Genomic DNA, 139720 nt, shown 5'->3' on the forward strand with positions numbered 1-139720 from the left:
TAGTTTTAAGCATCTTTTATCATTATGTGGAATCCTTATATCTCAGTGATACTAAAATAACACTGGTGTGTAGAGATAGAAAGAGAGAGCAATAGTATTAAACTGGGCATTGCAGCAACAAAGCCAATTTAAATGAAGACTATCAAGTTCAGTTCCCATGAAATCAGCCCTGCTGGGGCAAGGGTCCCTCCAGAGATCAATGCACTGTAAACGGCTTCTCAGCTGGCTGCCAAGCGCCCCAAAGACTGCTCACAGGAAGCCTCAACAAAAAAAGACTGGCAGCTCAATAGCGTGCCAAGCAGGACCAGTGGACTTCCAACCAAACTTACACTCATTCATAGACAGGCTTCAAACATTAGGCAGGAGGAGAGATCTAAAAATGTTGAATGATTTTGCACTCAGATTTTCTTTTTGTGCATGCTCATGATTTTTCTCTCTTTGCAGAAATCCTGAAGAACAAAAACACAAGTCAAGTATTAAACTAACAGGGGTTTTCAAACATAATTTAGCCAATCCTCGGCTCAGCTGCATGGCCTCTGTACAGGATCTATAAAAAAAAGGTCGAGAAATTTTTTTTGTTAATTTGTTCAATTATAGCCTATTGATATTAAGTTGACAATGTAGGCTGTCAGTGTACACCTACGCTTCACTTTGCAGTCAGACTTGTTTAATTTCTCACTGTTATTATGGTCGTCACTAAAATAAAAAAGCAGAATGTAACAGTGATATTGTCAGATACAGTAAATGTGTTTTAAAAATGAATCGTTTTCAGATAGGCTAATATTTAATTGTTTTGGATATAAATACCAATTATTTAATTTTGCAAACAACATGTCTAACATTATACTTTCTAACAGTATAATGTCTGTATATGAAAAAGGAAAATTATCATCATATTTGAAGTCACTGGCCTCAAAAAGTTCAAAAACCTCTTAAAAATATGCTAAAATCCAAGGTAGCCTATAGCATAAAACTTGCAAAGGCATCTGGACATCTCATGATCTAACTCAACAAGAATGTTCATAAACCCATTTTGATATGCGTCCTCGTGTTTAAACAGTCAAGAACATTAAAACTGGATTCAATTATGCAGGGTCACATTAAATTAATTTGGAGATAACATAATTCAATTATGTTATCTCCAAATTAATTTAATGTGACCCTGCATACCACGGTAGGCCTAGACCTAATTCATGTTACCAACAACCAAGATAAAGTGAAATTGTGCAACAGCATTGGTGTTTTTTCCCTCTCGGAGCAGGAGGTGGAGCTTTTGGAGAGATTCCTCTTCATGAAGTTTTCCAGCAGGACCGATGCAGAAGCAGCACATCAGCAGTGTTCGCCTCCACCTCAAACAGCTCTTCACTTACAGAAGTTACACATCGCCTGCAAAACTCAAGTCACTGAATGCAACTTTGGAGAAGGGAACTGCGCTTGTTTACTAGGGACATAGAGCGAGAGTTGAAGTGCACTGGTCTTGTAGAGTAGCCTACATAGAAACACTCCAGCATTAGGATGAGAGCGATTAACTTGGACACGTACAGCCTGTCTCTGCTGACCGCTAAAGAAGACATCCTCAACCCGCGAGCATCCACCAACTGGTAATACAATAAACATTACTTACTAGCTGTGGCTCAAAACTAAGCGAGCTGCATGTCTAGACTGCATTTTTGGGCGTCAAAAACGCCTAAAGCATTTTTATATATCATAAGCAACATATCTGAATGTTGTCTAGCTAGGCAGCTCGTTTGGTTTTGAGACACAACCGAAGACGTGCACTGATGCTTTGGAATTAATATTGCGCAGTTGCCTTTTTTAATGTTTTCAGACATCGTTATGTTTAGCCTACGTTTTGAATAATGTGTATGCTACGTTTGAATGCACTTTGCCTATATTTTGCACCGTGCAAAGAAAGTTGAAATATGTTCAGCACTGAAAAAAGAAAAAGAAACAAGAATGGAAGTAGCCCACTTGTTTACAGAGTACTTTTTGTGACAAGCAAAATCTACTAGGCCACTTCCCTCAAGCCTATCCCATTGCTGAAGATTTAGGTCACTGAATGTGTTTTTACACAAATTGAAACGGAAAGTGAAGCGCAAACACGGTGGCTTTGTTCCTCTGGAAGTGCTATGAAACTTCTCATTGCCATTTCTCCCTTAGTGTTTACCTGTAGGCTATGCAAATCAGCTCAGTTGCACGCCATAGCTTCATGCACAAATTAGTAAGGTAGAAAAAAAAAACCTTTAAACTATGACCTTACACGATTTTAACATTTGTATTTGACCTACATGTTAAGACCAATGAATGCACAATTTACATCAGTTGTATCATGTAATGAAGCTGCACGCATTTTTTATGTTTTTCACTGTTATAGCGCCACCCTCTGTCACCCTCTTTATGCTTTAGTATTGAAGTGCTCATTAGATGTTGGTCAAAGGCATATGCAATTTCAAATTCACATCAACAATATCAGAGTCATAGTTTGTCATTTTTATAGAACCATTAACTAGCCCAGCACAACCAAGTTTCTACATATGTTTACTAAAGTTCATTGAGGATACTTATTTGGTTCAGGAATAGTGCTGCAGTAAAGATGTATTTTTGTAGGCCAACCCAGATGTTAGCATTACCCTCGACACAAACCCAATAGGATACAAGTTTTGTTTTTTCATCATGATAATCTTCACAAATGAACACAACTTTTATGAATTTTGAAGCCTAAATGAAATCGGCAGAAGTAAAAAGTTAAGTGTAAATGAACTACAATACAGTCGCATGACTTAAATTTCACCATCACTAAGGATCCGACAACACTTTCAGTCTATATTTAAAACATTTTCCCTGAAAGTCCTAATTGTTTGCAAGGGTGTGATTTTAAACAGTGAGGTTGTGAAAGCGGACTAGTGAGAAGATGTTTACCTTTTCTGCTGGTAACATTTAATGTTTCCATCAACCTCTGTAGTCCCATTTAGCCACTTGTTAGCAACCGCCTTTTCCAAGATAAGTAAAAAATTTAAAAAATCACAGGGTACTGATGTATTTTACATCGTAGAGCGTGAAAATATCTTGAGCACGTGTTCACCACAAACCTTATTTCAGACATTTAACCAAAAACCCATTCAAAAATCCTATTGACTTCAAGGCAATGGAACCGGAAGTGCTAAAATGCTAACTCATTTCTGGGTTTCGGCCTACGAAGAATACGTCATCCCTGCAGCACTCTATTATGGCTGTTTTAGAATAATGGGCTGTGCCCTACATTTTTCATTATGTGGCCTAGAATTCAAAGTTTAACATATTTTGAGGATTATATTTACACTCAAGAATACACATATGCCAAATCTGGTACAGCCAAATTATAAGTACTGACTGTCAAAAAAACCTAGTTTGCAAAAGTACTTTTTTTGTTGTTGTTCAAAAATCTATGGAAGAGGATTAGGGCCAAGCAATATTAGAAAATAAAACCATCTCAAGATTAAAGTCATTATAATGCGAGATTAAACTCGCAGTTTTTCGAAATACACAATACATCTCAAGAAAAAAAAAAGTTGAATAATCAAATAATCAAATTTTGAGAATAAAGTATTTCGAGAAAATAATTGAAATTAAAATGTTGAGAATAAACTCATTATACTTTGAGAAAGAAAAACAAAAATTTTGAAAAAATGCTAAATAAATTACTGAGAATAAACATTACGTTTTGAGAATTTCGAGAAGCTTTTGAGATCTATGTCGGTAAATCTTGACATTTATCAACAGCCTTGTGAGAGAATTTTGACTTAATGCATGTATACCTTGTTGATTATTGATGACTTTGTATATCACGTGCGCTGCAATAGTGCTGTATACTGTATCAGAAGTTTCTAAATGGTCCAAGAACGAACCCTTTACAGACCTGGTTAGCACCACTGTATTACTGAGCAATTCATATTGCCATCTTCGTATGCAAATCTGTTTTTAATGAGTGTTTAACGCTGGACCATTGATCATTTTATTTATATATGTTTAAGTGAGTAACGTTTACAAGGTCAAGCTTTTTCTGATGAAATATTAATTTGGTTAAATTCCCAGGGGGAGCAGACTGCACAACTATGTCCATCATCACTGTGTCTCATCACAAAATCCTACCGTGTCTCAGAGCGCCACTCACACTCACCTGAAAAACTTCAAGCACTTAATTCTTCGCACTGTTCTTATTTTATTACCGACTCTTCACTTGTATTTAATAATGTTTTGAATTTATATTACTTAGGCTTGTAGTTTTTGCTGTGGTATTTCACTGGTATCTACAATTTTGGTTGCTTATTAATTAGAATACTATGTTACATGGGTCAAAACAACGAAAACAAATAAGTATTACACGTGATATTCTTTCACAGTCTATGGACCCCCTAAAGTAGCCTTGGCCACCCCATATATAAAAGTCTAGTTCCGCCACTGCTTCTCAAGTGTCTCGTTCCTCGATATTCCACACCTTGAGGATCAACAAGATTAATAATGTGGGAAACCACAGCGTAGCAGCCAGCGATAACCTTGCATTTGGCCACTGGTTGCTTCATGTTCATGTACATCTCGCAAATTGGACTGTTTTCTTTTTTCTTTTTAAAATACTCTTTAAAGTTTGTATGCTAATTATTATTCAGTTATATTTAGCAATAAGATGTTTCTTTGTTATTGAAAGAAAGACTAAAATATAGCTTGAAGTGATCCAACTCTGTCATGTCCTCTATGAACATGACACTGACTGATCAAATGCGTGTTTATTCTCGAAACGAGTTACGAGTTTATTCTCAAAGTATGAGTTTATTCTTGACATTTCATTTAGAGTTTTTTTCTCAATTTATATTTATAAGGACTTTATTCTCGAAATTGAATGAGTTGAATCTCAATATTGTATTTCAAGTTTTTTTCTCGAAAAACTGCAAGTTTAATCTGCCATTATAATGACTTTAATATCGAGATAGTTTTATTATTTATTATTGCTTGGCCTTCTTTCTCTTCCGTAGAAATCCAATATGGTGGAAAAGTTTCCTTGGCAGAAATAAATGGTGGTATATTTTTTTTGCTCTGTAGTTTTTCCTTTAGTGTTCTAAATGTCATGTTTCTACTATTTACGGGTTACTCTGTATATTTAGTTTTAAGGCAGAAAATGTAAAATATTAATCCTAATGAAAACAATAGGGTTCACAGCAGTTCGTATCTGGACCCCTAAAGAAAATAAAAAAATTCAGCTAGCTGTGGTATTCTAGAAAATCTAGCCATTTATTGGCCTATAAAATGATTCAAAGGTTTTTTCTGGTTCCTCATTATGTGCATGCATGTGCGTATGTGCATTTTGGGTTGAATGATGTAAGAACCAAACCAGCCCCTTTTATTTGTGCCTTTCTACCATGATGTCATGAAGTTATATTCTGCCTCAGCTTCAGGCCTCTGCGGAGACTAGTAGTTTGCAGGGTGGTTTGCACTTAAGTGGACACCCACATGATTAGAGACACCCTTTTTTGAAACTGAATACATATGCGCTCATTCATTTAGAGAAGAAGTTAATAGCCTGTTCCCATCTGCCGCTCACTCGACTATGATGTCATATTTTTTTGGCTTCTAATCTAATGCACTAACACATTGCAAAGGTGACAGTAATTACAGGTATTTCAAATATAATCTACATGTAACAGGCTTCCTTGGATATACATTTGATCAAACTTTATCAGCTTCTTATCTGACAGTTCAAAAGCCCTGCACTGTCTTTCCTCTGTGTCAGATCTTGGCAACGTTTGTTATATCAGCAGTGTCATTGTCTCTCCTATATTTCAGCAGGCTCAGGCTAATTCCTGCAAATGCCCTGGCAGTGACTGCCTAAATGATCCAGGCAGCACCCATTCTGTTTTTCCACATGCTTAATCACCGTGGAAACATGCTCAGAAACAGTCACTGACGCTTCAGGCTTTACAAGCCTATCAGGCCCATTCATGTACTGCCTGGTTCTGTCTGCTGACAGCCGCAACCGTGATGGGGACGGATTGTTGACTTTGTATTTCACACATGCCACTTTGACATGTCAAGTAACTCAAGAAAAAAAGGCCCATATGAAAATGCTAAGCTTTAGCAGAGAATCAGCCCTGTGCATTTTTTAGCAAAATGGAAATGTACACTTCTCCACCACCGTTATCTCTTATCTCTGTACTTTTGTGCTCTGAACAATTGGCATCATTGGCTTATTGAGCTGTTCAGATGCACTTTGAGCTCACTAGAATAAGGAATAGCTTCTGTCATCGGCAGTTTTCACTTTATACAGGGTTTTACTTATTTACTTATTTACAAAACATTTTTTGAAATCAAAAATGTAATTTCCAATTAAATCAAAATTTAAGTTTAGGGATTGTTAGTTCATATACTTTCTAAGTACATTGATCAAGAGTGACAGTAAAGACAACTATAATTTTACAAAAGATTTCTAATACAAATAAATGCTGTTATTTTGAACTTTCTATTCATCAAAGAATTCAGAAAATATATCACAGCTTCCACAAAAATACTAAACAACACATCCGTCAACATTGATAATAATAAATGTATCTTAAGCACCAAATCAGCATATTAGAGTGATTTCTGAAGGATCGTGTGACACTGAAGACTGGAGTAATGATGCTGAAAATTCAGCTTTACCATCACAGGAATAAATTACATTTTGACAGATATTAACAACAGTTATTTAAAGTTGTAATAATATTTTTTACAATTGTACTGTTTTTACTGTATTTTTAAATTAAGTAAATGTTAAAAGATTAATCAAGTAAAATACTTTTTTCAAAAACATTTATAATCTTACTGATTCCAGACTTACTTACTGAACTGTAGAGTATCTTGACTTCCTGTTTCAATAAGAATATTTTCATAACGGGAAAGAAATTTGGGTCCAGTGTTCTTTTGGACCCCATTGAATTTAATTGTATGAGTCAAAATCGTTCTACAAAATATCTTCTTTTGTGTTCTTCAGAAGGAAATGAGGACAAAATATTGCATAAAGCTGCTTATGGGAGAAATATTTTCTAGTGATATAAAATGCAGCCAAGCTAACTGGTCTGGTGGAAGGCTCCACTTGGAAAATTGCAATTCTCAGAAAAATCTCCTATATAGAGGTACTAACCATGACTGATTCTTCGTTCTTATCGGCCTTATGATCAGAGTTATACCTGACAGTCTTTTCACATGCCACTCAGTAGTTCTTCAGAAGGAAATGTTTTCAAACGGTCCTTTTTTTTCTTGTAGCATGTAGCAGCTGTAGTGTTTGCTGTGAATGGGTGTGTAGAGATTCCCAAGATCTTACATGAGTCATGTTTGGTCAGTGTATTGAAAACTAATGCAGTAAGAAGAACTGATTCTGTGAAAATGTTTTTTATTGTTGTTCTCATAATTTGTAGAGTGCCCTGCAGTACAAGAAATGATATAAGATAAATGACAATGTGATTATCTGCTTTTTAAGAAGCACACATTTCATAACAAATTTTTTTGGTTGTAAGCCATAACATATTGTTCTTATATTGACAGGGATTTATTGAGCTCAATGTGAATTTATCATCCTAAGCCTTATGCAGGCAGAGACAACTCCTGGGGGATGTGACTGGACTGAATTTGATTGGAAACTCTGAAGGCGTGGCAGAATTCTTTCTAATGAATGTTGTAGGAGGTTATGATGAAAAGCCACAGTTGTGACATTTGAATCTTGAAGGTGGTTTCACCCCCCGCCTTCAGACAAAGAGGGATTCAGTCACTGTCCTTTAACATTTTCAGAGACCAAAAATGCAACTGTTAACGTGTTAAAATACGTTGCATGGTTTGAACGATGCACACACGTCTTTCGATGGTGATAAAGTTAATCCGTGATGTTTTTAAATGAACTCACCTGCAAATAAAGAAGGAATACAGAGTTCAGGTGCTTCCATCTCCATGCTGTTGGAGCACAGGTTTATGCATGATTTAAGAGCCTCAAGGTGCAGTGTTCTTATGTTACCACCAATTAAACATCTGCTGAGCATGGTGAGTTATCACAACAAGAACATTATTCGGTACTAATAATGGAGCATGTAACCTTAATTGACCTCTGCTGGTAGTTTTGATAAAGTAGTGTAATAATAAGTGACAACTATGCACAAAACAATTGGGATTTTCCATGTCAAAAACCTTTTTGAAAGTCACGTCAAATTAGCTGTCTGCAGGACCATAAAAATAATTTTTTGAAGAAAAGAAGAACGACCAAAAATACGATTTCAGTCTGTCTACTTCAAAATGTCGTTTTATTCATTGTGTTACTTGCTATTTCTTTGTAATTATTTGTAAAGTTCCTGTTCTCTGTGCACTTTAAATGTTTATAGTACTGTGAAAGACAAAGATAACATTGAGAATAAGCGTTGCTGTTGGATGGGTTGAGAGATGTTTCTCTGCAGTAATGCCTTATATGTACAAAATGAATTGATGAATTAATAAAGTAACAATTATGTTTGACAGCTTAGTTATTAAAAGAGTAGAAAAGAGTAGTTTCCTGTGTAGTTTTAAATATCATCTGCATACTTTGGTGTGACTTGATCTGCATCACCATTTGTTTTAATCTCACACTATATTGTTGTGTTTCATGCAACTAGGCCAATCTGACATAATTGAAATCAGATGTTATGTTGCTTGTATAGTTTTATCCACTAACAACATTTGTCTGTTCATTTGAGCAAAGTCCATTTTATCACAAGGGTGGCCAAAAAGTTTGTCATTCAAAAATGACAATATAGGCATTAACAGACAGATAAAGATATTTTCAGGTAAAAAAAAGTCATCTCAACCATCCTTAGATAAAAAAGTCACATTGATCTTCCTTTTGTTTAAATACTTTTATAGCTTTATCTTAGTGGGGTTATTTAGTTTCCTGTGGTAACCCAACCACCATAAATGTTTTATGGTGGCAAATTAGTAATTACGCTATTGAGCAGTAAATTAAGAGATGTTTTAGTGTTGACTTTGTCCCAAGTAAGTGCTTCATTGATTTACTTTAAACTTTGCTTTAAAAGACCCATGGGGTTTTCCCAAGTATGCTGAGGATGTAAGTTGATCTTGGAAGCTCCAGGTTGTTGAAATGAAAAATGAAATGAAAATGACATGTGAAGGCCAAATATGGTAACCCATACTTGGAATTTGTCCTCTGCATTTAACCCATTCAAGTTAGTGCACACACTTTAGGAGTAGTGAGAAGTGAACACTCACATACACTGCAAACCGTGGACACACACACACACCTGGAGCAGTGGACAGCCATTTTTGCTGTGGCGCCCAGGGAGCGATTGGGGGTTAGGTACTTGCTCAAGGGCACCTCAGTCTTTTCCTGCCTGTATTGAGAATTGAACCCACAACTGTCTGGTTACCTGTCTGACTCTCTAACAATTAGGCCACGACTTTGGCTGATGTTCCTCATGTCAATTATCAGTGTTGCAGTAGTGTGAATGTTTTGTAAATGTTTCCTAATCCCTAAACTACCACCTCGAATGTACCAATTATTGTTTACATTACACTCCTGTAATGCAGAGATGCTGAATGAGTGTCTTTGGAAACAGCCTGAAGGGATGTTTATTTACAAGGATGTCTTGAAGCATATGCCATATTACTTTCTCTTCTTCACTCTCATGGCAGACAGCAATGTACAGACACTTCATGTCTCTGTCAGCATTGGCTCAGCTCAGTCAACTGAGTCAGACTTAGGATCTAGTCATTCGACTTTAAACTTGGAAAGTACCACCTTGAACTTCAGTACTGCTTATATGGAGTAAATATGATTTCAGGTTGAGAAGCATGAGTAGATGATTTTACACTCATTTCAGTCACCTCGTGGATCATTAACTAAACCTCAAATCATGTTGACAATCTGTGTTGTTTCTTGGGAAATGCCTGGCCCTTGTGTAGGTGGCTTCTCTCTCTGGGTCCTCCACTGTTGAACTCAATGGGAAAATGTTAATGGTTTTCCTCTAAGCTGCAATGCTGGGTCAAAAGCCTCAAACAATGCTGTTTGTTGTATGTTGGGTTTTAGTCCCACACAGATGGCTCGTGGTTGCTGGCGGAGCTGTGAGCTATTAACTTGTCCGGGAAAATTAACATTTGTTGCAGTTGGATATCTGGGTACTCTCAGAAGTCTCCAAAAATCTGCTTTCTTTTGAAGACGTTGAAATGACTTCCAGTTGAGATTTTTTTGGTTATTTCTTGAACCTTGAAGATCAATAATAGAATCATGTGCAAGCCTTTCCATGCTCAACTTTCAAGTTTTGTGCTTGCCAAAAGTTTTGGCAAATGAGCATGGTGCATATGCCTCTTTTCATTGTGCTTTCATGTAATTTTTTGGCCAATCTTGTCTAGTTGAAAGATTTTTCCATTTCTTTTCCTACATGTTAAATGCATTTGCTCTGACCATAGAGACAAGGTTCTGAGCATTTATGATGTTCTCAAATTTCATTCCTATCTTTATCCACCAATACAGGAAGTGAAAAAAAAAACTTTTTTGAAAATAGACAGACACTGGTGTTCAAAAGTTTGGGGTCAGTAAGATTTCTTTCATATTATTTTTGAAAGAAATCGGTAACACTTTATTTTACGGTGCCCTTGATACAGAGTAATTACTTAATTAATTACTTAGTAATAGACTTTGTAATAACATGTAACAAAATGTACTTAACATGTAACTAAGTTATGGAACAGCCTGTACTTACAGATTGCAATTACGCACATGTAATAGGCAGCTACTGTTACACATGTGTAACAAGCCGAGTCTGTTACATACGTGTTACGGACTTGGTACACTGTAATTATGTAAGAAAGTACTTAGTATAACACAATGTAACAAGTACTTAAATATGTTAGGCTACTAAGGTCTGCAGTTACACATGGTAAATGTGTATGTTCTGTAGCATTACTTGTATGTAACATAAAATAAAGTGTATCAAGATTGTACTTAAGTGCACTTCCTGTGTATCTACATATGTTATCCATCTGAATTAACCCACTAGTTCATAGCTTAAATACATGCATTAGCTTCCTAATTACATTGCAATTACAAAATATTACAGAGGTATAAGCTACGTAAAATAAAGTGTATCAAGAATGTACTTAAGTGTACTTTGTGTATACATACCTTATCCATCTCTGCCTTAATTAGATTTTACTCACTAGTTCACAGCTTAAATGCATGTAGTAGTTTCCTAATTACATTGTAATTACATATTATTACACAGGTATAAGCTACGTAGAATAAAGTGTATCAAGAATGTACTTAAGTGTACTTCATGTGTATCTATAAACCTTATCCAACTTGGCTTGTTACACATGTGTAACAGTAGCTGCCTGTTACATGTGTGTAATTACAATCTGTAAGTACAGGCTGTTCCATAACTTAGTTACATGTTAAGTACATTTTGTTACATGTTATTACAATGTCTATTACTAAGTACCTAATTAAGTAATTACTCAGCAAGACTTATTTGAAATGTAAAATACAGTAAAACAGTAATATTGTGAAATTTAAAAAAAGATTTCTATTTAAATATATTATACTTTATTCCTGTGATGCAAAGCTGATTTCTACAGTCTTCAATGCCACATGATCCTTCAGAAATCATTCTAATATGCTGATCTAGTGCTCAAGAATCATTTCTCATTATTAATGTTGAAAGCAGTTGTGCTGATAAATATTCTTTAATGAATAGAATAGTACCTTTGAACAGTAGTGTATTCTTGCCAAAGATTTAAGCACTGATGTTCTATTGTGTTAACATTTACATTCTTCAATAATGGTGCCTTTAGTTTGCGTCCCAAATTAGACACACTCCTCCAAGGTGGTGAATGACATGGTGCAGATTGAGGTGTGCGTTTACAGGGAGGTCTTTATCACGCCCCTTAATGACTCACAGTAGCCTTTTACCTAAGGAGGTCATGTTGTTTGCAGCTCAAACTATTGTGTGCTTTTAACAACTGAGCCTGTTATATCTATGCTCAACATATCGTAAGTGGACCTCACGCTGTTTGCAGGTTTCCTCTCCATTGCTTTGAAGCTCTGGCTTTAACTAGCACAAAACAAATTGAGAAAAGGAGTCCATTGCAGTGAATACCCAATACCGGTTGGGACACATTTGAGCCTTTTTAATGTAGCTTTAGTCTACTCTAATAAATTATATTTCTTCATATTATTTGCACTGACAAAACTAAGACCTTCATTTTATCTTGAGATTGGTTGAGGATAAACATTCCTCTTGTGCTGGTGGCGTAATATGAGGTGAAAATAGGAAAGTTTGTGGTGTTTTAGGTTTACACAACACAAGATTGGCTCTGCCAGAGGCCTTTAATCACCTCAGATTGGAAACTTACACAGGGCAGAATAAATCAACAAACAGCCTGCATACCTAAAGACTCCCGCAAAGTAATGAGAACAGCTCAAACACAGCCATAGATCCAGCGTAAGCTGATGTTATGTTATCCGTCACCTCACATAACCTGAAAGAGCATGACGTTTTGCCAGTTTAAGTGTATTATTGGAGATTATACTAAAACGAAATACAAAAGATAGGGCTTAATCTACAAGCAGTACAACATTGTCAGTGGTTGTTTTAGAGGTAGGATACAGGTGACTGGGTACCCTAGAACTGGCACCTCTCCATTGCAGGTTCAGAAGGTACAATTCCAATAAAGCTGGTGTTTTGATTCCAGCCTTTGTGGTTGGCAGGTGTCTGTTAGCTTGAATCATCAGACTGTGTATCAAGTGCTATTCTAATTTCAAATGTGGAATGTTTTTAAATGGTTCCAACAGCTGCTGCATACAGTAAGTCAAAGTCTTGTATTCCATTGTTTAGGCTGTTAATGTATAGGTGCCAATTGAACTGTTAACTGGCCGCAATGAAACTTTACTATATCTATTGGGGAAGAAGGCATTATGGTCCTGATACATTATGACGTCATAAGAGTTGCCCTGAAAATCTCATGCGGTTCAAATTCATACTTACAGTTTTCATTGATAATAAAATAAAAGATGTAGTATTTGTGGCTTTCTTTCTTTCTTTGGGTGTAGTTCTATCATGACATGTGAGTAACCAATGAATCAGGAAAATTGGAAAAGTAATGGTGGGAAAGGTACAAGGCAACTCATAGCAAAAATAGTACATGAGGAGGCTGAGATTAATTGATAAACTTCTACAGAAATTTATGCAGTTCTACAAAAAAAGGAAGATCTTAGATAAGATCAAAATTCGTGGTAAGTTTGTGAATTGATAAGAATCATATATGTTGCACTGAAAATATGTACAGTATGTTATCTCACTGTTATCGCTCATGTGCCAATTACCTCCGCAAGTTGCTGTTATTTGTTTGAGGGATACCAGACTTAGTGTATATGAGCGAGGGTCTGTGTTCTGTGGTCTGTGACACCTCTCTTACAAGAATCTATAGGGAGTTAGTGTGAGGAAAAAAAACAAAACAAAATGAAGAATCTTTATCTGTTGTTGTTATTTGCTTGAGGGATACCAGACCGTGTGTATATGAACGAGGGTCTGTGTTCCAGTAGCTGTGTGGGACAGATGCAGGAAATGCCAGAATTGTCCCAGAGGAGTAGTTTGTTGTGGAGGCCAGTGGCTAAACTCACCATGTCCGTTAGTGACTTCAGAACCGAAGGTTGCAGACTTGTCAGAAAAGTTTTGAAGAAAGCTACATAGTTGTAATGAGTTTACTTTGGCTTTAAATTTTCAAAACAGTGCAGACATCTTGCAGAAAATATGTTCTCAAGTCCTACCCTCTTAGACTACAACTCAAATACTGTGAAATTTAGTTTATTTGAAACAGTGAACAAACCCTCAAAGAGTAACAACAATAGCAATAGAAGTAGATAATGGGCATGTAGTATATGACAATTAATCCTGCTATTTCTGTTGTGTTCCTGTAGCTCAAGCAGTTGAGAATGGCTTTAGCATGAGTTCAAATCCCAGGGAGTGCATGAAGTGATAAATTGTGCTTTTGCTTTGGTTGCTTTGGATTAAAGAGTCTGCCAAATGCATGAATGCAAATGTTCGTGATGATGTCCCTGATGTTTCGCTTGAGCCCATAGTTCTCATCCCTTACTGAGAAGGAGAAAGACGAAATGGGAGGATTGAAATGGTTCAGTGTAATTGTCTGAGAAAAGCATTTGAAATAATGAAACATTATATATAATTATAGTAGTTTTTCCTGCTCAGCTTCAGCGGTCATTACATAAATGATTATGGCCATCAAATTATGACCAATGAATTGAGCTTAAAGCTGCTCTACAATACATGTACATAACAACAGCTTGGAAAGGTTACAGAGTTTCAGACTTTCAGGGTCAGCAGTAGATTTCCTTTAAAGGGTAATAGCAGCATTGTTGATGGAAAAATAGGAAGTCAGTTCCTGTGATTCTGATAAGAGTCGTAGTAACCTTTTAGGCCATGATGCATTGATGAAAAGATCCATCATCTCAAAGGACTTCCAGCACAGATGAAGGTTGTGTAGAAATAATAGAACCCATTTAAGAGAAGAATAGAATGAAACGTTCCTGCCTCACTTAAACAGACTGGATGTATGAGTCAGGATTGCACAGCTTGATTTCAGTGTATAGCTATTTATATCGCAGCTAACCTATAAGGTTACCTATGAATGGCTGCTACAGTTCTTGTTCGTCGATTGGTGTTACATAGTAGGGTTCATATTACACAGTATAGTTACTTGAGTAAATTAAGCTTTAATCAAGGCTGAAACACTAGATGTATTGTTCCTGTTTTTGTGTTTGTTCAGGGTTTATCATGCTAGTTGGAATCACAGACCTGGACACACCTGTTGACTCACAACTGTGTATATTGTACATAATCAAGTTTTCGCTGAACAGTTTTACCTGTTAGTCACGGTCTTTTTACTTAATTGCAAAACAATCAGAATTCCATGGCTAAAAACCTGACTGCATCAGCTAGTGTGTAAAATCTTTGGACCTAAGGTATATTGTTAGTTTCCACTTCACAGGTTGTTGAAATGCTTCATAATGCCACATTTCATATGTATACATATGTGTAAAGCCAAACTTTCAAAGCTGAAAAACTTACACCGAGTATGCTTAATCAGAAAACATGTAAAGTCATGTAAATGCCTTAAACAGTCTACTATTTCTGGCAAACATCATTAATTACACCCAATGAACACAGATTGTTGCCAGTGCCTTGGTTTTCTCTCTGCATTTAAACGCATTCACCAGTGTTTTAATGGCAATCACTGTGAGCATGTCTAAGTTTTAACATCAGAACCAAAGATTTTTTTTTTATATACATCTCATGCCCACTGCTCAAGTACATTTTTTTTTTTTTTTTTTGGTGGGTGTGCTTGTAACTGCAACTAATTTATTTCAGTATGTCATATTTGTTTAGCTGTTTGGCAGAACAGAAACTCCCAGTTCTAATTCCAGAGTTTCTTTCATTTCTTTCATTTACCTTTCATTGTGTCATGTAACTGGCATCTGATTCTGCACTATTACTTCACATCCTTGATGTACAAGATACAAGTCTTTCTCCCTTTCTCTCTTGCTTGCACAACATTTAATTTTGCAACCATATATCACATTTGCATGCCAACCACCTCAGTCTGTTTTCTTTTCCCATCCCCCATCCTATTAAAGGGGTCATATAATGCCATTTTTGTACAAGCTAATATGATTCTTTAGGGTCTAAATTAAAAGTTTGTAATATACTTTAATTAAAAATTCTCATTAGTATTGTAAGAAAACACTAATTTTACCTGGTCAAAAACAGCTCTGTTTTCAGCACGCCGTTTCAGTGCATGTGTCTTTAAATGATAATGAGCTTTGCTCACCCCGCCCCTCTGTTCTGTGGGTACACCGTATTAGACATTCTCTGACTGTATCTAACACAATAACCACGTGTTATTCGTTATAAACGTGGGATTATGAATTATATTGAGAACGTCGTACATAGAAAACATGCCGTAAAGTACCCTGAGTGTAAACCTTAGACGCATTCATCATGAAGCCTGCAGCAAGGTTTGCAAATTTCGCAAAGATTAATATAAATACGAATATAAAGGTTAATAAAACATTACACTCACATCTTCTGGAGGTTCAGCAGGAACACGTTGGTACCGATCCGTTTTTTCTCGTTTGTGAAGCTGTCTGGTGTGAAATGATTCGCGCAAACATGAAAGCACAGACGATCGTGGGGAATCCCCGTGAGGGAATCCCCGCGTCAATCCTTTGGGCATATCGCTTCAAAAACAAAACTCAGCCACTGCTTCTTCAACGGCTCGGATTTAGGAACATCCAAATGACTGCTGTGTTCCTTATTACATCTAAGAACAGAACACCACAATCGCTTAGACGCCATTCTACTCCAGCATATCAACAATGGCGGACTACAATGACGACGGCTGTCACAGCTCGCTCAGGGCGGGTCTTGTGTTGAAACACGGCTGTCAATCACAATAGCGGGAGGGGCGTACGATCTTATGACGTCACAATATCGAACGGCTTGATTTCAGAGATGGTCAAACATATAAGGAGATTAAAACAAAACCACTGGATGGATTTTTATCATGATAGGATGGTTGTGTACAGGCACTGCCAACAGACATTTCAGTGCAATCAACTTGTAAAAGTGCATGTACCATTATATGACCCCTTTAAATTCAGTACCCCATACTTCTTTTCATTTTCCCATCCTCCCTCCTCTCTCCTTCGCTCTTTATTGTCAACTCTTCTACTCCATCCTTTTGTATTCTGCCAGTTGCTCTCTCTCAGGAAACCCAGACGCATTCATTCCTCTTCTACTCTTCAAACAGTTGCTATTAGTGCAGAATTGGCAACCAGGGGACTGATCCTCTGAACAACAAAAAGCAGCATTAATTACATTCTCACCAAGATGCCTTATAAAGCTTAGACTACATACAAGCAGTAAATTTAATTCAATAGTTACTATTATTATTAATATACATCTTCATTTGACTCATATCCCTGAGTTTTAGTCTACATTTCAGGTCTCTTGGCTATTGAACTCATTTTAGTGTACTGAGCTATTTGCCTGTTCCAGACCAAAATACACTCAAATAAATAGCACTTGGCACACTGTATTCAGTATGACAAGGTTGCTATGCCAGATGGCAATGTGCTCAAGTTGTTTAGTACTTTCTGCAAAGTGTTTTAGAAAGCCCACCATCCAGAATGGTATAGGTCTGCCAGGCCTCTGTCTGATCCTTCAATGACCGTAATGATCCTGAGCCATTTTCTCAGAAGCAGTGCTATTCTTTTGTTCTGTTCCCATTCCTCCTACTTTGTAGTGACTTTTTTCATGCCGTATTTGGTACAAAATATCCATTTTCATCAAATTCGGATATATTAAACTGTAATCTGTGGTTCAGCACTCAAGCAAATGCACATCATGTTGTTGCGCACTGAATGCCTCAGGCCAACTATCTGCAAGCTTGGGCAAACCCTTTTCCTCCATATTGCTGTTATGAACAGGGCTGCTTTGTCTGCTTTGATTTCAATAGCCAGTTTTCAGGACACCTGAACTGAGTAAAAACCTGGTCCTATCTGCTGATAATGAGCATTGAACGTTTTTATTTTTTACATATGTAAATAATACAAGCTCCCATTTCTACCAGTGATTTCAGTGTAGTGACGTTTGGACCTGTTGGTTTTACATGTCTGCTTTGAATTTATGATTGTTTTTAAACAGGCCTTGGAATATTAGTGAGCCATATAGTACAGCCAAAAAGCCAGATTCGTAGACAAGCTGAACTGGCAAGGAACTATTAGTCATTTAGTAAGTTCAGACTATGGGGTCTAAGGGGTTTTCTGGAACTGTAAAATATGCCACAGATGACACTTGACACTTTTCATACTGTTTTTAGGAGAAAACTGTTTCCTCCCTGCCAGTTGGTTTCACAACCAGGTAGGTAAAACTCCCTCGGTCCCTCTTTTCTCTTGAGCCATCGAATTTGCTGAATGCTCCTCTGCACAGATGTTTTCCACTTTTACGCACTACAGATGGAATGTGGCCATCTTAGGCAAGGTGGACATCCAAGTAGATTTGGTTTGAGTGTTTATCAACATCTGTTTCAGAAAACAGATGTAGTCAGGATGTTAAAGACAACATTTTTCTTTTCACTTGGATATTTGGTGAAATGATGCAAAGCAGTGTTCATTTTGTTGAAGAATTTTCATCAAAGAAATGTTTTCACAGATGAAAGCGGGACGATGACTAAATGTTGAATGACAAAAACTATGACGAAAATCTATTGACATTTTCGTCAACGAATAAAAACTATACGAAAATGTTAGGTAGGGATGATTTGGGAAGAGATCCAGTCAGAACTGATGTCCTGCATTTGTGGTAGATGTGCACATTTGAATTGTAACGTGCTCTACCCGGCAGGGCATGAGTTGGTAAGCTTTAATAAGGATTCATTATATTTAATTTATACAAATAAATATGTGTGCTTGAAAGAATAAATAATGATGTATGCCAGTTGTTATAAAGAATGCATATATCATTAATTGAAAAGAAGACTGTGTTCTACTTTAGGAGAAGTGGTTTTATTTAATTTTAAGATATATTTTTTTTGTCACAGCAGTTAAATCTGTGTCTGTATTGCGTGTTCAAACTTTAAAATCATTCATATTGGTTAATATTTTCTCCAGGAGTATGTAATGGGTTTGGAAATTTTAGAGAGATTCTAAAGTAATGCATTACAATTTAACTAAACCCATTAGATTTTAATCGACTAAAACTAGACTAAAACTAAAACAATTCAGATGACTAAAATATGACTGAAACTAAATGGCATTTTAGTCAAAGACAATGACTAAAACTAAATCAAAATTTGCTGTCAAAATTAACAATGATACAAATATGCCATATTATTCAGTTCATATTTCTGTGTTCTCGGAAAGTCTTAGATGAAATGACTTCATGTGGTTGTTCAGGTTCTAGTGAGATGTCACAAACCAATCCTGTCTTTGCGGGAAATACATAAATACCAGTGGTCATGTCTGTGCATGTAGACTCATGGGAGAATGAGTAATCAATAAAGAGTAATATCTTTAACGGCCATCTCTTATCACTCTTTATGAGGATCAGAGTACATGAATTGAGTTGTTGACCACTTAATGAGATAGAAAACTAACAGGAAAATCTCAGACATATCTGGTACACTACCAGATGACTACCATTCAGCAGTTTGGGGTTCCCTTTCAAATGGAAACTGCACTGTGTCCTAGGACACTATGGGGAACACCTCCAGCATGACTGGTGTCTGAAGCACATGTTTGAAATGCGGCAATGTCATTGGCCAACGACAGTCCGAGACGTCACTACCAGTGAGTATAAAAGGGCAGCTGTAGTGCACGTTATCAATTTCTTTTGTCTTCAGGATCCGTTTGTTTGCATACGTGTTAAGGAGATTTCTATGAAGTAACACCCAGCCAAGCATTTCAGGAAGTGTGTGCCTCGGTATCAGAGATATCGAGTACCCAATCTCTGCGGCTTCCACCCCAGAGGTTGGGTCTCTTAGCAGGTGTAATAGGTTGAAGCTGTCTCACTCTGATAGTGGTTCCCATAAGTAGACAGCTCCCTTACATCTCTTGTAGTAGCTCCCTAATATCAAAAAGGTGGTAGTTTCCTCGCTCTAGTGTTGGGTTCAGTAAGTAGGAAGCCTCTTTGTGTTTCCAAGCTGTGGGCTTGTCCAAGCCCTTGACTGGTAGAATGAGTAGCACCTTCCCCATTATGGGCTTTAAGTAAGTTCCTTGTCCTAGCTTTCAAGCTCTCGTGATCTCTGAGGTATGGTGAGCTGCATCCACCTCTGTGTGGGTCCCTTTAAGCAGGCAGCTCCTTTATGATATAAAGTAGTAGTTTCCTCCCCCAGTCTTGGGGTCCCTGCTAAACGGGAAAGCTCCTTCATCTACCTAGGTTTAGCTGCCTTCCCTTTAGTTGTGTCTCTTTAGTAGGTGGCTGAGATATGCTAAAGTTTCAAGGTCGTAGCTGCCTCCCCCTGATTTGGGGTCCTATAAGCAGGTGGCTCCCTTGTTGTAATGAAATTGTAGCTGCCTCCCCCATAATTGGGGTCCCCCTAAGCAGGAAGCTCCTTAATTTATCTAGGTGAAACTGCCTTCCCTGTTGCGGGTTCTTTAATAGGCAGCTCCACTAGAATGCAAACTTCAGCATATTCAGCCTAGCTGCCTCCCCCTTTCTTGGGTTCTTAAGCAGGTGACTCCCTTGTGTAAGCAGTGAAGTAGAAACTGACTCCCCCACTCGGGGTCCCCTAAACAGGCAGTTTACTAATATACTCCAGAGATCGATAGCTTGGTTGAAGCCTTGGCCTCAGCCTTCGTGGTTCTGTAAGCAGGTCCTCTGCTCCCAGAAGAGAGTTTGGGTTGATCCCCAGACAGCATGGGGCTAACGTGGAGTGGTACACTCCTCGGGGTCCTCCACGACCTCGGGTTCGGGGTCCTCCACGCCCTGCAAAGTGCTGGCCTCACAAGATGCTGACTTCAAGTAAGACAGGGTTTGAGCATTTTGTTAATCTAGTGAAAAAAATTCTCCCTGGGTTGTCTAGGGGTTGAACCTGGTATATATATTTATATAATTAACCCAAATCAGTTTATCTTTGTAAAATCTGAACGTACACTCTTAACATCAGTCAATCAAGCATTATATTATGATATTATGATAATCAAGCACTATTTAATGATAGAACTTTAGTAATTAGAACTACAACTTGGTAACCATGCATGAATGCATATTTTTCATTTTAACTGAACTTAGGACTGGTGGTGGTGCTTAAGATATTGTTGGTCATTCAGTGTTTCTGTAAAAAAAAAAGATAATAGTAATTATTATTAAAATATAATAATTCTACTACTAATTCTACGACCAATATACAACACACTAAGGATTGATGAGCTGCAGTGTTCATGAATGTTAATCACGTTGTCAGTATTCGCTCGAACTGATTTGTTTCAAAACAGGGATGAGAATGAGATTGCCGTTTGTGCATTAGTTCCGCCCACTCGGAGAAACCTGCATAACTTCAGCTTGTTCTTAAAAGCTGAATAATTCCAAATGAGCTCCATTATTTTGACAGGAAAATACAACAAAGAACGTTGTTTACATGTAACGTGTTAATTCTGCATGGTCTCTCGCTCTCATGGTCTCTCGAGAAACACAGCGCCCTCAGCAAAGCGACGGTACGTCAAATACAGCTACGTTGCGCTGAATTGAAATAGTACAGATCACATGACGAAGAGCGAAACTCTCAAGCGCTCAGTCAGAGTGTTCAGCGAGTGAAAATATACTATGCTAAACTTATACTTAGCCTCTAACACACACACACATGCGCTCCGGCCGTCCATCTGAACAAAACGGTGCCTGGTGTCTCGAGAAGGCACTCCCTGAAATTGGCTCGATGGTGCAAACGATTGTCCGTTATCTCTCTGCAAACCTCAAAAACGCAAACCCGCAAAAACGCAGACGTTTGCACATGCACATTACGTGTTCAGTCCAAAGGTAAGCACGTTTGAATATATATGTGCGCAGGCGTGTAGTCCTTATTTACAAATCAACCCTCAATAAACTGCTTGTACCGTTTTTGGCCTTAAAAATGTATAATACAGACATTTTTTGTCGCGTCTACGTAGCCACGCAAACCGAAATTATCCCGACAACATAATCAGACACCAGTCACCCTGGTGCTGGTTCCCCATAGTGTTTTAGGATGCAGTGTCTTGTTCCCCTTCTCAGGGAACCATGGTTGCATGCGTAACCTGATACATTTTTAAACAAGTCTCATCAAGGCTGCATTTATTTGGTCAAACATACAGTAAAAACAGTAATATTGTGAAATATTGGTGCAATATTATAATAATAATACATTCTATTTGAATATATTTTAAAATGTAAAATACTATTACAAAATGTTTAACGATTATTTGACGATTAGAAAGTTCAAAAGAACAGCATTTATTTGAAATAAAAATATTTTGTAATATTATAAATGTTACTTGGCCAGTTTAATGCTAAATTAAAGTATTAATTTCTTTAAAAAAATCTTACTGACCCCACAACTTTGAACGAGAGTGAACATTTACATTTATGAAACAATACTTTCTTTCTATCATTTCCTCTACAGATGTGCCATTGCAAAGTTTTTTTTATTTTATTGGTACACCTACAGTACGCACCTACATGAATAAGTCTGTCTTAAAATGGCCTTCCCATGTTTCTACTCTCTCTTTCCTTTCACCCTCATTTGTTTATGACCTGTATTTCTCTTTCTCCCTCCATTCCTCATTCTCTGTTCTTGAGCTCATAGCTGGCTGGACTGCAGAACAGGGCTGCTTGTGTTTTTCTCATCAGACTCTTGACACAGGAAGTGTGTATGTGTGAGGTGAGGACGGTCCAGACGACTTCCAGACAACACCTCTCTCCACTAACTACAGACGGCAGGAAATGTCTAGTGCAGCGTTAGATTTGATTTCAAGAAATGTATTAAGGGACGTGGTGAAATGTTTTTTTAAGCATTTTAAGCATAAATTTGAGTTCGTTTTTTAATATACAGTCATGCCACACTATTATTTACGCATTATTCTTTCAGTCAGTTCTTGCTCTCAGTTGCATGTTGTTCCCTCTAGATTCCTCAGCTTTGTTTTTAGCATTTTACAGACAAGCTCTTTTAAATAAAGTCCAGACCAACTCAGTCTAGTCTTATTTTGGTGAACTTTTCTGTGAGCAGTTTTTTTTTTTTATGTGAAGACTATTTAAATAATCTGAAGAACTCTTTACCATTATATAGCACCTTTTGTGCAATGGAAAGGTTTCATGGAACCATTCATGCCAATAAAGAACCTTTATTTTAAGATTGTATTTGTAGGGAAGAAAAGACAATCCATTTCATGATGACTTTAAAAACTGGATTGTTGATGGTTAGAGAATAAGACGCAGACTTTTGCCCTGAAATACTGCCTACAAAAAGAGGCTTAGTTCAGTGAATTCTCCCCATTGTTAACAAATGATTACTGTATCATGCAAGTACATGGAATTTTTGAGACGATTCATGTGAAAAGTGAAAGACTGAGAGTAACTGATGAGAACAAAAGCTGTCCTTTCAGTTCATGCAAAACAACTGTAGCTGCATGTGTATTTTAGCTCAATTGAGTACGTCATAGACACCATGGAGATGCAATCCATGCCTGAAAGACAATGAGTGAAGTGCTGACTGTTTGTGCTCATTTACTATGTCAATGAGAATGTGTGTGGTCTTTACTGCATAGAGAATACATTTTTATCTGAGGTGTATGTTTAAAACACATTGATTGCAGCAGGATGTGATTTGACCCTTAGATGAACCAATTAGCCACAGGACAACATGCGTTGAAAGTGACCAGATACACAAAGGACTTCTGTGTGTGCCGGAGGTGTGCTGCTAAATGAAATGCACATTTGTTAAATTGTTATGCACTGAAGCATAATTTTGTGGTGTTGTTTGATCAAAGTACCAGCTGTCATTATGATTGAACTACTTTTTCTTGCAAAATTGGGATTGATTCTAGCTGGATTCATTGCACAAAAGGCTTTATTAGCCTAAAAATCTCCCCTCATTTTTAACGAAAATGTCTGTCAACTCCAGGGCATAGCAGAAGATTTAGGAGGAAAACCTTTTATTAGCATCTGCGTTGGCAAGCTCTCCTTCATGGTATACTTGTCTCATGTTACCCTAACAGACAGCTGTTACAAGCACGCCTCTGATCCCCCATTATACGATCACCCTCTCAGCCTTTTATATTCCCAGGCTGGTGGAAGGATCCGGAACAATGATGTCACAACATGCTAATTACAGACTGATTGGTAGGTTGGTTTGGTTGAACACAGACCTTAATGAGGGGAAACAGGCTGTTGTTGTAGCTTGTGTCTGAGCTCTGAGTCAAAAGACCAGAGGTCACAATCTGGGAGGCTTCCAGAGATCAGAAGCTTTGAGGACAATAGGGACATGATGACGACAGGCTGGTGTAGATTATCCTCATTCAGTGTAAATTCCAGGGGACAGAGTAAGGGGATTCTAAATAAGAGGTGTTTAAATGAACACTACACTGGGGGAAAAACTCATTGGATCCATGATGAGTTTAGTGTGAATATGCAGTTTGCTGCATGTTGCTGTTCATAAAATCACATTTTTGCATATTTGCTTGACTTCTGTTAAAGATACTCCCCTTCTCCAATCTATTTGAGAAAAGTGGCTTTTTCTTGCAGTTTTACTTTAAAGTTTATGTTGAATATTTAGTTAATTGAGTGTAAAAGGTTTGTATTTATATGAATACTTTAAGTTCGTTCAACAAATTTTACATTGAATACACATTTAAATTAGTATAAAAAAAGTTACATTTTGCGTATAGGATTAATAGAAAAAATATATTATAAGCAATTGATATGTTTAAATTATATATTTATAATATGTATTCATACTATTTACATTATAAATATAATTTTTTAACTCTCCACAGGTGAATAAATAATCTCCTCATATGAAGCATCCAGGGAGGAGGTTTTAGAAACGAACTTCAGGCCATGACAATGACCTGAAGTGTATTATGGATGTAAAAGAGGCATGGGAGACGATTAAATGTTCCCAGCTCTTACTGGACCAGTTTGATCCATGAGCCATGATGTTATTATATACAATTATAGGATTTACATTTGACTAATTCTTAGAAAAGTTTTCCCAGAGATTAACCTGTTTATGATGTCACTCAGCTGTGATGTACCTGCCACAGCAAGTTTGACAGAAAACAACCAATTGTTTTGGTTTTGTGATATTTAAACTGAATATTGTTGGGACTAGAAGCTCATGTTGAGAGTAAATGGCTTATCCGACACTTTGGGATATTTTTTTTCTTCTTCGGTGAGAGGCAGAAACGTTGAAAAATTCATCATAATATAAGTTATGAAGTTTTGCTCACAGAATATGCCCAAATGTATTGTGCTTTGAATGGGAATTGAACACCATATGAATGTTTCTTCGAGTGCAGTTTCATCAGCTGCCATTTCAAACAAGAAGTCTCACAACACCGAAGTCACAGACGGGAACCCTTCCAAAAGCATTACAGGCTGTGATCCCCATTCCCAGAGCCCTTCAGATGTTTCACTAATAGTTACCCTTTAGCAGAGAAACTGGGTATGGACCATCCCAACAAATGCAGTGTTGCACTTCAATTGCACTATACCTCAAGTCTTATTAATCTCAGAAACCGAGTGCCCCACCTGCATTTCACTATTTGCTTTGGTGTGGCCGGGTGGCCCTGATACAAACTCCATTATTTTCTCTCAGCTGCAGTTCCATGTAATAGTCCCAGTGCAGCTTATGAATGATACATAACCACAGACAGCTGTGACCTGGGTTCAAATGCTGTTTTGCGATTTCATACACTGCAATTACACTTGTTATTAGAGCTAGTAGCCCCAAAGAACATTCGGTTACAAGTCTTGACTTGTGCCTGTCAAAATTAGAGCCTAACTAACAATGTGAAAAGTCATAGGCAACGACAGCGGGCATCTACTCTGATTAAGGTAGATCCTGAGGGACTTTTTCTGCAAATCAGAAAACTAAACAGCAAGAGCAGTAATAAAGAAAGAGGGATATATAACATTCCTGTTCTGAGAAAATTTGGTATATGCATTACTCCACAGGGCCTGGTAGGTTTACTGGGGCCAGTGCTGGGTATGCACAATACATGTCCAATATCTGGAGCATTCTGGGATGGCGTGAATGTGTAGGATAAACGGTTGGACCATGCACACATGGTCCTCATGCCTAAGCCCACTTACTGCATTTTAAGATGACGTAAGTTAGTGAGGATGTAGTTTATGTTTGGCTGAGGAATGCAAGGAGGGCCCGTGATCTGTTTCAGACTGTGCAAGGTCGGGGGTCTCTACTATTGATATATTGACTTTTCACTTGCCTCATCTTGAATTGCTATCATCTATGGTCAGTTTCAGGACGTTGTTAAAATCTGGTTTCAACAAATCTTGTAACTTAAAGCTACACTGTGTAATTTTTTAAGTTGATTCTTCGCAAAAATTATATGTGCTCATTCATGTGTATTTACTTCAACCAACTAATCAAGTATTCTCATAAGCGTAGAATCTGCCATTTAGAATACATACGAGCGAGTCGCTTGAATGGCGGAAGCCATGTTGCGACTCCATCTTAAATACATTAGCCAAAGAGGGACATACCTGGAAATTCAAGCTTCACCTTTCGCGCTTTTACACTCAGTGGCACCGTGACGAATGTTAGGGGGAGATTACTCGCGACTGCCGGCCACCTTAGGAGTTAAAACGCCCTCGGAATGGGAGGGGCTAGAAAGTAATATTCAGTTGGTAGTCATATACAATTTCACCGCTAGATGGGAGAAAATCCTACACAGTGTAGCTTTAAGTCTATCAACACCAGCTTCTGAAATGTGGTCTGCTGTTTTTTTCCTTCAGTGTAATATACTGATGTATTTCTCTCTTTGTCTTTTTCAGGGCTTTATTTGCATATGAAGGAGTGACCAACAATCTTAAACTCACAGATTCAGGAGGTAAGACTCCCTCCAATGACTCTTTATTTATGTGTTATAAGTTTTTACCAATGCTTAATAAAGTACAGCACCAAATCAATAAGTCTGTTTTTTAAAAAACAAAACAAAACAAAAAAGAAACTGGTTTATTTGCAGATTTTCACGTAAAGGACTACACTACATAATTCTAAAATGATTTTCACTAATTGGAGAAAGTTCCATGGAAACAGGAATAACAGCAAAAGAGCTCAACATTGGCCATCCACTCCTATGAAAAAAATAATATATATATTTATATATTTTATTATTATTATATTTAATTTTATACTTGTTTTAATTTTATGGCTTGTTGTCCATAGTTTTATTATCATTGTTTCCACAGCCATGTAAATATCAGGACAATTATTTTAGGTTTGTAAAAGTCAAGGAAAATAATAAAATATTAAAATCAGTGTTATAAATCATGGAAAGGTTAAGGACATTTCTGATAAATATAAATGCTTAGCTCTAAAATAATTTGAGAAATTGCTCTTTGTGAGTGCAGTCGCCATACATTTTTTTTACCCTCTAGGGCTGTCAAAATGGCTGAAAACTAAATTAGAATTTTATACTTCAATTTTACCAATATTCTAATTATATTCAAATTTAAAATGCATAATTTCAGTTTGGAAAAAAAAAGCTTCTTGTCTCCCGAGGGCGCAATGAGCAGAATATTAATTTACTGCATTAAATTGCTTATTCCAAGCAATGAAATAACATGTTATAAATCCAATATAATTTTGTAAATTGCATAAAAATAATTTTATTTATGCATAGTTTAATACTTGGAGCCAAAGTGCCGATCGCACAGAGTACTTTTTTTTTTTTTTTTAAACGTTTAAACGTTTGTTTAAAAACGAGATGCAGTAGAATGGGGAAAAAATCCCCCCTCAGTCTCGAGACTGTTGGTCTCGAGTTTTTTAGAAGTTGAACTTCTTTTAACATATCGTGGCTTTCTAAACACGCGGCTCTCTTGTGCGGGACTCGAGTGCAACGGTCAAAGATGTCTGTCTAGTCCATGTTTTACATAGAAAACAATGGAAAAGGAGCTCATAAAAAGCGTTCAGTGTGAACAGCTTAGTTATGGTTTTGATTCAACCAAGATCTTCTCCGCATTGAGCTTCTCTATTTCTGCAATGTTTTGAATGAACAACGCGCCACATGTAGTCGGTTCAACTGGACAGGCTAACAGAATCATTACAATGCAACAATGACTCTTACGTCATCGTCGCACATCTCGTTCACGTTCACCGCTAATACGGCTGCCTGATGCACCTACAATTCGAATGCTTCGTTTTTTCATTCAAATGTGGATTTTTATTTTAAATTCAATGAATATTCAAAATTCAAATTTAAATTTGACAGCCCTTTAAAAATCCCTATCCAGTAATTACAAACAACAAGAAAAGTCATCGGTCAAAAGGTGTGGAGTGCATTATGTCTGGTATGAGAATGACACAGTTAATTCATAAAACACATTAAACATGCTTGGACGTTTGTCTTTTTTTCCTATAGAATTTTTGGGATTATTTGCCTTTATTTATAGGACAGGAGGATAGACAGGGAAGTAGGGGTGAGAGAAGGGGAGTGGGATTGGGACATGTCCCAGGCCAGCCTTATACCCAGGACCCCACAAGCCAACTACTCCTAAATAATGTCCTAAGCATGTGTGCTTAGTTTTTGAAATTCCTATGGAGAAAATGAATGGAGAAAACACATCCAGAACCAAGGTCGCTTAAAATGTGGACAGTCACTATTTGAGCCACTTTAAAAGCTCAGTCTGTGGGCATTCATGCAACATTCATGTGTTAAATGCTGCTAAATCAGAGGATTACCAGTTAAGGCTGAACTGCCAACACTGTTCCTCTTAATATCAGATGATGCAGAAAAATCTCACTTGACTGCAGTAAAATATACCGGCTCTGCTTATTACAGTACATCAGACCAATCCTGTTCTTTGTAGATTATCATGATAATCTGGAAAAAGAATGCAAGTGTTTCATGGTGGTTGAGTCGTTTCCTTTCTTGTGGTCAATATTTCATGAAGACACTTTGGACCTTTTTAATTTTGTCTTTCCCTTCCCCCTTTATTTCTCTCTCTCTCTCGCTCTCTCTCATCTGCCAGCTGGAGGTTTGACAGAATTGGTTGGGAAATTTCACAACAGCAGGCCCATGTATGGCCTCTGCAGGGTGGGACTGACAGAAACAGGACAACCACAGATTGTCATGGTCTGCTGGGTAAGTTCACATGAAGAATGTGAATGTTTATATCAGTTTATTTCAGCCATAAAAAATGTATGCAGACATCCTACACTTAAATGTAGCAGCTGAGTTCTCTCAGCTCTACATAAACTGCAAATTGACAATATCCTACATTTTAGATGGAATGTCTGCCTTTCCCCTTCTATCGGGGTGCTTCAAACATTTGTAGCTCTTTTAACAAATACTTCTGGATGAGGTCATTTTGCCTTGTTCTGATTGGATGTTAGAACTTTATACCTAGTTCCTATTGGATGTTGCCATGGGGTGTGAGCCTGAAGTGGTTCCTCATTGGTTGGAGCTGCCGCATCTTGAAACGGTCCGTATTTAAGCGGTGGATGTGAGGCTGCTGTTGATGAGAAGTGTCAATGGCTTCACTTCACAAAAGAGCTTTGACCTTCAGACTTCAGTAACTGAAGGAGCTCAAATAGGGACGAAAAGAAGCATTCTGGGAACTTTTCTAATATCCATCGTGGATCTGGTTGCTAAGGCGAGAAGTGGGAATGTTGTTGTCGGGGTCAGAGGTGCCATCTGTAGCCAGTCAGGCATTGTATAGAGGGAGGGGGGGAGTGGTCTCAGTGACCTGTTAACTGCAGAGGAGACATTCTTGTGAACCAGACTGGTACTCACACACACACACACACACACACACACACACACACACACACACACACACACACACACACACACACACACACGCATACAGTACAGAAATCTGATTCTATAGAAGGTCTAGATTAGATTGTTACAGGTTTAAAATATATTTTAATTCCTTGTACATCATTCTTTTTGAAAGAAATTCATAGTTTGAAAGAAATTCATAGTTAAAGATGCATTCAGATGATCAAAGGTGACAGTAAATACCTATAATATTAATTTCTATTAACACAACATTAATATTTCAAATAAATTCTGTTCTTTTGAACTTTCTATTTATCAAATAAATTAAAAGTATCCTGGTTTCCACAAAAACATTAAGCAGCACGGCTGTTTTCAATGTTTATAATAATAGTAGAATGATTTCTGAAGGATCATGTGACACTGAAGACTGGAGGAATGATGCTGAAAATTCAGCTTTACCATCACAGAAATAAAGTACATTTTTTATTTTAATAAAATAAAAATAAAATGTTTCACGTTATTACTGTATTTTTGATCAAATAAATGCAGCCTTGATGTGCATAGAGACTTCTCACAAAAGCATTAAAAAACAGTACTGACTCCAAACTTTGAACCGCAGTGTATATTGAGTTTTGAGGATATTTAAAGGTGTCATTACATTATATGTCTCATACTATTTGTGTTTTTATTTTGATTATTTGAAAGTGCAAGTCTCTTAAATATCATGGTACTGTCACTTGTAGGTATCTTATAAATCTTACAGTCTCTTCTGTCTACATAAAACAGGTTGGTGATAGTGTGGATGAGCATCGCAGAACTGAATGTGACAGCCATCTGCCTGCCATCAAGGCCTTCTTCAAGGTAAAACAACAAAACAAACAGTCGCCCACCATGACTAGGCGTCTGTGTCTCATCTGCTTTACATAAAGTTCCTGAGGAAAGTTCATATAATCACAGCAGCACTATATTCAGCTGGTTACTTTACTTGTTTAGATGATTCTTCTGACATCCTTCATAGATCAGACTCTATGTATTTTAATAGTGTGCCCGTTTGAACCTTCGTTAATCATGTAGTATATAGTGCCGCAGCTACATTGGAAGCATTCGGATATGGAGTGAGTAAAATAATGTGTTTCTCTCCCTCATACATCAGACATTTGTCTCATTCTTGTACACATCCTGTGTTTGTGTGGCTGTAGAATGTCCTGCATCCTTTTTGTAGGGCGTCTGCTCTCTCTCTTCATCTCTCTGTAAAGGAACTTCCCTTAAAGCTGTATGGAAAACATTCAGAGAATATATGTCATCGGAAGTCATCATAAACATACACATAAATTGTACAACAGTTATAGTTTCTCATCCTTTAGGTGTTTACGATTGAGAGATATGCAATAGGAATTACATACTGAGATTGTTAGACCTCTGATCAGATATCACAGGTCTCTTTTTTCTGGTTTATATCTGGTCTTACATTGCTGCTTTGATTTAACAAATGGGAAAAAAAAAGCATTTTGTATATCCTTTGGTCAATAGTAGAACAAAAAATATTTATTATTTAGATTTAAGTCCACATTTCATTATGCATTGACCTCTATTATATACATACAGAACCTGAGTGATCAGTCAGATTGAGTTGAGTGCAGTGTTTTTGTTAACTCAACGTGCTCTACGGAACGGTGAGAGGCCAGTAAAGGGTTAAGACAAACTTGTGTTTTGTGCCTATTTGAATGAATGGGTGGAAGATGTAAAAAAGGCTCACAGTTCTGAAATGTCAAACCCTCCTAATATGTGTACAAATGCACTCCTCTGCTTTATTCTGAGATTTCCCTCTTGTAAATGTTTCCTTCCTTCGCTAGTATCTGTGAAGTGATGGCTAGCAGCTTGGGCCAGCTCCTATTGTAGTAAACTCTTCCTCTCGTGTCATGCCCTATTGTTCTCCTGAACAGCCGAGCAGTGCCACTGACAGGCACCACACAGACTGACTGACAAGAGCGGAAATTTAAGGGAGAGAGAAATTCCTAAGGAAAGGACAAGGTTAAAAGTGTTTGTTATATAAAATGTGCTTTTATTTTTAGCAGTGTTGGCGTTGAGGACGTTTTATGTTTCTTGTGATATATGTGCGTGTCTCTTGAAGCTGTCTGTGGATTTATTTACTTCAGGCGATGTTGCTTTAACATTTCCATTTTTTTCGGATGATTGTATGAGATCGTCAAACATACCTAATGTCTGGGACATTTTTAATGCCTTATAAAGACATTGCCCAGTCAGCTCCACAGGCATGCCAAGAATGCTGTTTATTCAATTCTCAGTGTTTCTCTCTCTCTTTTGAGATCGACAACCTTTATGACCTTGTATTGTGTTGTTCATCCACAATGTGTGTTTGTGTGGGATAAATGTCAGCACGAGTGGGTTACAAAAGTGTCTTTTATTATATTTCCATTCGGATTTAGATCTTGTCGCGTTATTTCTGTGTTGATTGATGCTTGTTCAAGCAAATGAACTTTGTTAGGTTATGTAAGGTCAGCAATTAAGTTTTATAGCGTGGGAGAGGCTGAGCCCCCAAACCAACTAGAGCACATACTGTATGGGATAAAATCAGACAGCCGGAGACAAGCTGTCATAGGCATTTACAGTGTTCTGCCTCAGTATTCTTCTAAATTAATGATAACACTTTCTAAATTTGGATTGAGGGACCTGCAAAGTCTCCAGTTGGACACAGCAAGAAAGCCATAGTCGACGACGAATGTGAAAAACTTTCTGATTCACAGACACTCCACAGATGCATGTCCTCGTGTTTCTTTCAATTATGCTGGCAGGTATCTTGGTTACAATTTATTTTAAGGTGACATAGGCTACATTGTACTTACTATAGAGTTACGGTTAGGATTAGGGTTCGGTTTAGGTTTAGTTACTTGTAATTATGCATAATTTACTGTTATTACTATAGTACTTTTTACTTAAAGGGATAGTTCAAACAAAATTGAAAGTTTGTGATCATTTTCTCACCTTCATATCTTTCCAAACCTGTATGACTTTCACATTGTATTACAAAAAAGCTGAAATATGAAGAATTCTTCTACAGAAGTCTTACAGGTTTGGAATGAAAGAGTAAATAATGAGTCTCTAGTCCAGGCCTAGTCTCCAAAGACATTCAGTCATGGGGAACTGAACCAAATGTAAAAGCCAAACCCATTTATCGTACTGTACGTGTTGGCTTCTGAGATGTGCCTTCAGAGTATCAGTAATAAGATGAGCAACATTGAAGTCTAAATCCCTCCAGTTTCTCCTCCCTGCTTTCTCCATTTATCACTCACACTTTTTATTGTCTCTTCATGGCGAGTCTGTGCTAGTAAGGACTCTCATGTGTGCAGAATGACTAGTCAGCTCTTGCAACATAAGCAGATGTTGTAAACTTCAACAGATTTTGATTTTGCTTTGATAAAAAGAACTTTAAACATATTATCTCTAATCTGTTGACAATGTTCAGGTTGTTTGTTGTCTCTTATGCTCACCAAGGCTGCATTCATTAGTATTGGAAAATATTCTTGTAATGGCAGAGCTGAATTTTCAGCATCATTACTCGTCACAATCTTCAGTGTCACACGATCCTTCAGAAATCATTCTAAAATTCTTGTTTAATGCTCAAAAAACATTTTTTATTATAATCAAAATTAAAAACAGTTGTGCTGCTTAATATTTTTGTGGAAACTGGGATAATTTTTTTTTTAGGATTCCTTAATAAAGTTCCAAAGAGATTCCAAAATCTTAACATTATAAATGTCTTTGTCACTTTTGATAGGTTTAATGAATCTTTTAAATCTAAAATATATAGACCCTTTGAACTACTTTGAACTAACTATAACTTTGAACTATCCACCTTATTTTTTAACACGGAAGTAAGGTGTTTTCTGTGCAGTAAACTGTAAAGTGCAGTAAACTGTAAAACTGTTTGCGCTACAAACCAGCGTGTTTATAATTAAGACACTATATTAAAATAGTATGGTAAGAAATACCAGTTTGCAATATCAAGCAACATAACAAGCCGTTTTGCACTGCTAAAAATAACTGGGAGCAAATGACACAGGAAGCCAGACACAGGAAAATTACAAATGGCCACCTCATTTTTTACCTGAAAAATAAAGTGGATGGCTTGTGATTTTTGTTTTCTGGTTGATTGAGTGTGATCTGAGATCAGATATTAAGGACAGAAGTGCTGTCAGCTGCAGTTGTGAGGTGTGTATGGGAGAGCATCTGTCCTCAGTGCTGTTCATATTGTCATCACCGCTAAAGCCCTGGGGCTAACTGCATGTCAAGGGGCTCATCTAAAGCAAGTAATAACAGATAATTGAGTCATTTAACTCCTCCCGAGCAGAAAAACAGATAAAAGGGAGGAGAATTCAACCTAATGTTCTGTTGATAAAGTCATTTCAGTCACAGAAAAAGCAACAAGTGAACAAATTGGTCCTGACACGTTCAAGTTCTTGTGCGTTTCAGGGAAATGTGGAAAGAGAGCTGAATGTAACAGTGTGGTAATCCATTGTAAAGCTGTGGGTTTTGTTGGGTTGGAGCCCAATCCTGCACTCACAAGGCCCTCCGGCACAATGTCTATTTCATTGCTTTTCTACTCCCTTCCTTCTCTCCCATTAAACAGATCACTCTATTTTACACTATATTCAGTTAGTGATCTGAGGTGTTTTGTCGAGCAGCGATTAACCACATAAATCCTCAATGGATCTTCATCTCAGTGACCTCAGAGCTGTAGATTGATGCTGATGACAGGAAAATGCCTTATAAGGGAAAATATAGTATACATACATGTTAGTTTTGGGCCTATACATTCTTACATCCTCTGATAAATAAATGAAAATAATTAGTCTGTTCTCTCATATGCCATTACAAGGCCTTCACTGAAATTTAGTTATCACTAGTTTTCTCTGCATTTGTTGTCTACATAGATAGAGAAAAAATCAAATTGTTTTGCAGAATATGATCAGATTAACAGTCAGTTCTTATTCTAAATGCAATAAAACAGCAGACACATTGATATGCAAACTTATCTTACTTAGCTAAGTGTGTTCATATGGAACAGCTTTAACGATGAGGTCAGTATTTTTTATCTCTTGATGTTTGTGTCATCACAGGAGGCTCAAGTATTTATTAAAGCCTCGGAGCAAGATGAGGTGACAGAGGAGCAGATTATGGCTGCTATTGCAAAGATTCGACCTCCAATGGAGAAACTGAGGAGACCCTCAAGGGCAATGGATAAGGAGGAGACTGTGGTAAGTTACCATAAAAAAAAAAAGAGACTTGGCTGGCTTCCTTCATTAACATAGAAGTCTGCTTCTCAGTATAATTTATTGATGCACTTAAGGGACGTGGTCTAATTGACTCACATTGATGTTTTGGGTCTTTTGTTGCATTTGTGTGCCACACCCACAGGGTACAAACTACAAGAAGACAAATGCTGCCATGGAGATGAGACGGATTAACAGAGACTCCTTCTGGGCACGTGCAGAGGTACAGCTTCAACTATGTTCACTGCTGCACTTTCCCAAACATACCCATAATGCTGCAGATTTTGCCAATATTTAACAAAAGACCAGAAATAATTAAAATGTATCAAGCTGGATTCCTCAAATACAATACTGTTAATAGAAATATCCCAGCCATCTCAGTAAGGAATAATGTACAGTCACCAGCCATTATGCAAAAATATTTTAAGTTTAATATTTGCAATTTACCAGAATCAAGATAGCTGTGGAATAATTTATATTATAATCAATTTGTTTATCACAAACTTCTTGTTCAGACTCCAGTTATGAAAAGTTCTATTCAGATGCAATGTATCACAAATCTGTGTAATGTGATGTGTTTTAGCGCGAGGAGGAGGAGAGAAAGGAGGAAGAACGTCGGAGGGCTGTAGAAGACAGACGACGCTGGGAGAGAGAACGAGTTCTAAAGGAGAAAAAAGAGGCTGAAGAGAGAGACAGAAAGATGAACGAAAAGCTACAGATGATTGAAGAACAAAGGTTTGCGCTGTCCACCTGATCAAAAACCACTTCTGTCCAAAGGAGAATTAATTGACCCTTCGCAGGGAGTTGATTGACAGGCGATCTGAACAATCATAATCTGCCATCCGCCGAATCCGCCATTTTTGTCCGACAAAGCAGTCAGGAAAGTTAGGAGATAATCGTTGGAGGATTTGAACTTGAAAAACGGAGTGCACTGACGTCTTTCCGCAGTTAAAACAACATTCCTTCTGATGTTCATTCATGTTTATTTGATGCTATAAATTAACTAGAAGGAAAAGATGGATCGGTTCACGAGAAGCTTTAACTGAGGCTCTACAGCGATCTGTCAGACACATTAAAGAGCCACAGAACGGTATTTATTGTTTAAATTTCTTTAAAAAATGACCAAATTTGAAAGGTGAGACTTTGTTTCATATCAAAAGTAACCTGGTCTGTCCTGTCTCCAGTGTGTTGTCAGTGTCCTCTCTCCTCCGCGATGTATTTTTCACTGTGAGAACATGGTGTGTGGCATGAGAGCGGCGTGGCTTGTCGGACATAGCAACAGTAACTAAAGGGGGCGGGTCTTTTGCGAACAGTCAGTTCCTTCAGCTTTACCTTCCTGTTGATGTTGTTTTTTTTCTCAGGAGGATCCAGGCTGAGCTTGAGGAAAAGGCTAAAAATAAGGAAAAAGTGAAATGGGTGAGTGCCTTAATAAGTGTATTCAGTTTCTTTTACTGAGATTTGAAAAAGTTGTAAGCTTTTAAACATGGTAATGAAACCTGCATATGGGTAAATGATCATGTAGTCATATCCTGTAATGACGTTGGGTTCTTTGTGCAATTGACAGGTGGAGCAGCAGAGAGAGCATGAGGAGGACATGAGGGCCCGACTTAGACGCAGCGAGTCCATTGAGAAAGCAGCGGTTAGTTTTTCCCTTTTTGTGAATCATCCAGATTCTGACTGTACAGCCTGAAGTTCTTAACTACAATAACTACACTAGGGTTTATAAACTACTCTCGCTCTGTCTTTTGAAACTTTATTAGTTCACAAGTTCCAAACACTGGCTTTACTTTTTTTTTTTTTTTTTTTGTATTCCTGCAATAATGTACTGTAATTTAGTTGTTCTTAGGAAAAAAAAAGAACCATATGATTCACTATATCGTAATAAAAATGTATAAAAAACGAATTATTAGCTTTTAAAAGGAGGAGAGAAACACTTATCTTGCTGCTGACGTCAAAGTCCAATCAAACTTGATGGTATTTATACCATGGTTTACTTTATAATGGGAGTAAAGGTAACTAAAAAAAAGTGCATCCATCCATCATAAAAGTAATCCATACGGCTCCAGGGGGTTAATAAAGACCTTCTGAAGCGAAGCGATGCTTTTTTGTAAGAAAAAATTACTAGCTTCTGGTAACGTACGTCCGCGCTCATGAGAGAGTTGTGGTCCGGCATGTGACGTAGGATGTTGGAGTAGCGTAAGCTTAGGTGAGAGTAGACGGCTCTCGCGGTTCAAACAAATAGGGCTGGGCAACAAACTCAAGCTCCTCCAACATTTCTTTTTAAACATTCTCATTTTAGACTTCTAATTCATGACCAGTGTTTTGTTTGTGCTTCTGCGTTCGTCAATACGTCATGCCTCGGGTCACTCTTCCACCAGAGCTCAACTTGTGCACAGAAGCCAGTGATTCTAGTTTATAAAGTTATAAATATGGATATTTTTCTTACAAAATTACATCGCTTTGCTTCACAATGCATCGCATTCATCTTTATTAACCCCTTGGAACCATATAGATTACTTTTATGATGGATGGATGCACTTTTTTTGGGCTTCAAAATCTCATTTAATATTCACTCCCATTATAAAGCTTGGAAGAGCCAGGATGTTTTTTAATATGACTCTGATTGTGTTTGGCTGAAAGAAGGTCATATACACCTAGGATGGCTTGAGGAAGAGTAAATTATGGGATAATGTTCATTTTTGGGTGAACTTTTTAACTTGCAACAAGAATAAACATGGTTTAAGTGTTTTGGTTGGTGAAACTGCTGAAAGCATGTAACCAATTGAAGTGTCTTTTGCATCCTAAATAATTTTGGTTGGTTCACCACTTTATGTCCATTGTAATATGTCCTGAAGCAAAACCAGTTGAGAACCTCTGCTTTAAGGCCCATTTATATCTATTCCTTTATCAACACAAACACATTGCTGGATTGAACAATGCTTCTTCTTTTGTCCTGTAGGAGGCAGCGGTACTTGTTTCCCAGCGCACCATCAATCCCAGGGAGTTTTTTAGGCAGTTATCCGCATCCTCACAAAATTCTTCAAGCCCTGTATCACCACAATCAGGTAAACAAGGCCTTTAGAAACCCAAAATGCCTGAACTTTTTCAACTTACAGTGTTCATTATATTTTTTTGAGGTTCTTTTGACTTATGTTCTGGTCCTCAGGCAAATCTCCATTCCGTCGCTACCAACGCAGTTTGACAGACACGGCCTTCATCTTTGAGAGGGCCAACTCCTATTCTGGTCCCACATCCCCACACAGTCCCTCTGCAAGGTCTCCGTTCTCACGCACACATTCCACGTCCTTCAAACGCCCAACATCCCCACTTAGTCCACCCTACCAGATGATCCCTTCACCACAGCATCCTGAAACATCTCCTTCCCCACAGCATCCTGAAACCTCTCCTTCCCCATCACCTTCCCCGCGCTCTGTCCCACCGGTGTCGCCCCCACTCAGTCTGCCTGTCACCAGACCCCCTCCACCCCAGTCGTCACCTCCCAGCCGGCCACCTCCTCAAGCACCCGTACACTATTCCGCTTCCCCTGTGTCTCCAAAGCTGCTGGACAGTCACGACAAGTCAGAGTCTTTTGCCTATGACGTTAGCGGGGAGAAACTCGCTGTCACAACAGATCATTTTCCAGCTTCGCTCTCTGATAACCCACTGCACAATAAGGGTAAGTTTACTTGGGTCTAAATGGTTGAAAATGGTCTTGTAGAATGACTCATCTTGACAATATCTTCCCTCCAGAGCTTGTAACTGGCTCTGGAATGCTGTGTGAACCAGAAGTGGACTTCACTGCCACGGCTGTGCTGGTCGAAGAAGATGAAGATGAAGATGAAGAAGAGGTAGAGGATCCAGAGGAAACTTCAGCCATGTCAGTTCCGCCTTCAGATACTGTGATCACCACAAACTATGAAGAAGCAGTGACAACCGAACAATTCATGCCTGAGGATGAGAAGAGTGTCATCAGCTCCCTGGTGGAGGTTGAGGAGTCAGAGTCTGAGGATGAAGCAGACTCTGAGGAGCAGCCTTCTGCAGAATCTGAGGAATTCCACACTAATGTCAACCACATGTCCAGACACCTGGTACCGATCTCAGATGATGAAGTTGAAGAGGACCTTCCAAAGAGCCCAGGTGATTGGAACACATGTAACGTGAAGAAATGCATAATATTTTTAAGGTTTTTAAGACATGCTTCTTGTGTTGTGTGTTCAGATTCGTGTGTGAACACATCAGAGTATGATCGGATGACTGAAGAAGATGAATCTGAATGTGGCAGACCACTGAATGGTACAGGTCATAAGCTAATTGGAGGTAAGTTGTTCCAAACACAACAAAATCAATCGGAGACATGCACCTCTTTGCTATGAGACACATGACAAATGAAAACAAGGTGTTCTAAAATCGACTCAAAATATCAGACATGTTTGATATGCTCTGACTGGACGGAAGCTAAAAAAAATGTCTGTGCACATCATACTGTAGATGTGATGTGAAATCTGTCAACTCTTGACTGCCCAAATTCTGCAGACTGGAGCTGACTGTCAGGAAGTAGGGCTGACTCCTCCGGACTGCAGATCAGGGCAAAAGTTGTGTAGTGTATTTCAGACTTTTATTTATGTATTTATTTGTTTATTTAAAAGGGACAATGCACATCAATTGACATTTTTTGTTTACACTCAAAATGTAAATGTGCCAGAGTTAGCAGAAAAGCTCATTTTCATCTGTAGTCCCTTGGCAGGTCAACACATCATCATATTACTTTAATAAAAAAAAAGAATACATGAAAGATAGAAAACAGATTAAGAAAGAAAAAGGAAGATAGAATATAAAATTAGTACAATATGATGATTGCAGTTTTGATTGTTTTTTATCCATCTCTTGAGTGTTTAAATGATAGATAGCTGGTGCTTTCTCTGAGTTCAGTAGAGAGACAGTTCCAATAATTTGAGGCCTGTACTGAGACGACTGTTTGGCCAAACTTACTGCGTCTATGCTGTACAACACAGTCTCCCCTAGTGGCTGCCCTAGTTGCCCTGCCACTGCTGTTCTTTTGTTGTATAAATTCACCCTGTGGTGGAGGTAAAAGCCCATGTAATATTTTGAAAATGAGGCAGGCATCTTGAAACTGTAAGAAACTCTCAAAATTGAATAAGTTGTATTTTGTAGTGATATGACAATGGTGATAGCTGATAGGTTTTTGATCTAGTATTTTTAAAGTTTGCTTATAAAGGGTTTCTATTGGTTTAAGAGTTGTCATGTTTGCTTGGGACCAGCTTGTGAAACAGTATGATATATGGGAAAAATTCATGGCATGCATAAAAAGTTTGGCTGCCTCTGTAGTTAGATATGGCCTTGTGTGTCTGAAATTAGCCAGATTATATCTGATGGTATTAGCCACCCTTTTAACATGCTTTTTAGAAGTTAAATTAGTCTAAAATAATGCCAAGGTATTTAAAACTGGACACAACCATGAGTTTTTCTCCTTCAATAAAAACATCAGCCTGCTGTGCACTTGTGGATTTCTTAGAAAAGAACATACAAACTGTTTTGTTAATGTTAAGATTCAGATCTGACATTTTTAGCCAGTCTGAAACACATACCAGTGCTTCAGTTCATTTAGTTGCAGCCTGTTTGTTCTTAGTATGCAAATAAAGAACTGCATCATCTGCATACATTTGTATATTAACAGACTGACAAACTGAAGATAAGTCATTAATGTACAGGCTAAACAAGATAGGGCCCAATACTGACCCCTGGGGTACACCAATATTACAGTCGAGGTATGAAGAATAAGAATTACCAATATGTACGCTCTGTTTCCCGTCAGTTAAGTAGGACTCCATCCATTTCATGGCCTCATCTGAGAAATTAAAAAAAGATTATTTTGATAATAGTGTCTGGTGATTCACAGTGTCAAAAGCCTTCTTAAGGTCCAGAAACACTGCACCCACTATACCACCCTCATCTAATTGTGTCTTGTTTTCAAGGAGGAGCTGTCTCTGTAGAGTGGTTTGTGCGAAATCCAAATTGCATTGGGTGTGGCCCAAGTACACAAGTTATCTAGTTTTGTTGTCTCTTGTGTGGTGAATATATATAAATACATGAATGATGAGTTTTACACCTTGTGTTGTTTTTAAGTAGAGGATGTTGATGTATCTGAGCACAGCACACCTGAGCGGCTCTGTTACACGGTTAATCGTGAGGAGGAAGAATTAGATGAAATCCAAGCAGAGTTGGTGACTGAGAATGGCAAAGTACATACAACACCATACTTCATGACTCATAATACATCTTTATGTGATAAAACAATTCAGCAGTACTACATTTTCTTCCTTCTTACTCTAGTCATCACCAGAAAGACTTCTGCGCGTGAGAGCGTTGTATGACTACCAAGCAGGTTAGTGTTGTTTGCTTCAGCTGCAGTGTTGTGTAATTTGCCATTTGAGATGTCCTTTGAAACTTCCCTGTTCTCCACAGAGGATGAAAATGAGCTCTCTTTTGAACCTGGTGACATCATCAGTGACGTGGAAACAATCGACAAAGCGTGGTGGAGGGGCTTCAGCAAAGATGGACGCCAGGGTCTCTTTCCTGCCAACTTTGTAGAGACCATCTAAAGACGGTTCCTCTTCCCTCTTTTCTTTTTACCATTTCTCAGGGACTAAGAACCGCAAAACCCAGTCTATGAGGATGTACCATGTACTCTGAGATTTAAGAGTCACAGGAAAAGGGTTTGGAAGGGAAGCGTTCACAGGCACAACTCGGCCAACGATTCCTTGCGTTCCAAAACAAACAGCCAAAGTCGACAATTGAGGTTTTAATGATCATCAACTGCAAGGCTGAGGAGGATTCTCACATGATGTGAGTTGAGAGACTGATTCAGTACAATTTCGTTTACAGTCGAAATTTACATCATCATTTTATCGTTTCATCATTTATTATTTTACATACAGTTGTTACGTTTATCATTACTAAATGATACCAAAGGTGGTGGCGGTGTCAACTGGAGAACAGATTTCAGTTTCTCTTTTACACATAAATCCAGCTTTATGTGGATTCACATAACATTTGGCCCTGAGTATAGAAACTTTTTTTTTTTTTTCATAATACCAGTATGAGACATTTTGATAATGTAGGTTATATAGTTGTAACATGCAATGTTTTTTTTTTAAAGCAGAGATGTGCTTACAGCTTTCTGAATGGTGTCATACCTGCAAAGGTGTGCAGACAATACAAAAGTTGTCATTTCCGAGACCAAATGATTTGATCATAGCGGACACCTGAGAAAGTGGTATCCAATGATACAAACTAGCCTAAAAGAGGGAATGAACCACAACTGGTGGGTCAAAACCCTGCTCTTCCAACATTGTGCCTTTAGAGAAAGGTACTTCTCCTCAAATTGTTTTAGTGTAATATTTGAGAAACCCCTCGCTATTATGAAAGCCAATGTAAATGAAATGGTTAAAAAAAATCTAATTTTAAGTGTTATCTTATAAGCAGATACCGATATAACAGAAGATGGCAGCCATTGCATGTTTTTAAATGCTTTGAACCATCTGTCAAAATGAAATTTCTCCATACACACTACTGTTGAAAACTTTGGGGTCAGTAAGATTTTTTCAAATGTTTTTTTAAGAAGTTACTTATGTTCACCAAGGCTGCATTCATTTGATCAAAAAGGTAGTAAAAACTGTAATATTGTGAAATATTACAATTTAAAATAAATTTTCTAATGAAATATATTTTCAGCATATATGAGTTTTCAGCATCACATGATCCTTCAAAAATCATTCTGATTTGCTGATTTGCTGCTCAAGAAACGTTTCTTATTGTAGTAATACTAAACAATTTTAAAAACAGTTGTGCTGCTTAATATTTTTGTGGAAACCATGATATTCCCCACCCTCCCCCTTCTATTCTTTAATGAACAAAGTTAAAAAGAACAGAATTTATTTTAAATTGAACTGGTTTATAACATTATAAATGTCTTTACTGTCACTTTGAATCAATTTAATGCATCCTTGCTAAATAAAAGTATTAATATCCTTAAAAAAAAAAAAAAATTACCCCAAACCTTTGAACGGTAGTGTACAATAAGACAAAGTTCACTGTTGTGTAAATACTATCAAATACACATTGTTTTTCTATGTAATTTATTTATCTCTGACCATGAACATAGATATATTTCCTCCCAGAGAGGCTGTCTAATCCATTTAATTTGTGTTACCAGATTTCAGTAATAGGTACATTTTCAACTAACAGTTCTTCTGTATTAATGTGGAAGATCATACATCGCACCTGACACACATTTCATTTACTCTATGCTCTCTGTTAGTAATTTCTTATTGTAATAAATGATTACGTTTATGTTTTATTCACATTCTGCAATAATGCTTTAATGTTTTTTGAGTTATTTCACAGCCAGTACACGGAGTATCATAATCAGCAAGCAACCATATTCAACATGTAATGCATGAGATCAAATTAAAGGGATTCATTTTACTGGGTCATAATGAGTTTACTCTCTTGAACATTTAGTCTAGTAAAATCACCACTGCATGAATTATAGAGAATTACACATACACACACACACACAAAATGGCTGGTGTCCTTTAATTTAGGTCATTCTTTTTTTTCTTCTTTTTTTTTTTTACAATAAATTGTTTTTGAACATGAATCTATTAGTGATTTGTCCAGAGACATGCAGACAACCTGCTGAAATGACACTTACCTCCAAGTTAACATTCGATGTTCTCTACAAGGATAGTTAGAGCTTTACTCGCCTGATAGAATGTCAATATAATTTTATTTATAACAAAAATTAATATGGTAAAACACAACTTTAATAAAAACACAAAATGAAAATTACAAAACTTTACAATAAAAATTATTGTTTGAATGAATTTACAGTTTTTAAATACATGCCAGTGGCCCTTTGACTGATTGAGAACTGTTAATTTTGTAGCATCATAGTTACTAGGACAAATATTTTCTCTAATACTTCTCAATTTAAGAGGAAAAGTGAGTCTGCCATTTCTACACTTCCAACTTTATGAAATTTGTAAAACACTACACGTAATCATTATAAAGAAAACATGTCTCTATCAGATTATCAGATCTACTCATCTCAAATCCAAATACAGGTTTGGATGCTTAATATTTGATGCTTAGTAGATGCTTTCTGCATGTTATTAACCTGTATTTTTTACATTTTTTATGGCAAGATAGACTGTAACTTCACTCCTGAGGCTTTACTGAAATCACAATAACAGTTATCCAACTAGACTTGCATTATTGTAAATATTGCTAATATAATAGTCTTCAAGCAAACACACAGTTTATCTGATCTGGAAGATGCGCTATGACACTGAAACACTCAAATTCAGCAGTTAGAAGCACATTAAGTGCTGGACAGAACTGACCTGCAAGCCAACAAGGAAAAAGGAAATCTTAAAATAATGCATGTACCGCTTATGTAAACGAAATCTACAATACACAATTATCTTTGAACTGTTGTAGCTTTGCATAGTAGTGCCTTTGCAACCCTTCTCAATCAGACAGGCCGTTTCTGCAATGGCTCAAAACAAAGCACCCAAAACGTTCCAACTGTCAGCCATATTTCATAGCTTGTGCTGAATACCGGTTAATGTGCATTCTGATTTTTAAAAAGCTTTTTCTGACTTGTAGGGGTTCACATTTGCAGAGTGTGATAAGGTATGTACAGTAATCCTGAGGTCATCACAGTCACAGGTAGTAAACGGAGTCACATTATATATCCCATCATTAGAAACCTGAATACAGACGTCTGGACCTTGCATATATATATATATATATATATATATATATATATATATATATGGAGACCATGCAAAGAAAAGTTTATGAACTTTTACAGAGTAGCAGATATTTATACACGTATTATTTGTTAAAGATGCACTGTCATTTTTTCCTCAGGTGAAACATGCATCAAATCACATACACTCACTTCAATCATATTCATTTTATTTTATATGGAGCGGGTCACTTTACGGGGGCGGCCATGTTAAGATCACATGACCAGCAATATTACTGTGCTCACTTTAACTCAGTAACCCTCCTGTTATTAGAAACTTTTACCAAAGAAGAAATTACTCATAGCTAACTGTTAGCATTTCTGCGACCATTTAGCACAACATCAACAAAAATGACTGGAGTGCACCTTGAAAGAAAGTCAATTATTGGTAACTTGCAGGTTGGTGATCTTAAGATGCAGTTTCACTTGTTAATAAAGTGAAATTCATTAGTGGTAAAAGGATAGTTCACCCAAAAATTACAATTCTGTCATTTACTCACATGTATTTATATCATTTACCTGTATGACTTTCTAATGTAGAACACAAAATTACATATTTTGAAGAATGTTAGTGACCAAACGGTTTTGGTTACCATTGACTTCCATTATTTGGAAGAAACCAATGAGACATTTCTCAAAATATGTTCCACAGGGTAAACAAGGTAATACAGGTTTGGAATGACGTGAGGGTGTTAATGATGACATAATTGTCTTTTCAGGCTATCCCTTTAAGATAACTTTCGCACGTTAGGTTTATTAATACTGTGTTTCCATGAAACTCATTGATCCTGAAAATACACAACAATTTAAATGTTTGGGGTCGAAAAGACATTTATAATGTGTTACAAAAATTTCAAATAAATGCTGTTCCACAAAAATATTTAGCAGCAAATCATCCTTTTAGAGTGATTTCTGAAGGATTGTGTGACACTGAAGACTGGAGTAATGATGCTGAAAATTCAGCTTAGCCATCACAGGATGGTGATGCCCGCGATAAGAAGATAAGAGACTTCTTTCAAAAAAACAAACAATCGAAGAATATCTCATGACCCCAAACTTTTGAATGGTAGTGTATGGCCAGCCTTTAATATTTGCGATGATGAATACTTGAGACAGTGTTGAGCCTAACAGCACTTTCTAAAACATAAATCTAAAACGATGGCTGGTCAAAAAGTAAAACTTTCCGATCTTACAACACCAAGGCAACTGCTTCAGTCCAGTCTAAAACCACTGTATCAGGAATCTCTCTCATTCCCCAAAGGTCTGAAATAATGGCCATTTCATGCAGAGACAATGTGTAATGCTATATATATATCATGGTGTATTATATATTCAGTTCCCATTGTAGAAGCTCCTTTAAAAGGCAGAAGAAAAAGTTAATTTTGCATGTCGCCTCTCCCAGTTATTATGTAAAAAGGGTGCAATGACAGATGTTGAGCAAACATGACCTCAGGTATTCCAGATTTTTCCCAGGGGGACACAGGAAGTTACGACGGCTCTGATAGTAACCAGAGGAAGTGTGACAGCTACACCTGACTCTGCAGCCAGTTCCTGGGGTCTAGCTTGGCTCTCAGGTTCCTCAGGCTGCGGCGAGCGCTGGACGGTCTAGAGAAGCCCAGGTCTGACTCCTGACTGTTGCTGCCCTCACTGGAGCTGCTGCTGGAAGTGGAACTGGAGCAGGACAGAGCAGTCTGAGCGGGGCGAGGAGACACAGAGCCGGCGGTGGACGGCTGGCAGGCGCACCGGAAGCGCAGAGTGGAGAGCTTGGCGTCCAGGGAGAGGGTACGCGGGCGGAAGTGACCGGAGGAGGAAGAGGTGTCGGGGGACCATGCCTGGCGGAAGCAGGGGCTGGCGCTGGCGGGACTGTCGCCGTCTGAGGTCAGACTGGCGTTGGAGGAGAGAAGGCCAGGTGTGCGGTGGCAGCGTGGGCTGCGGGGCTGGCGGCTGTGCAGGCGAGGGCTGGGCGAGTGGGGCGGCAGGTGCTTACGGTTTAGGGGCGTTCTCGGGGGATCTTCTGCAAACAGGGACATCCAGTGAGGTGGCGATTCCAGCTGGGTCCTCAGCTCAAACTCTTTAATACGACGCGCCAGGATGTCAGTGACCGTTCCAATGTCGTCAGAGGCGTCAATAACTGTGACGGAAGAGAAACAGGAGCCACAATGAAAACCTGTTTCTAAGACTCCTGGAACGACACTATCAGTCTATTTACAGTCGCATGCTTAATTTACATCCTCAACATCCAACATTTTGCTCTTAGTAAGTGGACGGTTTTTGTAACTTTTGACCACTGAGCTTCTTCTCACACCAAAATATTGTCAATTACATGTTGGAATGTAATCTGACCTTAAAATAAAATATCATATCATATAAAAATAAAATAAATTAATTATAAAACAAAATGAGTACAAATTAAAGCAATATAATATAAAACTAAGTTATTTTGTTATATATTGTGCACAAAAAGTGAAAATACAATAAAATAAAATCAAAAACATTAAAATAAACTGGTAAAAAGTCAAATCTTAAATACCTTAAAAGTAAAATATTTATATTATATTTTTCACTTTTTAGAATAAAATTAATTATTGAAATAAAATGAATTAAATTAAAATAATATAAACAATTTTCTTAAAAGAAACAGCAATCTACACTGATGCTATGTGTTTCATTTTTACTCATTTTATTTTAACATTTTATATTTTTAGGGCCCGAGCACCGATGGTGTGAGGATCCATTTGTTATTATAATATTTTTTACTTTTTAGAATAAAATATATTTTTGAAATAAAATAAGTCAAATTAAAATAAAAAAATGAAAGTAATTTATCTATTATTCATTGAATGTATAAAAGGTTAGAACCGTATTTGAAATCTAGTTTCAAGAATTTGAAAGTTGTTGGTCACGGGTTGGTGTGGGACAGTGGCATCTTATGTGGGTAGAAGGTGAGGTCAGGTAACTCATCATCACAGTTACTTCACCTGTCATTGTAATAGGAGGAGAGCAGAGCTCGGATCTCAGCAGAGACAGCGTTATCCTGCAGCAAAAGCCCCTCACCGGATGCAGGGGTCACTGAGGAGGGGGAGGTGGAGGGCAGCAAAATGCACCAGGGTTGTGGGGAGGGCACGGGGAATGAGGGTTTATATAGTAACCAAATAATGGTACGGTGGTTGGGTAAATGTATGGGATGGATGTTTGGATTACAAATTTAAGGCATGAAACCAGTGTATGAAAAATCAATAGTGAGGAACAAAAGAAAAAAAAAGGAAAACATCAGCAAAGAGATAGACATAAAAACCACAGAGAAAATAAGACAGAGAAAGAGAGAGAGAAAAGACTGTCAGTTTGTCAGAAACAGCAGATTTCTCATTTAGCAGTTAAAAGGAGAAACTGATTACCAGAAAGACTCAGATCTGACAGAGGACTAGGACATGCAGTTCAATCCACACATCATCGTTAGACACATATCTGTGTTATTCATGACAGGAAATCCTGCTTGCGCATTATTTCTGTCATCATCTGACTAGTGTTATGGCTCGGAAGTGCTGGTGGTCTTTATTTTGTGACAAAATAGGGCTTAAAATCCCTCTGTAAACGTATCCGAACGCACTCACCCATCTCATGGTACAGGGAGCCCTGCTTCGGCGTGACTATGGCAGGCTTGCGTGGTGAAGGCAGCTCGATCTTCATCAGGTCGTCACAGCACTGCCTCCACTGGCCTGTAGAGGGAGCAAGTGGCTTAGTCACACTTTTTTGGCAAGCGCTTTGAGCCTTCAGCAATCAGGCTAATAAACCATATTACTTTGCAGAAGAATTATTTATTGCAATTACAATTATTAAATTATTATCCATAAATGTATTACTATTATACTATTACATTATATATTACAAATAATTTAATGCTGTTAACTATTTTTTTAAACGTATATGACTGAGCATTGTGTCTTTTAGAATATTGCTGCCCTCGCAGTTTCATAACAGCAAAACGCTACTCAAAGGCTGACATAAACATGAATTTACCACAGTTAAAGGTGCAGTAAGCAATTTCTGAGAAACACTGTGGATATCTGAAATCAACCCAAACACGCCCCTCTCTTCATTGCTCCATCTCTAAAATGCACAAACACGCAATGCAAATTATCATAGCTTAAGAGAAGCAAAATAATGCTTTGCGAAAAATAAAGCAAAGATGACGAACAAACGACAAGGAAGAACAAAAGATTAACATACAGTACACAAGTAAAGTATATACAAGCAAGAGTTGGTTGTTAGTCGCCAGCAGCACAACAGCTCCAGGGGCCGGTTTCACAAAGCTATTTTAGACCGGTCTATAGTGTTAGACAAGTCTAAAATTTGCTCATAGACAGTCTAATGCAAGTTAGACTGTTTCACAAAAATAAAGACTGACTTAATTTAGACCAAAAAAATTAGACACCTTACCCCCAGGCTAACTTAGATCTAAGACTCTATGTTACCTTGGCAACCAGCAGTAACAATCAGTTACATTACAAACTGCCAAAAGAAAAGGGAAAATGGCTCATAATTTAACATTTCTTCTTGTTACTAACGTTACATTCCCAAGTAAAATGTCCTTGTTACTGTTAGGGCCGTTACATAGTCAACGTGAGCAACGATCGACGCGCTCCCTTTCATACGCAAGCATCACGGGCGATGCGTGAAATGCAATACACCGTGACTGTTCAACCGTCTATTTCGCCTCAAACGCTCGCTTTGTACGTGCGTCCTATTCACCTTGGACGCGCGAATGGATTCAAAATGTTCAAGCGTCGAACTAGACACGATAGACGCGAATTTGACGCTCTATTCGCGTTTGGTGTGAACGCTGCATAATAACAGGCTGCGATGTCAAGATTGCAATGCTGGAATGTGTGTGTGTATGTCAGAGAGAGAGAGGCACGGGCGCGATCAAACAGTAGAAACATAAAAACATACTCCGTCATTTATACTCCTCCAACAAACACATATTTCCCACTGGGGTAAACTGCACTGAGCGGTTGAATGCGCTTACTCGACCCGCCATTTTTTTGTTTTGAAAAGTGTCTTATTTTACCCAGAATGCATTGCAGTGTAGTCCTACTTAAGATAGTCAGAGTCTTAAGTGCTTTGTGCAACGGTCTGATTTAGATGTCTATCTGAAGTCTGACTATCTACTATATCTAAGCCATAGTCAAAGTCTATCTTTGTGAAACCGGCCCCAGACAATGACTCAAAACTTACATTACAACAGCATATCTTGGTTCTGGGAGACATAGCAAAACCAATATTACTCATGTATGGAGCAGAAACAACGCAACCTCGTTTTCAGGCCTTCCTGTGTAGTTCTCTCCAGCTCTGGAAAGCTTTTCTAATATTATTGCAGGTCTTAAAGCTTTAGCCTGATCATAACCCTTTTTTCAATGATTTTCTTCTGATATTTTCTCTTTTGTAATGTCTCTCAGTCATCTCTCTTTCTTCAAATCTCACTCTCTCTCTCTCTCACTCGCTCACTCACTCTCAACAGCGTTTCTTTTAGAATTCGCTTACTGCAACTTTAATGAATTTTTGCACCGTAATGTTAATTTCTTGTGGCTTATGGTTTTAGAATAAACTGGTCATTTAGTGCAAGTTATGGTTTATTTTAGTAAGTTGACAGTTCATTTACTCACTCATATCATAGAACTGTTGCCAGAATGCTTCCATCCAGTGCTGTGTGTCCTCTCTGCTGTCCGCTGCTAGTGTGTGTGTCACCTCCTCTCCTCCATACTGGTTAGTGATACGGATATTCTGTGCCTTGCTGTGAGGGTCCTTCTCTGCAGCTCTTATTCTTGTCTCCTGATGTAGACACATGAAAACAACACGTTACAAACTATAAATTATATATATATAAAAAAATAAACTATCGTTCAGAAGTTTAGGGTCAGCAAATTGAACAAGAATTAAAATTAAGTGCATATTTTGCAATAATGACTGGTTGACTATATATTACAGCTTACATTACATTCCTTTAAAGCAGTGCTTCTCAAATAGTGGGGCGCGACCCCCAGGGGGGGCTCGGAGCGATGCCAGGGGGGGCGCGCGAGACCCCGAAGAACATGCTTTTTCAGGAAGTGTTTTTTTTTTTTGCACCGAACAAGAGCACAGAGCAGGAGATATGAAGTGCAGATAACAAACAACATGGACAAATATTTAACAGGGATGAAAAGAAAGGCGGAGAGAGACGGAGATAACGAGACAAAAGTAAGTCTCCCGAAAGCTAAGACGAGGAAATATGACGAAGCGTATGTTGTGCTTGGCTTCACCGTGACTACGGTGGGAGACGAAGAACGACCAGTATGTTTGCTGTGTCTAAAAATATTGGCAAATAAATAAAATTAAGGCGTCACTTAAAGACTTATTTTTGTTTTATAGGTCAAATTGTTTATTATTGTGTTCCTGAGTTAATGTTGCTGATCAATTTGAATGTATTATTATTTATTGATTATATTTAATTTTATTTTCACAAATTGTTTCATTCATTTTTGTTTTATAGGTCAAATTGTTTTATATATTGTGCTCCTGAGTTAATGTTGCTGATCAATTTGAATTTTTTTAATTATTTATTGATTATATATTTTAATTTCAGGCAAATTGATGCACTTTAAGTCTTCTCTGTTACAGACTAAAAACAATGTTAATAAAGCTATTCTTTGTTTTAAATTGATCTATATTTCTTTCTTTTTTGTTTTCTTTAATGTTAATAAGGATACAATGTTATGCAGATGTGTACTTATAACAATTTTATAGACAAGTGATACTATTTGCAGTCGCGGCGGAGAATTGGGGGGCGCGAAATGTTTACTTCTTCCTAGGGGGGGCGTAACAGAAAATAATTGAGAAGCACTGCTTTAAAGGATATACGATATTCAAAGACATCGAAAGGATGTAAGATATTAGTTTTTCACTTTCAAACTTTACTTTTAAAACATTACAAACTATGCAGTTATGATTAAGTCAGATGATATGCAGTAATACCTGAACTGTAAAAAAAGCTCATGTTTTGCAGTATTTAGTAATAATTTGAATTAAAACCAGTAGGTGGCAGCAGAGCACAAGTAAAGCGCCTGCCGTGCGCAGCAGTCACCTGAGAGCTGAGGAATGTGCAGCCACACAGTGCAGCTCTCAGATGTTAAAACAGGCTCTTTGTGCTCATGATACACAGCTCTCTAGGGGCACTGAAAGATACACTCCCAGTGCACGCCAAACAAAAAGTCTTTTCATGACTACTGACACAATGAAACATCTTGGAAGAGAAACATCTTTGTAAAAACAGAATCCATTTGAAAGAATTATTTTATGAAAAACACAGTGGAGAATCATCTCATGCTATTTCCAAAAGCAGAACAATGACCCTGATATCATGCATACAATTTCCAGAGTGACTGAATGTGGCTTACTTTGTTTATACCAATAGTCAAGACGGGCTCCACACTGGCCTCCATGTCCTCTTTTTGATGATAGCAGAAGAGATTTGTTCCTTTTAAAACACCATAGACATTTGTCCAGCCTTGTGGCTCACCTCCAAGCTTAAAGAGAAAGGAAGGAGAACATTAGCCAAAGACAACTGTAAAATGGGGAAAAATGATATTCTGAGTGTGTTTTTCCAACACACCTTTACCCTTAGACAGCCACTCATCATCTGCTGTGTCATACAGTGAGGTTGAGCGGCCAGACGACAACACACACTCCCATACAGAGGCAGCCAGTACGAACACTCCTCTACAGAGAGAGACAAAATCAGACAGTAATGACACTCCTACTGAGAGAATGATAAAAGAATGTGTGATATTACAAAGTTAGAAACTATTTTAAAAACCAGTAAACAAATGACATCATGGTTTGCACCCTAGAGTTTTAGCACGTATTTTACAGCAAACTAAACTATCATCTGCGAGAGCGAGCAGCCCACACTCGGGCTGTAAGACTGTCTGCAGTAACTCCTCAGACATAAAGACGGCTCTTATTGGCCCTTCATACACCACGACTGGCCATCTAGAGAAGTTTATGAGCGTGACCCTATAACACAATAAATCTGACAGATGTCGACAACACGCACACAAATGTGCTTTGCAGTCTGTAATTGATTACCTGCAATGTGAAGAAAATGATCATGTCATAAACAAATGTGCTGTAAATAAAATCCCAGAAGCACTTGATGACCGAACTTAGACATTACAATCTCTTTATCAGACAAAGCATATTATTTTGTCACTCTTATAGAGTCAACATTATGTAAAATATCAAATTCTGTCATTAAATTACATATCATTCAAATACAGGGTTTCTCAAACTCGGTCCTGGAGGGCCACTGTCCTGCACAGTTTAGCTCTAACCCTGATCAAACACACCTAGCTGTGAGTTTCTAGTGATCCTGAAGACAATGATTAGCTTGCTCAGGTGTGTTTGATCAGGGTTGGAGCTAAACTGTGCAGGACAGTGGCCCTCCAGGACCGAGTTTGACTAATATCTAAAGTAAAAAAGAAAGATAAAATACTGTCATTTGTGCCTGATATATACAGTATTTTGACTTTTTCTTCTCAAAATAAAGATGCTCCTAGTTTTAAAAAGGCAGTGGTAGAAAGAGTTGGCAGCTCACCGTTTCCTGTGATGGTGAGGTCATGTGTGCGGAAGCTGTCCTGGACGTGAGAGAGATTGAGGGTCGTGTGAGCCAAAAGATGATATTTGGGCCCCCTGTAAACACATAAAATAGGGAATATGCAAACATATTTAAACTAGGACTATCAAATACAAACTTAATTAAATTAATTACATGATAGGCTGATGAAGTAATTAATTGTGAATAAATAAGATAGTAAAATATCAATGTTATTTAATTTTTTTAAATAATATTTCACAGTATTACTGTTTTTACTGTATTTTTGATCAGATAAATGCAGCCTTGGAGAGCATAAGAGACATTCAAAAGCATTTAAAAAATCTACCCGACCCCAAAATATTGAACAGTATTGTCTTATCATTAAGTCTATCACTGGCCTACATTTCACAGCAATCCTTTTTGTGTTTTGGTTCAGGCAGCAGCATTGTGTGTGTGTGTGTGTGTGTGTGTGTTTCTACACACTTACGGTACAGAGGGCACAGGCAGCAGGATTGTCGCTCCTCCTCCATTGCTGGTGGGACTGCAGGCTCCAGGCTCCAAGCCTGCCTTCATTTTCTTTCCCGTTGACCTGCCTAGAGATGAGCTCAGCTTGCTGGCCAATTTCCTCGGTGTGCTGCCTGCTGAGTAGTCCTCCTCTGAACAACAGCTATACAGCTCCACACGCAGCTCGAACCCAGGCCTGGCCTCATTACTGCACACAGGAAACAGCATTAATAAAGCACATGTACGTCATATTATTACACACATTTGATATCAATAGGGTGCAAATTTACATTTACATATACAGTAGTATACACTACCGTTAAAAAAGTTTGGGATCAGTAAGTTTTTTTATTTGTAAAGAAATGAATACTTTTATTTAGCAAGGACGCATTAAATTGATCAAAAGTGACAGTAAAGACATTTATAATGTTACAATACATTCCCATTAAATGCTGTTCTTTTATAACCTTCTAAGCCTGGAGGAATATTATATCCAAAAAAACATAAGCAGCACAACTGTTTTCAACATTAAATAATAAGAAATGTTTTTGATCAATTTTTCCAATCACCATATTAGAATGATTTCTGAAGGATCATCATGACACTGAAGACTGAAGTAATGATGCTGAAAATGCAGCTTTACCATCACAGCAATAAATGGCATTTCAAAATATATATAAAAAAATTATTTACTAATAATACTTCACAATTTTACTGTATTTTGGAACAAATAAATGCAGCCTTGGTGAGCATAACAGACTTCTTTCGAGATTTTTAAAATCTTACCGACCCCAAACTTTTGTACAGTAGCAGTACTTACAACTTCTGAATGAAATTATCTAGTAAAGTTTAACACATTCTATGCAGTTTAAATCTGTGCTTTTTACTAAAGATCTGTGCCTTTACTGTATCTGAGCAAACATTAACCAACAGGAACATATGCTCAAAATGATAATGGATCTTTTTTTTTCATTATAAAAATGCTTGGTCTTTAATTACTATGTACTAACATTTAAATACAATTAAATATACATTTGAATCATTTGATAAAGTGCACTTATGCGTTTTTACATTGTACTTATATTTTAAAATAACTGCATGTAATTATAGCTATAATTAGTTTCTGTACTTACATCTTTAATCACACTGTTATGCCTTCCCTTTCACCTTAACCAAAAAATGAAGAAATGATCATCAATTACTCACTCTCACGTCATTCCAAAACTCATAAGACTTTTTCATCTTTGAAAAACAAATGAAGATATTTTAAATGAAACCTGAGAGCTTAGAAGAGAGCCTGAGAATTTAGCCTTTTAATTCACACATAAATATTGATCAGAGCACATAAAAGACTTGTAAGAAACCTCTTGCTGAAGCTTAAAGTGCTGTGTAACACATGAGAACGAACCTCACTGGTTCTTGCGGAAGCTCAAAAGTGCTGTGTAACACTAGACTGAACCTCATTGGTTCTCGCAAGTCAAGTGAACATGCTTGAGCTTCCGCTTACCGCAGCTGATGTGTGAGTTGATGAATGTTTATATGTGAATAAAAGCCTAAATTCAATCTGTTCATCACAAAGTGATCGTGTCTCTTCAGTAAATTTGGACTTAAATGCTCAAATCATAAGGATTAGTTTTACGATCTCCTTATGAAACCATCAAAGTGGTAATTGCGTAGACTGTTAATGGAGGGACAGAAAGCTCTCAGATTTCAATAAAATATCTTCATTTGTGTTCCCGAAGATGAACAAAAGTCCTACGGATTTGAAAAGATATAAGGGTGAGTAAATGATGACAGAATTTTTGGTGAACTAACCCTTTAACCCACACTTAAACCTACCCGTACCAGTGAACCTGTCCCTAACCTTATATCCCACCTCAATAGTAGCAAATGTGTTTTGCAATACAACAAGAACACAATAAGTACTTTGTATGTACGTTTTTTTATGTAAGTGCATAGTAGTTAAAGACACCTAATATAAAGCGTAACAAAATGTTTTATTTATCCACGTGTACAGTTTATACAGACTTTTGAAGGTTGCACAAAGATTAAACACCTTATGGGTTAAATAAATGGCCAGTTAAACAGTTAAAGCAACAAAACATGCACACTCACAAGACAATTGTGTTGTCAAAGCAAATGTCTGTCAGCGTCCGGTCCACCATCACCATGTCTGTGTCAAAGATCTCACCACCCAACTGCAGCAGACAGAACACAGCACACCGATGCAGCTCTGAAGAAAGAAACAAAGACATTTGCTTTACATGATTTCTACTTAGAAGTCCCACCTGTCGTAATGTCTTCCCCAATGTAGCTGCAGGTTTGGCCCAGTGCCTGTAAAATCCCCCAAAGCAACCTTGTTCATTCAGGAAACACTTACTCCTGCACCTGTGTGTGTGTGCTGTCCTGCTTTTTCCTGCTTAGGGCAAAATTAGTATCTGTGTAATATTTTTTTCCCTGTACAAATTATAGAACATGAATAATTGTGGCACAACCAGTCCTGAACGTTCTTGCCTTTATCATGTTGATGGCTTTTAAAATATATGATCCTATTAACAGGATAAAGCACATATAAAAGCTTTCCCATGAGAGAATAACACATGCATGTGGGTTCCTGTGTCACGTTTATCAACATAATGTCACCTCTGTCAGCTGCTCTAAGCACCTTAGGCAAAACTACATTAGTCACTGTTGTCTGGAAAATGTTTTATACGCCAGTAATAATATTCTGTTTACCCAGAGGGCTTTTCTGGGCCTGAACGCTTCATAAATAAATGTGTTTTTCGTTATCGTGGTAATGCATATACTGAATGCACAATGTACCACAGCAGTATTCCCTATTGTTAGTGTGTGTGATATTCAATGGGTTATTAAACAACATGCAGTGTTACTTATGTGTTATGTGTTAAGTGTTATGCATATCAAAGAGAAGAGGAAAAACAGATGTTACCTCCTTTATTCTTAAAATACTCTGTGTCTTTCCACATAAGAGGTATCCGGAGATCTGCAAAACAGAGGAGTCAGAGGTCAGAGAGAAACACACAAGGTTATAACACACACACACAGTGTCACTCACAGCTGCGAGCAACCATTGCTGGCTGTCACTTCATGTCAATCAACAGAAAAATACATTCAAAACACACATCTGGTATTTTATGCCATGCTGCCTTTATCATACTGGCCCACCCACCACATCAAGACCACATTCATCGCTCAAGCCCAGCTGGATGTGCCTCTCTATCAAGATCTGTGTAATCAAGCTTGTTGATAACAGCAGAACTTCATTCAATTAATAGGAAAAGGCTGTTAGGGAACAAATAATAGGATACTGACTGCAGATGATGGACAGCAGAAAACAAAAGAGAGGCTGCATGTAGGAATTATAGATTGTATGTGCGTGCGATGAACTAAATAACAGTCTGGGTGCATTTGTGTGATGGAATAATGGCACATGAACAGGAATCCCACACAGATTCTGCAGTTGCAGAAAGTGAAGCAGATTTCTGCTGAACAGGAATGCTCCTCATTGATAAAATTCTGTTTATTTATAAAATATTTCATCTAATTTGATAATGCATTTAGCTACCAATAAAACCATTGCACACAATTTTTCTTCAAAATCAGCAGATTCTGTCAGTGACTACATATGAGAGTGGTTTACATTAGCGTGCATGTGACTGTGAAGTGAGGGCATAAGGTCCTCTATAACCCTCTTCATGATGACGTAATAATTACAGCATTTACTGAGTATCACCCCTACAGGCCTCTCACTGTAGATCTCAAACACACATTGCCATGGGTGCAGTCAAGGAGTTTGAACTGGGAGTTAATAGCACTGGGTGTTAAGAGGGGGGTTGGTCCCTCTAAAAGATCCAGACAGTGAGGAGGGGAGGACGACTCGTAAAAGAAGACCCACAGCAGACTGAGACACAGGCGCTGATATATAAAACAGCAGGGGTGTGATTTAGTGCTCAGACACCCGTATAAACAGACTGTTTGCATGATTTACACACAATACACAAAAAAAAACAAAAAAAAAACAGAGAATGTTATATATGTTACCGGCAAAGTGTGAAATCCCGGTATTGTATAGAATGCCTAGGCAATGTATAGAATGCCTGATGGTTTTTGGCAAAAATACATTACCTAATTCTATACATTACCTAGGCATTCTATAGAATGCCGGATTACACACTTTGCTGGTAACATATACACTACCATTCAGTTTGGGGTTGTAAGTCTCTTATGCTCACCAAAGCACTAAAAATACACTAAAACATTCCTATTGTGAAATATTATTACAATTTAGTTTTAAAATGTAATTTATTCCAGTGATGCAAAGCAAAATTTTAGCATCATTCCTCCAGTCTTCAGATGAATGTATGAATGAATGAATGAATGAATGAATGAATGGATGAATGAATGATGAATTTTCAGGATTCAATGATGAATAGAAAGTAAAAAAACATTTATTTGAAATACAAATCTTTTGTAAAATGATAAATGTCTTAACTCTTTTGATTTATTGTGGCACTTTTGAAGTGTCCTTGCTGAATAAAATCTTACACTACCCCAAACTTTTAAACGGTAGTGTATATTTTTTTTCATTTTGTGATTTAATTCACGGCGGCCTGAATTCTTTTCTGCGAACATACCTGAAATGGCTACTTTGCCTTTACATGGGGATCGGTCATCCATTGGACCTGCATCAGAAGACCTGAACACAAACACTCAATAAGACACAAACCACAATGTGTAAAGTGCTTCAAACCAGTTATAATTAAAGCTGAAGTGTGTGTCACCAAATGGAGTTGTAAAAATACTAACCATTTCCTGAGCACTTCCCCTGTCTGCCATTGGTCAGTTCATACTATTGATTGAGCCAATGTTGTGGTGTCATGTTGGTTGATATTCTCCAATAAATAAAGCAATGTACTGACATCCAAACATAAGTTCAAGACAACAGGCGTATTGGTCAGCACAACGAGTTCTTTAACCTACAAATGCTCTAATTACAGTTACATAAACTGGGATACGAAAAAAAAACAAACCTATTTTTGAAAATATTACACACTTCAGCTTTTAAACATTTTCTAAACATAGCTCAATTGTTGTGTTTATGTGGTGTGTCTGGAGCCAACCATGTGACTAAAAAGACAACACTGTAGTAATTGCCTTAAATTGACATTTAACACTTTGACACTAGCTTTACAGTGACGATCCTAATAAAGAGGCCAAGATTACCCCTGTAAAATGGACAACACTCACCACATTAAACTCTTTCTGACCTCAACACTATTTTCTGCAGTCATGTGCTTTGTGGCTGTCCGATCATTTATACTTTGAGTCAATACATTCAAAAATACATTCAGCTATTTTTAGCAAGACAGCGTATAAGCATGTGATTTGTGTATGTTGAAGTACTTATGGTCAAAGTTATCAGTTATGCATATTTTGATAAAACTTCATATTTACTGGTGCTAACAGTATAATTAAAAAAGTTAAAGGTGCACAATGTGACGTTTTTTGTTCAAAATTAAAAATTGGTCTCATCATATCTGTAAATAGAGAAAAGTTGCTCCAGCTACTACGCTACAATGCATGTAGAAGTGGCATAGTTAGTCACAATGAGCGAGAAAGGTTAACATGGAGCATGCTAAATCTCATACCTCCAAAAAAAAAAACACAGAACAGAGGAGCTTCTGCTTGCTTACATAGTGTACCAAACCGAAGTACATTCATCATAAGTGAGCTCTGACCTGCGTGCGATCCGCTGCATGACCTGCGCCTCCTTCATGCGCTGCAGCTCTGACATGTAGGCCATGATGCGGGCGTTGCAGGTGAGGAGGCTCTTGGAGGCCTCCAGCGCTTGGTCCCTCTGAGAACATGCAGCCAGCAGCTTACACGCACCCTCACGCATACGGATCTCATAGTCGATCTTCTTCTGGATGTCACTGTCCTGGAAAAAAAACAGAGGCTCATGTCAGGTTTACTGCTGCCTATAGTTGTACAAATTACGATGTATAAAATGGTTCACCCAAACGGACGATAGCGGTTAATCTCATACAATAAACTGAGACATGTTGACCATAAACACTACGAAAAGTAAACGTGCAATTGGTACTTTGTCAAGAAATTTCATGATCTGAACAATAGAAATGACTGTCATCAGTGTAACCTAATATCCTCAGGGTTGTTCAGTAAGATTACACAATGTTGATTTGAATAAAACTAGTAACCACATGAACATTTTTAGGTTGCCTGCCATGTCTCTGGGGCCTTGAGATGATTTATGAGGAGTCAAACAAGACAGTCTTCAAAAGAAAAAACACGCAAGGAAAACTCAACATAAACAAACATGTCATTGCCTTTTTTCCCTGCTTCACTTTACTGATAAATACTTACAATCATGTGTGTGTATATATTTATATACAATCTTAGGCCATAAATGATCTCTATTTTAAGCCAAAATGTCCAAAGGCACAGCACAGAGGACACACTCCAGTCACATGACCTCTATAATGGACTGCTCCAGCTCGCTGTGTGTCTCCATGCAGTGAAGTATGAAATTGAATATGGGGGGTTAACAAGCTGGAAGAGATGCTCTGGCCTCTTGACTTCAGTTTAGCCTCAAACAACCAGACACCAGGACACTGAATCATTTACGCATGAATAGAGAGTGGAAAACTGTCTGGATGTGGTGCCATATCTAGCACGTGAGCTTGAGCAGTGCATCTTTTGGGGAAGATGTGAGTGAGCCGAGGCTGGATTATGCAGGGCAGGAATAAAAGAAAGAATAAGGAGGAAGATGGAAAAAAAGGAGGTGCTTAGGGAGGAAAGGAGAAAGAAAGGAGAGATGGGTGTGACTGAGGATTTCATGTGGGGGAGTATAACCTACTGTCATTCAAATTAACTCTGCAATGGGATTTAGCATTAAATCTATTGTGAAATGAATGAGGCAGAGAAAGTGAGAACAAAGCATGAGAGAGATAAAACAAGTCCATTTTAACCCTTATCGTTCATATACCTTGAAAACAAGACAAGTTTAATTTGACAGGTGAAAATGAGGCTGTGAGGGACAGATGTATTTTTTACAGTGTTTGGTTGCCTAAATGATCGATGACTGGTGAGACCATATTAAACTAACTCTACGTTCATCCATCAAGGCTTATTTTGTTTGTGTAAATCTAAAGATTTTGTCTATTCTGACAAAACAAGATAAGCAATGAAAATGCTCTGTTGGTCACTTTTCTATCTTTATATTTTTCTCAAGTGACATAATCCAGACCTTCTTATGCTTCGCCCTTCTGCCTTACAGTGGGGCTTATGTTGCCATGGCAACAGGACCCTCGTTTTGTGTGCAGATTTCAGAAGCTCATTAAGGTCTAACCAGGCCTCAATTAAGACAGCGCCTTCTTTTGGTTCCCCTTTCAAGTCAAAACCAGATTTGCTGTACAGTTTACTGCATTGGATCTAACAGAACAGCCAAAAAATGGGCTAGATGAGCGTAAAAAGCAAGAGCTCCCGTTTGTACACAGAGACAAGTACATAAACTGTAGAACAGAGCTGACCACCAACAGCATTCAAAACACTGTCAGGGGGAGAAAAAGCAGACCTGGAGAAATAAAAGAGAGATGATCTACTGATATGATGGATACGTTTAAGAAAAAGAAATCCATTAAAACTTTGCATGTGATAGTGTGGCGTCACACCAGTTTTGCTTTCAGTGTGAAAACAGCCTTTTACTGGAAACTTGCCAAATCTCAACTGGTTAGGACAGTAGTTTAACAGTAGTAAATACTCTAGTAATTATGGTATTTTGTAACAAAAATGGTAAGCGACATCATTTAAGGTCAAGCAAAACATTGTCATTAGCTATGTTTCCATCCACCTATTTTTATGAGCATTTTCATCATTCGCATAAAAAAAATGGAATGACGGAAATACATTAACCAAATCAATTCCCCGATGCGCATCAAAAAAGACACGTGACTTCGCGATGGGACGGTATTACTGTAGCAAACAGCAGACCGATCTCGTCTGAAATGCTGTTTTGGTCATTCTGATATGCCTGAGCAAAGTCTGTCGTCAAAGTGGTTCAGTATAATTGCCTCCCAGAACTGTCTTACACGACTGCGTTCCCAAACAGCAGCATCAGCCTCCGAAAGCAAGATAACTATTGCGTTTCGTCTGCGCGCTCTGAGAGGCAAGTCATTTATAATATACACAATTATTTTATATAGTGGCGTGGCTTCTCCTACTGCAGCAAATTCCATTTTTTCTAAGTGATATTTAGCATCAGTTTATCAGGAAGTGATTTTGTCCTCTTCGGCTCACTGGATGGAAACGCTGCTTCATTCGAATATGTTTTATGCGATATTCCAATTTTGCGCACAAGTTAAATTTGCAGGTTTGGATGGAAACATAGCTATTGACAGTGGGTATGTCAATTTTCAATTGATTTATGAATTAGACCAGGAAACAAGTGCTCCATATCAGATTGCCTAATAATGGATTTTGAGTTTGTGCCAAAGCATTATAAGTGATGATGGTCATCTTTGTAATATTTTGAAAAACATTATTATGTTGATTTTTATTTTGTATTGACAGACTATTATATATTATATATTACTGATTTAACTGCACTGACTATCGGATGAGGAAAAAACTGGAGCTGAATTGAGCACACACTACTGTCTTCATCTGCAAAAAAAATTGCAACATCAATACCGCTATTGAACTGAATCAACATTGATCTGACTCAGACTGAAAAACAATATTATTGTCATTAAATTTGATGAAGTTTGCATAATTAATTCTGTTACTTTCCTGTTTATTATTGTGAAGCTGCTTTGAAACAATCTGAACTGTATAAATCTCCATAAAAATAAAAGGTGACTTGACTACCCTGCAGGAAAATCCAGCATAATCCAGCATGAATTCCATGTTTATGCCGGTTAGAGCTGGTATAGTGCAAGTCTAGCTGGTGGACAAGCATTGTCATACTGTTCTCAATCACTCAAACTTCCCATTCTGGATTTTTCATTAGGGTAGATTTGATTAATGTTAATGTATGAAGAAAGGTAAAAACAAATAAATAAATAGGCCTAAAAAAATGTGTAACTGCTTGTTTTATTTGCTCACTTTCATGCCATGGTTCAATCACACACAAGCAAGGAAGCATTCAATTGCTCAAAAGATATGTTGCTAAATATATCTCTCTCAAAATGTTTTCTTAACTCTTAATTAATCGAAAAATCCTGAAAAAATGTTTCACAGTTTTCAACATTGATTCTAATAAGAAATTAGCCTGGGTAAAACCAGACCATTCTCAGTAGTAACTGAGTTATGGTCTGGCAAAGCTTCATTAATAACTAATTTCCAAAGGGGCGTCACCACGGACGTCGCTCAAATGCCTCTGGGCGCAATTGGATAGACCTAAAACCAATCAGAGCGATCGTCATCGTGTAAAGCCATATGCTGCGTCCCAATTCGCCTAAGTTACACTACGCCATAAAAGTATGTACTCTTTTTGTGAAGAAAAGGTATTTACTTTTGAATGTGTAGCAAAAAAGTAGGCAAGCTTTGGGACATACTACTTCGTCATCTTTATCGGATGGATCTGTCGCATGCATCCTGTCACGTAAACTGTCCTGTCAATCATCTTGTCACAGTTAAAATCCTCTATTAAATCTAATTTAATTTCCTACCGTTTCGGAGAGAAATGTAGTAGCACGTTCATCTGCCAGTGGGTCTTTCATGGAGACTGTCCTCATGTGTTTGCAATTTGAATATAATAATGCATTTAAAAGTTGAACGGACGACCCTCAAATGCCTCTGGGCGCAATTGGATAGACCTAAAACCAATCAGAGCGATCGTCATTGTGTAAAGCCCGCCTCAACGTTTCTGATTGGTGCCGCGATTTCGATGGATTAGAAATGGGCTTGAATGAGCTCTTTGCCAGACTACTTGCAGAGGAAATCTAAATTTGCCGGAAGTTGTCTGGGTTTTCCCAGGCTAATAAGAAATGTTTCTTGAGCAGCAAATCATAATTTTAGAATGATTTCTGAAGGATTATATGACACTGAAGACTTTTTTCAAAAAGATTACAAAAATCGTACCCACACAAACTTCTGAATGGTAGTGCAAGTACTTCAAATAAACACTTATGTTAGCACTGCAGGAATAAGTGTCTAGTAAATATACAACCACATGCCACAAAGACCCTTCAAACACATTTTCAGGGTTGCCAAGTGCCGCCTACCCTGTGACAGGTGCCAGGGCAGAGCAGCACGGCAGTGTGTTTTTGTGTGCCAGTCATCAGAGTAAGTGTGAGCGATGGTGGCGGGCTGGCAGCAGAAGATGTGAAAGAGCAAGGGAGAAAGGGAGGATCGAAGAGAAGAGGAGGGAGGAGAGTACAGCAAGCACTCTGTTTCCCGGTAATGAAGCGTGAGTGTTGAAAATGAACCCAGATGGGAATAATTGAGGGAGATGGAATCTTCAGAAAGATAGAGGACACAAGAAAGAGTGTGAAAAAACTAATGAGTCTGTAATTACAGTGACAAACGCCTTGCATGTTAATATCTGCCAGGCTTCAGAGACCCCCGAAAACCCTACAGCTACAGGACCGCCAGGAAAATGATCAGTTTATTGCTCTGAGAAGTGCAAACTACTTGGGCTTAGTAATTGCTAATAATTACACAATGAAGCTGGTCTTGTTCTCAAAGCACTCAAAACCCCCAGCAGACGCGAGACATGTATAATGTGGCGATACGACCGCAGGAGGGATATCGGAAGTACATTTTTTTCAGAGGCAGGGGACGTGAGTCATGGGAAATGACTACGGTCTTTGGAGGATAGGCTACAAGTCTTTCCCCCTGAAAATACCTTAAATAATGAATGTGAACTAATGGCTTTATAATGTCAAATGAAAGAATGTAAACAGAGGAACCAGCCACATGGAGCCAGATAATGAGATGCTGATCTAAAGCACATTAATACGCCAGTCCATGTTTGCAGCTTGATTCGCTCCAGCCCAAATGTTTAAAAAGACATTTTCACACTTGAAAAACTCATTTAAAGTTTATTTTAAACCCTTTTTTAACGTCATGCTAGGTTATTTTAGTCCATGTTAGCATTTGATACACTTAAAAGAATAGTTCATACAAAAATTCATATTTAGTCATTCCACACCTGTATGACTTACTTTCTTCTGTGGATTACAAAAGAAGATATTTCGAAGAATATTTCAAAAAATGTTGTCCATAAAACAAATGTCAGTGGCGTCCAAAACAAAATTAGACCACGTCGACTTCCACTGTATGAACAAAAAATAAAAATAATTTTTTAGGCATTTTTCAAAATATCTTCTTTTGTGTTTTTTTGGAGGGGGTTAGCATCACATTGTAGCTACATTTACATGCCCCAAATAATCCATCTTGACTGATATTTCAATCGGATTGAAAGGGGTGGTGTAAACAATCCAATCCACAGGAAAAAAAAATTAAACATGTAAATGCTTGTATCTGACTATTTTCTCAATCGGATTCAAAACTACCTTGCGCACATGCGCAGTGCCATCACATTTTATGTCTTACGAGCATGTGTATGTTAATTTACATCTTGCAAATTTGTCTTATGAACTGAATACTTGCTAAATATTTGATAATTAAAAAAAAATCTTCTGAGAAATATGTCATTAAAGGGTTAGTTCACCTAAAAATGAAAATTCTGTCAGTAATTACTCACTCTCATGTTGTTCCAACCCTGTAAGACTTTCGTTCATCTTCGGAACACAAATTAAGATATTTTTGATGAAATCTGAGAGCTGGTTCACTCCTTCATAGGCTGCTAGGTAATTGCAACTGCCGGCCCAGAAAAGTTAGACATTGTTAAAATAGTGACTACGGTGGCTTAACCTTAAGCTTATCAAGCGACGAGAATACTTTATGTGTGCAAAAACAAAAAAAATAACGACTTTATTCAACTATTCATTTTCTTCCATGTGGGCCTCTGAGGGAGTTCACGAGAGCGCCACGACACATGCGTGAGAAGATGACGCTCACGATCATTTGATGGGATTCATGGGAAAGTGTGAAAGATAAGCCATTCATTTTGCGGCATTGGTAAGGCACTTTTACGTTTTCTTGGTTTCTCACGATTCGGACATCCAGGAAATGCACACTTTAGAACCATTTTAAACACTACATTGAGACCCATCTGCATCATCTTCTCAGTTCTCACGCATGCGTCGTGGCGCTCTCCTGAACTCACGTCAGAGACCCACACAGAAAAAAATTAATAGTTGAATAAAGTCGTTATTTTTTTTTTTTTTTTTTTGCGTACAAAAAGTATTCTCGTCGCTTGATAAACTTAAGGTTGAGCCACTGTAATCACTTTTTTACGATGTCTTTACTAACTTTTCTGGGCCGACAGTTGCAATTACTTAGCAGCCTATGAAGGAGTGAGTCAGCTCTCAGATTTCATCAAAAATATCTTAATTTGTGTTACAAAGATAAACAAAAGTCTTACGGGGTTGGAACGACATTACTGAATTATTTTCATTTTTGGGTGAACTAACCCTTTAAGACAAAAATTCACGGTAGCTCCGGTGACAGAACCTCAGTGCTTTTCTCCAGTTCTTGGCACTGTGCATGCTCTGCAGTTGTGTTCAGAATAGAAGTAATGCACATTTAAACGAATATGTGAAGTGAATTGTAAAGTTTAGTTCATATAAACAGATCTTTCAGAATCTAACACTGGATTGGATTCATTGATGAAAATCAGTGCATGTAAACATACCTAATGTTCATCCAATTAGCTCTAGGCTTTACAGTGCCTCATACCCCAGAGTTAAAAACGGTGCTAACCCTCTTTTAACATTACAACTGTGAAATTCTGCTTAAGCCTGGGTTAAAAGTGGATGTAATCTCCACATTAAAACGGTGTTAAGATTAGTGTGAAAAGCCCATTAGTGTTATGAAGAGCTGACACACGTGGCAATTACCAAATTCCTTATAAAAGTAATTTTGCTAACATTTTGTCATTAGCCATTGTGAATTAATCCAGCCAACCAAATAACAATGTTAAGTTAATAGGCCCTCTGGGGTTATAGTTGCATGAAGTGACGCCTTGCAGGACATTTCTCTCTGGGATAATGCTCTTATCCGCTTGTTTGTTTTGCCTACTCTGTTTCTCACGCTGAGGCTAAATCTTAAACTTTGACCTCTCTCCTATTACCAGCAAAGATATCAAAAAACGGATCCTCAAGTCTCAGATAGCCAGAGCTCACACTGTTGCAACATGAAAGAAAGTGCACCTTGCTAATGTATGTTAGCAATTAGTTGCACTGAAGTGTCATTTATAATGAGGAACTCTTTGTCAACAGTAATTATATAAAAGTTTCCTTTGGTAAATTAACTTTTTAGATCACTTTAGACAACCATATATACACTTTCTGATGAAGCCGGTTGACCAAAGAAGTCAAAGTTTACATCTCAGAGGATATTTTGCTCTTCTCAAAGGATTTAAATGCTGTGAAGTCATTTCCTGTCATGAAAACTTGGCTGCAGTCATCTGTGTGAAGCTCTCCTGACTGACAGCAGCAGCTGTAACTCCTGAACTGCAAGGCTAAAGAGAAATATGAAATCGAATCTTCTGGGCTACACTGACCAACTTAAAGCACAGTATGACCTGGATCACTTTTGCTTACAGCTGCTTAAATAGGTGTGAACATAAGAATCACTGGAAAATGGCTAACTATGTTAACCACAGACCTGAAAAAACACAGGAAATGATCACCTTTAGCACTAAGGGAGATTATAGAGTAAGTGAAAAGAGTGGTATTATATTCTTCAGCTACTTTAACAATTTGCTTTTCACTAAAAGTCAAAAGTTCGCACCACACTAATTAATGTGCTCTTCTGCATTTCCGAACCTTGACTTTCTCACACAGTAGAGAGAAAATATGGTGACACCCAAAGGCAAAACAGCAATTGAAAAGGCCAAATCACTGACCACACCCACAGACACACTGGATTTCACTGACCGAGGCCAGTCAGCCTCCAATCAGTCAACCACAAATATGCACCCGCCTTCCCCATCCGTTCCACCCAATCTCAGCTCTCCTCTTTTTGTTCTTGTAGTTCAAGCCAGCGTTGTGGACAGTATTGGACTTTCCCATTGATAGTTGATACGGGTGTAGATGTAGAGAAATGAGCTTGGGAAGGAGACACGTGGGGTTGGAAGGGACAAAAAGGGACACTGGTGACTGAGTAAAGTTTTGGTGATTCAGTTTTTTGCAGGGCAAAAGGCAAATCCTTCTGCATAAGCAAAGATATTCAGTTACATAAAAGATAAGTCTTACTAACAACAAGTCGAGACTCGAGACTTAAGCTTACAATAGATGACATACTGTAAGCGTATCCAGATATCTAGCTAGCCTTCCAAACCAGTATTATCCATACAGACCATTTATAATATCTCTGTTTTGTTATCATAATTACATTTTACATGTAATGCTTTTATGTTACTGTGTAATTCATGAAAAACAAACTATTTATATTAATTAAAAATATAAATAGTATTAATACACTATTTTATCGTCTTCGCCAAATAATTTTTAGTAATAGTCTAAAAATAGTCACTGTTTTGTTATTTAAAATATATTAACATATTTTAATGATTTTATGTTATTGTGTAACTAATTCTTAATATATATCAACACCACTACCATTCAAAAAATTCAAAGACACAATACATAATGAAAGTAAAGACTTTGAAAATGTTACAAAAGATTTCTGATCAAAAATCAGTAATATTGTGTAGCATGATCACAGTTAAAACTATTACTGATTTTTTATAAAAAATTCTGCCTTGCTGAGCATAAGAGAGTTTTCAAAACATTAACATTAATTTCAAAACAATTTTGGAACAGTACATATAAAATTTCAAAAATAGCAATGTGATCAAAATGCATGTAGTAGCTATAGTATACTCCCTCAAAATAACCCTAATTTTCTTCATTTACAACAGGAAAACAAGCTCTAAAAATCTTCAGATAAACACCTAGTGACTATTGACACAAATAATCCACTCTAGAGGTTGAAGAGTCAAATTTCTATGGTTTGGATTTCCCGGCAAAGCTGCTATGGGCAGGGTTCAGTTGACCTGCGTGAACCCTTTCATCCAGTTCAGAATGCTACCTAAATACTTAAGAAACACAGCCAGAGGAAGCTCAATCACTTGCAATGACTCGAAGGAAAATAACAGCTTCAACAGGCCAGTTGTACTCCAGACACACAGTTTTCACCCTGTTAGCACTGTGCAGGCCAAAATGGAATCCTATTTAAGCTGCACAGCAATACACAAGTCTCATTATTAGCACACAATGGGCCATTTGAGATGGTGTTGTGTATGTGTGTGTGAGGGCCGTCTAAAATGCACAGTGTGTGACTATTGCTCTCCAGCCAGCTGTTCCCACACAAAGGCGAGAAACCTTCCAGCACAGCTGGTTTTGGACAACTGAAAAAGGGTGTGTGTAAATGTGTGTTTGGGAAAGAGAGGTGTCTGTGTGTGTTGGAGAGAGTTGCACAGGCTGAGACAGAAAAAAGAAGGGGTGTGAGCATACATGTGCATGCTTGAGCTGTGAACTTTGACAATACACAGCCCACATCTGTGATGGAAAATATATTTTTTAAATTGTGTAGGTGTGTGTGTGTGTGCTATCTGGGAATCAGCACCAGCAACGGCAGATGCGTGTGTTTTGAGCCTATGGTATAACCTCACTTAACCTGCTTATGCAAAGCCAAAGAATCACAACTTGACTTATAGATCTTGTCTTAACCAGAATCAGTAATGTTTTACGCATATTCTGATGAGTAAAAAGTCTGTTTGTAATTGTCTAAATGAAATGAACGGCTTTATGTAATCAGAGAATCATTGAAATTAGTTTGTTCTTTATGAAATGAATGGAGTTGAATTAGAAAAACCTTCATCTTAACATCAATCAGCAATATGACAAAATTGCAAGCAATACTGATAATCCGTAATCACAGATTTTATTCTAATAAGGTTATCACTTATTTTGACTAGTGATCGACTGATATTGATTTTTTTATAACCGATACCGATTATTTTCATGTTTATGTGTCCGATAACCGATATGCAGAACCGATATTTATTTACTGTTATACTTCTGTTTTTGACACAATTATTACAACACAAATGAACTGAACAAACCATTTTATTTATAACAATCACTCCCTCCTTGCATACAAAAAACACTTTATATACACAAATAAATAGAGGGGTCTGAGTCCAAAAAATAAAGTGCACTGTTACTAAGTGTCTTTGTTTAAAAATAAAAGCTTTGATGAGGTAATTATTCTAACATATTGGGGGGGGGGGGGGAATCTAAATTACCTGAATTTTTTTTTTGCACAGCTATTTTAGTAGTGTAACTTAATACTCCCAGTTAAGCAGAACTAGGTTGTAGTGTAGAAAACATCAGCAGCAACAATGTTAACAATAGGCTAAATATATGTTAAAAGTCTAATGTTTTCATATGGAGAAAATAATTGACAGGGGAGTCATATCACCTTTGCAGAAATGTAATTCATTTTAAACAGTTTTAGAAGGTTTATGTGCCGTTTAATAGGTTTAAAGAGTGAGGAATTATTCACTGGGTAATATTAATTCACTTAATAATATTAGCTGGAATGTAACATTGTCAGGAAAGTAACAAACAAAACAGCATATTTGCATTTTCCAACTAGTATGTTAATTATTAATAATGTTTTTGTCGGTCTAGATCATGAAATGCTTTCTGACAAAGTGCTGTTTATATGCATTTACACAGAACTAACTCAACCGCGATCGCGCGTGGAGATAATAAATAATTAATTTCCACAGAGCGGTATTTATTTAGTTTTGTATTAGCGAAATAATGGTTATGTAGTAAATGATAATATAATCTAGGGTGTTTAAACAAGATAATCTTGTCAAAAGTTTCATTCAGTGGCCGCGCTTAAGCATTCCTGATCATCAACCCAGTGAGTGCTCAGCAATCCGATATTACAAAACCGATACCCGATTATGGGAAAATGCTTAAATATCGGGAAAAATATCGGTAAACCGATACATCGGTCGATCACTAATTTTGACCAATGCATTCCCATGACTTTTCCATCCCTTTTTTTTTGTGGTAATACTGATGTTCAAAAATCATTCTGATTCAGACTGATTCTCTAAAAATTCTTCAAATCATTTTGTAAACGGATTTATAGTAACAAAAAAAAGAACGAAAAAAAAAAATCTCATTGAACATCAGGATCATACATTTCAAGCAAGTTTTACTCTACAAAGCTCTCTACACAAGAGTAACATTTTAGATCTCAGCATAACTAAAAAAATATATATTCACAACAAACATTTCCCCAATAATTAAAACTGTATTCATTTCTAAGACTTTTCCAGGCCTGGAAATAAATATTTTGACCCTCCCTAATATTTCTAGTATATCCATGACCGTAATAATTAGAATGCATTAATTATAGTAGATAAAACATACAACTTAAACCATTAGCCATGGAACCATACACTCTGGTTTAACCACTGACATGAATCGAATGGATTTGCTCAGTATTCACTCTGTATATTGTACAAAAACATGGGCAAACCATCCACAGGCACACAGATTCTCTCCAGGGATCCTCCATTTGCAACAGCCACTGATCCTCTCTCCACACCCAAACACAGCATGTTCACCTCAGGCCTGACACTCGCTGCCCTTCTCCAGTCAGGTAACGTCCCGGCTCTAGAGATCCCTGCTAAACCCCTTACAGGCTCAGTTTCTGGGCTAGTGGAGGTAAAAGGTGTGTGGGGGGTCTGCATGCTTCAGTGACACACTTAGGGCTGATCTATATTCCCTTATGGCAGTTAATCTCAGACTTTGATGCTGTTGAAGGCCGTGTGTGGTACTGGTCTCTAATCAGCTCAAGCCAGCTAATTGGCATTAAGCACCTCTGGCTGCTCTAAGTATAGAGCCGTAATAAAAAGTGGAAGCAGTGACCTTGGAGGACCAGTTTAGGTATATCAGGTTTACACCAGATAAACACTAATGTAGATGCGTTTAGCTACAGTATACACACTGTGTATTCAAACTGAATTTTATTACAATATGTACAATATTCTACACTTCTGCATAGGGCTGGGCGGTATATCGAGTTTGTACGATATATCGATATATTTTTTTGAAACGATATGGAATGAGGCAATACCGTTTATATCGATACAGTAGTTTGATACGAGCACATGTGAAAAACGCGGAAGACGCAGTGTGAGCTGCCGCAGTGAAAGTACATAGTACAATTTGTCCTAAACATGACACAAGCTTATATTAAGGGCTTCAAAATAACTGGTAAGATATAGTTAACAAGTTTAAAGCAGCTTGCCCTGTCAGATGCTTACTGACAGATACTGTTGCTGACTGACAGATAAATACTTGCGCTGTTTAATGCGTTTGAGATGTGTTGCTTTCCTCAGTGCTTAACTTACATTTCACAGGTATATTCTCCATCTGTAAATGTTAGAAAGTCAAACAAATATGCCCATTTCACTGTCAGGAGAGGACGAGCTTCTGCAATTGAATCTCCGCTAATATTCAAGCTTCCGTGAATGAGCGACGCCGCGCGCATGCGCGCCAAACAGACGGAGCACAATAGAATAGTAGCGCAATAATTCTGACTAAAATATACATATTGCTAAAATATTTGTTGTTGGAAACAATAAATATGCCATATGGGGAATTTTAAACCTACAAGTATATTTTTATGAAAGTGACCATTATAACGGGGTAATCAAACGCAGGCTAATAGTTTAAGTTCTTTTGTTTTTATTTTCATTTTTAGTTTAGCCTTTAGTCAATTTAAAAACAAAAGCATTATTTTTGTTAGAATGTAATGTGATTTTAACCACCTTTTTGCACATAATATATTGCATAGCCTACATTACATTCACTATATTTGTTTCCATATCCTCCAATATCAACATTGTTTGTAGGATATCATTGGGCAGGATGAAAATGGCATGTTATTTAAATAAATACAGATTTTCTTTATCCAAATGGAAAAATGTAGAAAGTACCGAGATATATATCGTATATCGCCATTTAACCCAAAAATACCGAGATATGATTTTTTGGCCATATCGCCCAGCCCTACTTCTGCATTACTTTACAAGTCACGACTTGCCAGGAGAAAAAAAAGTCACTTTTCACTGATCCTTAAGGGGCGGTCACACTACAACTTTCATTCCATTGACTTCCATTCATACGCATGCAAATTTTCTGGCTTTAGACGTAAACAGTCTATTTCGCTACTGTACCTTTAAGACTTCTTTATGTAACCCATATCTGTTATGGCTGTAAAGTTTGCACAGTTTATTAACTGAATACTAAATAGGTGTTGATATTGATGATAGGTGCTCATGGTTCAGAAATCAATACCATGATTATTTCTGAACTATACATTTTCCATAAATGTGGACTGTGTGGACTAGAAAGAGTTCTTTGTGTTGTGAATGACTATACGTATACATACACTGAACTCTTATTTAAAAATAGCAAGTAAAATCTTGTTTTGTTCTTGTTCCATGACGTCCCCTTTAAATGTCAGCTCTTGCCGTGGCGTGAATGTACTGCATTAAAATGCAACAGAGCTCAGCTTTTATTCTCCTTCACACTGTTTTGACTTTGATGAATGCCTGAGATGCATGATTGAAGATGTGATTCTGTATGACTTGACCTCACTTTCCGTTACATTAACTATGCATGTAGCAGCTTTTGGTAGATAAAGGTACGTATGCAGCTATTAGATCATAGTGTTTACAACATAGATGTAGAAGGCAATCCAGATCATAATAACTGACAAACAGATTTACTATAGGTGGTGCACTAAGATGATCTAATTTACTGACCCAACCAAGAGGTCACATTTGGCTGGTTAGCATGACCCTGTTTACGCCTGCTTTAAGACTGCACACTCTGTGGGTATTTTTCTCCATTGAGTAAGGGATAGTCACATGACATTTACAGCTCAGCTGATTGGCTCAAAAACAAATATGCCCAGAACTGAACACCCATAAGCAAAAGACAGCAGATTTCAAATCGCGTAGTTCCAGATTATTGCTGCTACATTTTTCCAGATATTATAGACATCCTTGGACCTCCAAAATGACCAACAAACTTAATGTATGGCTCCACAAATCAGCAGTGCCAGGAGTTTATTGCTGTAATCACCTTAAACCACCCCCCCGCCCCCTCTCTCTGTGTGTGCTTTTTCGTTGAACATTTTCTCAGACTGTGTGCAACTGAGCTGTTGTGCCTCATTAAGATCAAGTGTGAGAGTAAGGGTGTGTGTGCACATAGAGAGCTTGAACAGCAGAAAGACCCCCTGTAGAATCAACATCAGTCTGCTTTGTACACTCACAGTTGCTGCTCTTTGCGGCTAAAAGAGAAGTTCAAGCTTCAACTCATTCACTAAGATAATGCAATTTTGCATTTGATGCAAGTGTTGTAACAAAGCAGTGAAGCCCTTTGTTATGGTTTTCCCAATACACTATCACTATTGACTCATTAATTAATGCATAAACGCAGCTGTGTGACTGGTGTACCTTATGACAGAGCTCTTCATTAGCATGTCTATTAAAGTGCAGGTCTGCAGGCAGGATTAACTGCTCTGACCCTGCTGAGCACACAAACTCAGCTGGCATGAGGCCACCTGACCAGAGAAAGATGGATGACTTTTCAAGAAGTGGATACAGGGTTCACACTCCTGCTAATGGTGGCTAAACATGTTCGTAAGTTTGGGGTCAATAATATTTTTAAGTCTCTTAAACTCCCCCTTTGGTGAAAATCAAGCTTTTAATGTTGTTTATATGTCTATGTGGTGTTTTTTTAATATGCTTTAAGACAAACCATGCACAAATGCATAAGTCAAAAATTATTAGTATTTTCTCCTTAAAACTGCAGTGAACCAAAGACAGTCTCAAAAACGCGGTTTGAAATCGCTGGTGTTTCTGATGTCACGAAATACCTTGTAAACTCAACGAGTGGATCTCTGAGCTGGTCTGAGTGAGTGGAGGCGGGGCTAATTTTCATTTTCATAGAACTGCATACTAAATGAGGTAAGGGTGTAGAGTTACATTTAAGCTATTTTCAAGGAAAATACGTTTAAATATGTCATTTTGGTGATTAAAGATGAGTTTTAAGGGATAAAATTATTGACTACTGCCGGACTATAAGGCTATAAAAATCTGCGCTTAAACACACCAAAAGGACTACAGGCGACTGTCAACTAGCATGTGTGTTCTGCACTTGAGTGTAAAATAACTGTCTATATCAGCAGGAATAATTTTTTTAGGATTGCAAATATACACCGCTTGTCTACCATTTTGAATATAAATCATGCGGATCACTTTCTTCATTCCAGGCGGCTCATGTTATGAAAATAAATACGCATTGGATTTGGAATGCTCAGGTAAGATGACAAAATTAGAACAGCCCTCTGCCTGTGCTGTCTTGACTTCTTCGCCATCTTTCATTTTTCGCTTTTATTCGCTAAGCTGACTTCGCGATAATAAGCTGAACAGCCAATCAGAGTTCTCTCTCTCTCACCAACTGCAAGGGACGCCGGTGGAAGCTGATGGACACCAATTTCTACTATTTTACTCCGACTAGTGGCTTGGTGAGTCAGGGCCTTTATTCTCACCATGGCTACATTTATTATTTATATTTATAGGCTGCATTTATTATTAATTAAAAATTACAGTAAAAACAGTAATATTCTAAAATATTATTACTATTTTAATAGATTTATTCCTGTGATAGTGAAGTTGACTTGCAGCCTGTCACATGATCCTTCAGAAATCATTCTAATATGCTGATTTGTTGTAGACAAATTTGTAGACAAGAGTATTAAGTATTATTTATAAGTATTATACATTTGTTGTAGACAAGAGTATTCATTTCTTTTAAAGGTGAACTATGCAGGGCTTTTTTTAGCTTAATTTACCTTAACTGAACAGCTTCGGAGTCATTGGAATGGTTATATGACTTTTTTCAGGTTGAATGGTGGTCTTCTTGCACCCCCCTAGCGTCAGGAAGTGCACAAACAAATGCACATGACCAGAGGGAGAATATGGGAGGGGGGAGAGTCGCCAACGAGTTTTGACGACAGTGTTGTCAAATATCTATTCCGAAGCTGTAGGGGGAGCTCTATAGAGAAACCCATGAGCAAAAAGCGAGAAAACAGCAAAGAAATTGCCAAAACTGCATAGCACTGCTTTAAAAGAAAATAATCTTACTGAGCCCAAACTTCTAAGCGGTAACAACCAACCAATGACCAGCTCATTCATAAGAACTTTTATGAATGTTATGAACATCAAACTTAAGCACGAGTCATTCAAAATCCTCAATGACATGCACTAAATCCTCTTTAGCACATAAAGCATTGTCCTGTCATTCACTTACTGTATGATTATGGGAGGCCCTGCTCAAACTGACCTGGGCAGGATAGGTGGACCATGAGAAGAAATCTGCAGATTTCTGCAGTTTTTTGTTTCCTCCTCTAATCTTTAGTTTTACTTGGAAGATGATTGCAAAGAGGAGAGTATGCATAAGCAATCATCAGGGAGTGAGCGAACGAGAGAGGCCATTAGTCAACCAGCTCAGAGCTGAATGAAAATTCAAGCACAGCATCATTTTATCATTCTGAGGGCTAGTGTGCAGAAAAAAAAACCCGGTTTCAGAATTGCTCGCTTGCTCCCTCCCTCCCATCTGTTGCCTTTCCCTTATCTTCTCCGTCTGTTTATGTTCTAGAAGTATGGACGAGCAGTTACTGTAAAACTACACTAATATAAGTAATCAATAAAGAGTCTGTGTGCAGCTTGTGTGCTGTTTTCAGGAATGTTGTTCTAGTGCATTTTTAATGCACCTTGCATGAGTAAATAAGACATTCTATGTACAATCCACATACCTTTGAGGGTGCACTTTATTACGCAAGCCAATATGGCAGCCGTCTCAGACACCTAATGGTGTGGCTGCAGAATCATGCAAAACAAACATTTTCTTATCAATGACACTCTCAGCCCTGATTAAATATTCAGTGATCGAAAATGTCCAATAACACTTTCCAGTTATCGAGACCGGAAGACAGAGTAGTATTCAGGTCAAATGATCTCAACATGGCGGCCCCCATGCAACTTATGTGAGAGTACATCATTTTAAACATCCATCCATGTTCCAAACCGCTAGTCTTATGTAGGGTTGTGGGGATGCTTGAGCCCAAAAATACCTTTAATTTACGTTTAAAACTTTTCTAACGATGGAACAAAAAACACACATTTAAAAATCTTAGCAATAGCAAATATAGATTTAATCAATTTCTGTTCACACACAATCTGGAAATGACAGCATTAGACGGATGGAGAGGCAACCGATTTCTTACACATACACAAATAGACAGACTTGCATTTCTCTGAGATCTTTCTCACGCACGCCGAGAGCAACTCACAGCAGGACTGGGAAAGTTTGAAAACAGGAAAAAGGAGGAAATAATAAAACTGGGACAAAACAGAGAAAGATGGAAGCAAATCAAACAAACTGAAAAAGGGGAGTGATGGAAACAGAAAATGCCATTAAGGCCATTGAAGGGATACTAAATTTATCAAGTTGGAAAAAAAAACAGGGTAAGTGTGAGGGGGGAAATGAAGGAATTATTTTAAGACATATAGTGCATCTGCACCAGTTCTGTCTGTTAAGATGTGCTCTAGTAACACACATATAGTTTTAGTAGGTCAAAAACATCCAGGCATACACAGAGAACAGCATGAAAAAATAGCAAAAATGCTGGTCTCAGTGTAGTCTGTGTGTTCTCCTTCTCCAAATAAAAGTTTGAGAACCACTGACTTACAGTGAAGAGCACCTGCCGATAGTGCTTAGCCTATTTGCTTGCCCAGTCTGCATTGTTTTAGCACCCGATTCACTACCGGAGTTATGCAAATCGGACAGAGGCACAAAATCCCCCTCTCATTGCTAGATTGTGGACAATCGTGATCTTGCATATATTGCTGAGACTGCAGATTAATGTTTTTATGCGGTTTAAAATGCAGAAAAAGTGCTTGTCTGGTCAATTATCTTCTGATTATCATTTGATCACTGACCTCTGCCATAATCATGTGAATAGAAAATGTACTCAAAACCATCTTTTAAATAAAATTAGCAGAGCATTAACAAATAAAATTATTTTTTGTGAATAAGGCAGTTGCTAAGATTCTTACAAGTTCTTAGAGTGTTGCTAAGTGGTTGCTTATTGTCCCAGATCAAAACAGGCTAACCCCCAAATATCTTTGCTATTCTGGTCTATAGATATAGCTCAGATTCTCTTGCAAGGAAAATTTATGAGGCGAGTTTAGGCCAGTTTTACTGGCTGGAAAATGAAAATTGTTCAATTACTTATTAAATAACAGCACACTTCTCATAAACAATCAAAAAAGGCAACGCAAACGCAGCACAAGCCGTAATTTGTCCACTAAACAACCCCTGTTAGAATAGAAGACAGTACAGTTAGCAACACTAAATCAATTTCATCTATTGAAACTTAATTTTTCTGTTAATTTTTTTTAAAACAAGCAGCATTGTCATCATTACAACAGAAGTGCCAGAGGAAATATCTTAGCCTACATATAATGTTGAATACTATCTTGGACAGGGGGGAGCCTCTCAGTCAAAAGCAGTCGATCTCCGAATGCAACGTAATGAACTGACTCCATATGAGGAAATGTCATGAACTTGTAATTTCAATGAAAAGCATGATAACTTGATCCGTGAATTTATATGGAAACAAGCTTTAGGAGCTTTTCATCTTTACTCTCCTCATGTTACGTTGCATTCGGAGATCGACTACTTTTGACTGACAAAATTCCAGCCACCAGAAACACTAACTGATAACACTGAGTCGTACAAAACCTTTCTTTTTAGTAAACTTTGTGTACTCAAACAATCTAGTCAATGCTCAAGTTCATGTGTAGAGCCCCTGGTGATACTTCAAGCACAGTTTTATGTTGTGTCAAGCCGCCTTAGTATTTTAAAAATAGCGATTGTGATGCTATCATAAAAGTGCCGCATGCACTCCCATTCAAAAGGCACTTATTTTTTTCACTAAAACGAAAATACGGTCAATCTTAAAAGTGGCGTTTCCATTCTAACTATGCTTTTAAACAAAAGTTTGACTCGGGCAGATTAACATAAAGAGCCTAGGTTCAATTTTGGTGAGAGTTACCCTTTAAGAGTCAAAAAGGTTGAGAACCACTGGCTTATGCGTTTTGTTAAATTTAAACTCTAGTGGTCACTTACAGTCAAGCATGTAACCTGAAATACCAGCTCAGCACTTTAGCTATAAAGTAAAAGACCCTATGAGGAACACGCTTTACATAAACACATAAAATAGGCTGCTTGTGTGGGATTTTGGTGTTTTGAATGTGGACCCCCATATGCAGTAAGCAACCACCTCCAGATAAAGCACACAGAGCCACTGACACACACAAACAGCAGTGCACATTAAGAACCTAGTACACACACAAACACACACAAAGCCCACACACTGCCCTCTCTCCCACTAATGCTGCTTTCATACTTAAGTATGAAAACACAGCTTTGACACATGCATATTTAATAACTCATATAATTATACCTCACAAACACAATAAATCTCTGCCTTTTCTGAGAATGTGCCACCCTGACATATACACACACATAAAGAGCATTTATTATATATCTAGTGTTACGGTTAAGCCTGCAGGTAACATAAGCAAGTCTGATTCATTTCTGTGAATCAATTGAAAGTAACAGTCTGTGTCTATTATTTACGGTGGCCCAGTAGTGCACAACACAACGAAATTTAAAAAGCAAACATAAGCCACAACACAACGAAAATAAGCCACAACACAATGAAAATAAGCCACACCACACCGGAAATAAGCCACAACACAATGAAATAAAGCCGCAACACAACAAAATAAAGCCACAACACAACAAAATAAAGCCGCAGCACAACGGAAATGCTCCCGACCACTAGGGGGCTTTTGGAGTGCAGTAAAGTTAGTTTTCCATGCCACTGTTCTATAGAGTCAGCAGTCTAAAAATATATCAACACCACGATTAGTTTTAACAGTATGGCTAACCATTGAATATTGACATTTATTAATTCAAAATCACCTACGTGCATAATAGCTGCATATTTATAGTCTAGAATGCTTTGACGCGCTACCACAGTGCATTCATAATGCGGAATCCAGACATTTTCAAAATCCAAAGCTTGATTGTATTGGTATTTTTTATACCTCCCTTCACGTATTTACAGTAAAGAATTATTTTTAGGGAAAAAAAAATTCTGTAATCTAATTTTTTTTTTTTTTTCATGTTTCAAAGGTTGTAGTTCCTAATAACCAGACTGACTTACTACAGGTGAAATTGTGCCAATACCTTCCTGTAATTCTGCAATTCACCAAATGTTTTTTATTTTTATTTATCAAATTATATTATAATAAATTATACGTTTTAACCACTTGGTGGAATTGCCACAGACGTTCCCTTAGGGATCATGCGCTGTGGAAGCGGGTCAAAGCATTCTCGAGTATACGCAGCTATAAGGTGATTTTGAAGTAATATGTTATGTTGATATACAATGGTTACTGTTAAAACAAATCGTGGTATTATTGATATCTTAAGACTGCCGACTCTATAGAACAATGGCAAGGAAAACTAACTATCGCGCTGCGAGAGCCCTCTAGTGGTCGGGAGCATTTCCGTTGTGTTGTGGCTTATTTCCATTGTGTTGTGGCTCATTTCTGTTGTGATGTGGATTCATTTTGTTGTGTTGTGAACATGTTTGCTTTTTAAATTTCGTTGTGTTGTGCACTACTGGGCCACCATAATTATTAGATTCAAAAATGTTCACAGACATTTTCATAAAATAAAAAGTTTTAGTAAATTGTTATTCTGCTTGTAAATGAAAATAAAATCATGCCTTGATTATTTTTATCAACATTTTTACTCTTATTAAATATTTTGAATTGAATCAGCTACAGTGGTAGAAAGGTTATTAAAAATAAACAAATACAAAATCAAATATAGTAAAACCCTATGTGATACGCAAAAATATTTTTTACATATCACCAATAGCAGATCTCTTTGCTTTTTTCTATGGTTTGATGATTCACTCTTTTTGTTAAGCTTTTGGTGTGTATAGACCTTAAAACTGTTACAGCAACAAACTGATTGCACCGTGCACATGCAAACATGAGCAAAGCACTCGTGAACACACACTTCCATATGGGCAATGTGAGTGTGAGTGAAGCTGGGAATTCAGCAGTGCTCCAGTGTGATAAACAGGCCAGAATTTCAACCTCTCAGACTGGCAGCCACATAAAAGACAGCAAGAGCACTGCTTCACTCAGCCATATAAGCCAAGCCTCTAATGGTGAAAAAAAATCTTCTTGTACATCTCTTCATTTCTGTTCCTGTCCATCTCGTCATTCTCTGGTCCGTGAAGATAAACGGCACTGTCAAAACTAAACTATACAGTTCTGCTTGACAGTAAATGGCTCAAGCTACGCTGAGCAACTCTCCCAAAACAAATGCTTAATCGATTAGAATTATGGCTGTTACATACCCAGCCATCTTCATTTTAATATTTTATCTCAAAATCAAAGGGGAAACTAACCTGAAATCTACAGTCGGAAGCTGTGATTTCTCAAGCTGAAATTCTGATATGTTGTAGCAGCATCTCTGTAGACAATCGGGAAGAAGGAACAGCATCTCTCCAGCAAATATTGATTCTCTAAATGCAGTCAGACTAGACGGTAATGATTCAACTGCAGCAGCAGCATAGCGGGCCTAAACTGAATCCTGTACATCATGACAGGCCGCCAAACATTCCCACATTGATCTTTATTGATTAAATTCCAGAGAGAAAACACCACACCGAGAGTCACGACCAAAAGGATTCAAAACAATCCAAAAATCTTAAAAGTGAAAAGAGCAAGCTGTCTCTGCATCTAATCGTCTCTTCAAACCTGACCTTTTCTGCATCAGACCGCCAGTGGTTTAACATGGTCCTGACACTGAACCCTCACAACACATTGACTCAATGAAAAGAGAAAAAAAGTGGACACAAAACAGAAAGAAGAAAGAATCTGAATGGTTTGATAAGGGAGTGCTAATTAAGAATTTAAGTTGTATAGTGTGGCAGAGATCATGGGTCATTTTGAGACATATGAGAGATAAAGGGGGAACTATTTAACAGGAGATGTAACACAATAAGCAATCCCACCACAACTGAAGTGAGAGCTGGAAGTAATATGTCTCATTTCCGGGAATTGGTTCAGTGCGTTTCAAAAAGCACTTCAGTGGTTCTTTTACATCATCACATGCTCCCTGACATCCAGCGTAACATATTACATGACCTAAAATGTTTCAAAAAATTATTTAGAGCCTAATATATTTGCATTTACATTAAACAATAATACAATTCTGCTATTTTGCTATTAAACTTCATTTTCATCCCATCAGTCAAATCCTTATCCAAATAAAAAATTCACACATCAAACACATCTGAAAGAGACTTGTCTTGGTGACTCGAGAACAGCTCAGACCAGTTCCAGAATTGATTTGTGAAAGAATTGTCAGATTGATCTTGTGAATCAGTTCAACTAACTCAATGAAAATGGGTCCAAAATAGCGATTTGTTTACACAAACATCAATATTCAGCAGTGCTGTTTACGTAAACAGACCTTATAAATGCCTGCACGTCAACTAGACTCGAGGTTAGAGGTTTAACAACTAATGCTCTCTCAGCCATGAGCTGTGTAAGAAGACTTAAAGTTTCTCAACCAGAACCAGTATATAGCATGGTAGATTATGACATGACATGGTCCATTATAAACCCTCTAAGAAAAGAAAGCAAGAGAAAATTTAGCAATAGGCCCACAAAGCCCCATCCTGACTTTGATTTTTTTCCTGAAAATAATCTCCTCCCATAGAGTTCTGTTACTGCAGTACAGTAGAAGCATTGTTTCAAGATGAATTCCACTATCCATGCTGTGCAATCATTAACACAATTTAATAGGAATGTTATTCCAATATTTTATTGACATTATTCTTTTTGGCAATGCATGTTGCCGCATCTTGTCATTTTGACAAATTTACAGCCCTTTTTTATGGCCGATATAAATATCTTAATTAAAAAATAATTGGATTAAAAGTTTATCAACTTTTTAAAAACAAGAATAGAGAAAATTTCTCTCAAGAAAAAAAAAAAAAAAAAAAGCAAATATAGTCTAATACAGGCTGAAAAGAGCAGGCCTCCTCGCGCGCATCATCTCATGTAGGCTACTCAGCAGGTATTGAGTGCGCGCGGGCATTTGACCTTGCTGCTGCACGCGCACCTGCACGCAATAGCGCAGCGCTACCTGGGCATTATTATAATAACCCCCACAGATGCATTATCAAACTGGGGTATATTTTCGACATAGGACGAATTATAAAACAAACCCTGACAGTACAAGCAAAATATTCCCTCGTGATCAGAACGAGAAATCAAATCTGTAAGTGCACAGCGGGTAACGTCATCACTTACTCGCGGATTCTTCGTGTTATTCATGTTTGAAGAGTCGCTCGTAGAAGCTCGAACTCCGAAATCACCGCGCGGTCTTACGCAAGCCAGCACATTCGCTCCAACTCTGAAGTGATCAAGTGATCAAATGTCCATTTCTCCGCAATAAACGTGGCTCTGTCACAACGGTGGAGAGAATGCTTGCTAGGGACCGTCGGTGTTTGACACGGTCATCTGGTCGAGCTCATCTCTCAGCTGTCATCACAAGCCGCTCTCTCTCTCTCTCTCTCTCTCTCTCTCTCTCTCTCTCTCTCTCTCTCTCTCTCTCTCTCTCTCTCTCTCTCTCTCTCTCTCTCTCTCTCTAGTCCAGAGGGGGTCAACTCAACACGAGCCGCGGTGGAGTGAGAGCCAACCAGTGAGGCTGGAGAGGGGGCGTCGGTGGTGCTGCTGACTTCTGTGGGTTTACAGTCGCGGTCCGGTGTAGGTTTATCGAAAAAATATCAGGTTTTCCTAGATAGCATGCAAACAATGATACAAATACATCCCGCGTGCCCTCGTAGATAAAAACAAAGCTGTCAGTATAAGCGCTGCAGGACCACAGTCATCTCTGTCTTTCTCCATCTTCAGTCTTCCGTCCTCGTCCGCTTCAAATCCACGTTGAATTACATCACCCCTCTAACAATAGCAGCGAGTGCTCGGAATAACGCTCCTCAGTGGAGCAAGTGCGGAATATGGTTCAGATCAGCACGTGGGTTAAAGCAATTAAATCTTTATAAAGCAGCGAAAGTCCAAAGAGACAAAGTTGCCAAAGAGCTTCATGATTAAAGATACATGTGCAGACTCATACTTTGATTAGACACATTGCATATTTACTCAGGGGTTTTCAAACTTTTTGATGCCACCCTACTTCCCATTTCTATTGAAGTATTATTAAAATGTATTTACCTGGAAAGACAAAACACTCCAAAGTGAGAAAGCTATTCTTACTGTGAATTAAACAAATAAAATGCATTAGCTGTTAGTTGATTAACAAATCATCTAATCTGATTCCAAAAAGCTGAATCCAGTGCTTTTTATTCTCTGGAATGCACCCCTGCACAATTTTTCTAGCCCCTGAAACCCAGTTTGAAGACCAGCCATTATAAGTACAGTATATGGCTAGTAATCTTTGATTATCATCTGATAACACCCCACCATCACTATAGTATAAATTTGTAAGGGCTAATTAACAATGAACAGGCTAATTATTTATATGCAGGATTGGGACAGTGCATTAAAGTCACCATGAAATCAAAATGGACAATTTTATGTAATACTGCACTATTTATTATGATGATGATTTATCCATGCACATCATAATCAAACATTTTTTTAATTAAGGGGCACTCTTTAATCATAATTTATGGTTCAATAGTTTTATAAATGACTACAAAAACAAGGGGATGAATTTGAATGACAAAGAGACAAACAAAAAAACATTAATTTTCTGTCTATAATGTCATTTATTGCTCATTAGATGCGGAAAGCCTTCATTATCTTGTGGTTTCTCAAAAGCAAACAACCCTGTTTGTTATGATAATAGTAATGATCACTGCCCCATGCTTGTGTAACATGGTAACCCAAGTCAATAGCATTTTCATCAATCCTGTTTTGTTGCACACAGTCTTATTTAGTTGAACCACATGCAGTCCTAGTGCCTGCTCGAGTTAGACTGAAGCCAGGCCTATGACAGACAGGCTCTTAGATTCATTAAGCCACTTCAGATGGCAGTTCTAGGGGGCACAGCAGGTCGTATTCAACCAGGTGGAAAATAGGTGAGGAGTGAGCCAGCAAAATGAAGATGAATGCCAAGAGGCCCTGTGTGCTGCTGGTGGGTCCCTTTGTAGGATACACTGTCTGTGTAATTGAATAACACAATCGAAAGCACACAGTAAGAGTGGAGTGATATTGCATTATATAACAAAATACATTGTTATACAACACCTTTTTTGGTTCATTTTGTGGTGATTTAAAAGAAACCAAGGCAAAAAGAATAAACGTAAAAGGTATGAGGCGTTAGGCTGAATGGATTGAGTTAGCGGAAGAGCAAGTAGAAGCGAGAGAGGGAAACAGAGAAAGCAAAGGAAGTGAGGGACAGTAGGGAATTGTGTTCCAAAAATCGATGAACATGGTGAGAAACATGCAGAGATGAAAGAAAGCTTTATAGAGGGAAAAGGATTTTTGACCTGACACCATTTCACACACATCCTCAGGATGTTCTGTACTGTGTGTGCCCACAGGCTGTTACATATACATGAACACCCATGTGGAAACGCAAATCCAGCATTTGAGGAATGGTTTCATAAGAATCATCGGGGCAGTAATAAGATCCGTTCAACAACAGCTGCACTAACTGCGACGGGCAGAATTATTGGTCACAAGGAGCAAGAGAATGTGTCAGGGCCACAGACTACCCATCGTGGAGTAAAATTAGCCTTGTGCTAATACAAGAAAGACAAAAAGAGAAGGATAGGGGGTGGGAAAGAGGCAGACAAAGTAAGACAGGAAGCCAAGTGTTGTGAGAGGAATGCATTTGTGAGCATAAAGTAAACATCCAGACGTCACTGTAAAAGGGCAGAGGGTCAGGTCAGTGAGTGGCCTGCTGGAATATAGAAAACAACAACAGATTTTAAAGGCAACAATGATGAGATTTAGTGCAACACATTTAGAATCTGATTAAATGCTTCAATCTGATGGTTCAAGTCACTTAAAGCTGTACACAATAAACAGATTTGAAATGATCTCACTTGCCTTTTAATTAAGTCTGAGTGAGTGCATTAAGTTGGGTGTTTAGCCTTAATAACCTTCCCAAACTCTCCCTTATTGGCTTGTGATTTCCGATTTCTACCATATTTACTTTCTCATTGGAAGGAATGTTTTTTTCCCAAGCAAAATCTTGTTTCCTATCTGAGGCGTGTTGACCTTGTCTCTAAAGTTTGTTTCCTTCCTCACCATATACAGCATCTAAAACAGTGTCTCTTCTTCCATCTTGTTAAGTTCCTACTGGTCCTGATGTCACAGATGCATTGTAATGTCACATTGTATTGTTGTAATACCAATAAATTCTCAGAGAAATATGTGGCTAGCTTTTTCGCCCTCAGGAGGGGCTGTGCATTGAGGCAGGAAATGAGCAATGTGGTTTGGAAGTTGACCACATACCACAAAAAGAGCAGCACAACATGAGATATTTAAAATCTTCCCAATTTCATAACAGAATGAAAGGAAACAAACCCCCAATGGCAATATATTCTCATAAACGGTGGCATATCCAAGTATACAAATCCCTATTTTATGTATAAATATATACAACCCATTGTGTTTAATGTACATTTATGTTAGTTCAGTTAGTGTCCCTTTGCTGACATTTGTTAAATTTTACCCTTACTCACAAATTTCTCATTTACAACAGTAAACACTTTACAATGAGCAGTTATGAATCACTGGGATCTCTGAAAATACACATTTGAGCAGCAGATACCTAGAGCTGAAAATACAAGCTGATAATGGTGGTGTTCAATCAGTGGATTTACTAAAAAGCTTTTGGAAGTATTGATTTTGGCATTATTGCAACAAGCCAAGCACTGTACTATAGATGATTGAAAGCCCATCATTGATTAAAATCATAAAGTCTACTGGCAGCATCCTGAAAAAGCAGCAACAACAAAGGAATTTCATAGCAAAAAAAATGCCATGCAAGAACTTTCACTACTGTGTCCTGCAGTGTTGTTCACAATTCAGAACTGAATTAAGAAGGGCTTTTAAATTCAATTCCTAAATTTCAACTGAGGTAGGATGCAAACAGGAAGCAGGATTAAAACTCAAATTTAAATGTATAGAGGTAGAATAAAAAAAAAAAATGAAATATATATACATATACACACACACACACACAGTATGTATATATATATATATATATATATATATATATATATATATATATATATATACTGTGTGTGTGTGTGTGTGTGTGTGTGTGTGTGTGTGTGTGTGTGTGTGTGTGTGTGTGTGTGTATGTATGTATGATAATTGGTTAGTCAAACAAATGGTTAATCTATAGAGTAGGTGCCAGCTCATCCCTAAGACTAGTCATCCTCATTCCTTAGCCAATGGGAGACAGTGTACGGCTCCTGCATCATCTACACAGCAGCACAGTAATCTGGATTAACCTAAAGGATTCTTGACCACGTCAAGATTACATACACATGCATCTAGTCTTCATGAAGGCTTGCCCATTTTATCTGCTTATTGAAAGAGACACAATATGTACTGGGCAGCTGACCAGTTTCCAAAAAAGGTTAAGGTTGGGTATAGAAAGGATAAAAACCTATCCAGAACATTCTGATAAGTAAATAAGGGCACCTCTGCAGAGTCTTTGAAGGGATAGTCCACCCCCCAAAAAAAAAAATCTGTCATCATTTACTAACCCATTTGTAAGACTTTCTTTCTTCTGTGAAACATGAAAGGAGATATGGACAAAAAATACAATGAAAGTAAATGGGTAAATTATTTGGTTCACAGCATTCTTCAAAATATCTTTTGTGTTCCGCAGAACAAAAAAAATAAAAAATAAATCATACAGGTTTGGAATAACATGAGGGTAAATGATGGCAGATTTTTCATTTTTGGGTGAACTATCCCTTTAAATGAGCCGTACTCAGCTCATTTAAAGCAGATTTAATATGAAAGTGATTTAACACCTAGCAGATCTACTGGTATTTATAGTAGCTGATAATACTGTAATCTTTTAGAGCTGACTGGTGGTGAACCAAGACCCATAACTGGACTCAAGTGTATAGTAAAGATCCTATTTTAAATGCACCCATAATTTAAATTCAATTAAAATCTAATGGAGCTAATGGCTATTTTATTGAAGACCCTTTCCATAGTGCACGGACACCAAACTATGTCACCCTCATCAACTAGGCTTTACAAATGGATCCAAAAAAAGTAGCTCCATATACTTCATCGGCTTCAGTCCCGCAGCAAAAGTCATTTTACAAAGGGAGCACTCTTGCCCGACCTACAGTTTAACTATGAACTACAAAGTTGGATGACATCAGGGGTTTGTACCAATGACATCAACAGACACAAACAGACAGTCTGTTCTTCTCAACACTTTCGTCGGCCCAAATGGACGTCAGCAACTGCCGCTACACGGATAGCAGGAGTCAGATCGATGGAGCTGGAGGCTGACACTGCTTAACTGTTCTCACAAGGAAAATCTATTTCCACCGGTGGAGCCATAAATCTAAAGGAGAGGTTTGGTGGTGATTTAAGAAAATCATCTATTTCATAGGTACTGACAGATGCCTGAGCACTAGATCATGAAGAGGTGCCATTTCACTGCAGGGAGGTTAAAGGAGGAGAGATCTTAAATGAATGGTTTGCGAAATTGGAGAACAGGTCAAAGTTTTGCAATAGTGACATAAATCATGTTTTATTAAAAAATAAATGAGCAATATAAATGTTGGCACATACCTGGGCAACAGTACCATATAACGCAATTCTGTATTACTCTGAGGGAACATAATGACCTGCTGAAAAGGTCAAGCATGGTTTTGTGTGCTTTTTTTTAGTAAAGTTTATGAATGTGACTCTACAGTTCACACTACAAGTCTTCAGTTCTAAAGTCTAGAATACTAGATCTTATTTAACAATTAATTAACTCAATCATACTGCTTTTTAAAGTACAGAATCAAAGATTTCACAGAAGGTCATATAAGAGGTGTTGGGACACAAGGACTGAAGTTTGAATCCGGAATGGGTCATATCCTGATTTTGACACATACGAGCGAGCAACATCAAACTATGCAGCCAGTTTATCGCAATGTCATAACAAAGACTATATATATACAAAGATATACTTATGAATGGGAGAACCTTCTGAATAAAAGAGCCAATTGCAACTGCAGTTACCGTTAGAAGCGCCAGGTTCCCATTGAAACCTTAGGACTGCAAATGCGAATTAGCTGGTCTACCTTGAAAATAAGCTTTTTTAACACTATTTGAGCAAAAGAAACAACATTTATGGGACAGTTCATGTCAGGTCATTTGTGGCAGATTTGAAATAGGTTATTTAATTGTGAGTTCGGCAAGCAGTTCTCAAGATTTCAGGATTTCCCCACTCAAATAGATAGGACTCAACCCGAAATAGCTGGCCGGAGGTGTTGCAAATATGGCCGTCAAGAGAAGAGACGTTCCTTGAAAGAGACTTTGGTCATAATTATATCTCTGTGTACTGTATGTAAAACTAGCTTTTTTCACATTGATTCATTTTCAAATGATTTCTTTCAAAATAATTAAATTAATATTATGCAAAAGTTAATATACATTTAATTGATGCAATTATTATGATAGTGTTTTTTACTATTTTAAATTAAATTGTGTGATATATTTATCGACTTTATAACGACCACCCAGCCCTCTAAGATATCGCCATCGGCAATCAAAAAACCTATATCGGTTGATCACTAGTCCCAATCCCACTCCTCCTCACTCTCTCTGTCACTTTTCTGGTTTGAATGGCTAAAAATACTGAAAAAGTGGTGCTAAGCTGAAAATTAGCAATACATTAAACATGAACATCCAGACAGGCCACACATCATTTTCATAGCCCCAGAGCAAAGAGTACCAGGAGGACAAGTGTTCCTTTGCAGCTGTATCTGATAAGCTAAGCACCCCACACTTCAGCAGCTCTATCCCTGGAGCCTAGCCAGATGGTTCCCATCAAACTGCGCTAAGGATGAACAAACAGCGTAAAGTACATTATCTCATCCATGTTGATTGAAGCTTTTGTGAAGCAACAGCCGTAAATTGCGAGCTATTCTCTAGAGGGTGAAGGTGTGCCAGTTTGTTATACTGATGCTAAAATGACCCTCCTGTTGTTCCATTCACTCCTCTGTCCAAAACTACCAATGTGAGGCTTGATTCAATTACACGGCCAAGCGAACTCCATTGGCTTCATTGCAGGTGGTGAGAGGGACAGGTCACAGCATAAACACCTACATTATAAACCAAACAAGAACAAATACAGCTGAAAGACTTAGGGAAAAAAGTAGATTCTATCAAAACTGTTACGAAGAACGGTTTGTCCCAAGGCTCCGAACCGGTTCAGGGAATGAAAACAAAAAACGGAAACAAACTAAATCAAATCAAATCAAATAAATCAAAAAAAAAATTTTAAATTACCATTAACCGGCAGTTTAATATTTTAATTTGACAGTCAACCAATCATGAATTCAAATAGTACGGCCTATGCTGATGTGATGTTGACACATCCAACGTAAGTGAAATGCCCGCGCTCAGCTGTCAAGTCATCATAGGTAAGTTGTTGGCATTAACTTTTGGATCTCAGGAGTTTTTCCCGAGAATATGTCACCAACCATTAAAGTATTATGAAAATGAATGGCAGGTAATATCCAGCGTGCTGCGTGTTTTGAATCTAGCGAAAATTGCAGGTTAGTGTAGAACCGCTATTTAGGGAAAAAAATGAAACACCATGTTGTCAAAGTATTGTGGCACTTGCGTGTGTCATTACATTGTTAACATTTTCCCCAAATCAAGCTCAAATTGAGTTCCAAGGTTTTTTCAAAAGGGAGAGTCTGAGATTTTTGTTTTGTCAGTCATTAATGGTCAAATTTGAGGCAGTTCAGCGTTAACTTACAGGTTACAAAGTTTATTGTAGCTATGCGGGCACCCCCTGCTGGCCTCCCTAACACCTTTTCCAACAGCAACCTAGTTTTCCCAGGAGGTCTCCCATCCAGGTACTGACTAGGCTCAACCCTGCTGAGCTTCAGTGGGCAACCAGTCTTGGGCTACAGGGTGATATGGCTGCTGGGTGATAGGGATGCTGCACACTGGTGGTGGTTGAGGAGAGATTCCCTGATATGATTGTAAAGCGCTTTGGGTGAACAGTAATACATATGAAAGCGCTATATAAATGCTTCATCCATTCATTCATTTCATTCATTCATTCATTCAAAATAGTCTGTCCGTGAGCGCCACCAACGTGTAGTTTTATGTAACAGCAGCGGCTCTGTAGCTGGTCATGTGACTAAAAGCACAAATGTTGACCAGTTTTTATTCGTAGTGCCAAGGAAGAGATTAGAATACCTCTCCGTAAAATAAATAAATAAAGCTGTCGCATTGACAAGCAAATGTTCATGTTGGTCAAGAAATTAAAATGTTTATCACACAATTTTTTCACAGAATGGTCATTGTGTGAATAGGCCTTTTTCCACAGTCCTCTGTGTAAGAGGCAACGCGTATAACGCAACACCCGTGGGTCTATGATGTATCGATACGGAAAGGCTTGTCAGTGAAATTCAATAGACAGAAAATCTTCCATTCTGTAAGACACATATATGCCCATTAACTGAACTCCAATGGTGGAGATTCGACAGATTCAACAGCAGGTCTTATCTTAGAAAAATGAGGCTCATTTTCTAAAAGCACAACATCTAGAAAGCCCGAGCAGGGCAGGAAAGACGGGATAGGTAATAAAGTAAGCAGACAGGGTGAGAGATGGCGGTCTCCTCTAACACACTGAATGCTGGGAGGTGTTTTCCAAAGGAAGTTGGCTTGAGTCGAGGCATTTGGCTGGTTCCTGCACACAAGAGTGTCCATTCAGCCCTGTTCCTGACTACACCAAGGCCCAGGCCAGGAACGATAGAGGCTGTGCTGAGGCGTGGGTGACCAACTACAATGCCCTCTTTCACTACCAGCCTATGCCCTCCTCCCAATACCCCACCCCGCCTGTAGGGCATGAGGAGTGCCAGAGCCTTGTAGATACAGGGCCTAGTCATGAAAAAGACTCCTTGAAACCCAGTTTGTATGTTGAGAACTGGGTTATTTGAAAAGAAGCAAAGCAGTAGTGGTCATGTCTTGCTACATTTCTTGACATAAATCAATAAAGACATCTGTTAATGAATAACACTGAACTGTATGGCTCTGATATACTTCAAGCGAAATCGAAGAATAAACTGGTGTGACGTCATTGCGCAGTTCGTTTGACATCCGAAACGGCTTGGCATATGCAAATCGCTATGATTAGATGCTTTTTTAACTGCTGTTTTCTCACCACTGACAATTTTGTTGTGTGTAAATTTTGTTACTGAGAGGAAAGTTCACAGTATATATTCATCTAAACTCTGCTCCCAGCAGTGTGGATGGTGTCACGATGTTCCCTATAACAGTAAACCAGTATGCTCAGCTATTTCGAACATCTACCCCTAAGCGAAGAACAAAAAAGAACTTCGTTTTAAGTATGTCAGAGCCTTTAAACCTCACAATCCATAACAAAGCTAGTTAAACACCTTTCCAGCTGAACCAATAGACTGAAAAGAAGACCTCGTTTTACAATGGATGAATGGGCAAACGACACAGCAAATGGCTCTGGCATGCGCACAATTATGATCTCTAACCTTATGAACCCTGAAGAGAGTCACGTTTGGCTCGGGCTCACCGCTGGAGTTCATTCATCTCAACTAAATGCTAAACTAAGCTTAAACTAAGCATTCCAGAGTTACAGTATATTTGACAATTCTCATGGATGTTCAAACAAAGAAATGGGTGGTGCTGTGACACTTCATATCCCACATTATACAGTTAAGAACTTGTTGGGAGGTAAAAACAAACGTCAAGAGTCGTCTACTATTGGGCCAAATGTGACACCTGTACCTGCTGATGTGTGGTGATTATCTGAGGTGGATTCAGGTCACACTGGGGTTCTAGGTGAGGTGAGAGGTCTGCCCTTTCCCAAGCATTTCATCATGCTCTGGCTGGAGTTCAAAGACCCACAGGACATCATGGGTGGAGGCCAGAGTTATGAGGTCCTTTTTTCTTGTGCTAACACAATAACATTCTTCTAGGGTCATTTTAGTTGCACAACATACCATAAGAAATTAACGTGAGCAGCAGGCATCATTCCTGCTGGGATGGACACACAAAGGCCTCACTGATCCACCTGAGAGGATGAACCCTGGTAAACACACTGCTGAGAGAGTATAGAGAGAGCTCTGTATCTGCTACAGATCCATGTAAACAAGCTGTGCGAATGGAAAGAGTCTTATTGACTCATTCCACAGAAAAGGCGACAGGGAACTGAAGAGATATAAAGATCACATTGTTGCTTGATTATCATAATGCCCTTGAGCACATTCGAGAAATTGTCACATGGAATTAAAGCACTGTGAATTGCTTTGCTAGATGGCAAATAATGGATGACATATATATATATATATATATATATATATATATATATATATATATATATATATATATATATATATATATATATATATATATATATATATATATAAGAGTCATGCGTCATGCATTATTTGCCAAAATATATTATCAACCTACAAATCTCTCTGCGGTGGAGAAAGTATTGTTTAAAATTTAAATAAATACATTTTTCAGTTGTAGGTGTACCATCAGCAAGCTAAATATAGAGAAAGTGACACCAAATGACCCATCACCCCTCAGGCAGGAACCGAAGAGCAAGGGCAAGCCACATTAAGCACTATGACTGAGCAATCACATGTCCTCACAAAGACATGTCCATATCTACAGCATGCTATCGTATGTGTGGTCAGGCAGAGATGACATCATACCAGCCAATTACTCTCATTAAGCTCAGCTATTTCCTGTTCCCATCACCCATCACTACAAGCAGGCTATGAATCACAGTTTTGCAGCAACAAAAGGTTGTGACGACACCGGGGAAGTGTTCTCCTGGTTTTCAGGAGACAGAGACATCGTAAAGGAAGGACACCAGAGGAATGTTCATGTAGTGCCAAGAATGTGGCTGCCTTGATTCTGAAATGGACTTGTTAAAACTTGAAAAACCTGACTGCAAATGCTAGCGCTAACAGTAGTCCCTAATCATTCAGAAAACCACAGGTTCCTGCCTCCGCAGCACTGGAGAATATATCACCCCCTTGAGCAAACTCTGGCTAAGCAAAATCATCTACCATTTTATGTTGTCAGACAGCCCAGAAAGATTTTCCTCTTTAAATTAATCTTTACAACAACAATGGGGTTCACGACGTCTTACTGCCATCCAAAAGAGACTGTTTTGAGGTTTTGAAGATTATAGGTGAAAGACCAAAACACGACAAAAATATATTTGTATTATTATCAATGTCAAACCAGTTGTGCCGTTTAGGCTAATACTTCTGTGGAAACTGTGATACATTTTTCAGGATTTTTTTGATGAATAGAAAGTTCAAAAGTATAGCATTTATTTGAAATAGAAATCTTTTAACATTAGAACTGCACTGTCACTTCTAATCAATATTGCATCCATGCTGAATAAATGTAACATTTATAGCTGTTGTTTTTCAGTATAGTAGCACATGAATATCTGTTATTGCCCCTCCCTCACATCTCTAATCGGTTCGATTGAAAGATACGCAACTTATGTGACACCACTATAACGAGCACAAAATGATAAATTAAGCATTAAAATACATTTAAAAGTCATGAAATTATTATGTTTTCATAATCAATCATTACCATCATGTCAAGTCCTCATGCCCAACCCTAATTTAGAAGGAATCCAACCTGTCTACAGGAAACAAATTACTAAAGCTGCAGTGGGCAGCATTTTGCTAGATCATACAAAGAGTTCATTTTTTACATGAAGATCACATGAGCGATTGAATTTAAACACAGAGTCCCTTTCAAACGGACACAGGCTTGAAGCTAATTGACTTCTGAGAACTCAAGACTGCCAACTTTGAGATGCATGACCATGAAGTTTTTAAATGCACCAGGAATTTATGAAGATGTCCTTCAGCTCAAAGGAAGCGCCTCCATGTCCTTTCATTATCTCAGGCTTCAAATTTAGGGTCACATTGCAGGAATAGTGAGTACATAATCTGTCTACTCGGCGAGGAGCACAGGCACCCTGGAGGAGTGAGGTGTGATCTCAGCATGAGCCGTGAGAAGCCGCCCAGTTTGGTCACCCACACAAAACCCCATAGAGCTCAGTGCAGCGACGGGGGCTGAGGCAGTGTTCAGCATGTCATTCAGTGAGATACTAGGCGTTCCTAACACACAACAGCTGCAGGACAAAAAGACGCCTATAACCAAAGGAGGTTTTTAAAATAAATAACGGTATTTGATATGCACTTTAATATTTATCATATAGTTTATCATGTGCCTCCTGCTTTCTAAGTAATAAATTAAAAATGCACACCATTAACCACTGCCTACTTAGTAAATCAGTATGTGGGGTCTCTGCCACATAACACTGAAGTCTTGAAGGAAGAAAGGGGCTTTTTCCCACACTTCTCATAGCTTGACTTTAACATAAGGTATCTGTATATATAGGTATCTGGTATATGTTCACAACGATAATATCACCAAGTGTGCAAATGTTTCCAAAGATAAGGCCAGTCAAATGAAGTCTCAGTGGACGCACTTGCAAAAGAGCTCACATTAATTTGAACATTTTTTCATGATACTTATGAGTTCAGGCACGGAACACCGACGAATTCACAAACCAGGCAATAAGGTCCAACAACACACACTTCCATCCCATGAGACTGTCTTGTGCGATTGCAGCTGCAGAGCAGGACCATTTGAAAAATAGTGTCGCCGCTTCTCTGTTTTAAGCATTACTGCCAAGACTGAACACACCAAACTAACATGAGTAATCAAACACATTGTACATCAACCTCATTGTAAGAGCGTTTAGATACAACTTCACCACACAGGAAAACTGAGCAATCTCTCACACCTCAGTACAAAACGTATTTGATTAGATCTTCACAGACTTTTTAAACCTTGACTTTAGGCCAAGCTAAGATTTTTCATTTCATAGCAGAGCAATGACATGTATTCTTAGTTATTGTATTTGGAAAGCACTTGCTATAGAAATAGTTTGTATGATTTGTTTATTGCATTTTAATATCTGATTTAATTAAAGGGCAAATAACAAAATTCAGACCTACTTCAGATGTCAAAGGAGGAATAAATATCAAGCCAGATTATGAGAAGACCTTTACCTTTAAACTCAGGGCAATCTGACGAATGTAGATCATATTGAGATCCTCCAAAATACGAAGTTTTTCCTCCATGTCAGCGAGTCTGTCTATGGGCATCATTCAAGAGGAATACCAGCTCCTGATTTAAAGTGCAGTCTCCCAGAACTCTTCAAACCATCAATTTGTCTTGAGAGTTGACAAACATTATCGGAAGACAGGAAGAAGTTGACGAGTAGGCTATAAGAATCACGACCCAAACGCATCCAAATCCAACAGCGTATCCAAGAAAATAGTTTTCACGTCACAGACCAGATGTGTCTGGAAACAACAGTTAATGAGATGCAAATATAACTGAAGGCACCTAAAAAGAAAGTCAGGAGTAGAAAGCTCTCTCCGCAAACTCGCCCAGCTGCTGTACACGACACTCCAAGCGTCCGCGCGTCTGTATGCCTCCACAACAAAAGCGAGTGAGTACAGTAAAGGGACGCTCGTCTCTACTGCATAAAAACGACTTTCTTAAAACCCTCAAATCATGTTCTCTCCATCCCGTCAGTATAATGGCTCATTTACATGCAGTTTCTTTCTTTGCGTCCCTCTGTCCTGATGTGAGTGTGTCTGTGCTATGGAAGGACTTTCCCCACAAAAGGGCATCAGCGCGCGTGGACCGACTGTACCGCCTCATTCACCATTCAGCTCACAACACTACAGCACAACCAGCGCGAGAGAGAAACTACACGCCCTTCATAAACAAGTACCCGAATATCTATTCAGTAATCGCCAAAGCCTTCACAACATTCAGGATGGGGATAAAAAAAAAAAAAACACCTGTAAAATATACGGCCAAGAAATCCGGCTCCATAAATGGCAAAATAGGTTGAGTTATTGGTGATTCAACCCTATTACCCAAGTTACGTTAAGAAAAATAAATAAATAAATAATAATAATAATAATTTATACATTATATATATGTATATGTATATGTGTGTGTATATGTATATGTGTGTGTATATATATATATATATATATATATATATATATATATATATATATATATATATATATATATATATATATATATATATATATATATCAACTTGAGGATGAGTAAACAATTTTAAAATAAATATATAAAATAATTGAACATATTTAAAAATAAATTATTATTATTAGGCTATTATTATTATTATTATTATTGTTATATGGGAATTTGTATGACTACACAAACCACATCCTTTGGTCTGAAGCTTGCCCCTATTAAGTGACAGCTTAGTTCTGGAAAAGCTGGCTAAATAATGCAAATACCATACGATTTTTTTTTTTTAAACAGCTTAGCATAGTATTTATTTAATTGGAATTTGTATGAGCTAGGTTTCTTTTTCTTTTTTTAAGTTGTTGCTATCGTATGTTCTCTTTTGTTTTCTTTGTCATAATATATTTAAAAACTCAATAAATATAATTACTTTTTTTATAAAAAAAAAAAAAAAAAAAAAATCAGACCCTAATTTGTACCTGTATGTAATGTTCCTCAAATGAAACCTCTTGACTGCTACAGGAACATGTGTCTGCATGCTGCCTTAGCTGGAATATATACGAACATTAAAGGGTAACTCTCGCCAAAATGCAACAAGCATAATTAGAATGGAAACTCCACTTTTAAGTTTGACCGTATTTTCGTTTTCGGTCAAATTGCCTTTTGAATACGGTCAAACTAAAAAGTGGAGTTTCCATTCTAATTATGCTTTTAAACGAAAGATTGCCTCGGGTAGATTAACAAAAACACCCAAGGTTGCATTTTGGCGAGAGTTACCCTTTAACTATAGGAAACAAAGGGTCCATCTGTCCGCACAATGAGAACAGTGCTTTGTCTGGGTAACTGCAGTCTGCCTAATACTTTCCACATAATGATGGCATCCAGCTTCATAAATCCAACACAATTAGTCATCGTGATTGTCAAGCAGTGGTTTATTGACCCTTTCACCGGTCAAGTAATGGAAGGCATACTACTGAAATATGTCATACAGTGGATAATGTGTGTTAGCAGGGTATCAATTTTTAATATATGCTCAATAATTTAAAATGCCACAGTTCAATGTCAGACTCAGAGATTCCTCTCACTGAAAGGAGTAAAAATCAATCAGAGCAAACAGGACTTACATTTACAATACAGATGTTTTGTGGTCTCTACTACAATTCTTGTTTCTTTCTTTTTTTATGCATCTGTTTGGATATTGGCAACCTTAAAAGGGAAAATAAGTAGGCTACATTTAATTTAATGATGTTTCATAAAGAGTCTTTCAGTCTAAGTTACTATAAGAAAACAGTATCCTATTGAATTTGTGTAACTAGCCTATTCAGTTTCTTTATATGACCCTAATCTGACCCTGAAGTCCGACTGATATTCGATTGCCACAAAAATAATACAATAAGCGAAAATGCAAATACGTATTAAATATTATGCACTATAACAAACTCACAGGTTTTCAAACTCCAGAGTCACTTTCGGCTGAAACAAGAACACACAATGGGAAACACAGAGACGTGATTTGTTATTTTCCCAAGTCTTAGGATATAGAAAAAAGAAAAAAAGACTGCAAAATGTGGGCTCCAAGGGAATGGTACTCAGTGTTTGTGAAAGCAAAGTGGACACTGGGGTCTTGACTCTGTGAAACTCAATCTACCATATGTGCATGAAAGTTAAAGGAATAGTTATCTTAAAAAAATGTACTCACCCTCAAGTTGTTTCAAACCTGTATGGAATTATTTCTTCTGCTGAACACAAAGGAAGATATTTTGAAGAATATTGGTAACCAGACAATTGATGGACCCCATTGACTTCCATAGAAGGAAAAAAATAAAAAATACTATGGAAGTCAATGGGGTCCATCAACTGTTTGGTTACCAACATTCTTCAAAACATCTTCTTTAGAAATAAATAAATTCATACAGGTTTGAAACAGCTTGAGGGTGAGTAAATGATGACTGAATTTAAATTTTTAAGTGAATCATGCACATATTAAAGTACAGAACTAAATGTGTACCTACTGTAATCAGTAAAGATCTGGTCTACATAATTTATATCATATTTGACTTCTTCTGGTGGTGTTCTTTCCCAGTTATTTAGGTAAAAATGGACATTTTATTTTATTTCCTTAACCCCCTGAGGTCGGCTGTCGCGCCGGCGCGATAGGCTCGTTTTTTTCCGTATGAGTGCAAAAAAAAAATAAAAAAAAAATAATAATTTTTATCTTATATGCTTGTGTTATACATCAATCGATCCTGTTTAGTGTGTATTTTTTTTGTGTATGCTCATAATAAAAACAAAGTGTTGTGCTTTTTGCCAAATAAAGAAAAATAAACATGATGCGAGTTCTGCCTACTCTCCGTCAGTGAAGTCAATTCTGAAACGCGTCCGAAAATGAACTGTAACTCAGCGAATACTCAGTCAAACAGGCATACAGTCACACAGGCATGAAGCTTGAATTTTCTTCTTTTAAATGAAGTAATTTTTATGAAAAACAAATATTCACAGTTTATGTAATATGTGAGAGATGTCAGTCGTTCTCATCTCAGCTAATTAAGTTTTAATGTGCTCCGCCCACGGAGAGCGCGCGCTATTCAAACGCAAATGTGAGGCGATCCAAACAAACCTGTGAAACGCCCACATCAGCTGGATAACACACACCGCGAGTTCACTTTCAGACTTATGTACTTTACGATGCTGTGAGGAATACTACTATCTTGATAATAATCCTGCAAAAATTTACCTCAGAAGTTCTGGAAGTATCATTTCGAGGAGCAAACGGATCCCGCTGAGGAATTAGGTCAGTTCTGTTTGCTTTGTTCTAATCTGAATGAATGAACGCACAGATGCGTGCTGTTGTGGAGCTACAGCTGGCAAAAATACTGTTTAAATATGAATTGCGTTTCTGTGTATGAATGAATGAACGAACGAACGCACAGATGCGTGCTGTTGTGGAGCTACTACAGCTGGCAAAAATACTGTTTAAATAATATGAATCGCGTTTGAATGAATGAACGCACAGATGCGCGCTGTTGTGGAGCTACTACAGCTGGCAAAAATACTGTTTAAATAATATGAATCGCGTTTGAATGAATGAACGCAAAGATGCGTGCTGTTGTGGAGCTACTACAGCTGGCAAAAATACTGTTTAAATATGAATTGCGTTTCTGTGTATGAATGAATGAACGAACGAACGCACAGATGCGTGCTGTTGTGGAGCTACTACAGCTGGCAAAAATACTGTTTAAATAATATGAATCGCGTTTGAATGAATGAACGCACAGATGCGCGCTGTTGTGGAGCTACTACAGCTGGCAAAAATACTGTTTAAATAATATGAATCGCGTTTGAATGAATGAACGCAGAGATACGTGCTGTTGTGGAGCTACTACAGCTGGCAAAAATACTGTTTAAATATGAATTGCGTTTCTGTGTATGAATGAATGAACGAACGAACGCACAGATGCGTGCTGTTGTGGAGCTACTACAGCTGGCAAAAATACTGTTTAAATAATATGAATCGCGTTTGAATGAATGAACGCACAGATGCGCGCTGTTGTGGAGCTACTACAGCTGGCAAAAATACTGTTTAAATAATATGAATCGCGTTTGAATGAATGAACGCAGAGATACGTGCTGTTGTGGAGCTACTACAGCTGGCAAAAATACTGTTTAAATATGAATTGCGTTTCTGTGTATGAATGAATGAACGAACGAATGCACAGATGCGCGCTGTTGTGGAGCTACTACAGCTGGCAAAAATACTGTTTTAATATGAATCGCGAATACAAAGAAAGATTACACTGGAAATATTGTTACAATTTTAAATGTTGTTGTAATTGTATAACCTTAATTGTATATATAAAAAAAAAATATATATATATAAGCAGGCCCGTCGCGACAAGGCAGACAAACCAAGCAATTGCTTGGGGCCCCGACCTGGCCTGGGGCCCCAAGACAACGACTGGTTAAGAATAAAATGCAATGACAAACTGTGTGAGCGCCCCTTTGATAGTCAATGCAGTAAAGTGCAATGACACTGTTATCGGGATCCCCCTCAAGGGGGCCCCCCTCAGCAGTCGCTGACAGCAGCCAGCCAATCACGTGATCTCTGCTGCCGGCAAAATACAAAAACTCCTCGGCAGTCATCATGAAGCGGGATTATGCTTCAGGAAGCCAGAAAATAATGAAGAGAAAGGAAGAGGAGGATAAGAAAAAACAAGATAGTGGTAAGTAGGGGTGTAACGATACACGTATTCGTATTGAACCGTTCGGTACGAGGCTTTCGGTTCGGTGTTCGGTACGCGTTTTCAAACCGAACGGTTCGTTGGATCATTTTTCCTGCCGACCAAAATTTAGTTATTTCAAATGTAGGCGCGTTGCGCGTGGCAAGCGCGCTCGTAGAGACGCCGGCGCGTCAAACATCAAATGGCAAACGTAATGTAAGCGGAACGAAACTGAGCTACTCGTTATTATTGTGTGGTTGACGGACCGTTGTTTATCAGTTTGGACCAGTGCAGCGCGAGCCGATCGTGATCATGCGACACTGTTACTACACAGCGCTAACAAGAGATCCAGTAAATAAAGCATTTCAAATCGCCACTTAAGTAATAACATCGCTGCGAGATCTAGTGAGAAACATTCACATAGTTTGGCAGGAATAGTAGGCTATAATGCCTTCAAGTAACATTACGTTGTTACTTGTTAATCTTAACTAAAATGTTTGTTTAAATGTTAATCTTAACTAAAATAAACATTTGTTTATAACTACTACAATACATAAATACAATTACATTTATTTTTTTCCAAGGAGCTGATTTGTTTTATATGCTCCTAAGAAGAGTCAATTATAGCTCCAGAATTGCTCAAAGTAAAAAGAAATCATATTTTATGATGCTAGTTTTAATTAAAAAAAGAAAAATAAATAAATCAAGGAAATTGGCATTTCTTTCTTTTTACTGTATCGAAAACATACCAAACTGTAACACATGAGTATCGTATTGAACCGAACCGTGAATTTTGTTACTTCCCCTAAAGATAGTGGTAAGTGATAAATTACACTGGATAAAATAGCTCCACTTGTCTTGTACAAATGGTGTGATTTTGCAGCAGGTAGGCTAGAAAAAATATGTTTATGTTAGCTACCTGACTGACGGCAAATGCTGCTTGTAACAAACATTAGTGCAACTTTTTTTTCCGAACGGACGGAATATGGTTACATATTATAATATGGGGGGGGGCTCCATGTCCATTTTGCTTGGGGCCCCCAAATTCCTTCAAACGGCCCTGTATATAAGGATAGATGTAAACAAAATCTTAAAAGGTCATTATAAGCCTTCTCTTTAAATAATTTTATTATGCTTTATTAGTGACACATTTGGGAAGAGAATATATTCCAAATCTGAAAACACAGTATGAGAACAATTAACTGCACAATTACTAGAAATGTTTACCTTGGATATTGTACAATTTGCAAGCAAAATTTGTGGAAAAAAACAACAAACCAGTTATATATTGTCCTTGCATTTTTGTGGCTCATTCACACACCTGAATGAAAGGCTCATTACGTATGCAGCCTCATTATGCTGGCCCCATTGACTCCACAGGTGTGAATCACGCCCACCCGCATATGGCCTTTCCAAACAAAAAGTGTTTTACAAGATTTAAATCAATGTATTGTGTTATGTGAATGATTAGGCAGGATGATTTTCACATAATTTTGAAGAAAAAATTCTAGGCAACGTCATCCATTTGTCAAAAGTCTTATTTACATATATTTAGAATGTGTTTTATGGCCTTATTTCAGAAACTTTAGTTTTTTGTTTTTGAAAAAACCATGCATAAACATTATTCTATCAAAAATACAAACATGTACATGCAAGTTGTTCATATATTATGGTAGCCCTGTTTGTGCTAAATAGAGTGAATTTACACCTTTGCCATTAATATGTTTATAAGCAACTGAAAAAAGCACAAATGTCAGGGCATGTCAGAACATCTCAAGGACCCCAAAAACCCCTCAGACCCCAGAGGGTTAAAGGATTAGTTCACCTCAAAATAAAAATTTCCTGATAATTTACTCACCCCAATGCCATCCAAGATGTCCATGTCTTTCTTTCTTCAGTGGAAAAGAAATAAAAAATTTTGAGGAAAACATTTCAGGATTTTTCTCCACATAATGGACTTCAACGGTAACTATCGATTGGGACTATCACTACAGAAAATTGTGCAGAAGATGTGACCATGAAATGCAAACAAGTACAAAATTTATTTGATGTGTTAATGAGCACTCTGGACCTTTAACAAGGGTTTGACAATTGTTTATGAATGTACAAAATCTGTAAAATTTCAAAGATCAAAATGCACGATTGTCTCCCAAAAGAAAGAACTGATTCTGAACTGCCTGAAACGAGTTGTCATTCCATTCTTGTTTCCTGCATGAACCTACATAGGTTTGTAACAATTTTGCATAATGCCTATGGTCAGCCAATGGTCTTTATTGGTTGCCCACGAACAATGTCTACTTTGATCCACCCTCAAACACTAGTTGTAGCTGAGCCCTGGAAGACTTTGGTTCCTGTTGTCGTCATATCGAGAAGACACTGTTTTCTGTGCTGCGAAAGCAAATCCACTTTGCATGCATTTCCAAAGGAAATTGATACGGTAAAACCGACGGCATTGTTGCTGTTCGTATAACGGTGTATGAAGTGCTGAGCCTCCGGAGCTGAAATTCAGATATGGTAACAGGCGTTATGTTTCTAACCCGTGCTGTAAGCGGTACATTAAACAGAATGGGCCATCTGACCAATCAGAGCAGAGTAGGCTCTCAGAAAGGAGGGGTTTAGAGAGACTGAATCCTTTATAACGTTTCAGCACTGTGAGAAAAGGGGTGAAGTGCGAGAAACTTTGTGTTTTTTTACCTTGAATGCATGTAAAAAATATTGCAGGGGAACTTAGTAAAATATTGTAGGAGAATATTGTATTGGGTTGGGAACTTTTAAAATAGCATAATAGGGCCAATTTAAATTCAGGATGGGTTGGTGCACCCACATATGATTTGACTGGTTTCAGTAGCATCTTTACAAATATGGTGTGAAGTGAAAAGGAACCTCTGACAGGCCTTTGTTCCTCAGCGGATGTACTGAAGCATATATATATGGATATTTCCCTTTCCCAATCAAGAATAAGGGACTAGAAACGGCTTCTTGTTTGGGTGGCCAGTGTGATAAAGCTGGCGCTGCTTAGGTGGCAAGCAGAAGGAATTTGACTGGGTGGAGTAAGGAAATGCCATACTGAAGTTACACACAACACTTCAGGTTTGCTATACACTTAAATCTAGTGAAAGGAAGTATTGTGACAGGGGGAAAATGCTCTTTTTTAAAACAACACTTATTCAAGGGTTTTTACACCCTTTAAAAGATAAGTGAATAAAGACGGCTCATGTTGTGTTTTTAATTCATGTGGTTTGAAGTTCAGTCAGGGCACATCTGTGAGACAAACAGAGGGAAGGGCAAGGCCTCTTAAGGGCTGTTAACCACTACAAAGAGCCTCAGCTGCTACCCAGCCCCATCTCAAACATTGAGTGCAAACCACAAGAAACAGAAAGAAGAGGCCCGTGCACTGTAAACACACACAAACACGTAGCGTTTTCATGTTTTATGGGGACTTTCCATCGACATAATGATTTTTATACTGTACAAACTGTATATTTTATCCCCTTACACTAACCCTATACCCCTAAACCCATCACAGAATACTTTCAGCATTTTTTACATTTTCAAAAAACATCACTTAGTACGAATAATAAGCCGTTTTGCTCATGGGGACCAAAAAATGTCCGATAAATTTCAGATATTGCCACCTTATTGTGGGGGCATTTTGTCTCCATAATGTAGGGTTTACCAGGAGACACAGATACACAGATTTCAGGAGAATAATGGTGTATATTTAATCAGATACTATGAAACAAACTCAACTGACAAGTTAAAAAAAACTCTTTCCTGTGTTCTCGCGTTTTTTCTTGTGGTAGATTTCCCCTACGAACCTAACTTAAGTTGACCTGGGACATCTCCAGTCGACTCTTACGAATTTATCCTCTAGCACATCTCCAGTCGACGTCAGCTGAGTCGGACGACGTCTCGCCCTTATGAACCTTTTCACTTGCGAATAAGGTCTCTAGTGCTCCACTAGCCGGCTGCGTAGCAGTAACCAGACAGACTCCAAACAATGGCTTTGAATATGCTTTAATCACGGCCCGGAGGATCTCGCACCACTTTCAGAGAATTGCCCTCAACAACAGTTTTTATAGAATAGCAGAATGGCAAATGTGACATGATTCAATACATCATTTTTTCCCAATATGTGTGGTTCTATATATGTATACTAAAGCAAATTTGGATTTACTTCAGCTTGCTGTTAGAGTCATGGAGTTAGCTATGTTTAAATACAAATTAAAAATTTCCTTCACACTCTCTACTATAAAGTTATTTGCTTTATTGGAGGTGAATATCATGCCTTGCAGTTTGATAACGGGCCAGCAAATGGCTCACCCCACACACAAGGAAACATAAAGGAAAATGTTATGAAAATTTGTTTCATAAATGAATAGATTTGACCTGCATGCGGATTCAAGTTGAGCTACATTGTGAATTTCACTGAGTATCGTGCTTAATGTCCGTTAGCGATGACTATGCACAACATACCACAATCTCTCTTACATTATTGCTTAAATTTATACAACGTTACTCATCAATACCAAATCACAACAAGCAGTTAGTTTATCTTAAAATGGTTATAACAACACAATACAAAACAAAACCACATTTGTACATTTAAACTAGGGCTGTGAAAAGATTAATCGCGATTAATCGCATCCAAAATAAAAGTTTGTGTTTACATAATATATGTTTGTACTTGGTTGGTATAATTATTTTGTATATATAAATACACACACATGCATGTATATATTTAAGAAATATTTGCATACATATACTGTATATATTTATATATAATTTATATTATATATAAATATAATTTTTTTATATATAAATAACACAGTTTTTCTTAAATATATACATGCATGTGTGTGTATTTATATATACAAATTTAATTATACACAGTACACACACACATATTATTTAAACACAAACTTTTATTTTGGATGCGATTAATCGCGATTAATCTTTTCACAGCCCTAATTTAAACAAAACCAAAAGAACATTTAACATCATGGAGTTACTGGCTGTCACTTGTTGCTATACATTGAGTCTAGAAATAAGATTTCTGAGCCCCGATTTCTATCCTTAAAGTTTCGGTTCTTTGGGGTCTCCAGAACTTCCTGTCTGCTCCGAGCTGCTGCCAGTGTCCCTGTGCTGCTAACATGCTCCACATGTCCACGGGCAGTGAGTTTCTCTAGGCTCATCAGCTCCCAGGAGACGTTTCATTTCTAAAGTCAGCTGCAGCCCGTGTGATCTGGACCCCGTCCCAGGACCCCTCCATTGCCAACAAATCAACCCTCTCTCTCTCTCTCTCTCTCTCTCTCTCTCTATAAATCAAATATAAATGTACCACAAACTATACAGAAAACTCATTAAATACATTTTATAATTATTTGATTCACAGGCTCAATTTCAAGAGTACTTTCATGGGAAATTAATGTTTATTTATTGCACAGAGATTTTCAATTAGACGACACGCATTAATATCAGCTGAAAAAAAAAATCAAGAATGTTTGTAACACTGTTCATTAGTGCCCAATCTGCCCATTAATAATGTGATTGAAGTACAGCATGTCAGAGAGAAGAATCAATGTGTTGATGCATATAGCTGGTAAGCCATTGACTTGTAATGTCTTCAAAAAAGAGCAATGTCTCCCCCTAAAGGACAATTATAAAAAACATTATTCAACGCACTGGTTGAACTTTATGTAAATAAAGAACAATATGTCTCAGATTCATTGCCTAACGCATGAGCAAACCAAATTAGTAACAAACCACATTTCACAGCAATAAAAAGTCAAATAAAGCAGTAAGGCCGGGCCATAGCAGCGGAGAACAGGGCGCCAGTGTTTTTATGTTTCTGTTTAGTGAGGTTTTCTCTCCAGTGAGGGAAAAAGCAGCTGTCCAGGAGAGAGAGAAAAGTCGCAGACACACGACAGTCGCATATGGAAACATCACTCTAAACTCAGAACAGTAAACTATTGCCACACCAGACAGACCAAACATTAGGCCTATAGCTGCTAGGGTTATTTACAAGAAGAGTAAACTAAGGTTATTTTTAATCAGACAGTTGTCATCCAGAATATGCTTTCCATCTTTAAAAAAAAAAAATTGCATGAACAATCCTATTTGAGCATCCATGGGGGTTATATTTAACAGCGTATTTATTTGTGTTATTTGTTCAGATCCTTTAACATTAGCCTACAACTATCTCCTTGGCATGCTGTACTACATGTTATATAACATTATACAATAGTGGAGCTAAAGTTACCTAAAAAGAAAGGGAGGTGAAGACTTAAAAACATCGGGATACCTAGAATTTAATCAATTGTATAGTACCTTCATATGAAAACATCTTCCTAATGTAACTGACCAAGTCTGCAATTTGTGTCGTTAACATAGTTACAATCTGAACACATGTAAAGGTAAAGCAATCTCCAGGTGTATCAGTTTCTCAGTCATCAAGCCCCAAATGTTTAGATATACATAACCTTGGTTTAATGGTTGTATCACTTCTGTCAGACTAAAACAGCTCATGCAAGATGAGGCAACTGGATGAGAGAAGTCATACTCAGTTCTCACACTTTGGACTTTACATTACATAATTCTACTTTCTCTGACATCATGAGAAAGACTGATGTACAAATGCTGTGAATAGTAAGGGAAAATCTTGTCTTTCTGATGGAAAACAAGATAAGAATAATCTAACAATGAGTTAAGTTGGTCTAACAGCAGTTGTGATGCAATCGCCCTGGCACGCCACCTTATTATCAGAGTAAATTTAGTGCTCTTAGAAAAGCATTTAGAAGCCCATGAGAGGGAGATCTCAAAATACACCAAGAAGTGTGTTAATGACATAGATGAAAATGCTCTCATGATGACAATAGGATTGGGTTGAATCTATTTATTTCACCAAAGTCACCTTTCAGAGGATGTACTAGAAGAGGAATAGTTTCCTCTTTCTATTGGTTCGTGCCATGCATTTTTTATGTTGGTTTGTTGGGGTCTGGGCTCTAATAATAACAGCTGCTATACCAATTACATTTACATTTATGCATTTCGCAGACGCTTTTATCCAAAGCAACTTACATTGCATTTCAAGGTACACATTACATTCTCATCAGTTCTTGTTTCCGATCAGTTCAGTTCCAATTACTATTATAGAACATTAAAAAAAAGACCTGAATTAAATTTCAATTGACTCAAAAAATATAAAATAACGTGTTTTTTTGGTCACAATAGGCAAGGTGCAATATGGAAAAGGTTAAGCTACATATAACATTTGAATATGTTTATTCAGCAAGGATATTAAATTGATCAAAATGTTACAAAACATTTTTCAAATTCCTTGTATCAATATTTTAAATAAATGCTGTTTTATTTAAAGATTTCTGAATTTCTATTTAAAGAATCCTGAAAAAAAATAAAAGTTTCACCGTTTCCACAAACATTAGCCAAAGCATCATAACTGTTTTCAACATTGATAATATTAAGAAATATTTCTTAGAAAGCAGCATATCCGAATGATTATGAAGGATCATGTGACACTGAAGACTAGAGTAATGGCTACTAAAAAAAAACTAAATCTAAAATTAAAAAAAAAAAATTTTCGCACATATTACTGTTTTTACTGTATTTTTGATCAAATAAATGCAGCTTTGGTGAACATAAGTATATATTTAAATCTTCTGACTAGGTAGGCTACATTTTACATTTATCAAAAAAGTAAAAAAGTGCTTTAAACTATATGCACAGAACAAGAGAGGGAGAGTGCTGATAATACAACAGTACAACAGTAATGAGGAAACTTACAAATGAGGAAAAACACAAGCATTGCAAGCGCTCCAGAGTTCGCCCTCACAGAGATGTGACAGTGGCCTAGACACAGTGCCGGAGCACAAAACTAGTTAATAAATGTTAACAAATACCAGACATTCTCAAAGTGTGTGGACACACAAATCAACCTCCCGCTGACTCTGCTTTAAAGTGATTCGGCCAGAAATAAATTGAAGATCATTAAACTCTCACTGTCACTGTCCTAGGAATGGCCGCAACTGACTGAAGGCAGATTATCTAAGAGAGTTCTAGAAAAGAGACATCTTGTCATTGTGGAACAAAAATACTCAAATACTGGCTTAGGAGTACAGACAGCATTAAAGCTCAACAGATCAGGGTGGGGAATATGAGGATTAATGCTATTTTTAGCTGCTAAGGGCATTGTGAGAGAAACGTCAGAAGTTCATGGGTGCCAGTTTGGTGTCTGAAGTCACACTGAGCATGTTAGCACATCATTGACACAAGGTCTTTGTTCATATGACATCTGCGTGTTACATACTCTGGCAGCCTGAGTCAATCCCACAAGAGTGTTTTGCACAGGTGTTGTTTTAGTGAGCCAGCTCTGTGATGTGAACACTATTACACATACAGGTATGTAATGGTTTGGACCGCATCCAGCAGTGACGTACAGTGCAGTGTGTGTGTGAGACAGCTGTGCTCGTCATCGCTTTTAGAGTACAACCACAATGCTGTGCTCAACCCACACATCGGACTGAGTTTCACGGACGAATAGAAAGACGGGCGAAAGGGCAGATTCCATCAAGTCCACAGGGTAAAACACAATGAGAACCTCAAAATGTTTACAATTCCACTGTTTACTCGGATCATTTCCTAGATTCACAGACCCATGAACACTCAGCAATGTTGCGGAATAACCAACTAAATGTAGTGTGACACTATCAACTACATTTTTAGAACAGTGAAGGTGCAGTTCAGCTGTTTTCAAAACAATGTTGTTTTTTCAGTAACAAGCTAAAGAAATCCTGAAAAAAAAATAGTTTTCACAAAAATATTAAGCAGCACTACTGTTTTCAACATCGACAAGAGATGTTTCTTAAGCAGCAGATCAGTATATTAGAATGATTTCTGAAGGATCATATGACACTGAAGACTGGAGTAATGATAATGAAAATTCAGCTTTGCTGTAACATTAATAAATTATTATAATTATTATAAATGTAGTAATTATTTAAATTTTTTAATTATTTTTAAATTGATTTTTACATTTTGTTTGCAGAACAAAATATATATATGTTTTTATTGAACATTGATGGAGCAACAAATTTTGTATGAATATCATAAAAGTGGTTTGTTTGTTTAAAAAGGATTTCAAGGATCAGCCAAATTTCCACATGCATCATCAAAAGCGGTTGTTAAGAAAAGTGCTGAGCTGAATATTTGTGCCATCTAGTGGTTTAAAAGAGAATGAAGTCGAATGCGTCGAATACCCGGGTAAAATTTTATTTTTAGCGCAATTTTCCACCGGACAAAATTGTGCTTGTTAACTCATGATTTCTGTTCTATCTGTGCGCACCAATCTTGCACTTCTATCTACTCCTCAACCAGACCACCTAGAGACTTCGGGTTTTCGGCATTATGTTAAGGAAGGTCTAATCTCGGGAACGCACAAAAAAAAAAATCCAGGAAAAGATTTACTATCTCTTAGTGTTGTGATCCCATGACGTGAGAAAATTGCATTAAAACACTCACTGAGTTTTTATTACTTGTTTTTATTTTTCAAAGTTGAACAAAATGGAAGAAGTAGCCTAGCTGTATTTGTGTAAGGGAATAATCAACTCAATGTCTGTCCTCTCACTCCTACATAAAATCTTTGTGAATCATTGTTCAAAGTGTTCACTAAATCAAATTTAGTCTAAATCTAAATCAAACTTCCTAGCATACAGAAAATGCTTATTTGGTGCTAAAGAAACATTTCTTATTATTATCAATGTTGAAAACAGTTGTGCTGCTTAATATTTTTTAACTGTTTTTTTTTCAAGATTTCTGTTCTCTAACTTTTGTGCCTAAAAAAGCTGCTCTGATTGTGAAAATAAATGAGGCATATATCATCTGATTTATATTTAAAAAGATACTGCCCCCTTATATAGTTTCAATGTAGTTCAATGCAAGTGCCAAACTAAAACCTTTTCAAAAGGTTAGCTTAGCATCACTGCAGTTGAACTGCTTTAACAGTTTCAAAGTAGTTTCCCCAACTGACACTCTCACACACTAAAATGTTTAAGAGGATGGAGTTTATGGAAAAGCATCTACTTTGAGGATTAACTCTCTTATGACACAAACACAAGCAACTAGAACTTGTATAATACCAGTGGCTGTTGTTATAACAGTGATCAGGGCTTCAGGGCTGTGTGTGGGCATGCAATTGCCAAAGAGTGTGTGACTCACATCCTTTTTTCTAGACAGACAGGTACGCATGAATGAAGTGACTCCCCTTAAGCTGAACCGAGTTGATTAAGAAACAGTTAATGACGTTAACAAAAGTCTGGGCCTCTACATTGTCTCATCCCTCTCTGTCTGGAAGATGTTCCTTCAAGCTACAAGACAAACACTCAGCCTTCTAAAAAAAGCAAGGTTAAGCATTATGTAATGCCAGAGTCATTTAGATAATGAAACCCTGCCTTTAAATGAAAAACAAAAAAAAAGTCTAATTCAAGATTCTGTTTTTTTGTTTTTGTTATTTAACTGTAGCTGCAAGAAGCTGCTGGAGGCCGAGTAAAAACCAACATATGGCAATGATTTCAGCATTAGTCTGCACATACATTTAACTGTCCGGGTGTTGATGCACGTTTGGAAACGATGACAGAATTTAATTAAATGTGTCTTGCTAACAAGTGACACGTTTTATTATTAAGACTAAAATACATTTTAAATTATCAGACAACTTATGAGTGCACAGTTACAAATATCTTGAAACGTTAAACAGACAGTCAGTATGTGTGAGAGGATGGACCACTTCAATAAAAGTGAAAAGGAGAAATAAAAATTCTCACTATGGTGGATGTAAGACTGGAAGCCAATGGATTCATTGGTAGAGTTTGTTTATTCTACAATGTTACAGCATGATTAGAGCTAAAGCAGCAACATTTTCCATACCATTGTTCTCTTTGCTTTGGAACAATATACATTCTGGGAAGCACTATACAAATTAAACTGAACTGAAGACACACCACAGCAAGAGACAAAAACATCCCACTGAGAGAGAAGAACATTCATCTAACAGAAATGAAACAGTCATTTCATTTCTGAAATGAAGTGAAACATTGATTTCTGTGGTTGTGATGTAATTCGGGAGATACGAGTAATCTGCCTAACAAGAAAAAACATCACGACATTTGTGTGAATAATGCCCATGTCAGGTCTGCACAAATGAGATAAGATAAAAGTGAACTGGACTTGATCTTGATGTCCTTGAGCACAAGATCCTGGGTTGAGTCCTGAACTATTTGACATCCTGCTGTTGGTGAACATCTGAGCCTCAAATTATTTTTAGGACAAAAACATGCCAATACTGAAGGGTGTTTAGAAGTCAATGTCAACTAAATACTGTGCCTGTTTCCAATATCCGCAATGTGTAGCTAAGAGTGTTTTACAGCAGCTCTTAATATTTTGTATGCAATTACTTGACTAGTAATGTATTTGGTGTAATCTAATTACTTTAAAGTAAAGTAAGGGATTACTCTTAACTTTTCTGTAATTTAATTACAGTTACTTCTGATGTAATTTGCATTAAATACTGTATGGACTATACAAGAATTCTATGTAAAACAATAGTGGATTTAACATCAAATTTGAATGTTAAACTATATGTTTTTAATGTAACTTTCTCCCGTTGCACCTTTGGTAAGTTGAAGAATAATTTATGTAAATTTATTGTTTATCTGAAAGAAACAAAAGTGCAGTTTCGTGACTGTCCTTGCATTGTTCAGCTCGTCGAGGTTGATATGGGATTTAGAAAGTAATTGGTACTTTTTAAATACTTTTAGAGAGTAATTACAGTAGTATAGTAATCTAATTACACTGTTGAAGATGTAATTAGTAGCTATATTAATTACTTTTTTTAGAGTAGGCCTAACTTAAAGGTAGGGTAGGTAATCCTGTTCAGAAACATTTTTTTTTATACTGGGTGAAATGGTCCTTCCATTCTGATAGTAGTCAATACATTATGTGTTCAGAAAAAGGAATGAAAAAAAATCTGACCTCTGTAGCAGCTGTAGGACAGTAAAAACTCTGACCAATCACTGCCATTCGGTGCGAATGTAAAGAACCAATCAGATGCCTTCATGTCTCGTGCCCGAGCACCACTGCGTGCACAGCCCTGCGTGCACTCATCACATGTCACCGTTCCCGGAAATATTCAGCTCACTACACCGAGTAAGCAGGAGTTTGCGGCACAATGGCTGAGAAAATGCAGCAAAAAGTACCAATGCCAGCTTTGCTACTTTGCTAAACTACTTCCTCGGACCCTGCCCGCACTCTTGAACGACCTCCTCTGCTTCGCCCTCGACCCCGGAGTGGACCTGTCCTCGAACCGACGATGCGGTACTTGTCACCGGAGTGTAACGTTAGTCCTCATCAGAGTCAACAATGTTTTCATCATGGAAACTCTTACATGCAAAACACCGTATATGTTATGACTCTTACACGAAATTCACCTTCATCACAGTGTAACTGATGGTAATGGAAAAACGTGTATCAATGCAACCTAGCTTTGCCTTATAAATATAGCTGGTTACCTATAGCCTAAATATAGCTCGTTACCGAATCAAACAAAATATATTTTAAACTTTACCAGTATCGATATATATATAGATATATAGCTTGATAGTGAGTACTAAAAGCCATCATATTTGTTTATATTCATAGTGATAAAGTTGGGTATTTTATTACATGTGATTCTGACATGATGTCACTGCATGCACTGCGCTCCTTCCTCTCCACTCGTCTCAGGTAAATAAATGCGTCTTCAGCTGAGCCTGAGCGTTTGGCGTCACGAGTTCATGTGTTTTGGGGGCGTGGCTTTAGAAGGAGCCCAGAAGGGAGGGGGTGGAGTGAATGGAAATAATGAGCTGTGTTTACAACAGTCGTGAGAGGTCTACAGACACTCGATTTTTATACTTTCTTTTTCAGAGTACTTACATTTTAATTATGTATTGGTATATAAAGACAGTTTAAACAAATTTGGAATGTTTTTTTTTTTTTTAGAAAAATCCTACCTACCCTAGCTTTAACAAACACAGCTACTGTACATTGTAGGGATGGCCATTAACACAAATTCCACGATTCGATTTCAATGAACAATTAGTGATTCTACTCTATTCCAATCTCAATTCAATTTAATTCGATACTGATTCATTTGCGTATATAGCAGGTACAGTACATGTACATTTTTCTCAAGAAGAAAAAAAATCTCAACAAATGCAGTAAACTATACATGGTAGGTTACTGTATCTTATGGTATCTTTCAACATACCTTCTGATGTTCATTCATGTGTATTTAATGCTCTAACTGGTAGTAACGCTGAAGAGACGGTCAGTTTAATGTGGCTCCGCCACTGCCGCAATCCTTGAAGTGAGGCGGCCACAGCGATCTGTCAGTGTCACACCACATTAAAAGAGCATTTAATAGTGTTTGAATTTCATAATAAAATTAACAGAAATTGTTTCATACAAAAAGTAACAAAGCACAAGGCTTGATATGATTTATTCCATGGTGTGCGACCTACAAATAATGTTTAGTGAAGTTGTTCTTGTATCAACTGAAAACAGCATAGACTAAAAGACCTAGTACATGACATTTATAATGAACTGCAACATACTGTATTCTGTCACCTGTTTATATCTTATGTCACTATAGAAATATTCTTGTATGCGGGAGATTGGGGTAAGATGTGTCAATGGAAAGCTGTGTAACCCACCCCTAAAAGATCAAATTATGCATCTTTGGCATTTGACTATGTATTTGTATCATACTGTATTAAACCCTGTAAACTATTTGGCTATGAATTAAAAAATACAGGAAACACGGTTAAAAAGTGTTAAATACCATGAGATAAACTCCTGCATGGTTTATAGAAATGTGAATAATAGGCAGCAAAACAAAACTATAGAATGGGATTGTCATTTGTTGTCAATAATTATTCGGTGGAATGCCTTGTATGCAATGTTTCTAACACTCCCCCTTATGGTCTCTACCATTTTTTCTTTCACAACACAATCACAGGATGTATGTTCTTATTAGTAGAGGTTTTTGCCAATATGCTTCTTGGGATCAGTTCAAAAAACAATTCTAAGCAAAGCAAACAAAGATAAAAAAAAAAAAAAAAAAAAATGAAAAAAAAAAAAAAAACTGTTGTCACTGAAACTAAAACATCCCCTCTCTTTTATACATACAGAATTCAAGCAAAGCTCAATACGCCTCTTCTTAGCTCTCACGGTTCAGCCTGGCATACTAACTAAGAGCGAGGCACCTATGACATCAGAGCGTGGATGATTATCCTCCTCTCCGGTTCCTCTTAACAGGGCTTTCTGCCAGGGACCTTCGTTTAAATCCAAAAGCATGTGCTCCTGTTTGGGCCCCTGTGCTGAAAGATTCCCCATTGTTCTCTGGGGCCTAGCAGTGCTGCTAACATGCTGAAGGGGAAGTTTTTGCATTTCTTCAAGATATCAACTCCTTCGTAGCTTATGGCATGTGCTGCCTCATTCTGAACATGGCGAGAGGCGCCACATAAGTATAATGTGTGACCTTACAAGTCCTAGGAAAGCCAAATATATGAGTGGAATTACAAATCTTCAGCTAAAGATACAAGTGTGCACAAAGAATCATCTGTATTATATTATGCATCTAACACGAACCACAGCAAGAAATATTTAATAGTAGCTGGTACAATACTGTTCAAAAGTTTGGGGTTGGTAAGATTTTTTTATTGTTTTTGAAAGACGTATATTATTCTCACCAAGGCTGCATTTATTTGATACAATATTTTATGTATTCCTGTGATGGCAAAGCTGAATTTTCAGCATCATTAGGCAACTCCAGTCTTCAGTGTCACATGATCCTTGAGAAATAATTATAATAGGATGAGCTGATGCTCAAGAAACATTTACTATTATTATCAAAGTTGAAAACAGTTGTGCTGCTTAAACTTTTTGTCGAAAGTTGAGGTATGTTTTATTTCAGGAATATTTTGATGAATAGAAAGTTCACAAGAACAACATTTATTTAAAAAAAATAATAATAATAATAATAATAATAATAAATTATATATATATATATATATATATATATATATATATATATAGTAACATTATAGATGTATTTACTGTCACTTTTAATCACTTAATGCATCCTTGCTGATTAAAAGTATTAATAAATACACTACCGTTAAAAAGTTTGGTTTGGCTTATTACAAAAGATTCTATTTCAAATAAATGCTGTTCTTTTTAACTTTCTATTCATCAAAGAATCAAAAAATGTACACAACTGGTTTCAACATTGATAATAATAATAAATGGTTCTTGAGCATCAAATCAAGAATTTTTTTCTGAAGGATCATGTGACACTGAAGACTTGAGTAATGATGCTAAATATTCAGCATTGCATCACAAGGATAAAATACATTTTAAAATATATTAAAATAAAAAACTGTTATTTTAAATTGTAATATTTCAAAATATTAATGTTTGTTTTGTATTTTTAATCAAAGAAATCCATTCTTGGTGAGCAGAAGAGATGTCTTTTAAAAAACCATTATTTTTTAAATATATATACTGTATTTATATAATTAGATAGATAGATAGATAGATAGATAGATAGATAGATAGATAGATAGATAGATAGATAGATAGATAGATAGATAGATAGATAGATAGATAGATAGATAGATAGATAGATAGATTAAATCACACTAATTCCAAACTTTAGAACTGTAGTTTGTCTCTGCATATCTTCCTTTCCCTAAGGAAGTGCAGAGAACGGTCAAGTGCTCAAAGCAAATATGGAGAAAACATCACCATAAAAAAATACAGAATCAGAAAAAAAAAAAAAAACAGCAACTCAGGCTGTGTAAAACAAGCAAACTTTGCCTGCTGAGGGAAACTTGTCAAACAAAACCAATGCAGGTAAAAAAAAATTCTTGATAGCATCAATAATCGTGAGCAATCATCTTGGAGAATCCAGTACAGAAGGGATTAAGCAGAGTTCCGTTGGGAAAGAAGCAAGTGGTGTGGGTGGAAGGGTGTGTCTGGTGGTGTGTAGACTACATCACTTTTAACTTCCTTCAGGGATATATGTGGCAGAGTCCCTCACTGTGGTTTTAATGGACCGTGTTGTAAGCAAACCAAAAAAAAATAAAAATGCAAAATAGACAAATCTAAAAATGAAAGTGTGATTACATTGACACCTGGCATGATAGAAAACAACCCATGAAAGATGCATTTTGCATCAGTTTTGGCAATTAAAAAAAGTGCACTGCAAAGGTTTAACGTCTGTTGGAGACTTGCCATAAAACAAAGTCATTACACAAGATCTGTGAGCCAATTTTTCCATTACTGCTTTTAAGTCTACTTAACTGATCCAGCAATCCTCCTTCCCTCTGCCGCTCAGTATAATTGCTTCACCTGAGCTTTCACACACAGCCTGCTGCAGTACTACTGCAAACTGGGGCAAGATATTGTAAAGTTCAATCAGATCACCCATCTCTGTGTGTATGCAAAGGTAAAAAGATCTCTTTAAAAAGAGTTTCATTAAGCCATATTGATTTCCAATCAACAGCCACAGTGAAGATATCAAACAGAACACATCTCATCCACTCTATAGGGGGTAATATGATGTCTTAAAGGCTTTTCAACAAAGCACACAATGACTTGAGTAAAGTCACATGCATCTTGAATGAGGGACTGAATTAGAAACATGCATTTGGTGCCTAAATGACACTGATAGGGGCTAGTAGGCAAATCTTATTAATGAAAAAGAAATGCAAACTCTGATAAGAACGGTTAAAGAATAAAACAGAACATAATTCGGTGATAAAAAATAAGAACTATTTAACACACAAGGGTGAGAGTAAATGACAGATTTTTCTGTGAACTTTCCCTTTAACTGTTATTAATTGAGCTTCTAACTCTGACAGTAATTTTATAATACTTGCATGGACTTGAATGAACAAAAATCTTGAATGTGGACTGAGAAGACTATAAACCACTGGTTCTCAAACTTTTTTTCAACTGGACCCCCAACAACAATATTCGAAGGCCCCCTAGCCATAGGTTTTCATTTCTTTGAAAATATATTCCCAGTTTCTTTAAATAAAAAAAAAAGTAACTAAAATAATTCAAATCAAAATCAAATTTAAATTAAATTTCAGAATTCCAACATTTTTAGGAGCTGAATGTTCTTCAGGGTTCCCACTCTTTTTATACAAATGATTTTTTACTCTTCAATTCATCTGTAATTTACTGGATAATGATTAAGGATTAAATTTTTTTTTTTTTTTTTTTACACTATAAAATATTTTAGAGCTTGGCTAACTAACAGAATACAGTATATTTATTATAAAAAAATTGCCCCTAGCATTTTAAGACTTTATTAATTTACCTTTTTTTCAGGTATATGATTTAGATTATAGATTATTTTAATGTTTATATCTTAGTTTAAAAATGTTAAGTCATTTTGAGGCCTCTTGAGAACCATTGCTATAAACAACCAATGAATCAAAAGCTGACACAGTCCATGTGACTTTTCCTGTTCATTCAGGACAAGATCTGCCTAAGATTTAAGATCCCTGAATGTCAAATCAACGTGGATTTAAATACTCCTGCACGACTAAAATGTAAACATATAGTCACCGCAGCAGAATGAAGACTATAAGGTCCCAACTCCCAAGCCAAACAAGGAATTCAGGCACAGCAGCCCAGAGCTGCCAATGGGACTCTACACATCCAACAGCCACATTCTGAACCAACCATGCTTCTTTCCATCTCACCACAGCAGGCTACGTATAAAAATAATTAGGGGTTAGACAGAGTTCTCTTTTAACTCAACCTACTCTGGGATAATCATATACAGATGCCATTTAGCCCTTTCCCCTTGGAAGAATGCAAGGGATCTACTGCAGTGTTTGATAAGACACTGGGGGTCAATGACAAAAGTATCAGAAATTATAAAGGAGAAATATCTAGTATAAAACACGTCAAGTTTTAGTTAATACAATATATGTATTCATGTTTGTTTCACACATTTTTGAAAAAAATAAAAATAAAATAATAATAATCAAAGAGTCAATTTTGAAGAATAATTTCTAAAATTCTAATTTTCTAAAATCTTAAAATGTACCTATCAAGTAGCCTACTAAAATCAGTGAATATTTTTTTATGTATTGTTTTTAATTTAATATTATTTTAACTTCAATCAGTCATGAGGTCTATAGGTTTAGTATAAAATGGCCTCTTGCGTTTTGGTTAAACCACACTGACAAATGTCTTTCAAATAGCCTATCAATAATTTAAAACAACATTTCTTCACTGTACTTTTTTTATACAGTTACACCACTTAAACACTTTGACTTTAAGCACCACAATAAGCCGGACAAAACAGAGCCACTCGCACTGCGTCATTTATTCTGATTGTAGGAAATTACCGTTAATGTTACCTATAAATTACTCCTTTATCAATGGATAAAATAACCATTATTAGCTAATTGGTGTTCGTAAATGTTAATATTTAGGAAAAGTAAACGGCCGACTGTACAGCCAACACATAGAGTCCAGCTGAGCCTCTGGACACAGTGATCACCGGAGCTTCTTTACCTGCGGGGTCTCCATGAAAACACTCTGTCTGAACTTTCCACGGCGGATCTCCATCTCCAGCGCGGAGCCCCGAGCGACAGTCGCTCTCGCTGTCTGATTTCGGCAAAACATTCGCGATTTTTAAGTTGATCCTTCACTCCCAAACAACGCTGTTTATTCTCACGGACCTGAGACCAAGCCGCAGTTTGGTTTGGAGACGCTCCACGTTGCAGCGGATCACTGTCACAGTCACGTTCATATAAAATGACGTCCCTCGATCCCTCTATTTTCTGTTAAAAAACTGTTCAGCAAAAACGGATGGTCGCAAGCTACTCTGCTGCTCTCACTACAGTACTTTAATCTCGCATCTACAGAGCGTGTGATTGAATTCCCAGAGCAGTCAGATAAGTTTTTTTTTTCCGAGATTGTGAGCCAGCAACAGCGCCCTCTGTCGGCGGATAAGCGGTAGGCTTAGGCTATATCAACTAACAGTAGTGATGGGCGATCCTGCAAATTTCGGTATCGATCCGATATCAAGTAAATACAGGGCCAGATCGCCGATATGGATACCAATACTTTTTCATTTTGGTGTGTCATGATTTATGAGGTGAATGCATCATATATGCTAAATCTGAATACGTTTTCATGACTAGGCCTAAATATTTTGTGATTTGTGCTCTCAACTCGCCTGTAATTAGTCAGTGACTTTTACAAAACTACCCTAATTATAGTACTAGCCTACTACTAGCCTACTAGCACTATATGTTCAAAAGTTTGGGGTCTGTAAGATTTTTAATTCTCTTCTGCATTTATTTGATCATAAATACAGTAAAAACTGTAATAATATTACAATTTAACATAGGCTATCTGTTTTCTGTGCCATGTAGCTAATTTATTCATGTGATCAAAGCTGAATTTTCGGCATCATTACTGCAGTCATGATGATAATTCATTTTAACATGCTGATTTGCTGCTCAGGAAACATTTCTTATTATTATCAATGTTGAAAACAGTTTCATATTTTTGAGGAAACCATGATACATTATATGCAGAATTATTTGATGAACAAAGTTGAAAGAACAGCATTTATATGAAGTGGATTTTTTTTAACAGTGTAAAACCCTTGACTGTCACTTTTGATCAATTTAATGCATCGATCCTTGTTGAATAAAAATATTAATTTCATTAAAAAAATCTTACTGACATCCACATTTTGAACCGTTATGTACACTTTTGGTTTGTTTATTGTGAAATAACTCCCGGTTGTTTCTCTGTCATCTAAGCAAGGCTTCGTTTCCCAAACACACTGGGCCTGTGAGCTCAGCGAAGCACCAGCATCGAACGCTCTCTGTGATTGATTGGTTTCGTCTTGTATCCAGATGACTAGGAGAAAAAGTTCTATCCTACACAATTATCCGCTAACATTCACTTATTTTTCCACTTAGAAGCTTATTTTACGCACTGAATCGCGTGCTAAATTAATAAAAAAATTCTGGTAAAAAAACACACATTTGGATCGATATTTTTATGTGAGGATCGATCCTTTTCGATACCACGTCAGTATCGAAAGTATCGATACTTCAGGATCGACCCGCCCATCCCTACTAAACAGGTTTAGGGGGATATGAAACCAGGGGGGTAGTGTTTCGGAAAACATTGAAGCTTCCCCGGGCGCCGCCATTGATTAGCAGACCCCCACCCGTGTTAGCATTCCATTGACTCCCATTCATTTTGGCGTCACTTTGACAGCGAATAACTTTACATCTGAGGCATTTAAAGACTCCATTTGTCCATTGTTTATTTCTAAAGAAACACGAAAATGTATAAAAGGCTCCATTACCTTGTATCTTACGTTATGGCCCCGTAGATGCAGTTTTTGTAAAAATAGGCTAACAATTGGGTAATAACCACACAACTCTCTGTCGCACAGTAGAGAGATTACCGTATGGACAGGAGGAGAAGCTCGCGGGCAATCGGGGAGACGTGGAGGCAAAGTGACAAAATAATGAATCAGAATACTTAGCAAAAGTTTCTCCTGCTCCTATCTCATGGACACCTCCTACTCCGTCTCTGCAAGTTTCAGAAGGGAGTGATTAAGATTTCTCTTGGCACAGCTACTAGAAGACAGACGGGTTGCTCACGTCACATCTACGTCGTCAAGCTCAGTTTGAGTCTGCGCAGTGCGCTTGGCCATCAGGAAGTGAGAGCTTCTAAATTACTTATTAGACTTTTCTCCGTTGAAACCTATGGGGTCGCTGTGTCCAGTTTATATACTGTCTATGTATGAAACGGGCAACATTTAACACGTTGATACATAGTTAGCCAACCTTGACTCGACAAAATGGAACATGCGGAATCACGTAAACACGATTCAGTGTCAGAAAAGTCACATAGCCTACTAAAATGGGGACTGGATTAAACAAAACTGAGGCCTGTCCCATAAACTTTGTTTAGAAAATTGGGCCTGGGGACTACAGTCCAAAACCTTATTGGGGATGACAGTCCAAAACCTGACTTGAACTAAACCTAACAATTCAAGTTCATTTAAGGACAATTTAAGTTCATGCGATCCTGCTAATTTTACCTAGGTTCAATGAATCAAGATCATTTGATGTGCGCTATTCTTAAGCTGCCCTAAAGGTCGATCATGGATCAAATCCACAATGGCAAACAGCATAGCCTATATCTTTTGTGCGTTTGAGACATGGTGTTTTCCTCAGTGCACAACTTAAATGTCACAGGTATATTCTCCCTCTGTAAAAATTAGAAAGTCATGCAAATATTTCCATGATACGCAAATGCTCGCCAAACAGAGCGCTATAGAATAGGATCGCAATAATTTTACTGAAATATATGTTGCTAAAACATTTGTTGTTGGAAATTAAATTTTAGTAGCTAGCAGTAACTGTAAAGGGACTATTGTAATGGGGTAAATCATTGGCCTATAAATACTGTAACTGTAGGCCTAATTACTAAGCGCAGATGAGTTAATGTGTTGTGACTAGACAAAATGGTACAGTTATAAACGTTGTGCAACAATGGGCATAAGATAATGCTCAGAGAGCAATACAAAATCACAAATCTTTTTCAAAAATGTCAAGCAATCATAAAGGCTTACTGTTGATGAAGAGCGCTTCTAGATGCCATCTTGTGTTTCAGTTGTGAATGTGTGTCTTTTTTTCCCGGTACTTTGATGTAAACTGTAATTATTGCATGTTTTTATGACCTTGCTGATAATGTTAATGCTTATTATCTTAATCTGCATCTAACAAGTTGTAACCTGCTTTACTGACACTGCATACTTAGATTTCTGCTTTTGTGCTTTTACCAAATTCTTTGGTGTTGCTGCCTGTGCGTATAACTATATGCTGTTTTTCGGAACTAATTTTACTGAGCTTTAACACTTTCATATTGTTCCTCTGCTGCAGCTACTGTGTAGAGGACAAACACAACTGTACCACTACAGTTGTACTTTTATAGTTGTCAATTGTTTATAAGGTTTTATGCTTTCCGTAGGGTGCCATTGTACAGCTGCCAACAGGACTACAGATGAAAACTAGCCCTTGGCTAATTCTGGCATGTTACAGGTGTACTGTTGTTAATATGCACTGTCCTAGTAAATGAATAAATAAATAAAAACAGAAAAAAAAAGATCTTCTTCAAAGCTGTCTGTACACCACCTTTCATTAATGTAGAAACATGTCCCACCACCTTGCGATTTCTGCGTCTCGATCCAATCTGAACTGAGAATTCTTCTGAATTCTGATTCTGATCATTAAGAAATCTGAGAAAGTGATGATTCAACAGGAGAAGCCAGTGACTTTAATTTGTTTTTAAAGGAAATATCCAGTTTCAAAATGTAGTGTATTGTTATGATTTATGAAATATATTGGCTACTGTGATCGTTTTAAAATTTTCATCTGGTGTTCTCTTGTAGTTTAACAAATAATAGGCCTATATGAAAAAAAATGCACTGATTTTGTTACCTTTACCTAATGTTACCTTTTATTTTTAGGTGAATATGTGATATATTGGCCCTGTTCACAGATGTGTTTTGATTGATTGGATCACAAGGATGATGCTAAATACAGGTGTATATAAAACGTAGTGTGGTCGAAAGTGCTCGAACAGCCACAAAAGGCTGACAAATACTGATTTAATGCATAAACATTATGTGAAGCATGGTAGCCAGACAGGATTTAAACTTTGAAGACCCAAATTTGGTTTGAAGATGAAAAATGTACCAAGCACAATGTTCTCTCACCATTCCTGATTTCTAACATTCGGCATGTTCTTGCGGGTATCAGAGCAGAAACTAAAGCTGCAGCTCTCCGTAAGTTTTTCAGTCGTCTCCGCGCGCATTCAAATTGGGTGAGTTTATTATTGTGTTCATTAGATCGAAAGATTTGAAAAAGCACATACATTTACTCTCCAAAAGACCCTCTTCTCAAAGAAATCAGGACAGAAGTGGTTGGAAGAGGACAAAAGATATGGATTAAAATACCAGGTGTAAACGGGTATGTGTCTCCCTCGTCTACTTGTGATCCAATTGACCAAAATGCATCCTAATAGGCTACCTGGTGCAAACAGGCCCAATATGACAGAGAGGAAGCAAGATAGATCATGCAGGTAAAAGGAGATTCATTGTGAAAAGAGAAGGAAGTTCACCTGCAAAGATGGAACATCACTTAAGAGAAAATTAGAGAGCAGATGCCATTAAATAAGTATGTTTCTTTATTATCCACAATTTTGGAAGATCTTAAAACTGTAATTTTGTTCTATTTTTCTCACATTACACCCTGTGCTCAAAATCTTAGTTAAAGGATTCAGTTTGGCAAGAACTGACACAACAATGGTGACACCCTAAAGTAAAACTGATACTTTTGTGTAACAGAATAAAAGAATGCATTTGAAAAGCAACAAGCTTTTGATTCCACAGCATTCATTTTCTCTTTTATATTTTACTAGAAGGCTAAATGGAAAATAAACATGTTCAGGCCAATGAGTGTGGTTTAAACTTTAAAACATTAACAAGTTCTACTGCTTTGCCTGCCAACTGTTCAGGCTTCAGTGGTTTGCATTAAGAGGTGCAAAATCTGTGACCCATTTCTTTTTCTTTTTTTAAATTATTTTAAAATTTATGCATTTATGATCAAATTTAGGATAAAAGATTGAAATATTTATGGTGTCTAAGAATACAATCCACTTTTCTGGAGGTAAAGGGAGTGTAAAAAATGTGATTGATTGTCTGGACTTCAACCATCCAACTAGACTGTCAGTGCACTCCAAATTGTAACCAATCAGAGAGAGAGAGAGAGAGAAAACGCCATAGAAAGTGATAAAACGCCGTAGGATACTGTAGCTTGTATACAAGCTACAGTATCCTATGGTGTTTTATCACTTTGTTCCTTTTAAAATTGTGAAGGGCTCACTGTCTGCCCATTCACAATTGACTAGTTTTGGCTTTCATTAACTTAAATGCTTTTTGTACTGTGAATGTAAACTGTATTTCTACCCAGACAGATGCTGCAACACCCCACAACCTTATCATCTGCAGAGAGAAACTGCCACTCAATTACACAAAAATACACTCAAAATGATGGATGGTGAAGACATCAGAGGATTGTGAAGATACAGTTGTGGCCAGAATTATTAACACCCCTGGTAAATATGATCAAACATGGTTGTAAAAATAAATATTCATTGTTTATCCTTTTGATATTTCATTAAAAAAAATCACAAAAATCGAACCTTTCATTGAAGTAAAATAATTGAAAGTGGGGGTAAATCACATTATGAAATAAATGCTTTTCTCCAAAACACGTTGGAGATAATTACTATTGGCACAGCTCTGAGTTTTCTCCTATAATTCCTGATGAGTTTGGAGAACACCTGACAAGAGATCAGAGACCATTCCTCCATACAGAATCTCTCCAGATCCTTCAGATTCCCAGTTCCATGTTGGTGCTTCTTCTCTTCAGTTAACCCCACTCATTTTCTATAGGGTTCAGGTCAGGGAACTGAGATGGTCATGGCAGAAGCTTCATTTTGTGCTCAGTGACACATTTCTGTGTTGATTTTGATGTTTGTTTTGGATAGTTGTCCTGATGGAAGATTCAATCTCATTATATGAATTTATCAGAGGCCTTAAGGTTTTGATTTATTTTTGTCTGTTAGAATACATGATACATGATGGGGTAGGCTACTTTTTATCCTTGTGTGCACCAAACCTTAGAATCCGGTTCCTTTTGAAGTTCCAGTCGTGTCTGACATCTGAATATGCTGGAGTTTGTTTTTGATGAGCGAGGATGATTTTTCTTGAAATCCTCTCAAACAACATGTGGTGATATAGGGGTTGTTTTGAGGTTTTTTTTTTTTTTTTAGGCTTTCTGACCCCAAGACTCAACTAATCTTTAATTGCTCTCATAGTGTGGTTGAAAGTGCTTGAACAGCCACAAAAGACCTACTGATCTAATAAACATTATGTGAAGCACGCTAGCCAGACAGGATTTAAACTTTGAAGACCAAATTTTTTTTTTGCAATTCTCCATCTGTGATCCTTGAGACTCTCTCTGGCCACTCAAACTTTCCTCCTCACCGTGCATTAGGACACATCCTCTTCCAGATTTGTAACATCTTTAATTGACTGAATTCTTAATTTTGCCCTGATGGTGGAAATTGGAATTTTCAATTCTTTAGCTATTTTCTTACAGCCTCAACAATCTTTTGCTGCACATCAGAACTATATTCTTTGGTTTTTGTGATGGATGATCATCTTCAATAAACATCTATTAATCCACTTACCTGTCTGTTCCCTTCTGTTGTGTGACAATCTGGACTTAAGTAAATATTTGATATAGTTTGGATTTTATGAGTTGTATCTCCCAGGATACGTTGACCTAGGGCAGGGATAGACAACTCCAGTCCAGGAGGGCCACAAAATATCTTGTTAAAAATGCAAAGATGTAGTCAACTAAATGTAATAATATAAGTTTTATTTGAATATTAGAATATCATATTCAATATCAGAATTGAATATTAACATTTGCACAATTTTTTAACTCAAAGTATATCGATTGAGACCCCTGCGGCCAGGAGGGACTATAAGGATCTTCTTTTAGGGGCCCAGGTCTGGAACAAGATTTCAACTGCCCACCCACAACCCACCCACAACCCACCCATAACCCACAACCCACCCATCACCCCGGAATGTGCAATAATTCCATGACCAGTACAGAGAGCCCAGTTTAGCTTGAGACACCATTCATTGTCAATACTGTGGATAATCCTTCTTTTATATGGCAATGTATCTCAGGGGATAGGCTACATATTATCAAAATGCGGTAAATAACAGCATGATCAACATATGACTTCATTTTCTATTTCAACATTTTAAGAAAATGTTTACAATTAACATTAGAAGGTGTATTATTTATTTATTTATTCCAGAAAAAAAGTAAGATTAATATATGCCTACTTTATACAAAGTCCGACATGTTGGCTTTGGTCAAACTGACAAATCGAGCACAGGAAATTTGAACCAAGTCATGTGACCCACATACTCCAAACAGATTCAACTATGATGTTGGCAACAGTAATGGATTAAAAATTCTTTCTCGTGCCTCCTATATGGAAGTAAAATAATGCCAAATGTTTTTGAAACAAAAAAGCCTGTGGCATTGCATACTTGAAAAAAAAAAAAAAAAAAAATAGGCATTGCATTGACCATGTTTGCATTGTATTTTTAGGGCTTGCATTTTTATGGGCTGACATTCAACATGGTTGAATATTTAAGCTGTGAATATTTGAATTCAAAACATTTCAAACATGTTCATTATAAAAAAAAAAAAATCCATATTCACCTTTCATATTCAAACTGTTTAATACAAAATACAACCTATAATATTCAACAGGCAATTTTCGGTCTATTTTAATTCACTTTGCAAATTCGCTTCCACAAATTCAGTGGTTCAAATTCGACAGTAAATTCAACATTGACATCCAGGAACTGCAGGAAAAAAGAAATAGATTACAGAGCATAATCACCATTTGCTGTTAGTCTACCTCACCAGCAGGAGGTGCAAGAGCGTGTTGTTGACGAAGACCAGAGCAACAGTTAGAGCAAGCCATTCATCTCTATCACTCATTTACAGCAATTGAACATGCATTACGTTTTTGTGCTGATTATCTGGGTCAGTATATATGCGGGAAAGGAAAGATGATGAAGACCCCAAAGCTGTGTATGTTTCAGTAAATAACTTTGTTACTTTCCCTGTGTAGCTTACATATATCAGCTTTCTCTACCATAAACGGGATTATAATCGGTTCCCTTACGAGAACGGTTCTCTTTCCAATCGCGATTGGAAAGGGATTGTTCTTTGATCGCTTTCTGTACATATTTTAATCACAGTTTAAATAAGATTATTTTCATCCTACCAAGAGAAACAATGTGAAGTTGAAATTTTAGTCACTGGCTTGATTTACTGATGCATAAACAATATTGAACGATTTTGAGAGAAAGATTATCTGTCTGAACTTGAACAATTACACATCAGAAATTCACATAACCCACTGGTTCTTCAGAGGCTCGGATGAAGGAACTAAAAAAATACTTTTGTGTTCATTTGTACATCCAAACACTGAGCAACTGCCATGCTTCGCTCATTTGCAAGCCATGATATCTCTCGAGGAAAAAACAATATCGCGCTGGCGCAGCTCATTTTCTCATGGGCGGGCCAAATTCTTTTTGCGGGCAAAGAAGAGAAAGGTGAGGTGACCTTTCCCCTTATGACGACATAAAGGGAAGATTCTAGATTCGCCCGTCTGAGCTTTCATTTTCTCAAAAATACCCAGTGCTTGGTTTACACCTATCAGAATGTCTAGCCACCACGGGACCATAGGCAGGCTAGGGGAACTCATATTAATGTTAAAAAACCTCATATATTGAAGTTTTCATGTCATGGGACCTTTAAAAGCTCATACTTATGCTTGGTCTCTGTTTATAACATTTGCTTTTCTTTCCAGATTCCTCTATTTCCCATCCTGATCATGGCCAGTGGTTCCTTCCTCATCTGCATTTACGGAAATCGTAATGAAATATTTCTTTCATTCGTAGATTGCTCACAGGTATTCAATTTCACGCAAAGTTATCACTCCTAATTTCCCAAGTCTTTCCACTGCAAACTTTCATTTGCTTATTACTCAAAGGCATAGCTAAATCCTCTAGCACCTCCAGATAAATGCCTGCCTATTACCTTGTCCTAGTGATGGGGACGATACCGCCTATGCCGAGTCCGAGTCAAGACCGAGTCTTTGAAGGGTCGAGTCCGAGTCGAGACCGAGTCTGTTGGTTTTCAAATTCAGTCGAGTCCGAGTCAAGACCGAGTCTTTGAGGAAGCAAGTCCGAGTCGAGACCGAGTCTTTAGGAGTCGAGACCAAGACCATAAGAACATGTCAGTTTTTATATTCATGATTTAATATCACCCCAGTTAATAATCAACAGTTAGGCCTACAGACTAAGCTAGATTGGGAATTGTTTAGAGGAGTAGTCTTAGGACATGCAGAGCAAATAAAAATTTTCTAGTGGTATGTATTCTAGTGGACTAGTGATGGGGACGATACCGCCTATGCCGAGTCCGAGTCAAGACCGAGTCTTTGAAGGGTCGAGTCCGAGTCGAGACCGAGTCCGTTGGTTTTCAAATTCAGTCGAGTCCGAGTCAAGACCGAGTCTTTGAGGAAGCAAGTCCGAGTCGAGACCGAGTCTTTAGGAGTCGAGACCAAGACCATAAGAACATGTCAGTTTTTATATTCATGATTTAATATCACCCCAGTTAATAATCAACAGTTAGGCCTACAGACTAAGCTAGATTGGGAATTGTTTAGAGGAGCAGTCTTAGGACATGCAGAGCAAATTAAAATTTTCTAGTGGTATGTATTCTAGTGGACTAGTGATGGGGACGAGACCGCCTATGCCGAGTCCGAGTCAAGACCGAGTCTTTGAAGGGTCGAGTCCGAGTCAAGACCGAGTCTTTGAAGGAACAAGTCCGAGTCCGAGAAAGCAGAAATCGGTCTTGAGACCGGACTCGAGTCCGAGACCGGACTCGAGTACTACAATACTACCTTGTCTCCTTTGCAAAGAGTAATCATTTCCGTCCGCAACTGCCTCTTTTCCACTTACATTAACATTCTATTAGAAACAGTGTTCTTATCTGCATTTTACGGTTTCATGCGTCCAATAAATAAATACATTTGAAAAAGCGAATAAATTCTCTTCTTTGAGATTAAATAAATTCTCCTTTGAGATTCTTATGAATCTCAAAGGAGATGAACCCAGGCGCAGACAGAATGCTCTACAAACTATTTATTGACAAAACAGAAAACAAAACCCACGAGGGGGCAAAACAAAGGCAAGATAAACGAGGGAAGGCTTTATTTTATATGATATGTTCAGTGTGGTCTACTGTGACACAATGTTGCCTTGTCTTGTACATTAATGGCCTCTGTTCTGTGTGGCCTAGTGGCCGTTGTCTCTGTGCAACCTCGTCTCCGTGTGGGCTTATGGTATTGTGGCCCTCGCGGCCTCATTCTATGTTCTGTGTGGTCTACTGTGACTGTGTAGCCTAATGTGGCCTTGTCCCATGGTCTTGTGGCCAGTTATGGCATTGGTTCTATGTGGCCTAGCGGCCTCGTCTATTATAGACGTCGGCCTCGTCGAGTGGTTTGTCTCTGTGTGGCATTAGCTGCCTTGTGGCCCAGCGGGCCTTGTCTCTGTGTAGGTCTTTTAGGCCTAGTGGCATATCGTTGCTTTGTCCTTGGGGGATAGGTTTGTGTGATCTACCAAGGCCTTGTAAGCATTTATTGCTTAATTAAAAGAGAGGTAAAAAAAATGGCCTGGGTGGCCTTCGTTTTATGTGCTCGTCTAGTCCTACCTTGTCTTCTATGTGGCATTAGCGGCCGTTGTGGCCCTTCGAGGCCTTGTCTCTGTGGTCTATAATGGCCGTGTGGCTCATTGAGGCCTGTCTATGTATGGCCCAATGTGGCATTGCTCCGTGTGGTCCAATGAGGCCTTGTCTCTGTGTGGCCCTCGGTGGCCGGTTCTGTGTGGTCCAATGAGGCCTTGTCTCTTTGTGGTCCTTAGGAGTGGAACTGGTAAGAATGTAAAAAGTCCCTCGAAATTCTATGCAAGTCATTTGGATAAAAGCGCTGCTAAAATGAATGCATAAATTCCATGGCTTCACGTAGTACTTTACAGGTCAATGGATGTCATGCAGGTTTGGAGAGTGATAGCTCTGCAGCATAGCACTGCAGCAGCTTCAGGCTGTCTACTCTGGAAGCGACAAAATGACCGTTGCGTATCCATTTGTTCATGTCAGAAGTAGTGCGAGCACTTGAAGTACGTCAGAAATAGAATGGGACATCAGTTTACTGTCTGGAATTTGTTGTCACGGCGCATCCAGTGTAGACCGCATCACTGACTATAATGGGTTCTATTTGCTTTTTGTCTTGGTGTCACGGTGTAAGACAAAAGCAAGTTGTGTAATATGAAAAGAGTGGGCTATTAATAGGCCTATACTAGGTTTTTTGGAAAGGCCATTGGGCTCACTGCTCAGTGCATTAAATATTATGCCACTAATGAGCTGCATTCCACAGTCATGTTACCAGTATTTGCATTAGTTGCTCAATATATCACTTTTTTAATGTTTTATTAAAGGGTCATTTCACCCATTTGAACATTGTTTTTTATTTAAAGTGGGTCATATATGTAGTCGAAATGTAAAATAATTTTTGAATTTGGTGCCTTCGTGACCGAGAAAAGACAAAAAATAACTTCAGAACGCATTTGTATGAAAGACAACAACTCCCACAATGCACCACATTGCACAGCTCCGCAAGCCACTCCCACTAATCCAGAAAGCGCATATCTGCCTATAAGAGAAATCACTCTTCCGTCTACAAGGCTAGCTACTACCAGAGCTTGAAATTCATTTCACATTCACACAAAATGTCTAGTTATTTGGCGAACTCATATAGTGCATTACTCCTCGTTTGTATTTCTTTCGAAAAGGTGAATTATTGCATGGTACCTGGATGTTCAGTCAGAACATATGCGGTGCGAAACTAGGATAGTTCTCAACACAAACGTCCGTGTCCTCGTCTGATTCAGAGATTTCGTCCAGCAGAAATTGTCATCGTTGAAATTCTTTGCCGCAGACGGACTCTATCTCTGTGTTCGTAGCGGTTCGTAGCTGCATTGTGAGATCACCGGCGCCACCAGTCCGCCCTAACTCCAGCCAGTCCGGGCTCCTCGTCCGCGGCAGGCAGGTCTTCTGCCTCGGCTGCTCTTCGCTATAATGCGGCTTGTAAAGGTAGCCACAAACACCTGATTCAAGCATCAGACTTCCGAAATCCTCTTCTTCTATATCATATTGAGCACTCTCCTCCGCTATTGTCATAACTTTACATCTGTCTCCACAGCGCCTGTTAGCTTAGCTTCAAACAAGATGGAGGATATTGCTTTCAGTTTCAGAGAGTAAAGTCCCACCCACTGATCTGTAATAGGTCTGTAGCGTGAGCGCGCCCCACCCTGGGAAAGATGAGAAACTAGTGTCTGTAGTCTTAACAGAAATCCCCCCCTCTAACACTTCCTCCTACAATGACGCAAAATGACGATTTTTGCGTCATTGTAGGAGGAAGTGTAAGAGGTAAATAACAGATTTCTCCCGTCTCAGGGGAAAATGAGAGAGTGTTGCACGACCATTCAATAGTATGACTGGGTTTCTAACAATGCAAAGCTTAATGCAAATGGGTGAAGTGTCCCTTTAAGTTTTGGAGGAAAGTTCACTTAATATAAAATAATTTAGTTTCAATTTGACTCTAGCTCCATATTTAATCTGAGTCTACGTAAATCTCACGGAAACAAACTCACCACTCTGATCTTCAGGGTTAAAAATTACTTTCTAATTGATGCCTTCAGCTTGCCCATACAAATTTTTTTTATTTGGTAAGTCATTTTCATACAACTTGTTAAGTCAGTGATAGACAGTAATCAAAAGGTCTCTGATGACGTGCTTACTGCTCCATTCATTTGTTAGCCTTCAGTTTGCTTGATCCTGGACACAGATTTGTGTAGCCTCAGCCTCCTCGTAATCTACATGTCATTATGATTTCAGAAGAATGCAGAATAAATTACATAATTAAATAAGAAGCCAATTCAGAAATGATAAATACATAACATAAATTGCTCAAAGATGAATCTGAGAAATGCATACCTGACAGCAGAGAGACAGTGAGTTCTGAGTCAGGAGTTGGGATTTTCTGGTTTTCTGTTCTGCCAGTTTTGCTTAAATACTCCAACCAGAAAAAAATAGCTGTAAATATTTACTACACAAATATGTTTGGAATTGTGTTGGGCCTATTAATGCGCCCCAAAGGGTTGCACCTGGTTTCGGGGGAGAGGAGCAATGATTATCAGGTATCTTGAAAGGACACCACCCACAACAGGAGAACAGAATTCTTCTACGTTTCCAATCTTTCTCATAATATAAGTGACTGCTGTGAAATTGAGATAATTTTACCAGTCATTGGTAAAAACATTTAAAATGATACCAAACATGAAGGGAAAAAACAATAGATTCACAAGATACATCAAGACACAACTTCGAGTCAGAGGGAAAGGAGAGGAAGTAGGTAATGGGGGATGCATAAGCGAGGAGGGAAGGCGGTGGCCTATGATCTTTCTTTGAGATCCTCATGCCAGATTAGTGAGTTGTATTGCAGGGTGTTTGATCTTGTGTTCTGTCCTAGCTGGAAAACCAGTCTTACAACAAGATTTATTTAAATGTGTCAAGCCATTTCAAAAGCTTTTTTTTAAGGTAAAAATGCCCATTTTTGTGTCTTGAGAAAACATACATTTGTCTCGTATTACTGATGGAAATCTAGGCAGTCAGTGGTGAGATGCATTGTTTAATTTTGCCTGAGCTCATCGGATGGCGTTGTGTGCTTTTTTGATCATGGAGGAATTGTGTAGATTAAATTCATAAGGCTGAAAAAGAAAAAAGGAAATGTCAATCATGGAAATGTCTCTTAAATTCATCTGCCATCAGTTGGAATATACCTGTTTATTTAACAAATTGTTGTCTATCAGTCTGTGGACATAACCAAGTGGATAAAAGCCAATCTGAAGTTCAAGGGGGAGCTTCAAGACTGGTGAAGATTGCAGAGATATTATAAATCTGTGTCAGACAATAGTGTCATCGGTTATCTTTAGAAAACGGGAAATGGCACTACAAAACTTGACGAATGCAACATAATACGCATTACATAACTGTCATCAATTTCTATAATTCCACAATGCCCAGCAGTTGTAGGCTGTTAATTTCTGCCTGTTTCTAATCTTTTTAATATCTAATATGTTTATTTTCCATATTCCATATATTTTCTAATATGTTTTCTGTTGCCTGCAATGGCTGGAAATCAAATCATAAGGTTCAAGTGCACTAGAATTTGTTTTTTTTTCAGTCTCCCAATTGTGGGGTTTAAAGTGGAGAGGTACAATTGAGCAACTTGGTTATGCCAAATGATCATGTACTATTTATATTACTGAGGAAAAGGGAAAGCAATTTGAAGTAAAATATCTTTCTTTCGATCAAGGAATTCTCTAACTCTGTGTAGTCATTCCTTTTCACATCAAGGAATGCAGTTACAGGTGCTTTTGATTGTTAAATAGCTCACACCCATGGGAGGCAAGGAATCCGCCCAGTGTGGCATCCTTAACTGGACTATACAATAGGATGTTAAAACAGAAGACCAGAATGTGAAGCAGATTACTGTTTAGGTACTGAGACAGAAACCGTACACTTGAAAAAGGTAAATACTCCATTTGTGTTTGTTTCTTTCATTAATTTAACTAGTGCAGTGCCTGTGCAAAATCAGTTTTGTATGTGTTTCTAGTAATTGTTGGTTTGGTGTGTTTGAGTGCTCATTGTTACAATTACAGCAAAACTTTGGTGACATTTTTATTTGTGCATGGTAGAAAGCAAATACTGATACTGACATAATGACATACAATTTATAATGGTGATATTAGGTGACATGCATTTTATCTGTGTACAGGTAGCAGGAGTTTAGATTAGATTAGATTAGATTTACATTATTTTCAACTTTGTTGTCATTGTGCAGATTATAGAGACAATGAAAGGCAGTTAGCGTCTAACCAGAAGTGCAAAAATGCAGAAAAGTGCAATGTGAACAGTATAGACAGGTAGTGCAGTATAAACAGTATATGACACATAGTGCAGTGTAGACAGTAGTATACAGTTAATGAAGTGGTACAGTAAGGATATGGGGATTTGCCGTCACGATCGGTAAGAGGAGAGTTAACCTTGTTTAAGCCTGTTGAATAGGCAGGGCAACTATTTAAGATAGCATATTCAACATCACATAATTAAAGTCTAACTTCAGCGCGCATGACACAGTAATAACTTAGCAGTGAGACCAGGCTATGCTTGAGCAAACAGTTTGTGAATAGGCTACTACAAATAATGGCCGTGAAAGAGATTGTGAATGCATTGAATAGGATATTTAGTTGATGAATAGCATAGGCTACTATTACAAAGTAGCGATAACATTAAGCGCACCAGAATAAAATATAATATTCAGAAGTAAACAGTGTATCTGACTTACAGATTCAGTTAACATCCACAAATGAATAAGCGCAACGATTCAGGGAGTGAACTCCAATGTTCCTTCACAGTGAACTCCAAGAAAACGCTACTTAAGTTCTGCTGCTTTCTTCGACCCTCTCTGTCTCTGGTCCTGCGCTGTGCTCACTCAGTGTCAGTGTGAGAGGGGGATTGGCCAGCGGCTAGAGCGGCAAAAGCCAATGTGTGCTTCTTTTACCAATATATTTAACGATATATTTTGCATTTCTAATCCAAACAACGTCAAACTTGGCACTGCACTTACTCGTGCCCGTAGCAAGACACCTGTCAAGTTTGAAATCCATCGGACTAATGGTTCGAGAGATGTGCGAATGACACACAGACAGACAGACAGAAAGATGTTCCTGTAATTTATAGATAGATCGCAACTTTCATTAACTTGCTTTCACCATGTCTTTCCTCTTTAACATTTTTTCTGCATAATTTTTGATACATTATTAAGATTTGGGTGCAATAATATTTTCAGCAGGATGGGAAAACAAGCCCAAACCACAAATGTAAAAGAAAATCCGAAATTCTCATAATTTGCAACATTTTTATTGTGTCCTTCTGTTTGGTTAATATATACATTTTTCATACTAGCAGTTATCTGTTGATCGCCCAGTTTAATGACCATTTGCTGTTCATTTGCGAAACTATAAGGATGGCTCGACCCACCAAGATAAACTGCATCACAGAGCAGCTAAGGTATTGTAAGCTTGCGCTCGATCGGCCCAAAACCGGCATCCGACCAGCGCGAAAGGTCTTTACGTGTTACTGTCCTTTTCTCGAGGCAAAGTATTTTTTTATTAAATGCAATACATCTGACTATGTATTCTCTCGTTATTTCATCTGACTCCATAAATGAAAAGGTTTTAATGATATCTGTGCATCATTAAATGTGAGCAAATGTTTGACTATTCCTTTTAACTCTTTAATTTAAATAATGTCAAAGTCAGTTAGAATAATCAAATGTTACAATTTATTATGTCAGGTAAATGTATCATGCCAATTTCATAATCAATTGAAAGATAATTGATACAAAACATCAAATGCTCTGGAATAAAGAGAAAAAAACCAACATTAAGAAATACATGAGGCTAAGAGGTCTCTGTCACGGCAGACTAAGAACAAAAGGTGTGAGGACTCAAACGCTGGAGAAAAATAAGTATTTATTAACAAAAACACAAAACAAAACCCACGATGGGGAAAACAGAACTAAGAAGTACAACAATAATAACAGAACAAGAACACTTCTGGAAGATCACGGGAACAGGAAACAAAAGACAATGAACCGACACAGACTGCAAACAAGAGGGGATTTATAAAGGGAACTAATCAAGAGGGAACAGGTGGGAGAACTCAAACAATAATCAGATAACAAGTGGGAGGGATCAGACAATGACATGAGCACATGGCCCAAAATAACAAAACACCCATGTGCAGCACAAGACAGGACAGACATGTGACATTACCCCCTCCCTACGGAGCGGCTACCAGACGCTCCATCAGACCAGGGCGGGACGGGAGGGACAGACCGCGGGACAGACCAGGGCGGGACGGGAGGGAGAGACCAGGGCGGGACGGGAGGGAGAGACCAGGGCGGGACGGGAGGGAGAGACCAGGGCGGGACGGGAGGGAGAGACCAGGGCGGGACGGGAGGGACAGACCAGGGAGGGACAGACCAGGGCGGGACGGGAGGGACAGACCAGGGCGGGACGGGAGGGACAGACCAGGGCGGGACGGGAGGGACAGACCAGGGCGGGACGGGAGGGACAGACCAGGGCGGGACGGGAGGGACAGACCAGGGTGGAGACTTTCCCTCGGGCGGCCACGGCGGAGACGACCCCTCAGGCGGCCACGGCACTGGAACAGACACCGGCTCAGGAACTGGAACCGACACCGGCTCAGGAACTGGAACCGACACCACCGGCTCAGGAACTGGAACCGACACCAACGGCTCAGGAACTGGAACAGACCCCACCAGCTCGGGAACAGACACCACCGGCTCAGGAACAGTCAACACCAGTTCAGGAACAGACACCACCGGCTCAGACACCACCGGCTCAGACACCACCGGCTCAGACACCACCGGCTCAGACACCACCGGCTCAGACACCACCGGCTCAGGAACAGACACCACCGGCTCAGGAACAGACACCACCGGCTCAGGAACAGACACCACCGGCTCAGGAACAGACACCACCGGCTCAGGAACAGACACCACCGGCTCAGGAACAGACACCACCGGCTCAGGAACAGACACCACCGGCTCAGGAACAGACACCACCGGCTCAGGCTCTGGAACAGACACCACCGGCTCAGGCTCTGGAACAGACACCACCGGCACCGGCTCAGGCTCTGGAACAGACACCACCGGCACCGGCTCAGGCTCTGGAACAGACACGGGCTCCGGCTCAGGAACAGACACGGGCTCCGGCTCAGGAACAGACACGGGCTCCGGCTCAGGAACAGACACGGGCTCCGGCTCAGGAACAGACACGGGCTCCGGCTCAGGAACAGACACGGGCTCCGGCTCAGGAACAGACACGGGCTCCGGCTCAGGAACAGACACGGGCTCCGGCTCAGGAACAGACACGGGCTCCGGCTCAGGAACAGACACGGGCTCCGGCTCAGGAACAGACACGGGCTCCGGCTCAGGAACAGACACGGGCTCCGGCTCAGGAACAGACACGGGCTCCGGCTCAGGAACAGACACGGGCTCCGGCTCATGAACAGACACGGGCTCCGGCTCAGGAACAGACACGGGCTCCGGCTCAGGAACAGACACGGGCTCCGGCTCAGGAACAGACACTGGCTCCGGCTCAGGAACAGACACTGGCACCACCGGCTCAGGCACTGGAACTGGCACCACCGGCTCAGGAACAGACACTGGCACCACCGGCTCAGGAACAGACACTGGCACCACCGGCTCAGGAACAGACACTGGCACCACCGGCTCAGGAACAGACACTGGCACCACCGGCTCAGGCACTGGAACTGGCACCACCGGCTCAGGAACAGACACTGGCACCACCGGCTCAGGCACTGGAACTGGCACCACCGGCTCAGGCACTGGAACTGGCACCAACGGCTCAGGCACTGGAACTGGCACCAACGGCTCAGGCACTGGAACTGGCACCACCGGAACTGGCACCACCGGCTCAGGCTCAGGAACAGACACAGGCTCGACGGCGGCCATCTTGTCAGGGGACACAGGCTCGGCAGGCGTGATGTGAACAGGCTCGGCGGCGGCCATCTTGTCCGAAGACACAGGCTCGGCAGGCGTGACGTGAACAGGCTCGGCGGTGGCCATCTTGTCCAAAGACACAGGCTCGGCAGGCGTGACGTGAACAGGCTCGGCGGCGGCCATCTTGTCCGAAGACACAGGCTCGGCAAACATGACGTGAACACTCTCGGCGGCGGCCATCTTGTCCGAAGACCCAGGCTTGGCAGGCGTGACGTGAACAGTCTCTGGATCAGAAGAAGTGATGGATCGCTGGGGTGGCGCAGGCAGTGCGAGTCGCTCGGGCGGGGCCGGCAGAGCAGGAAACCTGGTTGGCGCGGGCAGAGCAAGACGCCTGGGCAGTGCGTCAGGGGCGGTAGTAACCTCCGGGATGGTCTTCG

General features: G+C 38.0%; 2 protein-coding genes across 5 annotated transcripts; one reads left to right on the forward strand and one right to left on the reverse strand.

Annotated features, from left to right (window-relative positions):
- Positions 1-1291: 1291 nt before the first annotated feature.
- Positions 1292-43523, forward strand: LOC308690678 (uncharacterized protein). 2 transcript variants are annotated; one of them, XM_081365307.1, is made up of 16 exons: positions 1292-1601; positions 26601-26656; positions 28800-28912; positions 30341-30415; positions 34693-34830; positions 34991-35068; positions 35429-35580; positions 36207-36261; positions 36410-36484; positions 37805-37910; positions 38012-38521; positions 38596-38982; positions 39064-39162; positions 40993-41105; positions 41197-41248; positions 41329-43523. In XM_081365307.1, the coding sequence occupies exons 1-16, from the start codon at positions 1516-1518 to the stop codon at positions 41463-41465; spliced, it is 2232 nt and encodes a 743-aa protein (XP_081221433.1). In that variant the 5' UTR covers positions 1292-1515; the 3' UTR covers positions 41466-43523. The 2 variants fall into 2 exon arrangements, with proteins under 2 accessions (XP_081221433.1, XP_081221432.1); XM_081365306.1 differs by having other exon boundaries at positions 1307-1601; positions 40990-41105.
- Positions 43524-44856: 1333 nt separating this feature from the next.
- rtkna (rhotekin a) lies at positions 44857-120829 on the reverse strand. Of its 3 annotated transcripts, none has more exons than XM_081365309.1 (12): positions 120417-120829; positions 59573-59772; positions 58469-58530; positions 56764-56817; positions 55929-56046; positions 53797-54021; positions 53310-53404; positions 52326-52432; positions 52111-52239; positions 50344-50509; positions 48292-48396; positions 44857-46811 (listed from the first exon to the last, which is right to left on the reverse strand). In XM_081365309.1, exons 1-12 carry the CDS (start codon positions 120525-120527, stop codon positions 46207-46209), a joined length of 1977 nt encoding a protein of 658 aa, XP_081221435.1. In that variant the 5' UTR covers positions 120528-120829; the 3' UTR covers positions 44857-46206. The 3 variants fall into 3 exon arrangements, with proteins under 3 accessions (XP_081221435.1, XP_081221434.1, XP_081221436.1); XM_081365308.1 differs by lacking the exon at positions 120417-120829 and adding an exon at positions 96540-96781; XM_081365310.1 differs by lacking the exon at positions 120417-120829 and adding an exon at positions 83509-83679.
- Between the last annotated feature and the right edge of the window lie 18891 nt (positions 120830-139720).

This window comes from Scardinius erythrophthalmus (assembly GCF_964197995.2).
Source record: "Scardinius erythrophthalmus genome assembly, chromosome: 5".
Lineage (NCBI taxonomy): Eukaryota > Metazoa > Chordata > Actinopteri > Cypriniformes > Leuciscidae > Scardinius > Scardinius erythrophthalmus.

What these genes read in the sequence shown, in the direction of transcription:
- LOC308690678 (XM_081365306.1), top strand. Translation starts at nt 1,516, where the DNA reads ATGAGAGCGATTAACTTGGACACGTACAGCCTGTCTCTGCTGACCGCT. An exon ending in CCATCAAGGCCTTCTTCAAG is followed by an intron (nt 30,416 to 34,692) that starts GTAAAACAACAA and finishes GTGTCATCACAG; the next exon opens with GAGGCTCAAGTATTTATTAA. An exon ending in ATAAGGAAAAAGTGAAATGG is followed by an intron (nt 36,262 to 36,409) that starts GTGAGTGCCTTA and finishes TGCAATTGACAG; the next exon opens with GTGGAGCAGCAGAGAGAGCA.
- rtkna (XM_081365309.1), bottom strand. Translation starts at nt 120,527, where the DNA reads ATGTTTTGCCGAAATCAGACAGCGAGAGCGACTGTCGCTCGGGGCTCC. An exon ending in TTTGACAACACAATTGTCTT is followed by an intron (nt 54,022 to 55,928) that starts GTGAGTGTGCAT and finishes TCCTGTGTGCAG; the next exon opens with TAATGAGGCCAGGCCTGGGT. An exon ending in CTCCCTGTACCATGAGATGG is followed by an intron (nt 46,812 to 48,291) that starts GTGAGTGCGTTC and finishes CTTCCGTCACAG; the next exon opens with TTATTGACGCCTCTGACGAC.